The 143,766-nt window shown below is 38.3% G+C and overlaps 6 protein-coding genes across 15 annotated transcripts in view; 2 read left to right on the top strand and 4 right to left on the bottom strand.

Moving 5' to 3' along the window:
- Window positions 1-5,509, bottom strand: part of LOC135998703 (uncharacterized protein C12orf50 homolog) — an 8,494-nt gene extending 2,985 nt beyond the window's left edge. The window contains exons 1-6 of the mRNA XM_065651868.1: window positions 5,459-5,509; window positions 4,430-4,571; window positions 2,104-2,265; window positions 1,572-1,649; window positions 1,368-1,481; window positions 634-753 (exon numbers count right to left, since the gene is read on the bottom strand). Of these exons, the coding sequence (XP_065507940.1) occupies window positions 634-753; window positions 1,368-1,481; window positions 1,572-1,649; window positions 2,104-2,265; window positions 4,430-4,571; window positions 5,459-5,509 (667 nt within the window). The remainder of the gene's footprint in view (window positions 1-633; window positions 754-1,367; window positions 1,482-1,571; window positions 1,650-2,103; window positions 2,266-4,429; window positions 4,572-5,458) is intronic.
- Window positions 5,510-10,732: 5,223 nt separating this feature from the next.
- Window positions 10,733-19,226, bottom strand: LOC135998546 (uncharacterized protein C12orf50 homolog). The gene is made up of 11 exons (XM_065651771.1): window positions 19,176-19,226; window positions 18,147-18,288; window positions 15,821-15,982; window positions 15,289-15,366; window positions 15,085-15,198; window positions 14,351-14,470; window positions 13,566-13,688; window positions 13,131-13,334; window positions 12,096-12,182; window positions 11,400-11,491; window positions 10,733-10,795 (listed from the first exon to the last, which is right to left on the bottom strand). Exons 1-11 carry the CDS (start codon window positions 19,224-19,226, stop codon window positions 10,733-10,735), a joined length of 1,236 nt encoding a protein of 411 aa, XP_065507843.1.
- A 5,206-nt stretch (window positions 19,227-24,432) lies between these two features.
- On the bottom strand, window positions 24,433-32,914 carry LOC135998486 (uncharacterized protein C12orf50 homolog). Its single transcript, XM_065651669.1, has 11 exons — window positions 32,864-32,914; window positions 31,849-31,990; window positions 29,523-29,684; window positions 28,991-29,068; window positions 28,787-28,900; window positions 28,053-28,172; window positions 27,268-27,390; window positions 26,833-27,036; window positions 25,791-25,880; window positions 25,100-25,191; window positions 24,433-24,495 (listed from the first exon to the last, which is right to left on the bottom strand). The coding sequence occupies exons 1-11, from the start codon at window positions 32,912-32,914 to the stop codon at window positions 24,433-24,435; spliced, it is 1,239 nt and encodes a 412-aa protein (XP_065507741.1).
- A 3,959-nt stretch (window positions 32,915-36,873) lies between these two features.
- Window positions 36,874-47,183, top strand: RLIG1 (RNA 5'-phosphate and 3'-OH ligase 1). Its single transcript, XM_065629962.1, has 7 exons — window positions 36,874-37,185; window positions 39,039-39,156; window positions 39,777-39,872; window positions 43,250-43,366; window positions 43,791-43,985; window positions 44,961-45,130; window positions 45,694-47,183. The coding sequence occupies exons 1-7, from the start codon at window positions 37,096-37,098 to the stop codon at window positions 45,880-45,882; spliced, it is 975 nt and encodes a 324-aa protein (XP_065486034.1). The 5' UTR covers window positions 36,874-37,095; the 3' UTR covers window positions 45,883-47,183.
- On the bottom strand, window positions 46,658-101,016 carry CEP290 (centrosomal protein 290). 9 transcript variants are annotated; one of them, XM_065629890.1, is made up of 55 exons: window positions 100,767-101,016; window positions 98,894-98,950; window positions 98,162-98,282; window positions 97,744-97,821; window positions 96,903-96,972; window positions 96,657-96,703; window positions 96,140-96,283; window positions 95,874-95,927; window positions 94,756-94,908; window positions 93,678-93,860; window positions 93,214-93,303; window positions 93,017-93,139; window positions 91,065-91,188; window positions 90,352-90,524; window positions 89,669-89,831; window positions 88,910-89,010; window positions 88,730-88,817; window positions 88,138-88,250; window positions 85,008-85,092; window positions 83,461-83,603; window positions 82,757-82,921; window positions 81,557-81,706; window positions 80,428-80,543; window positions 78,444-78,546; window positions 76,595-76,825; window positions 75,894-76,067; window positions 74,237-74,348; window positions 73,252-73,457; window positions 71,710-71,861; window positions 70,646-70,757; window positions 69,430-69,885; window positions 68,185-68,349; window positions 67,852-67,959; window positions 67,629-67,763; window positions 66,716-66,982; window positions 65,460-65,567; window positions 64,673-64,872; window positions 63,789-64,002; window positions 63,454-63,591; window positions 63,142-63,363; window positions 62,470-62,586; window positions 60,924-61,069; window positions 59,873-60,028; window positions 59,154-59,277; window positions 57,951-58,595; window positions 56,778-56,912; window positions 56,452-56,538; window positions 54,421-54,585; window positions 53,950-54,072; window positions 53,459-53,619; window positions 50,451-50,592; window positions 48,687-48,760; window positions 48,435-48,538; window positions 47,729-47,835; window positions 46,658-47,440 (listed from the first exon to the last, which is right to left on the bottom strand). In XM_065629890.1, the coding sequence occupies exons 3-55, from the start codon at window positions 98,261-98,263 to the stop codon at window positions 47,252-47,254; spliced, it is 8,043 nt and encodes a 2,680-aa protein (XP_065485962.1). In that variant the 5' UTR covers window positions 98,264-98,282; window positions 98,894-98,950; window positions 100,767-101,016; the 3' UTR covers window positions 46,658-47,251. The 9 variants fall into 9 exon arrangements, with proteins under 9 accessions (XP_065485962.1, XP_065485973.1, XP_065485950.1 ...); XM_065629901.1 differs by lacking the exon at window positions 100,767-101,016 and adding an exon at window positions 100,320-100,608; XM_065629878.1 differs by lacking the exon at window positions 100,767-101,016 and adding an exon at window positions 100,110-100,148.
- A 113-nt stretch (window positions 101,017-101,129) lies between these two features.
- Window positions 101,130-136,406, top strand: TMTC3 (transmembrane O-mannosyltransferase targeting cadherins 3). Of its 2 annotated transcripts, XM_065648090.1 has the most exons (16): window positions 101,130-101,206; window positions 108,942-109,041; window positions 109,836-109,948; window positions 110,547-110,763; window positions 112,309-112,527; window positions 116,669-116,768; window positions 117,470-117,585; window positions 119,286-119,458; window positions 120,081-120,333; window positions 126,032-126,180; window positions 128,731-128,851; window positions 129,466-129,577; window positions 130,282-130,385; window positions 131,565-131,734; window positions 132,504-132,730; window positions 134,276-136,406. In XM_065648090.1, exons 4-16 carry the CDS (start codon window positions 110,575-110,577, stop codon window positions 135,094-135,096), a joined length of 2,754 nt encoding a protein of 917 aa, XP_065504162.1. In that variant the 5' UTR covers window positions 101,130-101,206; window positions 108,942-109,041; window positions 109,836-109,948; window positions 110,547-110,574; the 3' UTR covers window positions 135,097-136,406. The 2 variants fall into 2 exon arrangements, with proteins under 2 accessions (XP_065504162.1, XP_065504170.1); XM_065648098.1 differs by lacking the exon at window positions 108,942-109,041 and having other exon boundaries at window positions 101,140-101,206.
- The last annotated feature ends 7,360 nt before the right edge of the window (window positions 136,407-143,766 follow it).

The following is a 143,766-nucleotide window of genomic DNA, read 5'->3' as shown; positions in this document are numbered from 1 at the left end:
ATTTGTAAGAACTGAGAGTGAAAAGTTGTATGTAATTTGTGTGTGTGTCACAGGGGGAATAAACCCTTTTCCAAAGTCAAAGTATGACATCTGCATGGGAACCCAATGCAAACAGACTCCAAAGTGCAGGGTGACAACTTCTGAGCCTGAGCTGCCTGTCATTACAAGAGAACTCAGCAACAAAACCACAACCCTTAATATGTTCCTCTCTGCCCCTGCTTATTTCTCACCCCTTGCACATGAGGGATGCTTTGCCTGTGTCTCAGTTGTACCAGTTCAGCTACATGTTGTCCTGGAAACTGAACGACTAAAACAACGCGGCATAGAAAATAACTTCAGTTGGCAAAAGGATTACTTGAATCGTCAGGCACTTTGGTGATACAGTTCACAGCACGGGCCCACACAGAGTCTTAACAGCTGAATGCGCATTGCTGACATGGTGACAAACAGCGTTGCGGAAATACCAAGGAATGGCGGGAGATTCAACATTCCTATAATAGATTCACCTCCGATGTGAATGTACCTGGTGACTAAGGGTATTATACTGTAGTTTAAGGCGTGCATATTCAGTTACCTTATTTACCACAAGACAAGATGTTAATCAATGAGAAGCTGATGCTAAAGGGTATTTACCTCCATTGTCAAAGGATCGACGATCTCTTGTGGGAATACGCTCTGTTGGTATTCTCCTTCCTGAAATCTCTCCTTCTCTTTTTGTATTAATAAATGTTCTGGGAATTCTACTGCCATCACCTGGAAAGGCAACAGAAAGGATGTGTGAGCTGCTTGTGTGTAAGCACAGGGACTGGCCCTGCCATTCTCTTCCTCCCACCTCTGTGAGATAGTGATGAGTGCAATTTCCTTTAACCTCTCGTTTTATATTCTTTCTCTTTTCTTAGATGTTTGGTTCCTGTCTACTGTAACTGATGTAGAACTTTCATGCTCTCTAAGACAATTCCATAAAATGCAGCTTAAAGACAAACTATGGCTCCGAAGTAAAGAACCAGCTACAAATTACCTGCTCATTCTTTAGCTTCTCACTTTTCATGAATTGTATTGATGAATCTTACCTGATGAAATTTATGTTACAGTTGTATATCTCTAGAAAGTATACATGACGTTTACAGCCCGTTTCTACCTTTTCCATCTGCATTTGATACAGGTAGTCACCACGTGTGTGACACTATGTATGTATATATATGTGGGGAAAAATTAATGAAGTATTTTACTGTTCTTCGTAATATGCTGTCTTTTATTGTCACTAAATTAAAAAAGAGGGGAGGAGGGGCAAGGTATCTAGTAGTTTGTCCCTGTAAGTGTAATCCTAAAAGTGGTACATATTGTCCAAGAAGATGAAAAGTCCTTACCTTTCTGCAAGTCTCGCTCGGTAGCTTCCAGGAGTAATTTCTCCTTTTCCCGAGGTGAAGACACAGTTTCTGCTGATTGGTGTTCGTGAGGGTATTGGATCCTGTAATACTCTCCTAAACATAGCCCGAGAGGGAAAATAAACCCAAGGCTTAGTATATTGGCATTGTTGCTGTTTAGGAAAGAGTGACTGATTTCATATTTACCAGTTTTATAGCATATTTCCTTTATGGCTCTTTCCTCTTCAATTTCTGCAGCAGTCTTAGGCACCCAATTAGAAACATCTGTAGGAAATAGTTTTAAAAGATTACTAGGTATCCATACAAAGACCTTCAGCAATTCTTAATAATCAAATACCATCATGAATTTCTCTGAGTGAGATACAGTCAACGCTTTAATAACTACATTTAAAAAATACAAAGCCAAAACAAATATATAAAAATATGCATAGACATTCAGTTAATCTAGTGAATTGTGTCCCCAAATTTAGAGAAAGTTTGAAGAGTATTTGATGGCCATCTGAATTGTGGATCACTTTTCAAATTCTATTTAATGAAAATGGGGTATGTGGATGATACTGCTATTGAAATATACAAATAGGCATTTCACAGGAATTAGGACGTTGCCTCAATTCTGGTGACTACTGGTTCCAAGATATTGGGGATCAGCTGGAGACTTGTGAAGTGTCGAAAAAGACCCTATTCTACTTTTTTTGTAAAAGAAAAAGAATGTGTTTACAGTTCTCTTCCTCATCGTCGTCCTCTTCATCTTCTTCATTCTTGAGGCTTATAATCAGTGGAGCATGAACTGGTAGGAAAATATTCTCTTGATTTCGGAGTGATTCCTGATGATGGGCTGGATGCAGAATCCTTTCTTGGCCCCCCTGTTGCAATGACACATCTGCAGAAAAGAACATTATATTTCTGTTATTAGGAGGAACTAAAATATCAAATCCAGGTTCAGATCAGGAGGTGTAACTTTGAAGTCTTTATCCTATGGAAGGGATCATTACATAGGCACATTGTGCCTTGTGGTAAAACTATTGCGCGGAGCTTGGCAAAAGAGCATCTTGCAACAACAGAGAGCATGAAAAAACACGGGTTGTATCTCCTCTGAAAGAACAGATGAGGAATAAAGCCTTTTGAAAAGAGGAACATTTTGATCATTTGATGATGTTTAGAAAAGGCTGGATATCTCTTCCAGCTGGTGGATACACTAATTTCAGTCAGTATCCTTCTTTCTTCCAATGCGTTTCAAGGTCTTTACGGCTTAGGGAAACATATGAGTAGTAATACCTGGGCTGAAGTGAATACAGGAGTTTTGGACCCCGGCTGTGAACATATTTTAAATATGCTGAATTACAGGCAGACCAGTATCACTCATCACGGTGTCATCCTATAGAGAATTTAGCAATGCTAAGCACTGCATTACCCATTTTTAGCTTGCAGACACATTTTTTCTGTCCAAATTTTCAGAATCACAACTCTCTTTACGAAGTACAAAATGTGTATTTTGAGAAAGATTATGAAGTTCATGAAAATAATTTACACTTAAATAAAGGAAAATCAGAAAAGGCATTCTTTTCTTTAGGAATGTACACCAAAACTGGGATACCATTTTCAGAGAGCCAGGAAATGCAACTGGCTGAAAATAAAAATGATGAAAAACGGTGAATCTCTTCACATTGTTCAAACTGACCAATCTGCACTTGTAGATACAATCAGGGTTTTGTGCATTATATTAAAAATACTAAGGTTGGTTATGTTTTCCAATTCTAAATAAATAGCATGAAGCATAGGCATTTTCTTTTATTCCAGTTGCTCTTATTCTTGAGCATCTCTTGCTTACCTGCGTATCATAATAAACCTATTTTAGTAACACTCCTGCAGATCAGAACAGTTGTATCTCATGCAAGAAAATGTAAGATACAATTTTAACTTGATAGTTAACTCTGTCACTGCCCAGAATAGCATATTATTAGCTCCGGACAGTGTAAGCCAACTCCACCTTAAATTGGTTTAACAGGATTTCTAAGTATTAAAAAGGACAAATGCAGTTAAAATGTTTGCAATGCTATTCTGGGACACATGGCCTTTGAATGTATGCATTTTTCAGTAAAAAGGTTTGGGTCTATTTTCTCGTTCTGTTTGTTGTACATTGCTCTTCTAGAGGTTATCCATGTCCATGGGGCCTCTTGGGCATCTTCTCTGACTCACACCACACCCAAAATGTGCCTACATTTTATTTACAAGAGCACCAGCTGCCAGGGGTCACTGCTGTGGATGTGGGAACTGTACGGAAAGCAGTGTGTGCACTCACAGAAAGAGCACTCAAGTTCTTGCCTTGCTCCTCTGGAGTTGGTTGGCTCAACACGCCCACATAGGACACGCTAACTTTCCCTGGGGGAATTTCTGGAACACAAGGTGTTTGCTTCTGACTAGAGGTCTCTCTGGACTTCTCTCATGACACCTTTCTCCAGCTCTGGAGCTCAGGCCCATGAACATCTCCATTTTAGTGCCCTTGCTCATGCATCTGTGACAAGTCACGCTGACTTGCTCTCACTCCAGCTTCTGCCTGATTTCTGACACCTGTCTTGGTTCCCTGCTCCAGACACTTTCCGTGTTACAGGTTCCAGCTGTCTAACAGGACTCCTGGTAGCCAAGAGCTCCTCTTTGAAAGGAATGTGGAAAAAAAACCAACTTGTAATAGTGCTTTTTTATTTTCCAAAAATAATTTGATTTTCAGATATTATGTAACCTTGCAAATGATTACTGCAACATTTCTACTCTGTGGATCCTAGCAACCTAAATCACCACTTGTGACGTCATCTTTCCTGCAATACGAAGATCCGTAACAGGACAGCTAAAAAAGTCATTTGGCAACTCTATTCAAATGCCAATACAATTCCTTTCTTTGCCTTGAACTCACTGCGGTAGCAGATCCTACCCCATTGATTTGCATGGTACATTTTGAACCTTCATAGGGATTACTGAGCACGGCAGGGACATTCTTGTGTATGTACTTACTCTAATGAACAAATAGTAGAGAAAATATTTTTACTCACTGTTACTAGGCGGCAAAAAAAGTCCATTTATATTTCGAGGTTTGCTATGATGGAAGGCACAACTGATCCTCACACAGCCTGAGGGCTGTTTTTCCCAGAAACAGGCGATGTGGCTGTACTTCTGCTGCAGGAGAAAAGAGTTCTCATGTATTGTAAGCAGAAAAATAAAAATGGACTAAATGGATGGGTACACGGTCTAGTGCTGTGAACATATGAGTGCAAATCCTACACTAGACTCTCTTACCATTAATAGACATGGGTCCTTGGGAAATAAGGAGTAGGAAATCAAACCCAGAAAGATTCCCAGCAAAAACTAAAAACTAAAAGTTTGGGAATTGATGTTCTGAGCGAACATACATTGCACTGCTCACACCATCTCCCAGCTGTTTGTACATTTGAAGGTAAGTTTCACCCAGATCCAGACATTAACAGCTGGGTCTAAGAGCGGCATCTCCAAAACACGTCACGTTCGGACTGTAGTCAGTACAATTGGGCCATCTCCTGAGACACGCTGAGGTCTGGAGCCCAAGCCCAGCTCCCAGGCAAATGCCTAAATCCCCATTGTGGAAATGGATGCAATAATGGAGAGCCCAACACCCAACCCGGGATTTTCAAGAGGTGGAATTTAAATATTCATTTGAAGGACAAACACATATTGCAGGACTTACTTTTCAATAACTGCTTTTGCAGTACTTCAGATAGGCACTATAAGCAGAAATTATAAACGTGGCATATGTATTCATAATCAACATAATCCTGATTCAATACGAAAGATGAGTGATCTTCACGCGTGACTTTTATATGTTCCTTGAGTATCTGAGCGCAGTTCACATGAGAAATTGTCCATGGTTCACTTGATCATTACCTTTTCTCACCACTTCCAAAAGTCCGATATTTCCTCTACCGATGTGGCCATGACCCAGCCAGAGTGAAATATCAGCTTCTCTGTTTACATAACAGACCTCCCTGTCAACATGGCTATATCAAGAAACCAAGGATCCAAAGCACTCTACAATCTACAGCATTTACCTGTGGGTAGGAGGAACGGTGGAAATAGCAGTCATTCCCAACTGCGGTCATTTTCACCTCTTGCGCTTCTCCTCCACGCTCTTAGTACCAGCAGAACATACACGCAAACATTGAAGCTATGAATACTGAGGCAAAACAATGTGATTTCCTTGAAAGCAGCAGGTTTCTTCTAAAAACTGGGCCTTCACAGCCTCAGATCTGCTTCTGTCACAAAAGAAGACCCCAAGTGACAGCAAAAGGCAGTCGAGTGAAGGAGCTGGTGCCTTCTGCAGCCTTGCCGAACCGACAAAGGCAGTTGCCAGCCAGTATAGAATGTTACGTTTCGAAAGTTCCAACTGCTCCTCCAGCTCCTGATGTCAACATCATGGCGCCAGGAGACATGTCCAGCTTGAACATCTACCTTCATCTCCATTGCTTCAGTGCAAAGTACAGAAAATGGGAGCATTTCACAGTCTCCCTTTCCAGTGTTTCTTTAATGAAAAATGGAACAAACCCATTTGTCGGGGCTTAAATAATACCCCACATCTTGCTGTAGGAACTGTGGCCTGTGAAACCAACCTTTGATGGCACAAAGACAAACCTTATTGACTAGTTCTTAACCAAAACCCTTCTGCCCAACGTTTTTTTACTGCAGCTCTTCCTTTGGATGGAGGAACTTGTCGCTCCTGTTAGTACACTGTTGGCTGTTCGCTGCTGACATGGTTGGGGTTACTTGCTTTTTCTTGCTTCTGTGGCGTCTACTGCCACATCTAAAGCAGAAAGAGCAGGGTCCACTTGTATCCTGAATTAATACCTGTGTTCCCATTCAGGTCCTGGGCTGGCTACGAACCAAAAATACCGATGGGGGAAAATGAAGTTTCAGTCCTGGGAAATGCTAAGCCGTACTGTTATTTCCAGGACATGGGATCAAATTTATAACCTGAGTGACATCAGTGACTTGGAGATGAGGACTTCAGTGCACTGTTAGATCAAAGCCTGAGAACTTAGGGACAAACACAAAAGGAAGCACAGAAAGGAAAAGGAGTCACAAACTCCTAAGAGAAGGATGCCATTGCTTAGAGAGGAAGAAGGATGCAGGCAAAGCCAAAGAGAAGGGAGTGAGACATAAGGCAGAATTCCAGAAAGAGGACTAGTGGTTCATAGCAGCACCAGACCTGCATGTGATGGGTCGTTCCTTGCAAAAAAACAAACAAAAACACCCGCCCCGCCTTGAACTGGGTGGACCAATTGCCAGATTACACCTGTGCTCTGCACCGTTGGTCAGCCAGCGGGAAGGGGGACAGATGTGTACATGAAAAGCAGCTGCCAGCGGCTCCATGGGCACGAAGGGTACAAGGCTGGCTCAGCGGTGGTCACACCCAAGCTGGGGAAGAAGTACAAAGGTGTTGAAATGACTGGAAGTCCTCCAGTCTCTCTAGAATCACAGAATCACAGAATCACAGAATGTTAGGGATTGGAAGGGACCTCAAAAGATCATCTAGTCCAATCCGCCTGCCAGGGCAGGAACACCTAGGTGAGGTTACACAGGAAGGCGTCCAGGCGGGTTTTGAATGTCTCCAGAGAAGGAGAATCCACAACCTCCCTGGGCAGCCTGTTCCAGTGTTCCGTCACCCTCGCTGAGAAGAAGTTTCTTCTCAAATTTAAGTGGAACCTCTTGTGTTCCAGCTTGAACCCATTACCCCTTGTCTTACTGTTGGTTGTCACCGAGAAGAGCCTGGCTCCATCCTCGTGACACCCACCCTTTATGTATTTATAAACATTGATGAGGTCACCCCTCAGTCTCCTCTTCTCCAAGCTGAAGAGACCCAGCTCCCTCAGCCTTTCCTCATAAGGGAGATGCTCCACTCCCTTCATCATCTTTGTGGCCCTGCGCTGGACTCTCTCCAGCAGTTCCCTGTCCTTCTTGAACTGAGGGGCCCAGAACTGGACACAAGATTCCAGATGAGGTCTCACCAGGGCAGAGTAGAGGGGAAGGAGAACCTCTCTTGACCTACTAACCATCCCCCTTCTAATACACCCCAGGATGCCATTGGCCTTCTTGGCCACAAGGGCACAGTGCTGGCTCATGGTCATCCTGCTGTCCACCAGGACCCCCAGGTCCCTTTCCCCTACACTGCTCTCTAATAGGTCATTCCCCAACCTATACTAGAACCTGGGGTTGTTCCTGCCCAGATGCAAGACTCTACATTTTCCCTTGTTATATTCCATTAAATTTTTCCCCGCCCAACTCTCTAGCCTGTCCAGATCTCGCTGGATGGCAGCACAGCCCTCTGGCGTGTCAGCCACTCCTCCCAGCTTGGTGTCATCAGCAAACTTGCTGATAGTACACTCAATTCCCTCATCCAAGTCATTGATGAATATATTGAATAGTATTGGTCCCAGAACTGACCCTTGAGGCACTCCACTAGATACAGGCCTCCAACCAGACTCTGCCCCATTGACCACAACTCTCTGGCTTCTCTCCTTCAGCCAGTTTGCAGTCCACCTCACTACCCGATCATCCAGTCCACACTTCCTCAGTTTTGCCGTGAGGATGCTGTGGGAGACGGTGTCAAATGCTTTGCTGAAGTCAAGGTAGACCACATCCACTGCTCTGCCATCGTCAATCCACCTTGTTACGTCTTCATAAAAGGCTATGAGGTTGGTCAAACACGACTTCCCCTTGGGGAAGCCATGTTGACTGTCCCTGATGACCCTCTTTATCCTTGATATGTCTTAAGATGGCACCAAGGATAAGGTGTTCCATCACATAGAAGCCTATGAATTTTTCGTAATTCAAGTGTCAGCAGCCAGCCCGAGGACTAACTGCAGAGGAAAATACCGCCTGCCTGACCACTGGGACTTTGGCACTGGAACAACCGCCGAAAACAGGCGGGCGGGGCCGCCCTGACACAGCGGGAGCCGCTCTGGAGAGAGAACGGCGGCTGGAGCCCTGGAGCTGCCCCAGGCCCGCGGCCGGACCGGGCGGCTGTGAGCGGGGGTGCCCCCGCCTCGCTGCCGGCTGCCGGGAAGGGGCCCCGAGGCCACCGCGCCCGCCCTGCCCTGCGCCGCCCTCCCCGGCGCTCGGGTGCGTGGCGGGGCTCGTGGCGGGCGGGCGCTCACGGACTCCATTTCCCGTGGCGCAGCGCGGGGCGGTGCAGCCGCAGTTCCGGCCGGCGCTGGTCCGGCGGCGGGAGCGGGCGGGCTCGGGTGGCCGGGGCCATGAGGCGGCGGGGCGCGGTGCAGCGGAAGGTGCCGTGTGTGTTCGTGACCGAGGTGAAGGAGGAGCCGTCGGCCAAGCGGGAGCGCCAGGTGGCCGAGGCGGAACGGGGCCGGGGCCGGGCCCAGGGGGAGTCGCTGGGCCGCGGGGAGCGGCGCCGCACGGCGGGGCGGAGCGGGGTGGACAGGCAGCGGCAGCGGCCGTGTCAGACCCGCCCGGGCCGGCTGCGGGGAGGGGGACAGCGAGTGGCGGGAGGTTTGGCTGCAGATCTTGAGAGAAATGTGCGGTCCGGGTTTCCATATGGCTCCCCGCCTTAACTGCGGGAGAGAAAGATCGTTTGGGAGCCAGTTCAGGTGTGTCCCCCCCTTTTGCTGCCAAGTGCATCCAGGTGTGCACCCCGATGCTGAGTTTGCTTTGTCTGAGTTTGGGCACAGTCGTGGCAGGAACGCGGCTGCACTGGGAGCCTGTGTGGAGCCGTTTTGCTGTGCCCACCTGTGAGCCCTGCAGAGACAAAACAACCTTGTTTCTCATCTTTTTGTTGTGCTCAAAGCAATATCAGGCTTATGAGGGAAGAATTTATTTGAGGCTGCAAGATGTGGAGTATGTAGCAAGGTGACAGTAATGGAGCCCAGTCAAAGGTAATTCTTGCCAAGATGTAACAGGCAATGTCCGGACAGATCGGGGTGTCATTCGCCTGTCTGCTGTAGAGCTCCAACTGGCGTTGTCCAGTCTCTTCTTGAACACTGTCAGGCTTGGGCCGTGACACCTCCCTGGGGAGCCTGTTCCAGTGCTCCAGCACCCTCTGGGGGAAGAACCTTTTCCTGATGTCCAACCTAAACCTTCCCTGGCACATGTTCCTTTAATTCCCTCAGGTTCTGTCATTGGTCACCAGAGAGATCAGCACTTGCCCTTCCTTCTCCCCTTGTGAGGAAGCTGTAGAGCATGATGAGGTCTCCCCTTAGTCTTCTCTTCTCCAGGCTGAACAAACCAAGTGACTTTAGCTGCTCCACATATGGCTTCCCCTCCAAACCCTTCACCAACTTTGTAGCCCTCTTCTGGACACTCTCCAGTAGCTTTATATCTTTTTTTATCCTGTGGTGCCCAGAACTGCACCCAGTGCTCCAGGTGAGGCCGCACCGGTGCAGAGCAGAGCGGGACAATCACCTCCCTGGCCCGGCTGGCAATGCTGTGCTTGATGCACCCAGGACACGGTTGCCCTCTTGGCTGCCAGGGACACTGTTGGCTCATGTTCAACTTGCCATCAACCAGAACCCCCAGGTCCCTCTCTGCAGAGCTGCTTTCCAGCATCTTGTGCCCCAGTCTGTATGTACAGCCAGGGTTGCCGTGTCCCAGGTGCAAAATCCGGCACTTGCCCTTGTTAAACTTCATGCAGTTGGTGATTGCCCAGTTCTCCAATTTGTCCAGATCCCTCTGCAGGGTCTCTCTGCTCTCGACAGTGTCAACAGCTCCTCCCAACATTGTGTAAGCAGCAAGCTTAGGATTCCCTCTAGTCCTGTGTTCAAGTCATTTATGAAGACATTGAAGAGTGCTGGCCCTAAGATGGATCCTTGTGGAACCCACTAGTGACTGGTGTCCAACCCAACATAACCCCATTTACTAGAACCCTTTGAGCCCGGCCCATCAGCCAGTTGCTCACCCGCTGCATTGTTGTTTATTCAGCTGTGTGCTGGACATCTTGTCCAGGAGAATGCTGTGAGAGACACTATCAAAGGCTTTACTGAAATCTGAAAACAATTTATTTAATCACAGTACATATGCATTAGAACTTCTGTTATGCAGTAAAACTTCTGTGAAATACATTAGGGGAACACTCAGCTTAGAGATTTTTTCATCTCCATGCACATATTTTACTAGGAGTCTTGTGGTGAATAGCCACAGTCTTTAAAAATCATCTCAACTGTCTAATTTTCGTAACAGACACAACTTAGTGAATATATTTAAAACCTTAATATATGACCATACAGAACATACTTTCCTAATTTCCATTTTTGTCACTTTTGAAACATTGGTGCATCTCGTTTCACTTTAGAGTATTGTAATGTCAACCACTCGCTTCATCCTATTCTCCGCTCTGGGTATCGTTCTTGTTTTCTGTTCACTTGCATGTCGTTTTGGCTCTGTTGTCAAAATAGATATACAGAAGGTTTTGTACATTATTTACTAGAATAAATCTATAGATGCTCTTTCAGAAACAGGTTAAGAATTAAACTTGGAGCATGAGATAGAGGTTGTAATCTCTGCTTTCAAGGCAGCTGTAAAATGTATTAATGGTCCTTAGGGTATCAGGAGAATGTTCTGTAGCCCGAGTCCTTTTATGAATTTGGAGCTCGGCTGATCATCGTTCAGCTGTTGCAGATGCTTCACGAGCAATCAAACAGACAAACAGATCACACTCCTGTGGTCTGTGCTGTGCTTTGTCCAGCGCTACGAGCCAAAACCCACTTGTTGTAGCTCCTCACTTTGAAGGCAGGTACGTATTTTGCTTTCATATGAGTAATATTGTAAAACATTAGAAATCCTGGGTTAGTTTTACAGTCAAAATTACATATCTGCAAACAAACAGAACTACTCCCTGGTCATTCAGATGACTCAGCACTGCTTAGAATCTTGTGGGTTTTGGCTGCAAAAGCTTTAAGAGCAGTTTTACATTTTCTAGGTGGGGAGAGTCCTGTCGCTTTTGTGAAGTAGACTGCATTGTAAAAATTTTGATCAAACAGTTACCTGAATGGTTGTTCCAAATTTAGGGAATGTTTTTGCATGTGGATTTCTTCTCCTCCAAGTTGGTGCATTGTAAGATCCTGAAGTGTATTTGTCTGTAGAAGAAACATAAACATTGTTTCTGAGTTCAGCTACAATTTCAGGAAGGACTCTCTTAGGCTGCTATGTGAATTAAATATTACATCAGCAGAAGTATCCATGAAAGCATCAGGTGAATCACACATCATGTCTGAAATACAAGCCAGTGTTAAATACAGACTTTCTCCCCAGTACTTTAAAGATCATGTGTAATCTTGCAGCGTTTCCTCAGGCTCACGGGATCTTCCAAACGAGGCGATTCTGCCACGGACACCCGTGACTTGAACAACGTCAATATTCCTGTGTTCAAAATCTTCCCAAAGGCATCAATTGCTTTTCAGTTAAACAAATCCATAATCCAATCTCCTCTTCTATCCCTGCTTGTGCAAGCACTAGATACATGGCAAACGGATGTTTTTGTGCTGGGCAGTTGATTGTGCATCAGAGAAGCTGCCTAATGACTAAGTGTTTTCTGTGAAATTTGGTTAAAAATATTATTAGTTCTCTTGTTTTGTATTAATTCCATCTTAATTCCATTAATTCAAATCATTAATTGCAAAATAATGCTACGATTTTAAGTTTGTATATAGCTATTAATACACAACATGTAAGCATTACAACAGTTTTCTGTTTGGGTCGAAAATCTTCTATTTGTGTCAAGCTGATTCTTTGGTTTGGAGCATTTCCGACCATATGGCTCAGGTACTGCTGAAAAGAAAGGTAGTGACAATGGTAATGGTTGTTCTTATGACAAAAAAGCTGATCACCTTTTTTTGTGAAATGCTCTTTTTTTAACCTGGCAATTGATTAATTGTGTTATTCAGATGAAGAATGTTCTCTTTGTAATCTCTCTACCAATCTGTCCACATTTAATCAAAGCAAACATGAAAAGAAAAAAAGTAAAACTGTTCATCTCCAGAATAAAGCAGTACCGTTTGGATTAATTCGACTTAACATTATGAATCTTTGGGAAGGGGTTACTCTGTCGGAGTGAGATTCCTTTTATTGGAAATGAAGACAGGGAGGCACCTCAAGATGGAGATTCAACCAGTCTTAGAAGAGATGACTGAACCTGGCAAGATGAAATCACTTTCTTAACTTACGATTATTGAAATTATTTACCACTAAATTTCTACATGAAGTGAGAGATGAAAACAACAGAATTATCCAGAGTAACCATGGAAAAGGAAAGCAGAAAGGCAAATAAAACCCAACTGATGTACGAGGTTGTGAGAAGCTGTATTAGCAAGTTGAAAAGACAGTGTAAGATGTAAAATTACGGTTACATCTGAAACAGATTGCCAAAAAGCAACACATAGGACTTCTTTACGGAAGATGAAAATAATACTAAATTATAAAAATAGGCATGAATCCATCATGCTCCAACATGAAGTTACATGGACTACTACAAGTTATTAAATATTTCAGAAGAAGAAATCAGATAAAAGAAGCTGTAATTAGTGGCGGTCAGTATGTTAGTACACATCAGCACATCATTGCATTCATTGCTCTTTGGGCAGAGAAATGAATTCCTGCTATGAAGGCATTTAGGCAGAAATGACTTAACAATCACCTGCAGGGACAAAAACGAAAGCAGCACAATACAGACAGGCACATTTGAGGCATTTTAAGAATCCTGTGTAAACAGGAGCCCACCTGTAGATCCGCTGAACTTTGGTTCCTGGTTGACGTTGACAGTGCGGTAGAATACATATGCTGATCTTCGAGGTTCTGAAGAATCACAATAAGTCTTTCTTCCAGCTGCTCTCCCACGAGGAACATAAGCAGCAGTTTCATCATCCTTCCTTTGACCCCTTGGTTGGTAACTTGGTTTTCCTTTGGGGTCTGAAATGTGAATTCCTAAAAGTGAAAAAGCAAATTAAATGAAAATTTTGAGCTGTTCGTCAAAATTTGACATACTGCAGGAGCCTGGAGGCTGGAAGACAAGATTAATACAATGTTCTTTGTGGAGAGTCCAATCTAAATATGGATTGTCCACATTTGACATTAAGAGAAATTAGGTAGGTAGTCCTGGATCATCTAACAGTTTAGTAAATGAAAATGAATAAGCCAACTGTTTTCTCAAAATACCTTTTCCTGGTACCGTATGAGGTGAATTTCTTGGCTCCTCAGAAGTCCATTTATTCTTCTTTATTTCTTTGGAGTGATGCTTATTTACCAGCTCACTGTGGTTGTGTTTAGGGTTTACAGTTTAACAAACATTGGCTTTAATCCACAGGGACATTTGTAAGAACTGAGAGTGAAAAGTTGTATGTAATTTGTGTGTGTGTCACAGGGGGAATAAACCCTTTTCCAAAGTCAAAGTATGACATCTGCATGGGAACCCAATGCAAACAGACTCCAAAGTGCAGGGTGACAACTTCTGAGCCTGAGCTGCCTGTCATTACAAGAGAACTCAGCAACAAAACCACAACCCTTAATATGTTCCTCTCTGCCCCTGCTTATTTCTCACCCCTTGCACATGAGGGATGCTTTGCCTGTGTCTCAGTTGTACCAGTTCAGCTACATGTTGTCCTGGAAACTGAACGACTAAAACAACGCGGCATAGAAAATAACTTCAGTTGGCAAAAGGATTACTTGAATCGTCAGGCACTTTGGTGATACAGTTCACAGCACGGGCCCACACAGAGTCTTAACAGCTGAATGCGCATTGCTGACATGGTGACAAACAGCGTTGCGGAAATACCAAGGAATGGCGGGAGATTCAACATTCCTATAATAGATTCACCTCCGATGTGAATGTACCTGGTGACTAAGGGTATTATACTGTAGTTTAAGGCGTGCATATTCAGTTACCTTATTTACCACAAGACAAGATGTTAATCAATGAGAAGCTGATGCTAAAGGGTATTTACCTCCATTGTCAAAGGATCGACGATCTCTTGTGGGAATACGCTCTGTTGGTATTCTCCTTCCTGAAATCTCTCCTTCTCTTTTTGTATTAATAAATGTTCTGGGAATTCTACTGCCATCACCTGGAAAGGCAACAGAAAGGATGTGTGAGCTGCTTGTGTGTAAGCACAGGGACTGGCCCTGCCATTCTCTTCCTCCCACCTCTGTGAGATAGTGATGAGTGCAATTTCCTTTAACCTCTCGTTTTATATTCTTTCTCTTTTCTTAGATGTTTGGTTCCTGTCTACTGTAACTGATGTAGAACTTTCATGCTCTCTAAGACAATTCCATAAAATGCAGCTTAAAGACAAACTATGGCTCCGAAGTAAAGAACCAGCTACAAATTACCTGCTCATTCTTTAGCTTCTCACTTTTCATGAATTGTATTGATGAATCTTACCTGATGAAATTTATGTTACAGTTGTATATCTCTAGAAAGTATACATGACGTTTACAGCCCGTTTCTACCTTTTCCATCTGCATTTGATACAGGTAGTCACCACGTGTGTGACACTATGTATGTATATATATGTGGGGAAAAATTAATGAAGTATTTTACTGTTCTTCGTAATATGCTGTCTTTTATTGTCACTAAATTAAAAAAGAGGGGAGGAGGGGCAAGGTATCTAGTAGTTTGTCCCTGTAAGTGTAATCCTAAAAGTGGTACATATTGTCCAAGAAGATGAAAAGTCCTTACCTTTCTGCAAGTCTCGCTCGGTAGCTTCCAGGAGTAATTTCTCCTTTTCCCGAGGTGAAGACACAGTTTCTGCTGATTGGTGTTCGTGAGGGTATTGGATCCTGTAATACTCTCCTAAACATAGCCCGAGAGGGAAAATAAACCCAAGGCTTAGTATATTGGCATTGTTGCTGTTTAGGAAAGAGTGACTGATTTCATATTTACCAGTTTTATAGCATATTTCCTTTATGGCTCTTTCCTCTTCAATTTCTGCAGCAGTCTTAGGCACCCAATTAGAAACATCTGTAGGAAATAGTTTTAAAAGATTACTAGGTATCCATACAAAGACCTTCAGCAATTCTTAATAATCAAATACCATCATGAATTTCTCTGAGTGAGATACAGTCAACGCTTTAATAACTACATTTAAAAAATACAAAGCCAAAACAAATATATAAAAATATGCATAGACATTCAGTTAATCTAGTGAATTGTGTCCCCAAATTTAGAGAAAGTTTGAAGAGTATTTGATGGCCATCTGAATTGTGGATCACTTTTCAAATTCTATTTAATGAAAATGGGGTATGTGGATGATACTGCTATTGAAATATACAAATAGGCATTTCACAGGAATTAGGACGTTGCCTCAATTCTGGTGACTACTGGTTCCAAGATATTGGGGATCAGCTGGAGACTTGTGAAGTGTCGAAAAAGACCCTATTCTACTTTTTTTGTAAAAGAAAAAGAATGTGTTTACAGTTCTCTTCCTCATCGTCGTCCTCTTCATCTTCTTCATTCTTGAGGCTTATAATCAGTGGAGCATGAACTGGTAGGAAAATATTCTCTTGATTTCGGAGTGATTCCTGATGATGGGCTGGATGCAGAATCCTTTCTTGGCCCCCCTGTTGCAATGACACATCTGCAGAAAAGAACATTATATTTCTGTTATTAGGAGGAACTAAAATATCAAATCCAGGTTCAGATCAGGAGGTGTAACTTTGAAGTCTTTATCCTATGGAAGGGATCATTACATAGGCACATTGTGCCTTGTGGTAAAACTATTGCGCGGAGCTTGGCAAAAGAGCATCTTGCAACAACAGAGAGCATGAAAAAACACGGGTTGTATCTCCTCTGAAAGAACAGATGAGGAATAAAGCCTTTTGAAAAGAGGAACATTTTGATCATTTGATGATGTTTAGAAAAGGCTGGATATCTCTTCCAGCTGGTGGATCCACTAATTTCAGTCAGTATCCTTCTTTCTTCCAATGCGTTTCAAGGTCTTTACGGCTTAGGGAAACATATGAGTAGTAATACCTGGGCTGAAGTGAATACAGGAGTTTTGGACCCCGGCTGTGAACATATTTTAAATATGCTGAATTACAGGCAGACCAGTATCACTCATCACGGTGTCATCCTATAGAGAATTTAGCAATGCTAAGCACTGCATTACCCATTTTTAGCTTGCAGACACATTTTTTCTGTCCAAATTTTCAGAATCACAACTCTCTTTACGAAGTACAAAATGTGTATTTTGAGAAAGATTATGAAGTTCATGAAAATAATTTACACTTAAATAAAGGAAAATCAGAAAAGGCATTCTTTTCTTTAGGAATGTACACCAAAACTGGGATACCATTTTCAGAGAGCCAGGAAATGCAACTGGCTGAAAATAAAAATGATGAAAAACGGTGAATCTCTTCACATTGTTCAAACTGACCAATCTGCACTTGTAGATACAATCAGGGTTTTGTGCATTATATTAAAAATACTAAGGTTGGTTATGTTTTCCAATTCTAAATAAATAGCATGAAGCATAGGCATTTTCTTTTATTCCAGTTGCTCTTATTCTTGAGCATCTCTTGCTTACCTGCGTATCATAATAAACCTATTTTAGTAACACTCCTGCAGATCAGAACAGTTGTATCTCATGCAAGAAAATGTAAGATACAATTTTAACTTGATAGTTAACTCTGTCACTGCCCAGAATAGCATATTATTAGCTCCGGACAGTGTAAGCCAACTCCACCTTAAATTGGTTTAACAGGATTTCTAAGTATTAAAAAGGACAAATGCAGTTAAAATGTTTGCAATGCTATTCTGGGACACATGGCCTTTGAATGTATGCATTTTTCAGTAAAAAGGTTTGGGTCTATTTTCTCGTTCTGTTTGTTGTACATTGCTCTTCTAGAGGTTATCCATGTCCATGGGGCCTCTTGGGCATCTTCTCTGACTCACACCACACCCAAAATGTGCCTACATTTTATTTACAAGAGCACCAGCTGCCAGGGGTCACTGCTGTGGATGTGGGAACTGTACGGAAAGCAGTGTGTGCACTCACAGAAAGAGCACTCAAGTTCTTGCCTTGCTCCTCTGGAGTTGGTTGGCTCAACACGCCCACATAGGACACGCTAACTTTCCCTGGGGGAATTTCTGGAACACAAGGTGTTTGCTTCTGACTAGAGGTCTCTCTGGACTTCTCTCATGACACCTTTCTCCAGCTCTGGAGCTCAGGCCCATGAACATCTCCATTTTAGTGCCCTTGCTCATGCATCTGTGACAAGTCACGCTGACTTGCTCTCACTCCAGCTTCTGCCTGATTTCTGACACCTGTCTTGGTTCCCTGCTCCAGACACTTTCCGTGTTACAGGTTCCAGCTGTCTAACAGGACTCCTGGTAGCCAAGAGCTCCTCTTTGAAAGGAATGTGGAAAAAAAACCAACTTGTAATAGTGCTTTTTTATTTTCCAAAAATAATTTGATTTTCAGATATTATGTAACCTTGCAAATGATTACTGCAACATTTCTACTCTGTGGATCCTAGCAACCTAAATCACCACTTGTGACGTCATCTTTCCTGCAATACGAAGATCCGTAACAGGACAGCTAAAAAAGTCATTTGGCAACTCTATTCAAATGCCAATACAATTCCTTTCTTTGCCTTGAACTCACTGCGGTAGCAGATCCTACCCCATTGATTTGCATGGTACATTTTGAACCTTCATAGGGATTACTGAGCACGGCAGGGACATTCTTGTGTATGTACTTACTCTAATGAACAAATAGTAGAGAAAATATTTTTACTCACTGTTACTAGGCGGCAAAAAAAGTCCATTTATATTTCGAGGTTTGCTATGATGGAAGGCACAACTGATCCTCACACAGCCTGAGGGCTGTTTTTCCCAGAAACAGGCGATGTGGCTGTACTTCTGCTGCAGGAGAAAAGAGTTCTCATGTATTGTAAGCAGAAAAATAAAAATGGACTAAATGGATGGGTACACGGTCTAGTGCTGTGAACATATGAGTGCAAATCCTACACTAGACTCTCTTACCATTAATAGACATGGGTCCTTGGGAAATAAGGAGTAGGAAATCAAACCCAGAAAGATTCCCAGCAAAAACTAAAAACTAAAAGTTTGGGAATTGATGTTCTGAGCGAACATACATTGCACTGCTCACACCATCTCCCAGCTGTTTGTACATTTGAAGGTAAGTTTCACCCAGATCCAGACATTAACAGCTGGGTCTAAGAGCGGCATCTCCAAAACACGTCACGTTCGGACTGTAGTCAGTACAATTGGGCCATCTCCTGAGACACGCTGAGGTCTGGAGCCCAAGCCCAGCTCCCAGGCAAATGCCTAAATCCCCATTGTGGAAATGGATGCAATAATGGAGAGCCCAACACCCAACCCGGGATTTTCAAGAGGTGGAATTTAAATATTCATTTGAAGGACAAACACATATTGCAGGACTTACTTTTCAATAACTGCTTTTGCAGTACTTCAGATAGGCACTATAAGCAGAAATTATAAACGTGGCATATGTATTCATAATCAACATAATCCTGATTCAATACGAAAGATGAGTGATCTTCACGCGTGACTTTTATATGTTCCTTGAGTATCTGAGCGCAGTTCACATGAGAAATTGTCCATGGTTCACTTGATCATTACCTTTTCTCACCACTTCCAAAAGTCCGATATTTCCTCTACCGATGTGGCCATGACCCAGCCAGAGTGAAATATCAGCTTCTCTGTTTACATAACAGACCTCCCTGTCAACATGGCTATATCAAGAAACCAAGGATCCAAAGCACTCTACAATCTACAGCATTTACCTGTGGGTAGGAGGAACGGTGGAAATAGCAGTCATTCCCAACTGCGGTCATTTTCACCTCTTGCGCTTCTCCTCCACGCTCTTAGTACCAGCAGAACATACACGCAAACATTGAAGCTATGAATACTGAGGCAAAACAATGTGATTTCCTTGAAAGCAGCAGGTTTCTTCTAAAAACTGGGCCTTCACAGCCTCAGATCTGCTTCTGTCACAAAAGAAGACCCCAAGTGACAGCAAAAGGCAGTCGAGTGAAGGAGCTGGTGCCTTCTGCAGCCTTGCCGAACCGACAAAGGCAGTTGCCAGCCAGTATAGAATGTTACGTTTCGAAAGTTCCAACTGCTCCTCCAGCTCCTGATGTCAACATCATGGCGCCAGGAGACATGTCCAGCTTGAACATCTACCTTCATCTCCATTGCTTCAGTGCAAAGTACAGAAAATGGGAGCATTTCACAGTCTCCCTTTCCAGTGTTTCTTTAATGAAAAATGGAACAAACCCATTTGTCGGGGCTTAAATAATACCCCACATCTTGCTGTAGGAACTGTGGCCTGTGAAACCAACCTTTGATGGCACAAAGACAAACCTTATTGACTAGTTCTTAACCAAAACCCTTCTGCCCAACGTTTTTTTACTGCAGCTCTTCCTTTGGATGGAGGAACTTGTCGCTCCTGTTAGTACACTGTTGGCTGTTCGCTGCTGACATGGTTGGGGTTACTTGCTTTTTCTTGCTTCTGTGGCGTCTACTGCCACATCTAAAGCAGAAAGAGCAGGGTCCACTTGTATCCTGAATTAATACCTGTGTTCCCATTCAGGTCCTGGGCTGGCTACGAACCAAAAATACCGATGGGGGAAAATGAAGTTTCAGTCCTGGGAAATGCTAAGCCGTACTGTTATTTCCAGGACATGGGATCAAATTTATAACCTGAGTGACATCAGTGACTTGGAGATGAGGACTTCAGTGCACTGTTAGATCAAAGCCTGAGAACTTAGGGACAAACACAAAAGGAAGCACAGAAAGGAAAAGGAGTCACAAACTCCTAAGAGAAGGATGCCATTGCTTAGAGAGGAAGAAGGATGCAGGCAAAGCCAAAGAGAAGGGAGTGAGACATAAGGCAGAATTCCAGAAAGAGGACTAGTGGTTCATAGCAGCACCAGACCTGCATGTGATGGGTCGTTCCTTGCAAAAAAACAAACAAAAACACCCGCCCCGCCTTGAACTGGGTGGACCAATTGCCAGATTACACCTGTGCTCTGCACCGTTGGTCAGCCAGCGGGAAGGGGGACAGATGTGTACATGAAAAGCAGCTGCCAGCGGCTCCATGGGCACGAAGGGTACAAGGCTGGCTCAGCGGTGGTCACACCCAAGCTGGAGAAGAAGTACAAAGGTGTTGAAATGACTGGAAGTCCTCCAGTCTCTCTAGAATCACAGAATCACAGAATCACAGAATGTTAGGGATTGGAAGGGACCTCAAAAGATCATCTAGTCCAATCCGCCTGCCAGGGCAGGAACACCTAGGTGAGGTTACACAGGAAGGCGTCCAGGCGGGTTTTGAATGTCTCCAGAGAAGGAGAATCCACAACCTCCCTGGGCAGCCTGTTCCAGTGTTCCGTCACCCTCGCTGAGAAGAAGTTTCTTCTCAAATTTAAGTGGAACCTCTTGTGTTCCAGCTTGAACCCATTACCCCTTGTCTTACTGTTGGTTGTCACCGAGAAGAGCCTGGCTCCATCCTCGTGACACCCACCCTTTATGTATTTATAAACATTGATGAGGTCACCCCTCAGTCTCCTCTTCTCCAAGCTGAAGAGACCCAGCTCCCTCAGCCTTTCCTCATAAGGGAGATGCTCCACTCCCTTCATCATCTTTGTGGCCCTGCGCTGGACTCTCTCCAGCAGTTCCCTGTCCTTCTTGAACTGAGGGGCCCAGAACTGGACACAAGATTCCAGATGAGGTCTCACCAGGGCAGAGTAGAGGGGAAGGAGAACCTCTCTTGACCTACTAACCATCCCCCTTCTAATACACCCCAGGATGCCATTGGCCTTCTTGGCCACAAGGGCACAGTGCTGGCTCATGGTCATCCTGCTGTCCACCAGGACCCCCAGGTCCCTTTCCCCTACACTGCTCTCTAATAGGTCATTCCCCAACCTATACTAGAACCTGGGGTTGTTCCTGCCCAGATGCAAGACTCTACATTTTCCCTTGTTATATTCCATTAAATTTTTCCCCGCCCAACTCTCTAGCCTGTCCAGATCTCGCTGGATGGCAGCACAGCCCTCTGGCGTGTCAGCCACTCCTCCCAGCTTGGTGTCATCAGCAAACTTGCTGATAGTACACTCAATTCCCTCATCCAAGTCATTGATGAATATATTGAATAGTATTGGTCCCAGAACTGACCCTTGAGGCACTCCACTAGATACAGGCCTCCAACCAGACTCTGCCCCATTGACCACAACTCTCTGGCTTCTCTCCTTCAGCCAGTTTGCAGTCCACCTCACTACCCGATCATCCAGTCCACACTTCCTCAGTTTTGCCGTGAGGATGCTGTGGGAGACGGTGTCAAATGCTTTGCTGAAGTCAAGGTAGACCACATCCACTGCTCTGCCATCGTCAATCCACCTTGTTACGTCTTCATAAAAGGCTATGAGGTTGGTCAAACACGACTTCCCCTTGGGGAAGCCATGTTGACTGTCCCTGATGACCCTCTTATCCTTGATATGTCTTAAGATGGCACCAAGGATAAGGTGTTCCATCACATAGAAGCCTATGAATTTTTCGTAATTCAAGTGTCAGCAGCCAGCCCGAGGACTAACTGCAGAGGAAAATACCGCCTGCCTGACCACTGGGACTTTGGCACTGGAACAACCGCCGAAAACAGGCGGGCGGGGCCGCCCTGACACAGCGGGAGCCGCTCTGGAGAGAGAACGGCGGCTGGAGCCCTGGAGCTGCCCCAGGCCCGCGGCCGGACCGGGCGGCTGTGAGCGGGGGTGCCCCCGCCTCGCTGCCGGCTGCCGGGAAGGGGCCCCGAGGCCACCGCGCCCGCCCTGCCCTGCGCCGCCCTCCCCGGCGCTCGGGTGCGTGGCGGGGCTCGTGGCGGGCGGGCGCTCACGGACTCCATTTCCCGTGGCGCAGCGCGGGGCGGTGCAGCCGCAGTTCCGGCCGGCGCTGGTCCGGCGGCGGGAGCGGGCGGGCTCGGGTGGCCGGGGCCATGAGGCGGCGGGGCGCGGTGCAGCGGAAGGTGCCGTGTGTGTTCGTGACCGAGGTGAAGGAGGAGCCGTCGGCCAAGCGGGAGCGCCAGGTGGCCGAGGCGGAACGGGGCCGGGGCCGGGCCCAGGGGGAGTCGCTGGGCCGCGGGGAGCGGCGCCGCACGGCGGGGCGGAGCGGGGTGGACAGGCAGCGGCAGCGGCCGTGTCAGACCCGCCCGGGCCGGCTGCGGGGAGGGGGACAGCGAGTGGCGGGAGGTTTGGCTGCAGATCTTGAGAGAAATGTGCGGTCCGGGTTTCCATATGGCTCCCCGCCTTAACTGCGGGAGAGAAAGATCGTTTGGGAGCCAGTTCAGGTGTGTCCCCCCCTTTTGCTGCCAAGTGCATCCAGGTGTGCACCCCGATGCTGAGTTTGCTTTGTCTGAGTTTGGGCACAGTCGTGGCAGGAACGCGGCTGCACTGGGAGCCTGTGTGGAGCCGTTTTGCTGTGCCCACCTGTGAGCCCTGCAGAGACAAAACCACCTTGTTTCTCATCTTTTTGTTGTGCTCAAAGCAATATCAGGCTTATGAGGGAAGAATTTATTTGAGGCTGCAAGATGTGGAGTATGTAGCAAGGTGACAGTAATGGAGCCCAGTCAAAGGTAATTCTTGCCAAGATGTAACAGGCAATGTCCGGACAGATCGGGGTGTCATTCGCCTGTCTGCTGTAGAGCTCCAACTGGCGTTGTCCAGTCTCTTCTTGAACACTGTCAGGCTTGGGCCGTGACACCTCCCTGGGGAGCCTGTTCCAGTGCTCCAGCACCCTCTGGGGGAAGAACCTTTTCCTGATGTCCAACCTAAACCTTCCCTGGCACATGTTCCTTTAATTCCCTCAGGTTCTGTCATTGTTCACCAGAGAGATCAGCACTTGCCCTTCCTTCTCCCCTTGTGAGGAAGCTGTAGAGCATGATGAGGTCTCCCCTTAGTCTTCTCTTCTCCAGGCTGAACAAACCAAGTGACTTTAGCTGCTCCACATATGGCTTCCCCTCCAAACCCTTCACCAACTTTGTAGCCCTCTTCTGGACACTCTCCAGTAGCTTTATATCTTTTTTTATCCTGGGGTGCCCAGAACTGCACCCAGTGCTCCAGGTGAGGCCGCACCAGTGCAGAGCAGAGCGGCACAATCACCTCCCTGGCAATGCTGTGCTTGACGCACCCAGGACACGGTTGCCCTCTTGGCTGCCAGGGACACTGTTGGCTCATGTTCAGCTTGCCGTCAACCAGAACCCCCAGGTCCCTCTCTGCAGAGCTGCTTTCCAGCATCTCGTGCCCCAGTCTGTATGTACAGCCAGGGTTGCCGTGTCCCAGGTGCAAAATCCGGCACTTGCCCTTGTTAAACTTCATGCAGTTGGTGATTGCCCAGTTCTCCAATTTGTCCAGATCCCTCTGCAGGGTCTCTCTGCTCTCGACAGTGTCAACAGCTCCTCCCAACATTGTGTAAGCAGCAAGCTTAGGATTCCCTGTGTTCAAGTCATTTATGAAGACATTGAAGAGTGCTGGCCCTAAGATGGATCCTTGTGGAACCCACTAGTGACTGGTGTCCAACCCAACATGACCCCATTTACTAGAACCCTTTGAGCCCGACCCATCAGCCAATTGCTCACCCGCTGCATTGTTGTTTATGCAGCTGTGTGCTGGACATCTTGTCCAGGAGAATGCTGTGAGAGACAGTATCAAAGGCTTTACTGAAATCCAAAACCAATTTATTTAATCACGGTACATATGCATTAAAACTTCTGTTATGCAGTAAAACTTCTGTGAAATACATTAGGGGAACACTCTGCTTAGAGATTTTTTTCATCTCTATGCACATATTGTACTAGCAGTCTTGTGGTGAACAGCCACAGTCTTTAAAAATCATCTCAACTGTCTAATTTTCGTAACAGACACAACTTAGTGAATATATTTAAAACCTTAATATATGACCATACAGAACATACTTTCCTAATTTCCATTTTTGTCACTTTTGAAACATTGGTGCATCTCGTTTCACTTTAGAGTATTGTAATTTCAACCACTCGCTTCATCCTATTCTCCGCTCTGGGTATAGTTCTTGTTTTCTGTTCACTTCCGTGTCCTTTTGGCTCTGTTGTCAAAATAGATATACAGAAGGTTTTGTACATTATTTACTAGAATAAATCTATAGATGCTCTTTCAGAAACAGGTTAAGAATTAAACTTTGAGCATGAGATAGAGGTTGTAATCTCTGCTTTCAAGGCAGCTGTAAAATGTATTAATGGTCCTTAGGGTATCAGGAGAATGTTCTGTAGCCCGAGTCCTTTTATCAATTTGGAGCTCGGCTGATCATCGTTCAGCTGTTGCAGATGCTTCACGAGCAATCAAACAGACAAACAGATCACACTCCTGTGGTCTGTGCTGTGCTTTGGCCAGCGCTACGAGCCAAAACCCACTTGTTGTAGCTCCTCACTTTGAAGGCAGGTACGTATTTTGCTTTCATATCAGTAATATTGTAAAACATTAGAAATCCTGGGTTAGTTTTACAGTCAAAATTACATATCTGCAAACAAACAGAACTACTCCCTGGTCATTCAGATGACTCAGCATTGCTTAGAATCTTGTGGGTTTTGGCTGCAAAAGCTTTAAGAGCAGTTTTACATTTTCTAGGTGGGGAGAGTCCTGTCGCTTTTGTGAAGTAGACTGCATTGTAAAAATTTCGATCAAACAGTTACCTGAATGGTTGTTCCAAATTTAGGGAATGTTTTTGCATGTGGATTTCTTCTCCTCCAAGTTGGTGCATTGTAAGATCCTGAAGTGTATTTGTCTGTAGAAGAAACATAAACATTGTTTCTGAGTTCAGCTACAATTTCAGGAAGGACTCTCTTAGGCTGCTATGTGAATTAAATATTACATCAGCTGAAGTATCAATGAAAGCATCAGGTGAATCACACATCATCTCTGAAATACAAGCCAGTGTTAAATACAGACTTTCTCTCCAGTACTTTAAAGATCATGTGTAATCTTGCAGCGTTTCCTCAGGCTCACGGGATCTTCCAAACGAGGCGATTCTGCCACGGACACCCGTGACTTGAACAACGTCAATATTCCTGTGTTCAAAATCTTCCCAAAGGCATCAATTGCTTTTCAGTTAAACAAATCCATAATCCAATCTCCTCTTCTATCCCTGCTTGTGCAAGCACTAGATAGATGGCAAACGGATGTTTTTGTGCTGGGCAGTTGATTGTGCATCAGAGAAGCTGCCTAATGACTAAGTGTTTTCTGTGAAATTTGGTTAAAAATATTATTAGTTCTCCTTTTCTATTAATTCCATCTCAATTCCATTAATTCAAATCATTAATTGCAAAATAATGCTACGATTTTAAGTTTATATATAGCTATTTATACACAACATGTAAGCATTACCATAGTTTTCTGTTTGGGTCGAAAATCTTCTATTTGTGTCAAGCTGATTCTTTGGTTTGGAGCATTTCCGACCATATGGCTCAGGTACTGCTGAAAAGAAAGGTAGTGACAATGGTAATGGTTGTTCTTATGACAAAAAAGCTGATCACCTTTTTTTGTGAAATGCTCTAACTTTTTTTAACCTGGCAATTGATTAATTGTGTTATTCAGATGAAGAATGTTCTCTTTGTAATCTCTCTACCAATCTGTCCACATTTAATCAAAGCAAACATGAAAAGCAAAAAAGTAAAACTGTTCATCTCCAGAGTAAAGCAGTACCATTTGGATTAATTCGACTTAACATTATGAATCTTTGGGAAGGGGTTACTCTGTCGGAGTGAGATTCCTTTTATTGGAAATGAAGACAGGGAGGCACCTCAAGATGGAGATTCAACCAGTCTTAGAAGAGATGACTGAACCTGGCAAGATGAAATCGCTTTCTTAACTTACGATTATTGAAATTATTTACCACTAAATTTCTACATGAAGTGAGAGATGAAAACAACAGAATTATCCAGAGTAACCATGGAAAAGGAAAGCAGAAAGGCAAATAAAACCCAACTGATGTACGAGGTTGTGAGAAGCTGTATTAGCAAGTTGAAAAGACAGTGTAAGATGTAAAATTACGGTTACATCTGAAACAGATTGCCAAAAAGCAACACACGGGACTTCTTTACGGAAGATGAAAATAATACTAAATTATAAAAATAGGCATGAATCCATCATGCTCCAACATGAAGTTAAATGGACTACTACAAGTTATTAAATATTTCAGAAGAAGAAATCAGATAAAAGAAGCTGTAATTAGTGGCGGTCAGTATGTTAGTACACATCAGCACATCATTGCATTCATTGCTCTTTGGGCAGAGAAATGAATTCCTGCTATGAAGGCATTTAGGCAGAAATGACTTAACAATCACCTGCAGGGACAAAAACGAAAGCAGCACAATACAGACAGGCACATTTGAGGCATTTTAAGAATCCTGTGTAAACAGGAGCCCACCTGTAGATCCGCTGAACTTTGGTTCCTGGTTGACGTTGACAGTGCGGTAGAATACATATGCTGATCTTCGAGGTTCTGAAGAATCACAATAAGTCTTTCTTCCAGCTGCTCTCCCACGAGGAACATAAGCAGCAGTTTCATCATCCTTCCTTTGACCCCTTGGTTGGTAACTTGGTTTTCCTTTGGGGTCTGAAGTGTGAATTCCTAAAAGTGAAAAAGCAAATTAAATGAAAATTTTGAGCTGTTCGTCAAAATTTGACATACTGCAGGAGCCTGGAGGCTGGAAGACAAGATTAATACAATGTTCTTTGTGGAGAGTCCAATCTAAATATGGATTGTCCACATTTGACATTAAGAGAAATTAGGTAGGTAGTCCTGGATCATCTAACAGTTTAGTAAATGAAAATGAATAAGCCAACTGTTTTCTCAAAATACCTTTTCCTGGTACCGTATGAGGTGAATTTCTTGGCTCCTCAGAAGTCCATTTATTCTTCTTTATTTCTTTGGAGTGATGCTTATTTACCAGCTCACTGTGGTTGTGTTTAGGGTTTACAGTTTAACAAATATGGGCTTTAATCCACAGGGACATTTGTAAGAACTGAGAGTGAAAAGTTGTATGTAATTTGTGTGTGTGTCACAGGGGGAATAAACCCTTTTCCAAAGTCAAAGTATGACATCTGCATGGGAACCCAATGCAAACAGGCTCCAAAGCGCAGGGTGACAACTTCTGAGCCTGAGCTGCCTGTCATTACAAGAGAACTCAGCAACAAAACCACAACCCTTAATATGTTCCTCTCTGCCGCTGCTTATTTCTCACCCCTTGCACATGAGGGATGCTTTGCCTGTGTCTCAGTTGTATCAGTTCAGCTACATGTTGTCCTGGAAACTGAACGACTAAAACAACGCGGCATAGAAAATAACTTCAGTTTGCAAAAGGATTACTTGAATCGTCAGGCACTTTGGTGATACAGTTCACAGCACGGGCCCACACAGAGTCTTAACAGCTGAATGCGCATTGCTGACATGGTGACAAACAGCGTTGCAGAAATACCAAGGAATGGCGGGAGATTCAACATTCCTATAATAGATTCACCTCCGATGTGAATGTACCTGGTGACTAAGGGTATTACACTGTAGTTTAAGGCGTGCATATTCAGTTACCTTATTTACCACAAGACAAGATGTTAATCAATGAGAAGCTGATGCTAAAGGGTATTTACCTCCATTGTCAAAGGATCGACGATCTCTTCTGGGAATACGCTCTGTTGGTATTCTCCTTCCTGAAATCTCTCCTTCTCTTTTTGTATTAATAAATGTTCTGGGAATTCTACTGCCATCACCTGGAAAGGCAACAGAAAGGATGTGTGAGCTGCTTGTGTGTAAGCACAGGGACTGGCCCTGCCATTCTCTTCCTCCCACCTCTGTGAGATAGTGATGAGTGCAATTTCCTTTAACCTCTCGTTTTATATTCTTTCTCTTTTCTTAGATGTTTGGTTCCTGTCTACTGTAACTGATGTAGAACTTTCATGCTCTCTAAGACAATTCCATAAAATGCAGCTTAAAGACAAACTATGGCTCCGAAGTAAAGAACCAGCTACAAATTACCTGCTCATTCTTTAGCTTCTCACTTTTCATGAATTGTATTGATGAATCTTACCTGACGAAATTTGTGTTACAGTTGTATATCTCTAGAAAGTACACATGACGTTTACAGCCCGTTTCTACCTTTTCCATCTGCATTTGATACAGGTAGTCACCACGTGTGTGACACTATGTATGTATATATATGTGGGGAAAAATTAATGTAGTGTTTTACTGTTCTTCGTAATATGCTGTCTTTTATTGTCACTAAATTAAAAAAGAGGGGAGGAGGGGCAAGGTATCTAGTAGTTTGTCCCTGTAAGTGTAATCCTAAAAGTGGTACATATTGTCCAAGAAGATGAAAAGTCCTTACCTTTCTGCAAGTCTCGCTCGGTAGCTTCCAGGAGTAATTTCTCCTTTTCCCGAGGTGAAGACACAGTTTGTGCTGATTGGTGTTCGTGAGGGTATTGGATCCTGTAATACTCTCCTAAACATAGCCCGAGAGGGAAAATAAACCCAAGGCTTAGTATATTGGCATTGTTGCTGTTTAGGAAAGAGTGACTGATTTCATATTTACCAGTTTTATAGCATATTTCCTTTATGGCTCTTTCCTCTTCAATTTCTGCAGCAGTCTTAGGCACCCAATTAGAAACATCTGTAGGAAATAGTTTTAAAAGATTACTAGGTATCCATACAAAGACCTTCAGCAATTCTTAATAATCAAATACCATCATGAATTTCTCTGAGTGAGATACAGTCAACGCTTTAATAACTACATTTAAAAAATACAAAGCCAAAACAAATATATAAAAATATGCATAGACATTCAGTTAATCTAGTGAATTGTGTCCCCAAATTTAGAGAAAGTTTGAAGAGTATTTGATGGCCATCTGAATTGTGGATCACTTTTCAAATTCTATTTAATGAAAATGGGGTATGTGGATGATACTGCTATTGAAATATACAAATAGGCATTTCACAGGAATTAGGACGTTGCCTCAATTCTGGTGACTACTGGTTCCAAGATATTGGGGATCAGCTGGAGACTTGTGAAGTGTCGAAAAAGACCCTATTCTACTTTTTTTGTAAAAGAAAAAGAATGTGTTTACAGTTCTCTTCCTCATCGTCGTCCTCTTCATCTTCTTCATTCTTGAGGCTTATAATCAGTGGAGCATGAACTGGTAGGAAAATATTCTCTTGATTTCGGAGTGATTCCTGATGATGGGCTGGATGCAGAATCCTTTCTTGGCCACCCTGTTGCAATGACACATCTGCAGAAAAGAACATTATATTTCTGTTATTAGGAGGAACTAAAATATCAAATCCAGGTTCAGATCAGGAGGTGTAACTTTGAAGTCTTTATCCTATGGAAGGGATCATTACATAGGCACATTGTGCCTTGTGGTAAAACTATTGCGCGGAGCTTGGCAAAAGAGCATCTTGCAACAACAGAGAGCATGAAAAAACACGGGTTGTATCTCCTCTGAAAGAACAGATGAGGAATAAAGCCTTTTGAAAAGAGGAACATTTTGATCATTTGATGATGTTTAGAAAAGGCTGGATATCTCTTCCAGCTGGTGGATACACTAATTTCAGTCAGTATCCTTCTTTCTTCCAATGCGTTTCAAGGTCTTTACGGCTTAGGGAAACATATGAGTAGTAATACCTGGGCTGAAGTGAATACAGGAGTTTTGGACCCCGGCTGTGAACATATTTTAAATATGCTGAATTACAGGCAGACCAGTATCACTCATCACGGTGTCATCCTATAGAGAATTTAGCAATGCTAAGCACTGCATTACCCATTTTTAGCTTGCAGACACATTTTTTCTGTCCAAATTTTCAGAATCACAACTTTCTTTACGAAGTACAAAATGTGTATTTTGAGAAAGATTATGAAGTTCATGAAAATAATTTACACTTAAATAAAGGAAAATCAGAAAAGGCATTCTTTTCTTTAGGAATGTACACCAAAACTGGGATACCATTTTCAGAGAGCCAGGAAATGCAACTGACTGAAAATAAAAATGATGAAAAACGGTGAATCTCTTCACATTGTTCAAACTGACCAATCTGCACTTGTAGATACAATCAGGGTTTTGTGCATTATATTAAAAATACTAAGGTTGGTTATGTTTTCCAATTCTAAATAAATAGCATGAAGCATAGGCATTTTCTTTTATTCCAGTTGCTCTTATTCTTGAGCATCTCTTGCTTACCTGCGTATCATAATAAACCTATTTTAGTAACACTCCTGCAGATCAGAACAGTTGTATCTCATGCAAGAAAATGTAAGATACAATTTTAACTTGATAGTTAACTCTGTCACTGCCCAGAATAGCATATTATTAGGTCCGGACAGTGTAAGCCAACTCCACCTTAAATTGGTTTAACAGGATTTCTAAGTATTAAAAAGGACAAATGCAGTTAAAATGTTTGCAATGCTATTCTGGGACACATGGCCTTTGAATGTATGCATTTTTCAGTAAAAAGGTTTGGGTCTATTTTCTCGTTCTGTTTGTTGTACATTGCTCTTCTAGAGGTTATCCATGTCCATGGGGCCTCTTGGGCATCTTCTCTGACTCACACCACACCCAAAATGTGCCTACATTTTATTTACAAGAGCACCAGCTGCCAGGGGTCACTGCTGTGGATGTGGGAACTGTACAGAAAGCAGTGTGTGCACTCACAGAAAGAGCACTCAAGTTCTTGCCATGCTCCTCTGGAGTTGGTTGGCTCAACACGCCCACATAGGACACGCTAACTTTCCCTGGGGGAATTTCTGGAACACAAGGTGTTTGCTTCTGACTAGAGGTCTCTCTGGACTTCTCTCATGACACCTTTCTCCAGCTCTGGAGCTCAGGCCCATGAACATCTCCATTTTAGTGCCCTTGCTCATGCATCTGTGACAAGTCACGCTGACTTGCTCTCACTCCAGCTTCTGCCTGATTTCTGACACCTGTCTTGGTTCCCTGCTCCAGACACTTTCCGTGTTACAGGTTCCAGCTGTCTAACAGGACTCCTGGTAGCCAAGAGCTCCTCTTTGAAAGGAATGTGGAAAAAAAACCAACTTGTAATAGTGCTTTTTTATTTTCCAAAAATAATTTGATTTTCAGATATTATGTAACCTTGCAAATGATTACTGCAACATTTCTACTCTGTGGATCCTAGCAACCTAAATCACCACTTGTGACGTCATCTTTCCTGCAATACGAAGATCCGTAACAGGACAGCTAAAAAAGTCATTTGGCAACTCTATTCAAATGCCAATACAATTCCTTTCTTTGCCTTGAACTCACTGCGGTAGCAGATCCTACCCCATTGATTTGCATGGTACATTTTGAACCTTCATAGGGATTACTGAGCACGGCAGGGACATTCTTGTGTATGTACTTACTCTAATGAACAAATAGTAGAGAAAATATTTTTACTCACTGTTACTAGGCGGCAAAAAAAGTCCATTTATATTTCGAGGTTTGCTATGATGGAAGGCACAACTGATCCTCACACAGCCTGAGGGCTGTTTTTCCCAGAAACAGGCGATGTGGCTGTACTTCTGCTGCAGGAGAAAAGAGTTCTCATGTATTGTAAGCAGAAAAATAAAAATGGACTAAATGGATTGGTACACGGTCTACTGCTGTGAACATATGAGTGCAAATCCTACACTAGACTCTCTTACCATTGATAGACATGGGTCCTTGGGAAATAAGGAGTAGGAAATCAAACCCAGAAAGATTCCCAGCAAAAACTAAAAGTTTGGGAATTGATGTTCTGAGCGAACATACATTGCACTGCTCACACCATCTCCCAGCTGTTTGTACATTTGAAGGTAAGTTTCACCCAGATCCAGACATTAACAGCTGGGTCTAAGAGCGGCATCTCCAAAACACGTCACGTTCGGACTGTAGTCAGTACAATTGGGCCATCTCCTGAGACACGCTGAGGTCTGGAGCCCAAGCCCAGCTCCCAGGCAAATGCCTAAATCCCCATTGTGGAAATGGATGCAATAATGGAGAGCCCAACACCCAACCCGGGATTTTCAAGAGGTGGAATTTAAATATTCATTTGAAGGACAAACACATATTGCAGGACTTACTTTTCAATAACTGCTTTTGCAGTACTTCAGATAGGCACTATAAGCAGAAATTATAAACGTGGCATATGTATTCATAATCAACATAATCCTGATTCAATACGAAAGATGAGTGATCTTCACGCGTGACTTTTATATGTTCCTTGAGTATCTGAGCGCAGTTCACATGAGAAATTGTCCATGGTTCACTTGATCATTGCCTTTTCTCACCACTTCCAGAAGTCCGATATTTCCTCTACCGATGTGGCCATGACCCAGCCAGAGTGAAATATCAGCTTCTCTGTTTACATAACAGACCTCCCTGTCAACATGGCTATATCAAGAAACCAAGGATCCAAAGCACTCTACAGCATTTACCTGTGGGTAGGAGGAACGGTGGAAATAGCAGTCATTCCCAACTGCGGTCATTTTCACCTCTTGCGCTTCTCCTCCACGCTCTTAGTACCAGCAGAACATACACGCAAACATTGAAGCTATGAATACTGAGGCAAAACGATGTGATTTCCTTGAAAGCAGCAGGTTTCTTCTAAAAACTGGGCCTTCACAACCTCAGATCTGCTTCTGTCACAAAAGAAGACCCCAAGTGACAGCAAAAGGCAGTCGAGTGAAGGAGCTGGTGCCTTCTGCAGCCTTGCCGAACCGACAAAGGCAGTTGCCAGCCAGTATAGAATGTTACGTTTCGAAAGTTCCAACTGCTCCTCCAGCTCCTGATGTCAACATCATGGCGCCAGGAGACATGTCCAGCTTGAACATCTACCTTCATCTCCATTGCTTCTGTGCAAAGTACAGAAAATGGGAGCATTTCGGAGTCTCCCTTTCCAGTGTTTCTTTAATGAAAAATGGAACAAACCCATTTGTCGGGGCTTAAATAATACCCCACATCTTGCTATAGGAACTGTGGCCCGATAAACCAACCTTTGATAGCACAAAGACAAACCTTATTCTTTGACTATTTTTTAACCAAAATCCTTCTGCCCAACGTTTTTTTACTGCAGCTCTTCCTTTGGATGGAGGAACTTGTCGCTCCTGTTAGTACACTGTTGGCTGTTCGCTGCTGACATGGTTGGGGTTACTTGCTTTTTCTTGCTTCTGTGGCGTCTACTGCCACATCTAAAGCAGAAAGAGCAGCGTCCACTTGTATCCTGAATTAACACCTGTGTTCCCATTCAGGTCCTGGGCTGGCTACGAACCAAAAATACCGATGGGGGAAAATGAAGTTTCAGTCCTGGGAAATGCTAAGCCGTACTGTTATTCCCAGGACAGGGGATCAAATTTATAACCCGAGTGACATCAGTGACTTGGAGATGAGGACTTCAGTGCACTCTTAGATCAAAGCCTGAGAACTTAAGGACAAACACAAAAGGAAGCACGGAAAGGAAAAGGAGTCACAAACTCCTAAGAGAAGGATGCCATTGCTTAAAGAGGAAGAAGGATGCAGGCAAAGCCAAAGAGAAGGGAGTGAGACATAAGGCAGAATTCCAGAAAGAGGACTAGTGGTTCATAGCAGCACCAGACCTGCATGTGATGGGTGGTTCCTTGCAAAAAACCAAACAAACAAAAACACCCGCCCCGCCTTGAACTGGGTGGACCAATTGCCAGATTACGCCTGTGCTGTACACCGTTGGTCAGCCAGCGGGAAGGGGGACAGATGTGTACATGAAAAGCAGCTGCCAGCGGCTCCATGGGCACGAAGAGTACAAGGCTGGCTCAGCGGTGGTCACACCCAAGCTGGAGAAGAAGTACAAAGGCGTTGAAATGACTGGAAGTCCTCCAGTCTCTCTAGAATCACAGAATCACAGAATGTTAGGGATTGGAAGGGACCTCAAAAGATCATCTAGTCCAATCCGCCTGCCAGGGCAGGAACACCTAGGTGAGGTTACACAGGAAGGCGTCCAGGCGGGTTTTGAATGTCTCCAGAGAAGGAGAATCCACAACCTCCCTGGGCAGCCTGTTCCAGTGTTCTGTCACCCTCGCTGAGAAGAAGTTTCTTCTCAAATTTAAGTGGAACCTCTTGTGTTCCAGCTTGGACCCATTACCCCTTGTCTTACTGTTGGTTGTCACCGAGAAGAGCCTGGCTCCATCCTCGTGACACCCACCCTTTATGTATTTATAAACATTGATGAGGTCACCCCTCAGTCTCCTCTTCTCCAAGCTGAAGAGACCCAGCTCCCTCAGCCTTTCCTCATAAGGGAGATGCTCCACTCCCTTCATCATCTTTGTGGCCCTGCGCTGGACTCTCTCCAGCAGTTCCCTGTCCTTCTTGAACTGAGGGGCCCAGAACTGGACACAATATTCCAGATGAGGTCTCACCAGGGCAGAGTAGAGGGGAAGGAGAACCTCTCTTGACCTACTAACCATCCCCCTTCTAATACACCCCAGGATGCCATTGGCCTTCTTGGCCACAAGGGCACAGTGCTGGCTCATGGTCATCCTGCTGTCCACCAGGACCCCCAGGTCCCTTTCCCCTACACTGCTCTCTAATAGGTCATTCCCCAACCTATACTGGAACCTGGGGTTGTTCCTGCCCAGATGCAAGACTCTACATTTTCCCTTGTTATATTCCATTAAATTTTTCCCCGCCCAACTCTCTAGCCTGTCCAGCTCTCGCTGGATGGCAGCACAGCCCTCTGGCGTGTCAGCCACTCCTCCCAGCTTGGTGTCATCAGCAAACTTGCTGATAGTACACTCAATTCCCTCATCCAAGTCATTGATGAATATATTGAATAGTATTGGTCCCAGAACTGACCCTTGAGGCACTCCACTAGATACAGGCCTCCAACCAGACTCTGCCCCATTGACCACAACTCTCTGGCTTCTCTCCTTCAGCCAGTTTGCAGTCCACCTCACTACCCGATCATCCAGTCCACACTTCCTCAGTTTTGCCGTGAGGATGCTGTGGGAGACGGTGTCAAATGCTTTGCTGAAGTCAAGGTAGACCACATCCACTGCTCTGCCATCGTCAATCCACCTTGTTACGTCTTCATAAAAGGCTATGAGGTTGGTCAAACACGACTTCCCCTTGGGGAAGCCATGTTGACTGTCCCTGATGACCCTCTTATCCTTGATATGTCTTAAGATGGCACCAAGGATAAGGTGTTCCATCACATAGAAGCCTATGAATTTTTCGTAATTCAAGTGTCAGCAGCCAGCCCGAGGACTAACTGCAGAGGAAAATACCGCCTGCCTGACCACTGGGACTTTGGCACTGGAATAAGGGCATTTCTACAGGAATGACCTGACCTGACTACGGGATGAAACTGCTCACTGAGATCAAGGTGGGCAGCAGTGACGCGGGCTGTGAACAGAGAAACGACGTGAAAAGACTCCCACAGTTCCATAAGCCCCGCAACTGCCTTTCAGGAAAGCAGATGCGGGCCATGAATACTGAACTGTCAGTGGGCCCGAGCAGCCATCCGAAAAAGTGTTAACGCTGTCAAGAGCTGTCGAGACAGGGGCTCTTTGTAGTTACGTGGCTGTGCCTGGGCGAGGTAAGCTTAAGGTGGTAAGCTCAGGAAGAACTAATTCTGTGTTGGGGTTGCATGCCAAGGTGTTTGAAGCGGGTGGGGCTGCAGGGGAGGATTCCGAGAGAAGCTGCTGGAAGCTTCCCCCATGTCCGATAGAGCCCGTGCCAGCTGGCTCCAAGATGGACCCAGTGCTGGCCAAGGCTGCGCCCATCAGCCTGTGAAGAACTGACCGTAACCCCCATTCCCTCTTCCCACGTGCCGCTCAGGGAGAGGAGGTAGAGGAAATGCAGGAGGGAACCTGAGCACGGGAAGAAGGAGGCACGTTGGGAAGGTGGTTTAAGATGCAGGTTTTATTTCCCATTGCTGCACTCAGATTGGATTGGCAATAAACTACAAGAACTTCCACGTGGGAGTCGAGTCTGTGTTGCCCGTGGCAGCAGTGGCTGAGCGCTCTCTCCTTGTCCTGATCTCGACCCACGAGCTTTTCCTTGGGCCTTCTCTCCCCTGCCCAGCTGAGGAGGGAGGGGAGTGACAGAGCAGCTTTGGTGGGCACCTGGTGTCCAGCCAGGGTCAAGCCAGCACAGCTTGCAAGGTTTATCCCGAGGCGCAGAGCCCGGGCAACACCCGGAGGCCCCTGTGCTGACGGGGGCCAAACCGACCCAGAGAGTTCCCCACTGGGCATCCCTGCCCCAGCCAGGCGTGCGGCGCCCGGGCAAGCAGAAAACAGCCCGAGGAACGGCTGCCGGGCCAACGGCACCGCCACCGCGCGCTGCCTCAGCCCGGAGCCGAAAACAGGCGGGCGGGGCCGCCCTGACACAGCGGGAGCCGCTCTGGAGAGAGAACGGCGGCTGGAGCCCTGGAGCTGCCCCAGGCCCGCGGCCGGACCGGGCGGCTGTGAGCGGGGGTGCCCCCGCCTCGCTGCCGGCTGCCGGGAAGGGGCCCCGAGGCCACCGCGCCCGCCCTGCCCTGCGCCGCCCTCCCCGGCGCTCGGGTGCGTGGCGGGGCTCGTGGCGGGCGGGCGCTCACGGACTCCATTTCCCGTGGCGCAGCGCGGGGCGGTGCAGCCGCAGTTCCGGCCGGCGCTGGTCCGGCGGCGGGAGCGGGCGGGCTCGGGTGGCCGGGGCCATGAGGCGGCGGGGCGCGGTGCAGCGGAAGGTGCCGTGTGTGTTCGTGACCGAGGTGAAGGAGGAGCCGTCGGCCAAGCGGGAGCGCCAGGTGGCCGAGGCGGAACGGGGCCGGGGCCGGGCCCAGGGGGAGTCGCTGGGCCGCGGGGAGCGGCGCCGCACGGCGGGGCGGAGCGGGGTGGACAGGCAGCGGCAGCGGCCGTGTCAGACCCGCCCGGGCCGGCTGCGGGGAGGGGGACAGCGAGTGGCGGGAGGTTTGGCTGCAGATCTTGAGAGAAATGTGCGGTCCGGGTTTCCATATGGCTCCCCGCCTTAACTGCGGGAGAGAAAGATCGTTTGGGAGCCAGTTCAGGTGTGTCCCCCCCTTTTGCTGCCAAGTGCATCCAGGTGTGCACCCCGATGCTGAGTTTGCTTTGTCTGAGTTTGGGCACAGTCATGGCAGGAACGCGGCCACTCCAACATGGCTGCACTGGGAGCATCAGTCTGTGACAGAAGAATTCATTTGAGGCTGTAAGACGTGCAGTACATAGCAAAGTGAAAGTAATGGAGCCCAGTCAAAGTTAATTCTTGCCAAGATGTAAGAGGCATTGTCTGGGCAGATCGGGGTGTCATTCGCCTGTCTGGCTGTAGTTCTCCAACTTGCGTTTCCTGGTTTTAGTACCAGCACCTACTGCTGTCTGTCTGCTGCACAGTGAACTCGAATCCATCTGGGTGACTTTCTCATGTTGGTGTTTGACTTTTTGGTGGAAGAGCTGAAATGATTGCCAAAACATCAGTAGCTTAATTGTTCAGCTCTCAGTACCAACACCATCTCAGTGATGGTCATGTAGGGGTACCGCCCTACATTGTTGTTCCTTAATGTAAAAAACGCCAACAGCAGATTGGATCTAGAACTGGCAAACACTATATTTTTTTGGTTTTCAAAGTGCAGGCAAGCATAGTAGAGGGGATTATGACTTGTAGTGCCAAAGAATGGTGGCGGTGGGAAAACCAATGGGTTTGTTTTCTCACTCCACTGAAAACTTTCATGTAATCTTCATAAGATCTTCATATATACTGTATGTTATGTTTAAAAATCTGATTACTAAGGTATGAAACAGCCATGCAATTTAACAAAAACATTGAGAAGGTTCTCATTTTATGAATTCCAAGTTCTGTTTTGAGACTTTTGCAAAAGAAGGACTTGCTTTGTGTTTTGCTAGCAGGTCGAGACAGTGACCAGTTTCAAAGTCAAAATTGACTGGGGAGACAGGACAGAGGGGTGATGATTATACAGGAAAATATTTGCATCCAAACACAACTGATTATATGTTTGTGGTGAAACTATTATAGAAGTCCTATGGAAGTCCTCCTGGAATTTTGGACTAGTTGTGGCTGGATATTTATATTTAATTCACACTTCCAGACCACTTATTTCTTTGCTTCTTCTAATCAGAAAAGCGTTTAGTTGACAGCACTGATAGTAAATATTTAACACCAGGCTGCTTTTGCCACCTTATATTCCCCTGGTCTGTGTATTGCACTAACATGGTGCCATTGACTTTCATCTCCAAAGTGCAAGCTTGGAGCAGCTGATCATGATGAATTTCTCTTGCCATAGTAATACAGGAAGGCACATCTCCAAATATTGTAGTGTTGGACTGGAACACTTCTCGTTTACAAGCACTATGTAAAGTGGAAGGCAAAGTAATCTCTAATATTAATCAAGAATGGAGGAGAGGGAGAGAGTTTGCAAGTAGATTGGCTTTGTTCTTTTGTCTTAGAGCATTTTCCAAACTGTCATGTCTTGAGGAAACAATGGTGTATTTTGATAGCATCAGAAATCAGCAATATAATGTATAATAGTGGACTTGCAGAGACCAGCTGTAAGGAGCAAGAATCCGCGTGAGAACAAGGCAGTATCACAGCCATGATGAGGATTTAAAATACCTGTCTTCTTTTCAGCCATTTAAAGTTTTGGCAACTGAAACTATAACTGGGAAGGCGTTAGAGGCAGATATATACAATGCAATTCCTACTGAAAAGGTGGACGGAACCTGCTGTTATGTAACTACCTATAAAGGTAATCAGGAAGATACATATGCAGATTTCTCGTGCTGACTAGAAGCCTTGTTTTACTTGGCGTTCACTTCTATTGTATGATTTATTGGGTTACAGCTGTTGTGAATTCAACTGTCATTAAACATCTTGACCACAAAGTAATCATTACTGTAAACATAGCAGGTGTTTATGAATTTTTTACGGATTTTTCTCTCTAAAATGCATGAAGTTATGGTTTAAGCGAAGATGCTAATCAAGGAACTATTCAAGTTTTAAAATTTCTTATTAGCAGATCATCCTTGCACACTAGAGTTTATATAATAAAGAGTGTCTAATATCCTTTGGAAAGATTAAAAGAATGGACGTTGGGAGGAAATGAGAACACTGTGGTTCATTGCATCACTGGTGTTCCTGCTTTTACCTGAAATTGTAAGGAAACTGTGTTAAACTAGGCATTATTCTACAAATAGATTTTTAGATTTATATACAGTAGTTAATTTATGAATTTAAATTATGTCTTTGAATATAAAATTTCTCTAGGATTGAGGATTCCTATCTTGCCTTTGATGTAGCTGAATTCAGCACTCTGCAGGGTGTGGTTACCTCAGTAAATTGCTGGTTTTATCCCTCTGGAAACTCTAGGGCAACCATATCTATGGGCCAGGCTGGACCGAAAACCCAACAAACAAGCTGAAAAAAGGTTTAAACGATTCCTGTATTCATTGGAAGATTGCAAAGGTTAGTGAAGATTTCTTTCCTTCGTTTTGGGAATGTAAGTTATCCAGTTGGAAAAACACATCTAGTGTAACACTGGAAATGTCAGTGGTCCTGCTCCGACTTTTTAAATGTCACTCTTACCTTTAATTTATGAGAGCTTTAAGGTAGAATCAGTGTGGGAAGGGGATACCAACAAGATTGCAGTAGGTAAGCCAAGGGTTGGCATGACATTGCTGAAGGGTGATAGTGGCTGTGGGAGCGTTGACACTGCTCCTAGGAGCACGGATGGCTCAGGGGCATGTCTGAAATGCTTGTACGCCAAGGTGTGCAGTATGAGAAACAAACAGGATGAACTGGAAGCATTAGTCAACTCCCAGAACTATGATACCATTGGTACTAGTGAAACTTAGTGGAATGAGTTCCAGGATTGGAGTGCTGGGATGAAGGGCTACAGCAGCTCAGGGGGCAGGGCAGGCGAGGTGGAGGTGTTGCTGTGGATGTAAGGGAGAGTTTCGTTGTACAGGCCGTACAGTTAGTGGTGATGTGTTTAGAATCACAGAATCATTTTGGTTGGAAGAAACCGTCAAGACCATAGACTCCAATCATTAACCAAACACTGTCACTAAACCGTGTCCCTAAGAACCTCATCTACCTTGAGGATTAGGAGAGTGGAAAACAAAGGAGATATTGTAGTTTCAGTCTGCTGCCAGTTGCCCAGCCGTTGTCCTTGTAGGAGATTTCAGCTTCCCAGTCATCGGCTGGCAGTGTCATCCTGCTGTGATGAGCAGGTCTTGGAAATTCTTGAACTTTTTAGGAGATAACTTCTTGTCACAGGTACTCAATGAGCCAACTAGGAAAGATGCCCTTTTAGATTTGCTGTTTGTGAATAGAGAAGGACTTGTGAGCGATGTGATGGTAGGTGGTTGTATTGGTTGCAGTAATCATGAAATGGTTGAGTTTAAAATTTTCAGTGTAATAAGAGAAAACGACAGTAGGGCTGCTACCCTGGACTTCAGGAGAGTGAACTTTAAGCTATTCAGGAAGCTATTTAGCAGAGTATTCTGGGAATCTGCTTTTGAGGGCTTTGGAGTCCATGAGTATTGGCCAGTCTTTAAGGACCACCCTTTAGAAGCACAGGAGCAGGCCATTCCACTGTGCTTTAAGTCAAGCAAGTGGGGCAGAAGACCAGCTTGGCTGAACACCGTTGTGAAGCTCAAGAGGAAAAATAACTTATATGATCTCTGGAAGCGAGATCAGGCTTTGCAAGAAGACTACAGAGCTGTGCTTTGTATATGCAACGAGAAGACATGAAATGCCAAAGCTCAAGTAGAATTGAAACTGGCCAGTGTTTTTTCAGATAACAAGAAGGCCTTTTTTAAGTGTGCTAATAGCAAGAGGAGGTCTAAAGAAAACATTGGACTGATACTTGTCAAAGATCATCATCTGACTAATAGGGATGAAGAAAAAGCAGAAGCAGTCAATGTCTTTTTTGCCTCATTATTTAATAATACTGATAGACCTTGGGCTGCCCAGTCTCCTGAGTTGGAGTACCATGAGTGTTGGAACAGTGACTTTCCATTTCTGGATGCTGAAATTGTAAGGGACCAGCTGTATCAACTGAATGTTCACGAGTCCATGAGGCCTGATGAAATTCATCCCAGAGTACTGGAGGAGCTAGTAGATAGTGTGGTAGGACCCATCTTGATCATCTGTCAAAGGTCTTGGAAGTTTGGGGAGGTCCTGATCTTCCCTGGGGTTTGAGGGAAGACCCAGGGAACTACAGACCTGTTACTCTAACCTCAGTTCCTGGAAAATTTATGGAGAAGAATATACTGGGTACTGTTGAAAGGCACATCAAGAATAATACAATCATCAAGCACAGTCAACACGGGTTCACAAAGGGAAATCCTGTTTAACTAATTTGATATCCTTCTATGACAAGGTCACCTATCTAGTGGATGAAGGGAAGGCAGTGGCTGTAGTTTTTCTGGAGGCTTTTGATACTGTTTTTCACAGCATCCTTCTGGACAAGTTGTCCAACTGTGGGATGAGCTGGGTGAAGAACTGGCTGAAGGGCAGAGTGCAAAGGGTTGTAGCAAATGGGGCTACATCCGGCTGATGACCAGTCACCAGCAGTGTTCCTCATGGTTCAGTTCTGGGGACAGTTCTGTTCAATGTATTTATTGGCAATCTGGATGCAGGAGTTGAATGCGCCATTAGCAAGTTTGCTGATGATACCAAACTCTGAGGTGCTGTTGACTCTTCGTGAGCAACAAGAGGCCTTGCAGAGGAATCTAGTAGATTGGAGCATTTGGGTAATCATCAATGGGATGAAGTTTAATGAGTCCAAATGCCAGATTCTGCACCTAGGGCAGGGTAATGCTGGGCACAAATTCCAATTGGCAGAGGAGTGGCTGGCAAGCGAGCAGCCCTGCAGAAAGGGATCTGGGAGGGCGGGTTGACAGCAGCTCAACGTGAGCCAGCACTGTGTGTCCTGGCAGCCCAGAGGGCAAACAGCATCCTGAGTGCATCAAACACAGCAGAGCCAGCCAGTTAAAAGAGGTGATTATCCCACTATAGTCAGTGTTGGTGCGGCCTCACCTTGAGCACTGTGTGCATTCTGGGGCCCACAACGGAAGAAAGATGTGAAGGCACTTGAACGCATCCAGAGGAGGGCAACAAAGTTGGTGAAACGGCTGGAAGGAATGTCCTGTGAGGAGTGGCTGAGGACTCTGAATTTGTCCCTTTTGGAGAAAAGGAGGCTGAGGGGTGGGCTCATTGCTCTCTGCAGCTTCCTGAGTAGGGCAGGTGGAGAAGGAGGTGCTGATCTCTTCTCCCTGCTATCCAGTGACGGGACTCATGGGAATGGTTCAAAGCTGCACGAGGGGAGGTTCAGACCAGACATTAGGAAGCTTTTTTTTTTACTGAGAGGGTGGTCAAACACTGGAACAGGCTTCCTAGTGAGGTGATTGGTGCTCCAAGCCTGTCAGCGTTTAAGAGGCATTTGGACAATGCCCTTAATACCATACTTTAACTCTTGGTCAGCCCTGAATTGGTCAGGCAGTTGGACTCAGTGATCATCCCTTCCAGCTGAAATATTGTAGTCTGTTCTTTCTTGCTCTATTTTAAATATAATGTTGGCTATTAGGATAGCTATTTGTTAGTCTTGGTTAGTTTTGAACTTTTAAATTACTTAAAGGCTACTATGCTTCTTTAAACTCTCCTAATTGTAGACTGCCTAAGTGTGCCAGATGTTGGTGTGCTTGTACAAAGTAACAGGGACTACTGTCTGTAAAACAAGGTCTATATCAACGGTATTCTAATACTTGCATTGGAAGATGGTAAAAATGTAAAATTGACTGACTGTTCGCCAAAGCCTACCACATTTGTATGTCTAGAATTTGTTTGGAATGTTGAAGAGGATTTCAAGCCTGTTCCAGATACCTGGATTCCAGCAAAGGACATCGAGTTCTCTAATGGCAATCCTTTGCCTGATGAAAATGGACATATGCCAGGTACTTACGATGCAGCACAGGTAAAATGGGGAGGAGGGGGCGGCAATCCATTGTTGAAGTGAATTAGAATTAGTTCCAGAGTTAGAAGTAGTAGTTAACATATTCAGAAAACAATTAGTATGTCATTCACTATCCAGAAAGGCTTTGTTCTTTTGACACATTGAAAATAATTGCAGTTTGCTGCACAGACTTCCAGGGCTTCAGCTGAAGGCATAGTTGTCATGTTTGCATTCCTCTGACATTTCTCTGAGATGCGACAGTTTTTCTTGTTACTTTCTGTTTGTAGTTAATTGTGCTGTGGGGTTTTTTGTGTGTTTTTAGTTTTGTGGGTTTTGCCTTTTTTTTTTTTAATGCATTTACACTGCTAGTATGCATGTGATAACTTCAAATGTTTACTTCGGTAAAATGCAATGTTTTCTCATAGGTTGGGTGCCTGTGGAGAAAAATAGTAAGCAGTATTGCTGGCATTCATCTGTTATAAATTATGAGGCTGAAATAGCACTGGTATTGAAACACCATGCTGACCCAGGGCTTCTGGAAATCAGTCCGGTGCCATTATCAGAAATTCTAGAACAAACATTGGAGCTTATTGGGACTAATATTAATGCAAATCCTTATGGTAAGTCTTTATGGTCTGTTCTTAAATACTTTTTTATTTGGTGAAATTTTTGAGTTAAAACTATGTATTTTCTTTCTATAAGTTTTTTAAAAAAAGTTCTAAGGTAGCAATGTAACCTTTTTAGAAAGGAGAAAGGGCTGGCTCAAAGAAAACTCACCCCAAAATACTCACCTCAGTAAGCTGAGTTGTCATGAGACTGTTTATGTCTATCAAACCTCTTTCCACCTGCATGTTCTTTAGGAGTTACTATAAAAATGCTTTGCTTTAGTCTTTCAAAAAATATTCTGACTGGAAAAATTGCTTTACATATTACTATTAATAAGTTGCAATTTTAAAATTATCAATTAGTATGAATATTTTTATAGGAAATGTAATTTCACCTAAATTTTGGTTGTAGCTTCTCCCTTTAAAAGCCTGTAACAAAAAATAATTAGGTATGAGCACAAGTGAGTTCTAACTTCTGAGCTTTGATGTTAGGATAACTTGCAAGGATGGAAAGGAAAAATAGTAGTACCTGGTCTAAATTTCCTCAGAATGTAAAGGAACTGCAACAAAAAACTCTAATAGCTGTATTCTTAGATGAAGGTATTGAACAGTCATTGAAGACACAAGGCAGTTGTTAACAGCCTGGCTTAAGTATTAATCCATATTCACAAGAGAATATGCCAGATTTTGAGGAAGAATTTAGCTGTTACCTTTATGGTTACTGAGGAGGTGACCACAAGGGCAAAGCAGGCAGCTGTATAAATCTCAGTGTCATGTTTATTTTATATAAATTAAAAGTTATGTGAGGAGGAGACAGTTACATTTGATACTTAAAAGTATATTTAGATGTTCTCCTAAAGGCAGGACAATGTTGTAGCATCTAATAGAAGTCTACTGTTAGAGTGCTTCTAAGATAGCAGTAACAACAAAAGTGAGGAGAATCTTCAGTTATCACACATAACTAGCAGGAAGATTTTTGTTTTAACGTAGGATTAGGAAGCAAGAAGCAGCCTGTACATCTTCTTGTACCACATGGAGCATTTGAATTAAAGAATCCACCTGCTTTGAAACAAAATGACATACTGTCTTGGTTTGAAGGCTGCAGTGAGGGTAAAGTTGAAGGAATTGTGTGGCACTGTCATGATGGGTGTTTAATCAAGGTAAGTATATAAATGGAAATGTGGAAAGCACTATAATAATTCATAATACATGAAGTATTGTGAGGTATTTGTTTTCCAAATTCTTTAGTAGTGCATGTTCTTGTAGCAAATCAAGTGACAGTAGAATTAGTCAACCCAGTGAATCACTACAATGGCAATGTTAAACTTTTTATTATGTACATTAAGCTAATAACTTAAAGTAATTAAGAACATAAAATAATATTTTCTTGACTCTCTGTATAGGAGTGACTCAACATTTTAAAGCTTAATTCTTTCATTTTAAAAATTCATTTATCGTAATGTTGACTTATAGAAAAGTATTGTTAGTAAGAATGTGAGTTTTGATAATTAGCATGTATTTCTGAAGCTGTGGTGGACACCTTGGTTCTGGTTTGCCTTTTGTGCTTTGTTGTTACTTATTCAGAAAACTGATTGATGGTTCTAAGTGCCCTAATGCAGAGGATCACGGAATTAAAGCACTCATACCCACACCCCTGAAGCTGGGAACTGTTGGGCTGCTATTATCAAAAGCTCTAAACTAGTCTTATTTCTTTTTATTTTAGCTCCATCGCCATCATCTTGGTTTACCCTGGCCACTTGCAGAGACATACCTGAGTTCTCAGCCTGTTGTAATTTCTTTCAATAGAACTAAATATGACTGTGACTTTGAACCAAAGAGTTTGTTTCACCATTTTTCGAACTTGGATGGTCAAAGATTTGACAGACTCAAAGATATCAAGTTTGATGTGTAATGATTTTTCTCTTTTAAGTTAATTGTTGTCACATGTGGTGCATTCCTTTTACTTATGTCTACCACAGAACTCTACAAATAATCTTCTAGCTTGGGCAGCAGCCTCGGTACTGTATTATTTTAGATTTTTCCTAAATGACTGATTTTATGTAACGAGAGATGTGACATGTAGATCCCAGATCTTAGCTTTCAGCATGTTTATTTTCAGTTCTGAAAAATCCTTAACTTTGGAACCCATTCTGGAAACTGTTTTAATTAAGTGTAAGAAGTATGTTGTCTAACACTGGCTGGTCCTAATAGCTTAGCTAATGAATGCAGTCAACTGTAACAGTTCCATAGGTTGCACTTATATAATTATTATGACACTGTTACATGTAGGATTCAGATTTAGGATCTAGTTGTTTCTTAACAGTAAAGGACATATTTCAGGTGGGACCAGATTTAGCCCTAAAATTTTGTGGGGTTTTTTCAAGTTGCAACAATTTCTTTTGGGGTAAACTTTTCACTGTATTATTTAACTGGTAAGCTGCAGCATTATGCTATGACTTGAAAACCTAATTAGCTATATCCTACAGTTGCTTCCACTATTTTGGGACAAAAAGAGCAAATAGAAAGTATACTAGTTCTATTTTGGAGATCCTTAGTAATTAGAGAGGAGAAACATGACTTGGCTTAATAATAGCCATTTTCAGACTGCATCTCAATTAGGAAACTTCAACAAGGGCATATTAAGTAAGATGGCATATAAATAAACATGAGACTTCATGATCGTTTGAGTTGGCTTTATTTTATCTGTACTATAAAAGTATACATCCAGCTATATAAAATATACAAAATGAAAAATCATTTCTCTGCAAAAAATAACATGAGTTTGGCTGAAACACTATAAATTTATTTTCAATTATTTGTTCTTGGATTTTCTAAAATTGAAGTAAAAATAACCAGGGGTGTAAGAACAGACATCCAGCACACTGAGCCCAAGTCCATAGTTAGGAGGTATGATAGCACAAGATGGCAAGAACTAATTTCATCTACTTCTCGATCTGGAACTTAGAATACTTAGCACATTTTAAGAGTTTATCAACTTTTAGGGTAAGTCCAAGTTTTCAGCTTCACCTGACACCTGTGGATTACCCAAATTGCAAAGGATTTGGGAGAGCTTAAACTCATTTTGTATTTTGACTGGTGTATATAAATACTGACCATAGTCTGTTGACTAATCCAATTCTGCATTCTGAGGTGTGTGCCAAACTATTGTAACTTCAGTAGACTTGTTACATTCCAAAATAAAAACAGACAAATAAATCAGTATTATGTAACTGCCCTGGCATTTATTTTCTGTGTCAAGACTGAGGATACTAAACACACGCCTAATCAACAGAAATGTTGCCTGGACTATCCCCTTGAATGCCAAACTCTTCAGAAAGCTGCTTTAATCTCTCTTCTAAGATAATATTTTTTTTTACTTCTTCATTGTAGTTATATTTGAGATCCTCGATTTCTTCAAAAAAAGAAGGGTTGAAGTTTTCTAGTTCTCTTCTCAGCTTTTTTGTTTCTTCCTGTTAAAAAGAACAAAGGAGTACACCCTTTATCCGGAACTTAGGAAATTCACATCTACAACAGCTTTTTTTGCCTTTTTTTAAGAGGCTAAATGATGAGAGCATGTTCTGTAGAGATACAAAAATCTACCCATGAATAGCACATTCACTAACAACAAAATAGGCTTCATAAACATAATGTTTAGAAATTGACTTCATCATTAATTATTAGTTTAGAAATTAAACAGCTCTTTCTAGCTATTAATAATTTTGTTCATTGTCTTGCGTAGGATGATCCTTGCAACTCACCTTTAATTGCTGTTTTTCTAACTCTGAGGCTTTCAGCTGTGTCTGGAGATCAGCTACTTCCCTCATTAACTTGTCAATATTATTATTCTGTACAATTTCATTACATCCTGCAAAAATAATGATAATTTGTTATAAAATTTAAGGTGATGAAAATCAATGACATGAATAATCTTGTTTCAGTAATTCTGCATCTCCTGAAAGCTAAAACAGTTGAAGTGTGTAAACCCAACTGCGATCAGCAACCACCAAAAATTCAAGTCATCTGAGCTTCTCTTTAGTTCTTGTACAAATTAGGTGGTAATGTCTAGTTCCTGTGATAGAATGCAATACTCCAAGAGCCAGTCTATTAGCGTATATCTTAGAAATACACCGTGTACAGTTTCTCTGAATTAAATGCAGGAAACTTGGGAATAATGTAGGATAAGGATTTTGTTAATTATATTCATAATTTCAAGAGGGTTAGGGTATTTTTTTTCCGCAGTCATATGGCCATATGCTGCTCTATAGTGCTCTGCTTCTCCCATGGGACCGATAAAATACTCAAAAATCCAAGACCTTAATCTGCTCCAGTTTATACTACTCTAGCATTAATATAACTCAAATAATTCTATAGATTTATTATCATTTTGCACACACATACTAAGTAAAAATAGTTTTAGGCCCCAAATACACAAAGATCTTTATTTTAAGTACTGAAAATGATTACCAGCTGCAGGACCTTCACTTGTATGTATGTGTACGTGGTGCTTATAATCCTCCACTTGGTGAGCAAGTTCTGCTTTTTCTTTCTCTAATCGATTATTAGTTAATCTGGAATATAAAACAATTTTAGAATATTTAAAAAAAATTATTAAAATATTTTAGAATATAAAACATGGAACTAAAAATTGCAATGGTCATTTCCAGATCATTCTTATGTATATTGGCTGAGGTATTTAGTTATTTAAAAGTACATTACCTTAAAAGATGAAGCTCCCTCATGAGGCTTTGCACTGTCTTTGCACCTTCAGGAAACTGTTTGAGAAGCTCAACCTTAAAAGAAAAATTAAGATAGTTTTACTCTTGAAAACAGTGTCCATGGATAATGCAGTTCAGATGGAGTTCTCTTTGACACAGGATTGGAAAATGAATGAAAATAATACTAAGTATTTAATCAACTACTAGGTTATCACAGAGAAGAAAACCCAAGTATTCATCTACTGACAATCTCCACAAAGCTAATTATTTACAGCCTTTTTAAAGTTAGTATAGATCATTGCTACATATTTCATGAAGGGGGAATAAAAAGTATTCTGAAGTTAAGAGTTACAAAGAAAGTTAAGACATATTGCTACATTAGCATAATGTATATATACACTTAGGGAAGTGATCTGCCTAGATCATTTAAAGTTCTTTAAAAATACTGCTGATGTGCTTACTTGCATACCTAAGTATCCAGGTTCCTTTTTAAACAAAATATGTAAAGCCTGTGATTTTGCAATGAAAACCCACATGAGTGTACGCTGACTAGAAATGACCTGCAGCCGTAAGCCAGAATAGGCCCCTGACCAGAGAGGGAGTTCGTCTCTAGAAATGCCTTTCAGTAGAAGATGCAGGAGCAAAAAATTAGTTTTTTAAATATGAGACTATATACAGTTTTTGAATGCAGGGACATTTTATGAACTCTCATAAGGCTACTGTTAGTAATAAGATTTGATTCTATTTCTATCCAAAATGCTAAGGATTTGTTATCTTTCACAATCGGGTTCTTTGAAATGCAGTTAACCTTGACCACATCCCTTCATCAGTATTTGAGACATGAAAGAAACTGGCAAGTGTGTTGCTCCAAAGTAGTATCACATACTGAAAGAATTTTATCTCTGTTAATTTTGCTGCTGGTATACAATTCGTGTTAATAATGCTGACTTTAGAAAAGGGAAAACAAGCAAAAATCAACAAAATAATTGTTTTATAGGACTCAGTTCCATTTATTGAATGCATTTACTTGCTTACATGATATATATGATGACTTCCTGTATTGAAAGTTGTGTATTCAATACCTTACACTGAGAATGGCCAGTACAAGATGTCTGGGGAAAAACCCATTTGCACGTTAATAAATGAGAAGATAGAAGCCAATCTAGGTGGTGTATAGTCCTAGAGCTACATCTCTGGAGTACTTAAAGGACAAAGTTTGATATATCTTTCCAAAGCTACCTGAGTTTAATATTCATCAGCTCTTCGTGTGTGAAATAATGTTTGTAAGACTTACTAGGGACTGCATGTAAGAGGCCATATTGGAAACAGGCATGAAGATCTTCCTTGGGATGGCAAAGTCAATCCCCAAAAAAAGACTTGAAAGGAAGAGGGAAGTGCCTGCAGCAAACTCACTCTGTGGAACACGCTAGAAAGATTTTAAGACCATTTGAAGGATCTGTACCTACAGGCTTTCATGTGATCAATGAAACTAGAATTGAAAAATAAAAACCCACAACAGAAGAATACAGTAGAAAAAAAATTTTTTTCCTAAGACTGCAAGTCAGGAATATATATTGATAATATGTAGTAAACCTCATTAATTGCCTAAAATATGTAAATATACAATTACAGCAACTAGGACTGAAAAAACTTATAAAAGGGTGGATTAGAGAAAAAAATGTACTCTGCCAATATAGACATTGGAAAGAAATTAATTAATATTAAGCAATCTATTTTCAGAGACATCTAGCTAAATTTTACTCACTTGTTCTTTTAGATCTTGTAAGTTTTTATCAGCATTGTGTTCACGTTCTGTTGCTTCCTGAAGCAGCCGTTTAAGGTCAGTAATGCTTTGGGTTTTTTTAGCAATATCCATTTCCATTGCCTTCATCTTAGTTTCGTGCATCCTGGTAGTATTTTTATTTAGAAAAAGATAAGAGCAAAAGCTAATACTTTTGCAGGAATAGAGATTAAAATATCTTTAGGAGATTAAATGCGATAAAATACACCCTAAAATATGTTTGGGCCGTTTGCCTTGAAGTAATCACTGGTCTTATACATAAGCTGAAAGAAGCATAATGAAAAGTACATTTTTACTCTTAGAATAAAAGCTTTTCCAAATGTTACAGCTTTGCGGATCTTACTTCGTGTCTACCCTTTATTAAATGGACACTGGAATCCTTTTATGGAATTGCACATGAACCCCAAACTACTGCCTGCTTAAAACATTCATGTCTCTTATTGACGCAGTGTGCACATTGGTCAGGTATTACTTCAGTGTCACACCTTTGACAGTATTTTTCTTATTATTTAATAATTAATGGAAAATAAATTGATGTCCTGAGAAAAGGGCCAATACAGATAGAGAAGATGAAGACTCCAATGGCAAAAATGCTCTACAACAACTCATGTTTACCCTGGAGTAACAGCAGTCTGACGAGGATTCCGTTTTGCTTTGAGCCACACAAGGTTACAAAAATATTTTTGTAGAGTCATTGAAATGTTGATCTGGAGATCATGTAGCCCAGTCGCCCATCTGAAGTGGGACAGCAATACAATTGCCAACGTCTTGCTACCTGCCAAAGCGCCTTCCCAAGGGTCACTTGGGTGACACCTTTGTCTGCCCTATCAAATACTTTCTGTTACCATGCACATGGCTTTGGAAGATGTGCTGGTGAGGTGGATTGCAAGTTAAAGTGCCCCAGTGAGCTCCTCTAGGTTAGTAATGTCTTGATGTTATTCACTTACTTTAAAATCATGTTAAAGTAAATGCAAATAGAAGTGTTTATTCACACCAGCTGAAGTAGGCAAGTACAGTTAAGCACCACCATATATATATTTTGTATCTATCTATACACAACTACCTATCTATATGAACTTAAAAGAGCTAAGCAGAAATATTTTCAAAGAGGTGAAGAACTAAAAGAACTGCATTCAAACTACTGAGCAGATATGGTAGCTGTTAAGGGCCTACCATTCTCATGCATGTTCCTGGCCTCCTCCTCCTGTGGCTGGCAGCCAGGTTTGCCCTCCTTCTTTACGCTAAATCTGACCTTGCATTAAGACATTTTACCTCACTGCATACTTAGGGGAAAGGTTAAAAAAAAGAAACGGCTTTCTGAAGTCTCAGTGAAATGGCTCATCAATACGTCAGAGAAGCACCAGAACCCCCCAAAGGATGCTGGGGGAGTGCAAGAGTGGGAAGTGAGTAAATTCTTGGACATCAGCAGATAGACTATTCAACAGCGATTGACCTAAGATGGAAGCAGACAAGCCTCTCTCCTGTCCAGCTGATTTTCTGCCCTAATAAGACTGCTGTCAGAGGTTGTTTTTGTAGATACCTTCCACCTCTTTACAACTACAGAAGAGTACTTTTGGAGCATTTCATCTTATTTCCTCCTGAAGGTCATCCAGGAGAGTCCAGGACTTAAGTATTTCTTCCCAAAAGTTTGCTCTCTTCCATCCTTATGCAGGATGCAGGCTGTTTATTTCTCTTAAAAGCATAAGTGTAGTTTCATTTTCTTGTCCTTTTCTGAGATGATATCCAATTAAAAACTCTTGCCTCAAGAGGGCCAAAATTCTCCTTCCTTATTCACTTTGATCAATCACAGGCATATTTCATGTGAATGTATCTTACCTCAAACTTCAAACTCTATATCAATCTGTTAATTATTAAACTTGCTAGTGTGACATATAACCAGCATCTTTGCTCATTACTGAAAGTGGGTGTAATGGTAAGGCTTTTTGGACTGGCAGTGGTTTGGGGGCGACTTTGCCAAAATCATTTCTGTAAGCAAACCACAGAACACTGAACTGAACAGCTTGCTTCTAGCAAAGAAATGAATGCAGTTGAAGTTGTTTGGGCTGCAGGGTTAAGATCTCCAGCGCAAGTAGGTTGTCATAGAAAAAGCATCTGAACTAATTACAGAAGTACAGATAAATTAAAAATGTATGCCAACATTGCAAAGCAGAAATTGGTGTCATAAAGCTGTTTTCTTTAGTTTGTTCCACATTGACTGATAAAAGCGATACCTGAATTTTAAAACAACTGATAGGTAACTTTCAGATAACTTATTGGTAAAAAGTTGTTCCTATTAGTACCAAACCAAAAAAGATTTTTGATGCTGATTTCAAAGTCTGAGTTTTATCTAAAAATCTAAGAAATGGCAATTCCCACACTTCATTTTATATATTAAAAACTATAAACTCCAAGATTTTCTCCCTTCTACAGATAGCAGAATCAACTGGCTGACTGCAGTTAGCTTTTAGGGCCTTCAGAACACACATGAAGGATCTTTGGCTAAGCCTACATGTCCCAAGGAGTACAGAAATCCCAGTGGGTTTTGTGACACAACCTCTGCACATCGACATGGTTAAATGCAGATGCAAATGCAGCCAAGCTGGACAATGCAGGCTGCTGGCTTCCAGTTTTTGTTTCAGATTGTCATCCATGTGGCAAGGTATTGAAATACTTCTACGTTCTGCAAAAATGCTGACATTATTCCACAAAGGACAAATACAAGACATTTAAGTAGCAAGGAACACAAAATACTTCCTTTACTATCCAGAAGTCTACAGCTGATCTGCAGAAGAGAGGGAAGTAACTGACACTGATGCAACATACTAACATAGAATCAGAAAATAAAATACAGATAATACAAAACTATCTTCAAAAGAGGAAAGAAAATAATGAAAATGACAGTCTAATTTGCTAATGTTTAAAGAGGAATTAACACTTGTGTTTATCTTCCTTCCTTCGTTCTCAATTCCTACCTTGTTACAGTGGATTTCCAGCTTTTGCTGTCAGCTCCATCCAGTTGGCTCTCAGCCAAATTGAGCCTCTTAGTGGTTTCCTCCAGCTGTACAGTTAACTTCTCGTTTAATATCTCCAAGTTATTCTTTGCTATTCGTAGCTTCTCCACACTGTCAGCTTCCTATTGTTCAATAAATAAAAAGATTTATGGAATACTTAACCTCACATGAAGCACAGGATTATCTAAATTGATGGTGAGATAGGGTCAGTGCTGACTGAGAGGAAAACAGTGCATCCAAGGTCAGTATGACTACAACTTCCAAATTGTGTCTTGGGCTGCTCCTTGGATGTCTCCTCTCCACATATTAAAGATTCTGTCATAGCAGTATCAGTGTTTAGAAAAGTGTCCATTCCATATCATTTTAAAAAAAAACCATTTAAAAAAAACCACAACACACTTGCCACAACCAGTAACTAATGGAAATAAAGGGATGCATTGCAATGATCATACCTTTTTGAGTTCTTTACGCAGCCTCTCATTTTCTGTAATGACTTTTTCCATGCCTTTGGTTTTAGATTCATAACGCATATTCAGCTGGCCCTCCAGATGAAGTTTCATTTTTTCCATTTCGGACTAAATATCAAACGGTTTGTTAAAACACATATATCTTGCTTAATAGAAAATTTCAGATTTCCGTTTTTTAAGCACAGCATAGTTACAGCTCCCTAGCACAGTGAACATAACATTTAATCACATATTTAAATATATCCTTAAGGTACATAGTACCTTTACATAAATGATGCAGTACATTATACTAAAATGAAGTTTTGCTTTTGTGTTCTACATGTTTCATATTTATTTGGTATTTTTAAAACATTTTTTCATGCCAGTCAATGTCAACAACAGGCTTGCTGCTCCATTTTCCTACTAACTTGCATATAAACTGCTGTCTAAATATAGTTATTGGAGACAAATCAGTACCTTTAGCCTCTCATTTTCCTGTTCAAGACCAAGTAATTTCTCAGTAGAAACCACAGCTGGAGTTTTTTTCAGATCTTCATTTTCTCTTTGGACTCTCTCTACAACCTTTTTCATCAAACCAATTGTTTTTTCCAATTCTGGGACTGTCTTTCCACTTCTACCAGCCTATAGAAAGGGAAGGAAAAAAAAAAGTAAACACTTCAGTTTAACATTCTGAGAGACTCCAAATCTTACTTCATCATTTATTTTCTCATTGCAATTTATATTTATTAGAAAGATGTTATATTTTTGGTGTGACTTGAACCCTAAAGTTTCGTGCATACTTAGCTCCCCAAAATGATATATTCACCCTCAAAGTCAACACATCAGCTCCTTCGTTTACTGTGTTATCCAACAAAGCTGCAGCTAGTTCAAAATCCTCTGTACTTCATGAACTAAACCGAAATGTGAGGAAAATAAAGTACTACTTTTTATTTTAGCTTTTCTTGTAGAGCAATTCCCTGATCCAACAGGCCATGCAATTACTTGAATGATAATACTGTCGGGGTGGCGGGGGGGAAGAAAGGAGGAAAAGAGGGCCCTTTTTTAGTGACCATACTTCTGCTGCATAAAAGTGGCAGAAGAACTACATCTTAATGAGTAAATCTCCCTTTCCCAAGACACATATTCTCCTTGCAGAGTGATAAATAAATATGGGAAAAAAGATTGTAATTTCTCCATTTTTCTTCTTTCACTAGGTGCATTTAAGAGGTAGAAAAGATGGCTCCGGGAACAGTGGCTGGAAAGCTGCGGGGCAGAAAGGGATCTGGGGGTGTTGGTTGACAGCCGGCTGAATACGAGCCAGCAGCGTGCCCAGGTGGCCAAAAAGGCCAACAGCATCCTGGCATGCATAAAGAATAGTGTGGCCAGCAGGACTAGAGAAGTGATTGTGCCACTGTACTCAGCACTTGTGAGGCCGTGCCTTGAATTCTGTGTTCAGTTTGGGCCCCTTGTCATAAGAAAGACATTGAGGTACTAGAGAGAGTGCGGAGGAGGGCAACAAAGCTGGTGAAGGGTCTGGAGTGCAAGCCTGATGAGGAGCGGCTGAGGGAACTGGGGCTGTTTAGCCTGGAGGGTGTTGGTCTCTTCTCCCAAGTAGCAAGTGATAGGACAAGAAGAAATGGCCTCAAGTTGCACCAGGAGAGGTTTAGATTGGATATTAGGAAAAATTTCTTCATGGAAGGGGTTGTCAGGCATTGGAACAGGCTGCCCAGGGAAGTGGTAGAGTCACCATCCCTGGAGGTGTTTAAAAGGCATTTAGATAAGGTGCTTAGGGACATGGTTTAGTGCTAGAGTTAGGTTATGGTTGGACTTGATGATCCTGAGGGTCTCTTCCAACCAAAACGATTCTATTCTTCTATGATTCTATGTTGAAGTGTATTCAAATGCATTTATTTTCTCATCATCCCTGTAGCAACCGTTTTCCTCAGTGATAAAAATTTAAAAGATGCCACTGTTTCCAGTTCTGGGCCCACGAAGCACTTCCTTTTCTTTCTACAAAGGTGAGGAGCACAGTACAGTGGAAAATGGGGAAGATTTTACTCCCTGGAGCCCTACATAGATCTATATAGCAAGCAAGTTTTGGAAGTAAAAATGACCTATTCTTTCTTCTCTAAAATAACTGTAAGGATCAGGAGGTTTGTGTTGGTACACAGCAGAGTAAAAGAAAAAGCTTTGTCAGATCTTAGTGCCTGAAAAGGGAGGAAGAGTCAGAATTTGCTGCTTCCCCAGAAGCTTTGCATGGAACAGTTTCACAAGCTGAATTTCCTTATGCAAAAACTACCACTGCAAATAACATCTGCATCAAATCAAAATCCTATCTTTTAAAACAAAGCTGTAACTATTTACATAAATACATGAATATAATTTTCATTTTACATATAATTAATAATTTAGCTTTAATAAAATATTTATTAAATATTATTTAATGAAATACTGGGTTTTTTCATATTTTGGTTTCATTATGATGAAAAATGCTGTTATAATACTCACCCCTCTAATGCCGCCCAGCTTTCTTTCAACCTCTGCTTTCTCTTTTTTAAGAAGTTCGCACATTTCTTTTAAGTCACCTACTTGGTCCTTATAAAAACAAAGTAATAAGCAGCTTATTTAGATTTCAAATTGAGGTGAACAGTAACAAATTTACAGTTGGTTTACTTTGAAAAATGCAAAGAAAAAGACATTTTTCTTCATTTCTCAGCCATTCAACCTTCTTCCATAAAAACATTAAAAACTTACAGTGTGTACAGAAAAGATATCAATTTCTCTTTAAGCAGCCCCCTAGCCTGTGTCAGGGTAAAGGGGACTAAAGATGTTACCTTTAGTCTTGGCAGATCCTTATTGGCCTGCTCTAGTTGAAATCTTAGCTCAATGTTTTCAGATGACAATCTTAAATTTTCCTTGAAAACCTCTTGTTCTCTTCGATATTGATCATCTGATCCTATTCCTGATGTCTTGAGAAAACGGAGGAGAAAAAACTGTTATGAAGAGATAATGCATTATTTGTTACATCAGTTGTAGCTGATAAAGAGCAACAGAGAATTAGTATTTTTCACAGAAACAAAATTGATGACAGTTGTGTCACCAGTTTTGATCTAATCTGCTCTAGCTCCTCTTACAGTTTCTAAACTTGCTTAACCTTCAAGAGATGTTTACGAATCAGTATAAACGAGTAAAAATTTTGTCAAACCAAAACTAACTCCCAGACTATTGGGTAGAAATAAATCTCAAAGTCTAAAAGACAAAAAAGCTACTCAGTGTAGTAAGCTGTGATACTGTACCTGGGAACAGCATCTAATTTTAAGGACATATTCTGATCTGTTTATTAAATAGTACATATGGCATAAGGAATTTCACTGAAGTCAAACAGATTACAGAGCAAGGCAGAAGGAGTAGTATATAACTCTAGCTCAGCAGTATATAACTCTAATTCTTAGTCTGTTGGTTCCAAAAATCTTAAGTCTTTATCCATGGAGGCTAGTAATTTCTATTATATAAAAGTGCTTAGCATGCCTTATATTGCCAATTCCAAACAGAAGTATATGGTAAATTATTATGCTTGACGAGTAAAGAGTAAAATCTTTTGATGATATAATAATCAGCAGTTTTTACTTATGTAATTATGGAATTAACCACATGGTCCATTATTCACTAATAATGACAGGAATAAAGTATTTGCTTCCATAAAGCATTTTTTTTCTTAGTGTAAGCAATAAAACATCATTAGTCTGTTAATGAATGAAGGTCATTAACTACCTGCTTGTATCATTGTGATTATTTGTAAGCTTTCTGGAACACAATGTTAGAATTGGCAGTAGCTTCCTTGTGAGCTGACACGCGTGCCAGTCATGGAAGTGTAAGGTTTGCTTTATGACTACTTCAATATCCTTGCAGACCACGCATAGGAAACCACTGCATTACCGAGATCAAACTATTCTATTTCTACATCATTTATACAAAAGAAATGCTAGAGGACTGCTACAGTATCAAACCTCAGGCATTTCACAAAATTCTGGAGTTGTTTCAACCCCCTCTGTACCACGTGGGTAAGTTTCATGTTTATCCTCTGCAGTGTGTTGATTCATTTCATTATTCACATTTTTTTTTTCTGCTTCACAGCCTTTAGCTTGACTAGAAGGTTCCCCTGAATCAGACTGATTGCAGCTCATTCTGTCAGTATAAGGCTCTTCTACACCTTCTTCTTCATCAGCATTTGATTGCTTGAGTATTTCTTGCTTCCTCTCCTCTTCTTCAAATTCCTCATTAAGTTTTCCATTTTCAGGTTGGATTACATTTTCTTCTTTTTCACTGAAGTTCTCTTCATCAGCTATATTTTTGTTTTTCAGTCCTTCCCTAGAAATATCTGTGTCCTTGCATTTCTCACTCTCTTCAGGATGCTGTTCAGGAGACACCTCTGTGCTTGCATCTGCAGTAGCCTCATGGCCTTCATCATGCATGATGCATGTTTGTATGTCTGCTTCCTCATCTATTTCATTGCCATCACCAATTCTATAATTAGTATGATGTTTGATTTCATCCCTATTGGAAATAGCTTTCTTTTGAAGGGAATTCAGATACTTTTGTTTACTGATACTGATAGGAACAGAGTTGGTCAGTTCAGTTTGGTCACATGTACTCTGATTCAAGTTGAAGACAGAATGAAGCATGAAAGAAAAGCAGAAGACAGTAAAACAAAACAGGAAATAAAGAAACCTAGAATGTACTGTTAAATTTATTGAAAGATTAAGATAACCCAGTAATGCAATATTTGTAATATAATGAACCTTGTAAAAATCAAATTGCAACTAAAACACCTTATGTAACTGAAATGCAGCTCAGTATTTCCTAAGAGTCTGTGTATCCCAGATTTTCAATCAATACGAAATATAAAAGTAGTCTTTCAGTTGCAGACTCACATATTTTTAAATATATATCACTTATTACTCCACATATGCTAGGATGATGAATGCTTCAGCTTCTACCTGCAGAATACAGAAACTATAAGTTTGGGGTTTTGGGGTTTGTTTTGTTCCGTTTTCTAAAAACATGAAAAGCCGAATATTTCATATCCTGTTCTAGAATACTATCATCTGAAATAAAACCAGCTAAATGACACAGAATACCAATTGGATAACACGTATTTTTGTTAAGTAGGTGCAATTCCTCTACATAATATGGTTACATTATTAACTTACCGAGGGCCTAGAATATATATCTCTCGAACATTGTCTCTGCAATGCATGAAGCTTTTCCTGAAGGTATTGATTCTTGAAATGTAATTCTTCTACAACAGAATCTCGTGGCATTGCTTGCTGTGTCCTACATCAAAAAACGAATCAAGCCAAAACAAACAAATGGATATTAAATGCTGAAAAACATCCCTTAAGGTAAAAAAAACCCATTAACTTCTGGATTACTAGTATTACTAGGCTAGTTGTTCTAAATCAATGTTAGCCATATACACTATTTCAACTAATCCCTATGAATTGAAAGCACTTACTTTGTCAAAAGGAATCTGTTCTTTTGAGATGTGTGCAGCTTCTATTACTCAGGTACACTATCCACTGTGATAGTGGATACCCTGATCAAGAATATACTCCTGAACAGCAACTTAGCAGTTCCAGTAACTTTCACCTACTCTTAACTGTAATTATAATTTTACACAAAAGGAGCCAGATGTTTTTCATATTATCTAGCTTTTTAGAATAATGAACCAATGCTGCATATTCTCTGAACATGCAGAGTTGCTCCCAAGTAGCTCTAAGTTTGCTCATCATAGATTCAAAGACATATTTTTGAAATTTGTCTGGTTTTTTCCATATTAAATCAGTTGGTCTAAAAGAGACTCTTTTCACAGATTTTTTTCTCATTTACATTTTTGAGTTTTTATAGATTCTTTTAAAATGCCTCTCACCTCATGTGAGCAACCTCGTTTTCTAAATCTAGATTCCGTTTTCTTAGTTCTTCCAGTTCTTTTTCAGTCTCTGAAGCTCTTACTCCAAAAACATGGTCAACAGTGATACCAGTGGTTTTCAGTTTCTTCTGTAGACCAATTTTCTCTTTTTCAGTCCTGTAACATCCAGTAAATTTACATTTAAAACTCTATTAGCTAACTTGCTTTCTTTAGGAGAAAATATGGTCTGTCTTAAAGAATCCACATTTGCAATTTATTTCCTCACTGAACCACCCACCCTTTCTGTTCAATAAGGCGACCTTATGGACAGTACAGCTTTATAAAAACCAAACCAAACCAAAACCTAAAAACCAAACCGGAAAAAAACCAATGAACATTAAGTCAGTGTCATGCATGTCATAAACCACTTGCTGGTCTTGCCTGTGTTTTATGTGAAATTCATGCAAGACTTGTTAAGAATAAATAACATTTTGGAGCAGTTTCAAACCACAATCTAACAACAGCTACAATCACCGTTACAGTTTTTTTCCTCTTCTGCATCCTTTATCAGTAAAACCCTGCCATTACTGTACAGAAGTCAACATAACATTTGCAGAGGGTTAGTGCATGTGCTGTTTTTTTTAAAGGCTTCCATCTCATAATCCTAGAACCACCAGTACTGCAGTAGCGCTGCACATCACAGTAGCACAGTATCCAGTCCTAGCAATCTGATTAAATAACACAGTGGTGAGAAACAGTCTGTCTTCATAAAGCTGTTATTTGTTTCACAGGAATAAAAGAATGCTACAAGAAGCATAATAAAGGACTTAAGTTAGTTTTATTCAGAGACAGTTTCTTCTAAAAAAGTTTGTTGGCTTCTACAAGTGAAAGCATACAAGAGGAGTAGCTTGCTGCTTGAAAAATAACTAATCCTTTTAATCTCAATAGCAATGTCGAATTCTAGACATCAATCTTACAAACATAACAACCTGTTATAAATATTATGTGGCAAAAATATTTGGATTTCCCTTATGTCATCATTTTGTAGCTGAATCTATTAAAACCAACTCACTTGGTATAAATATCCTTCAATGTATTCAACTGTTTGGCTAAAGCATCTGCTTCTTTCTCCTTTTCCCTTAGTTTGTTTCGCAATCCTTCCATTCTGACTTGCCATTTTTTACCTTCTTCCCATCTAATTATTTCGTCCTTGGAGGTCTGTGAAGCACATAAACAAATGATGTATTTATTTTTGAATTTTTTTCTTAAACCAAAATAAGGAAACATGTTAGAAAACCAAGAATAATATATTCTTAATTTATCAATTTGATGAAGCTATAGCAGGCATATATTATTAATATTTACTCTACTACTATAAAGTAAAGAGGCCCAGATGGATACTTTAAGTATCCTGTAGTGACTGGTGTATAAAGCTGATGCAGTTTAATGCTATTACCGAATTCTTCCTGAGCTTCCAACATTCATTTTACAAAAAAGGAGTGCCATATTTTATGAAATTAGAGGTGCTAGTGCAATGTATCTTTTAACTTTGAAATACACATTAGTAAAGAAGACAGACTAAAGAAAAAGAAGTGTTTCTCTATGCCAGTGTACAGCACATCCATCTTCTGCAGCTCACCAGGAGTTTATATGCCCTTGCTGCACAGCTGTACAATTGGTCATTTTAGTTTATTTTTCCTACGAGAAATGGAATCTCTGTGTAAAGTTACAATTCAGTAACTATAAATTATCCATCAGTTAAACCCTGTGCCTACATGATCACAAATGGCTACTGAAAAATCACAGTCAATATTCCTGTAAGCAATTTTTTTAAAAATTGGACTTTTCCCTTCTCCAGTTAGCCCCTGTACTTCTCCATCTTCATTCTAAACAGTTACTGCTACTAAGGGACAGAGAGAAAGCAAAATTTTGGAAAAAGGAAAAATGTCAAGTTTGAGAAAAGTAACTCTAGAAACTAAGCAACAGGTATTTTAAAAGTCTCAATTAATTGGAAGCGTAAGTGCAGTCCTAGAATAATATTTAATATCATGAATACAAGCATGCTAAAATATTCCAGTATACTTCATGGTTACTATGACAAGCCACTAACTACTTACCAAAGTAGTAAAATAACAAGTGAAAAAACAAACCAAACAACTGGTAAAATGAACGCTTCTCCAATCACTCAGAACCTCTTGTATGTGGAGAACACTACTGTGAAGAATAATCACTTACACAGACATCATCCCTTTTAGGATGCACATTTTTGTTCCTAAGTACTTCATGTTTTTATCATTGCATTGATTTCACAAATACACATTTGACAGCACTTACGTAACCAATTTCACTGCTATCTATAAAATCTTAGTTCCCTAAGATTTGTAATTGATCTTTAATTCTACAAGAAGGGCAGAAAAACATTAATATACCAGTATTAAGCAACAAGAGCAGTAACAAAGACCACGGGCAACATGAAGAAGTTACAGTCATGAAACCACTTTTCTTGTGATCAAGTTTGTTTGGTTGTTTGGGGTTTTTTTGGATGCAACAGGGAGAGCTGAATTGCCTAGGCCCAGGCTGATGATGTCTTTCAAAGCCGCGATCTAAATATCACATACCTTGTCTTCTCTTACACCTTTTTTTCCTGTTTCTTCACACTTCTTCTCAAGTTCAGTTTCCAACTTTTTAATTTTTTTCTGAAGTGCATCTATCAGATTTTGTTCATCAGCTTTACTCTGAAAAATTATAAACTTTTAGAAACTTAAAGTGTAATGACCACTACCTAAGTATTTTTCTCCACTTAAAAATAAGGGGTTTAATTCCAATTGGTAGAATTAGTTTACAACCTAAATAATCTTTTAAAAATCATCTTTAAATTATTAAAGTATTGGAAAGTAACTTTCCATTTCTAAATGGAATAATCAGCGGCAAGTAGCTGAATTAAAAAATAACTAGACAATTCTACTGTTACTCCTTTACTTTTCTTCTTCAAGGGGAAATCAGGACAGCTGGGAAGATCACAAATTCCATTTTTCAAAGAAACTTTGAAAGTGGTAATTCAACTCCTCAGACTCTTTCAAACATTCCAAAAAAGAAGTATTTTTCAGTCTCTTCCTTTTATTTGAGGCATACTTCCAACAGCAAACGCTAATAGCTCACATGTAACCCAGCTGATGAACAAATATAAATTTTTAAATCAAGTGTAACTCTCAAAGCCTGCCAAAATACTTTGTCCTCCCCGCAAAACCAGCATATCTATGCAGAAATATATTTTTAAAAATCACTTGTACCTGAATGATAGTGCTTAGCCTCTTAATCCGTTTCTTCAGTTCTTCGTTTTCTTTTTCCATTTCATCTTTTTCTCTCAACATTTTAGCAAATGCTTTTTGTTTCCTCTGAAGTTCTTGGTTCAACTCATCCCTTTCATCAGATAAAGAACTTTCCCTGGCTTTACTTATTTTAAGGTTATCTGTAAGTTTTGTAATCTGATTATTTAATTCCTCAATCTGTGTCTAAAAGAAAACAAACAAAACAGCAAACTCCCAAAATCAGTATTATCAACAGGACAGCAATGCGATATAATGATATTACTTAGTACTCACTGTGAGCCCCTTTGTTTCTCTGTCAATAATCTCCTGGACATTCATATTTGCCTCTTTTTGTGATGCAGCAGAAATAATCTGCTGTTCAGCATTAGCAGTCATTTCTGCTCGGAGTTCCAGAAGTGCTTTACTCAAAGCCTGAAAAGAATAAATTCAAGTTATTTTAAGTGAAGAAGCTGCTAATATGAACATTACAAAAGAAGAAAAGGCAATTATATTTTACTATGTTATATGATGCAATTAAATTCTACCTCCTGCTGTACTATACAGAGTTCTTAAGCATTAAGCAACATTAAAAGTTTATGTGACATAGGTATTAATCTTTGTTGACTAACTTTTTGCTGCTTCTCTTTTATTGCTAACTGGCTCTTCAGCTGTTCCACCAGGTTTTTCAGTCTTGCTGTGGGTGCTCTATTATTTGCTTCTTTTTGGACCTCTAGTTCAGCTTTTACATTTGCTAATTCCTTCTCCGTCTGAGATAACACGTTCCTCAGTTCATTTGCTTCATCTTTTAGATGTCCCACATCAACTGTGTGCTTTTCCTGAAGCCTAATAAAAAATAAGCATTAATAGGGTACACTGGAACAATTAAGTTACTGAATTTCAAATAAATAACGAAGGGCACGTTGTTATATTTTCTATTATTGTTAAAGCAAATACACACAGATTTGGAAACAGCAACAAAAGGCTGACTCAACAAAGAAGGCCTCCATTTAAAATGAAAATTACTCAAGATCACCAAAATGAGATTAGAGCACTGTTCATTCTACTTCCTGGCCCTAACAGATAAAGAATGCATCATACCTTTCTCCTTTAAAACAAAGGTTAAATTTTTGGGAGTTTAAACTTATTAGGCAGCAAGCCCAAATGGATGTATCAGGAGAAAAAAAAACCCAAACCACAAACCAGCAAGTATCAGAGTAGCTTAAAGATAAAGACAACTCTAATAGCAAGACTCCTTGCATACTTTTTCACAAAGCTGAAAACTGAAAGGCATTTTTCCAAGCCACAGTTTTTCAGTATTAGCCCCGATGAAGGGCTACAGATTAATAATAATTTACAATTACCAACCATAGTAACTCTTATGAGTCAGTTTTTCCAGGTAAATCTGAAATTCAGCAAAAACATGTTCAATTGGATAGACCAGTCCTGTAGCAGCAATACATAATTGATTTAATCAAATCCAATTGTGATTTATGTTAAGAGTCTAAAAACTTACTGGGCTCTCATAGTCTCAAACTCTTTGATTTTCATTAAAGTAATTTGCTTTTGTTTCTCCAAATCAGATGATGTTTTCTTTAATTTTCCAACAAGTGAAGCAAGAGAATTATCCTGCTCTGCTACAGTTTGCTCCATTTCAGCTAGGCGAAGAAAATGTTTGTTGTTGGAAAGTGATAAAGAAGTCTTTTTCATTAACTCCTGTAAAACAGAACAAATACCTGTGATAAACATTTTAAGCTTTAATTTAAAGGTAAGCATTAGTGATGCATTTTAAACTCAGTCCTGGATATAACCAAGCATTAATATCTAACATGTTTATTTACTGAGATGTGATTCTTAGTTCACAGAGAAAGGAGTCACACTGGTTTGAAAAGAGCTTTGTGCATCTAATAATCCACAGAATAACCAGTTAAATAGATGTTTCATCTTATCATAAAGTGTCAAGAGAAAATTTGTATTGAATGGGTTGGTTTAACACCACCACAGATTGAATGAAAAGAACAGAAAACAAAACATAACTTTATCTCCTAGAAGTCTCCATAAATTAGGATGATATGAAAAATGCTTATATATACTCAGGGCATAACTTTGTTTTTTTACACTTTGCTTCTAATCCACTTCTTGCAAGTTCTCTCAAGAATAATACAATAATTGTGTATCAACCACCCATTTATTTTTCCTGTCATCATTTATTACCTACTTTTGATTGTAAAACTGTTCTTCTAACCAACAATTTTAAATATTTGGGAACAACTTCACTAATCCTACAAATACATACAACTTACCAAAGCAGTCTGTTTGAATTTGTCAAGGGAATTGTCAGTATGCAAATTTAACTTCTGGTGTAGAACTCTAAGGTCTTCCTCATGCTTCTTTGCTATTTCCTCTTGTTCCTGTTAGTTCAAAACAAAAATGTAACTCTACTGATGCACACTATTCCAGAAAGCCATGAAACTAGACTATCTTCATGTTGATTGCTCACTCATTGCTTGGTATTGCTCCCCAAATTTTCCTCTAATTCTGGCAGCTTTTAAAATTATTTTCTTCTTGATGTAATCAATGATTTTTTTTTAACTTGTTAACACTATTGGAAAAAAATCTACTATTGCAGTTTTAAGCTATGTAGCAAGTAGTATGGTGCAACATGACAGGAGCTGGAGAGCAAAACACTTGCTGTTGGTCCTCATCATCTATGATTATCAGTATGGACATTGATTTCCATACTACGTACTTCTCAGGTCTCTTTACTTTGGATTATAGTGTGATCTCAGGGATTGAATGTCTGCTATCAGTCAGAACACAGTAGACTGATTTTTAAAGTGCATCTTCTGGCTTAGCTCCAAATCAAAAAACTTGATTTCCCCCAGAAGAAATAGCTACACATGTAAACCAAAGAACATTAAGTGGAGATGATAGAAGTCTGCTTTGGAAATGTCCTCCTGATCCAAACACAATAAATCTGATGCATGTTTAGTTTTGAAGTACCTCTTAGACACAAGATTTATGCTTTAAAATATGCTTCAAGTGTATAAAGAATAAAAAGTATGCTTAAATAATATAAATTATGCTTGTTAAAGCATATTTTAAATTGAAGCATATTTTAATGCGTAAACCATTTATCTAAGCATAATTTATATTATTTAAGCATTTTAAGCTTTAACAAGCATATTTTCCATAAATGCATGTCTTTTCCTTCCAAATTCACTACCAGATGCAGTCCAGTGATCATTATTGCAAGTACTGGAAAACCCCATGTAAATATACAATATACTGAGACCACAGCAGAATTTTAATGTTCTTCCTGTCACACTAATTTAATTCCTAGATAGACATCATATACATAACCTCTTGACCGAGCACGCCTCCTATTTTAAGATTAAAATTTCTACATCAACTTTTTACACAAAAACTTACTAATGGTCTCTGTTCTGCTACCTCTGAGGTCAGAAACTTTTAAAGATTTCACTAGCAATGAGCTGAACAAAGAATCAACTGAAACAATGTAAAAATGGGAGAAATTTTATGCCAAATGTTTAACTACCTCTCTTGCTTTAGCAAGCAAACGTTGGTATTTTTTTAACACTTCCTCCTTTTGATTTAATCTTGCTTGCATATTTGCAATGGTTTGATGAGCAATTTTTATGGCATGATGGTACTCTGGATCCTCTTCTTGTTTGCCTAATTCGGCCATTATTTTCTCTCTTTCTGATGTTGCAGGTAATCGAAGTCTTAGTTCATTTATAACTTTATCTCTTGATAAAACATTTTGTTCGGCTTTCCACAGAGCAGCTTCCTTTTCTTTTAAGTTCTACAACAGAAGGCAATTGTTGCATTTCCAGAATTCAAACACTGAAAAAAGGTCTTACTTTTTAAAAAATGTACCAGAAAGATTTGTCTAAATGGACTTACAAACACACAACATTTTGCACTCAGTTCTGGCTGTATAGGATTACTATTAGATGAAGTCCCAGAATATCATTACCATGTCTTTATGTATTATTTGCTTGGCATAAGACACTTATACAACTCATTTTGTGCTACCAAATTAAGAACTGGTGTTTTTCAAATTTCTTAAGAACCGCGAAGTATCTTCTGTAACAGAATTTCAATTTAGCAACCCAGGATAAAAGGGTTTTGCTATGCTACTTATTAAATTTAACACTTGCTAAATTTAAATAGCTGAATTTTGTACAGCAAGAGCATCTTACCCTACTAAATGAATGTTCTAAGACATTCAAAAATTTTCCCCAATAATTTGTCCCAATGGAAAAAATATACCATTTTAGTCATGGTGTGATTTTATAATTTACACTTTCTCTGTGTTAAATACTTCTAAGGGATTCGACACATTTGAGTGACACTTATAAAAGGATATTTGTTACATAAAAAAACATTTAAAGGGCATAGAAATACAAACTTTGTCCCTTTATATGATAATTTATACATTTAATTACCTCCTCCAGTGATTTGCAGGTTGCCCTAGTTTCCAGGATTGTTCGAATATGCTCCCGAATCTTTCTCAAAGCCAACTCAAGTTGCTGTGGGAGTGGCAGATTTGGGTCTGGAACTGATCCTGTAGCCTCTTCTAACTGCACAGAAAGATTCATATTAATGTAATTCTGAAAGCTCTAAAAAAAGTGCCTATGAGTCTATTTTTAGTTAATTCAGTGCATGTACCTTTAGAGCTGTACTAAGTATTTCATTTTGTTGATGATCGTACAGGTCTAATTGCCGCTGCAGTTCGACTTCCCTCTGGTCCCAAGCCATTTGCCTTTCTTCATGAAACTGAATGAAAGTTTGATAAAGATATTTTATTCATTGAAAGCAATGCGAATTTTATAACCAACTTAAAGAGGAAAAAAAAAAGAGCCACTAAAATGTAAAATACTCAAACAGAACCAAGATACAAACATCTATGTTAAAAACTTACTAGGAAGAATCTTCCTTTTGAAAATCACTTAGTGAAATAAGGAATAGGCTATTTTTCTAGTAGCATGCAGAAATACATACCTTGTTCTGCTGTACAATTTCTTCTTCCAGATTGTTGATCGTATGTTCATATTCAGAAATTATATTGCGCAAATACTTCACCTCTTCCTTTTGCTTGACTAACTCTCGATTGAGCTTAAGTTCCTGCAGATGGAGTTCCTCCATCTTCATATGCCATTCCATTACCTAATAATGAATGGTACACTATTATATTTACCAAACCCACAGGGCAACTAGATGCAGCTACACTCTTTGACTTTGAGGCACTATGACACTTATCCAACCAAGAAGAAGAAAAGGGTTCTGCCTTTTTAAGCTGCTTCTTGAGTGAGGAGGCCTGGTAAGAGTATGGAACTGCAAGAGGAATGACTGCAAAGTGCAGCAGACAACTGGAAAGGCAACAGGTTTCCCCTGTGCTGAGAGAAGTGCATCGCAAATAATTTTCAGACCATCTAACTAAGCTACACCCTATGCATCTGCCCAGACCGAACAAAAAAAGCATGCAAGAAGTTTGGTTGACTTTTCTAAAAAGCAAAAGATTTTCAAAGTGATCAAAACTGGTACGTATTCAAAAATGAACATGTACGAAGAGTAACAGACATATTTATGTCAAAATGCCCTAGAAAAACATTTGAAAACTGGCTTAAAGCTAAAACATGCCACTCCTTACAGACAGACATCTTTAGCCATGACAGATATAATTATTATATAATACACAGTGATCTGGAAGAGAAGTGAAAAGCCCTTACTCAAATTTCAAGGCAACATTGTTTACAATAGCAAAAGATGATTAAGTAGAATTACATGAGTATAATAACATTTCTGACCATGCTGCTTATATTATTGCCCCTACATTTATTTCAAAAGACATGGATTTGTAGTGAAGATTTCAATGTAAGCTCACGGAACAGAACTTTCAGAATGCCACTCTGTGTTTAATTTAATTTCATTCATAATTTAATTCAATTTATAATTGAATTCAATTTAATATAACTGAATTCACAGTTAGCCTCTACTTCCTATGGCACTTAATTGGGCACAAAATTAGTATATCTGACTGTGCTGACTTTTAGAGGATGAATAACTAATGATGTACTCTTTTTTAAAATAGAAAACCAAAAAATGATAGCTGTCATATTCTAACAAAGTGTATTTTGAAAACATTAAGTTCTACATTGAAATACATTTAGGGAACAAACTAAACTGAAATGTAATTTAAAAGCAAATCAGATGAACAAAGCTATTCAAAGTTGTAAAATAGCAAACCTTTTGAGCTCCTCTTGTATCCTTCAATGCACTTACTAATTCTTCTAAACTTTTCAGCTTTAAGTCCATCTCTAATGCTCTGTTTTCTGCATTTCGACGCTCCTGCTGGGCATGCTGAACTTCTTCCAGGATCTTCAGTTTGTCATTCTGTAGCTGAATCATTGTTTTAGAGAATTTTTCTTGCTGCGCTAAAGGCAGAGCACCACTAAACTGTCGCCGCAAAGACTGAACAGTCTGTTGTAGATGTTTGGCTCTGTTTCTTCCTTCCACTCGGGCAAAATATAAGGCTTGCTCCCTCTCATCAAGCTTCTGCTCTAAACGTAGATTATGGATCTCCATCTTCTGTAGTTTCAATTTAAGCGTCTCCAATTTGCCTACAGCAACAGATTCACTATCTTGAAGGGCCATGATGTGTTGATGCAGTTTTGCAATAACTGCCTTCTCATCTGACTGTGCCTAAGAACAAAATATATAGAACAAATTTATTTTTCATTTTGAATATGTTAATGCAGTGTATACGTAAATAAAAACAAGCTATTTTTTTTTTCTTTTATAAATACCTTGCATGTATTTTATTCCATGGTTAAGAGCAACAAATAGTCTCTAAACCCAGCTTTTTAAAATTATTTTTTATTTTTATTGTTCCTACAGTCACATTTTAGAAGTACACTTTTTCAGAGACTGATCTTAAAAATTGTATCATTCCAAAATACCAGGAAATGAAGAAGAAATGTAAACCTAAACTTAGATAATATAGTAACGTAAAAGCTGACAGAAGTATTATATTTAGGGAGTCAAATTATTCTAGAACATGAAAACAAATCCCCCAAAATTGTTTCAGCTAATAACAAAGCAATATAACAAGTCTGCTGCAAATCTTTGAGATTTACAAGTCATAGCTTATCTTATAAAAACAATAAATCTTTTCTGATATTATATTTAAATATTGACCATGAGCTATTAATCATATAGAAATAAATATTACCCAAAGAACACTGAAAAAAGCTCAGGATCTGTAACAGCTGTACAGCTAGAAATAGAAAAAATGGAGATGGAAATAATTAATGGAATACAGAACTCTTGAAAGGGTACGGCCACTGCAAGGACCAGCTTCCTAAGATCCTTCTGGAAAAAATGCAAAAGCATTACTTTATTTCTTCTCACTCCAAACTGCAAAAAAATCCAAACTGCAGTGTTAATAAAGGTTGAATTTTACCTGATAGTCTAAAATTTGCATTCTAAGTGATTCCACTTCTTTATCTCTGTATTGCTGTCGTGCCTCCAGAGCTTCAACTTGCATTTTTGCTACATCAGACAGTTCTCTTAACCTTGCAGGGAAGACAAGAGTATGTGTCACTTGAAACCACTGAATAACCTATTTTTTCTACATAGAATATGCTAAGAAAAGATGCTTAGTATGTTTCCTCATAGCAAAACATTTGAAGACTTTGTTCTTTTCAGCACACTCCTCTCTACTACTCAGAGTCCTGGTTACGAAAATTCTTCTGCATTGCTTCTCAAATTTTTCACAGGACATTTTCCTGTAAGTTATGCAGAAGTTTGCCAGCAGTAACCCACTCCAGGAAAACAATGCCGTGGTTTTTACCTGCACTAAGCATCTCTGTCCTCTACTTCTCTCTCACTTCTGGACATAAATGCTCAAAAGCTTGCTTCCCCAAGTCTAATCACTTATTTTCAGTGTCAAAAATCACTGCAAATATCCCCATGGACTTTACTGTTTTACGAAAATAATAAGTTTATTTACTTGAAGACAAATGTCCATACCAACATATCTAAAAAGGTCAGTTTTCCAATTTATGCATATGAAGTTACTCTCAGTAAATGGAAAAAGCAAAACAAATCAAAACCCACTGCAGTTTAACCTTCAAGATATATGTGACCCTTTGAAAGTAAGAATTGCTTTCCAATTTCTGAGATATTCATTCATTTAAGAGAGGCTGTAGCACAGAAACAAAATAAACCTTAATTAATTAGTTTTAAAATACTAGTAGTAACTATGTAAGTGCACACTTACCCATGCCTATCCAGGCCAGCACTTAATTCCTTGTTTAAATCAAAATGAAGCAAATTACTTTCTTCATAGTCATGAATTGAATGCTTAATTGTCAACCCTAAATTTGGCATATATAAACGCCAAAAAAATCAGGTATTGAAAACTATCTGTTAGTAATACATAAGTAGCGTATCACATAAACCTATATAGCCTAAATTTTTGCATGCTGCCACACTTCTTTCAAAATCTGTTACTTCAACACTTACTTTGATACTTCAATCTTGAGCTCCATCTCACGCTTCTCTAGGTCCATAATTTGTCGCCTATCTGCATCACTTACTGCCTTACTTACACTCTTTGAAAGTTCATCTCTTAATTCCTGCTCCACTTTTTGTGCCTCAAGGTTGATTTTGGTGAGCTTAAAAAAAAAAAAACAAAACCAGAAACAAACAAAATGGTATCCTAAGCACACAAATGTTCCCAATCCTGCAAAGAAAAAGCAGTGTCAAAAGTATCTTTTCCTTTTCAGTCATTACAAAACATTGTTCAGCTGTGTTCAAAAACCAATTTCCTTTCCTCTTTGCTTAAACATCTTTTTGTTTGCAGCATTGCATACACACAGGAACAGATACAAAGGTCGGCACAGAACAGGATTCTAAATCAAACACAATTTTTATGAATGAATTTTCTTAAAACTATTACCGCAATAGTTTGCTATTAAACTAAAATAAGAAAAAAAGAAAAAATAAACTCTGTAAACTATCTAGGAAATTAGCAGTCTTATATATTTATACTGTTTAGTATACCGGGATTGGTAACACAAATACAAGTCATAAGTGACAGACTCATAATAGTGTAGTTCTTTTGTTCTTTCTAAAAAGACCTTTCATAATTAATAATCCTGACACTGAAAAGCTTTACACAGTTTCAGTTAGTCCATGTCCCAAATTAATTCAAATCAAAACAGTGTAACAAATACTAGTAAAACAGTAGAGAAATGAGGAGTCCAGATAATTGCAAACTAAAATAGCTAGGCTGAAGACTAGCAAAGCACGAGGAGGGGGAATTGAATACAATCTATCAACATTCCTGCCAAAATAACTATTCTTTTTCTTCCCTTGTGTTTAAATTATAGGCCAGTACTGACACAAGAACAAATGTGTACAACTACCTATAAATAAATTTAGGCTGGAAATTATAATAAAGTCTCCTACAATTAAATAATTAATTTATGGAACAAACTTGAATTACGAATAGTGGGGACAAAAAAAATCTAACAAGATTTAAGACTGATATGACAGGAATACTGAAGACCATCAGCTTTAACAGCACATAATTTCTATTCCTGTATTATAGATACAGTTTGTGATGTGACAGAGGACATAGACAGTCTGTAACAGAATCATATAATTTGCAAAAGGGATGCAAAGGTCTAACATTTTTTGAATCATTGGTAATTAAGGGAAAATTAGCAGAAAAGGGATCATACGAATTAGGACACGAAAAAACAGGTCAAGAACAGACTTTTTTTCTAGCAGCCTGCTGAAAAACTAGCAAACTATCTGTCAAGATGCTCATCATGTGTTTTGTAGAGATTAACTAATATTTGAAACAAACTACCGACAAATTAGTTATATTTTTTACAAATGTCCTGTGCATGCAGAATTGCAGCTCCTAGAGACAGCTATATTTTGCACCACAAGCCTATTTGCCAGATGTGATACAAAACAGATTAATCCTTTTTGAAAAGCCCCAAAATATGCTTTTAAGGTGTGTTAGATTACGTTGTAAAGCCTCAACAGATTTACCTCAGCAAATTTTGTTTCCAATTCAAAATTACGTTCTTCTATTTGCTTTACAGTGTTCCTTAAATGTTCATACATTCGTTGCGAATGTTCTGCTCTCTGTCTTTCATTTAGTTCCTTCATTTCCAACATTGTGATTTTCTTAGAAATGGATGAAATTTCACTGTTGGTTATTGCTTTTGTGGCCTTGTCCATGGCATTGTCAGCCCCTACATGAAAAAATATTTAAATTAGGAAACATGCAAGCTGATTCAACTATGAAATTATTTGCACCATGAAACACAACACGAGATTTACTTTATCTCTGTCAGATAAACTTTATTGAAACATCTGTATTATTTTTTTAAACTGCAAGCATGGCTATACATGTTTGAAAGGTATCTAATTTGAATTAAATATTATTATTAATTATAAATGGGTATATTTGCATATATCTTTAATTCAGCTGAAAAATCTTCAGGAAATTTAATTTTAAAACTGCAAAAGAAATAGATGTAGGTGAGTTCTTCCTGAATAATGGGAATGTAAACTGTACACAAAGAAGCCCCAGCTGTCAAGAAAAAAATACTTTGTTACAGAGCATGAACCCAGGAAAAATAAATTTTCCTGAGAACATATGAAGTACTTTGACTGATAATCAAGTCAGAACATACTGCACTTTATTAAAAAATAAAAAAATCAGGTGACGTTACTTTACAAGTTTCAGCTTTTAAACCCTTGAGCCAGTAACCCAAGAAATATCAGGGTGGAACAGTTTCCAGAGGAAGACAGCCAAGTTGGTTTTGGTCAAACAGATAAATAAAATTAAACAAATACCAAGAAAAAAAATCACCAAAAAAATTTAAGACCATTAATGAAAGATGCAAAATAGTTTTGACTTTTTATTTTGTTCTTTAAGATACATCAATTTTAAAATGTTTTAAAATAGTACTTTTATACCGGACATATCATTTGATTTTTAATGTTGCAATATAATTTTTATACTTGCCCAGTTTAGTCATCTGTTCCCAAGCCTGTTCTACAGTGTGAAGTTTCTCTTTTGTGATCTCCAGTTCCTTATTCAATGAATTTATCTGTGTTTTCAATGATTCATTCTCACGCTGTATGACAAAATTTGCAACATAACAGCAAGCTATTTAACTGTAATGGACTTGATGTTCAGTACCTATAAAATCTTAGAAATTAACAGCTTTTACACACAAGCACAAGCCATAATCTACATATATGGCAACAGAAGAAGTGGTTTCCTCCTAAGCGTAAAAATGCTAGTCTTGGCTTTCTATGTTGTATCTTACCGTCAATTAGCATTACCGAGAATATTTATCATCAGTGACTGTGATTCCTAGAGTGTCTGGAATTAGATTCAGAAATCTACGTTTGTCATACCAAACAGCCCATTAATAGTGGGAAAGAAAGAAGCACTTCTGGAGGATTTTTCATCTCTCACAGGATATTTCATTTTGCACATAAACGCATGTTTGAGACAGATCATATGCTTCATTTAGCACTTTTAGGCAGCCAATATGATGCCGAACAGTAGTTTTGTACATGTTCCTTCACCCCTCCAAACAGAAACACGAATTTCCACATTAACCAGTAAAACAAATTGAATCCTTCATATACATTTTCAATTTCTAATATTCTAAACACATTTTTGTTGCTGTTGCTAAATGATTCTCTAGCTCTGTGAAATTGCAGAAATAGCCAATGCAAGTTTTCACACACAATTTCATAAAATAGAGAAGAAATCATTCATTCTTTAGCTAACACAAATGCAACTACCTGTTCCCAAGCAGACAAATTTAACAGTTCACTAAGTTTACCCACCACATGTATTTAACCCTTTGTCAACCACAGAAACCCAACAGACAAGAACAGGACACGACTTTTAATTACTGGTTACCACTTTCTTGGACTGTTATTTCTGACATGAAAGAAAAGTGTGTGGTGGTAACATATCTTTGAAGCCAGCTTCACAGTTCTACTTGAAAATAAAAGTTCAAATGAATAGTTACGTATTTGCAGGCTCTGTGACATTTTGCAAACATGTTGTGAACAATCTTTGGTTAGTTACTTTTTTATGGAAGTAAAATTCCAAATGTTTACTGCCTTTTGTAACTGAACATTTCATTCTTGTAAGTCAGGAATTAGTAAGAGCACTTACTTTGAGAGAAAGCTTTGAAAGTGTTTACACTCGTTCTGCTTTCCTTATGACCTCCTAAACTGAAGATGATACCAAATATTCCTTCTGACAGCCTCATTTTGGTAATCAAATAACTAAAAATACTTTGTGAGGGAACACACCCTTTTAACTTCAAAAGAAACAAAGAACAAAACCAAATAACCAAATCCACCAACACAATTACAAAAAATGCTTTTATATATGCCTACTGAAATAAAATCTGAGACTCTGTATGTGTTTCTTAATCTACTGAAAAATACCAGATAAGCAAATTAAAATTCAATAGCAACAGTAATATTGGCTCCAACATCTCATACCCAATATGAAGCTGTTATAACCAGTAGTTCTAGCATTGGGACTTAACGTTCTATCTTTTTATTAAGTGAGAACGAAAACCAATGCAGAATGAACCTATAAAGAGGTTTTTCTTACCCTTAGAGTTCAAACATAACGCAAACATTACCTCCATGTGTTCCATGTTTGTTGTCTGTTGGACGAGCAAGTTATCTTTTTGTAACATATCTCTGTATTTAGCAGTTAATGCATTATACTGCTTATTAGCCAGTTCTAGGTCAGACAATGGCACGCTACCATCCAACACTTTTTGCAGAGCTGCAATCTTAAAGCTAGCCATTTCCTATGAAAATAAGCAACACAATGGGTTACTAAGTTCTGCTAGATCTTTAAATATAAAAAAACCTCAATTGAAAAAGAATACCACTTAATATAACAATTTAGAACATGACACTCTTATTTCACTAAATTACTGTCCATCTTTTTGAATTGCTTGCAATAAACATTGACAGAATTTCTTTGGTATTCCAACTCTCTATTAATTTTATCAACAGTTGCCTCTCAGTCATAAGCCACTGTCAGAAACATGTTCTATAAAGATGGGTTAATACAGGCCCTAGCAACCTGCAAGGCCAAAAAGCAAGATTTGGTTTCATATGACATTTTCAATAAAAATAACTTGTTGAAGCAACTTCAGAAGGGGAAAACTGAGAGGTTTCATATTATGATGCTTATTTAAATACAAAGCATGTTTTGGCAAAGCATTTGGGTAATGCACTCAAAAAATTAGTACTGCGTCCATTTAAAAAAGTGTATTTATTGCCAAACTGTAAAAATAAAAAAGTGTACTAATACTACTGTAAACTATACCTTGAACCGTTGCAAGTTTCCAATCTTCCCTATAACTGCAGTCTCCATTTGTGTTATTTCACCCTTTAGTTTCTCATTTTCTTTCCTAAGATGCTGTTCCGTTTCAAGTAAAGTAGTATACTGCCTTGTTAGTGACTTTTCATTAACTTGTAAAACTGTTATTTTTCTATTATTTTCTGCAAGTACTTTTTTTGTTTCATCAGGATCCAGCTGAAGTGCACTGAGTAAATTCTGTAAAATATTTTTTAACAAGAACTTTGTAGAGAAATCTGGTAAAACTCAACTATGTAGACAAACTTTCCTGTACATTTTTAAATCTAGGTGTAAAAATACCATTGATCTGTCTGAAACAATTTCTTCTTGCTAATAAAACATATACACACACTCACCACATGCATAAGCATACAAAATTCTATTACAAGAAAATAAAAAAAAATAAATCTTCAAAATCATTAGGTTCTGAGGAACAGAAGCTAAATACATCTGACTGATTAACTGGAACTTTAGTTAATGCTGGCATTTTCAAATTTTAGAACAAAAATAATTCTCAATCTTCCCCCCTTTTACTAGAATCAAGATGTATTGGAACAATTTTCTAAACTAAATAGAATTCCTGTAATTCCTAACAAATACTAATAACATCCTACTTTGAGGGCCAAACCAGTACTTGTGTAGTAACCACAGGACATCTCCTCTGGAAACATGTGTGTTTGTGTGTATGTGGACCCATGTTTGCATGCATGCAGAAATCTGAGGTGCAGGAGCAAACAAGGGGAGAGGGAACTGCAGCGACTCAGGTTGCAGAAGTGAGGTGAGCTTTAGCTTTGCTGTCGCATACATCAGCTTGCCAAGGAGTCGGGGAGTAGAAATGGGAACTGTAATATCCCAGATTCCTATGAACCTAATGAAGACTGAGCACGCAGCTAGAAAAAACTTGTGAGTCTCAGAAGCCTGAACCCATGAAAAAATCTAGTTCCGTGACAACTGGCAAAGATTTGGCTTTTCTGATCAAGAAGCCTGTTTTTCTTAAATCAACCAGATTGAACAGCAACCATAAAATCAGAGACGTGAAACAGATAGCCAGCTTGAAAACTAGTATAAAAGCAACACGAAAACTTCTAACCGTGGGGGCAAAAAGAGTTGTAACGCAGCTCTCGTAACCAAGTTCAGCTTCAGAAGTTGCCCCTCTGTCCCTGCATCCTCTGTGCAGGTGTGAGTGCTTCCTCCCTGATAGACACCATGAGCACTCCAGCTAATGGACTTGCGGTAAAAGTACAACAAGCAGGGACCCAGACCTCAGGTGTGTGTATGTGACGTGCTGCGGTGATTTCTCACCACTGCATGGATCAGCAGACTGCAGGGAGGAACACGGGTACACGTAACTCCGCAGCATCTCCACATGCACACAGCACCCCAGAGTACGCCCAAAATGTGCTTGGGCACAGTGAACTTGCACTCTCAGGAAAGGGTGTGCGTGCTGGTAACCTGAAGGGGCTGGGGTGTGAATACAGCTGTGTGAATGTGGATGTGTGGGATGAGAAATATTGGGGATTAATTACTGAATGGTACTTAGGAGATTTTTAAGTCTATAGTAAGATTTTCTATGTGCCTTAATTTCATGATTTACCTTTCGTACTCTTGATACTAATTCCGAATGTACAGTTTACTGATTGCTAGTTATTTACATTCCACTAATAAATCAATAAACCACTTCCCTTCTCATTTGATTTGAATTAAGCAGTTTTTCCCTGCAACATTTCCACCATCTAGCGAATTACAGTACTGCATTAAAACTTCTGTTCTATGTATTAAAACCTTCTTGAAAAATGAAAGCAACACAATTACTTACAGAATATGCCTTTATTTTTGTAGCATCCTGTTCTTTTTGCTCTTCTAGCTTTTTCTTTTCCTTTTTCATATCTTCTGATTCTTTCTGCCAGCTTTCCTTTTGACTAAAACAGTAATTAAATATTTTCATTTAGAATGACGAAAGACTTCATGATTTCTAAAACTGTAACTAAAAAAGCAACCCTGACATACTGCAAACCAAGATACTTATTTTTAGTAATAAGGTAATTTGAAAAAGCTACTGGCCTTTCCTTTTTGAAGCAGACCAGGCCCAGTAGATTTCAGCAGGTATTCACAATTGTACCCAATGATTTAGCTGATACAATTTACAGCTAGAGAAAATGGCTTGGCAAATAATCAGTGACTTTTTCCACAACTGTTTCCCTAGTATGAAGCACTTGCATATTCATTGGCTAAGAGAGACAACCGGCAAGGAGAACAAGGCTTCTGCAGTTCCTGAGAGATGGAATACCTAAGCTGATTTTGAAGTATTTTTAATTAATCATACAGAACAATACAGTATCACAGGGAAAAAATTACTTGTTCATCCTCTGAGAACTCCCCACAGCATAGTGGTTGGGTTTTTCTTCAAAAGATATTGGTTCAAATTTCCCTCAGGAAGTGGACAGAATTAAATTTTGGTTTCCCACACCCAAATTCTGCATTAGAGGTCAGACAACTAAATAAAAGGCCAGGCAGTAGCTGTGACTAATTTTTTTTTCAATGGTTTTGCAATGCTTTCCTTCCATTACATTAATTTATTTCAGATGCATAAATGACATAATTTCCCACCCTAGTTTTTCTATTTCAGTGAAAAGCAAAAAAAAACCAAAAAAACACCACCCATAAAAAAATTCTGCTTTGCTTTGGCCCAAGCTACTCTCCTCTACCCACTTTTATTTATTTAGAAACAAAAAATACTACAAACTATTTATATATGTCTAATCAGAAAGTTCCTATAGACTGTATAGGATAGTTTAGGCTAGTTTAAACAAATAATTAAGGGTATTTCAGAAGCAGTATTTTCTCTTCAAAGATCCCTTAGTTTTTTCCATAATGCAAGATAATGGAGGAAAAGGAAAAACATGCTCTGAAAGTGAATCTTTATGAGATGCCAAGTCAAAGAATCTCCTCCCTTAACTTCAATCTACAACAGGTTTGGAGAAGGAGCCTTGAATCATCATCTTACCCCTCTTATTGGAGACACCTGATCTAGTAGTTAATGAGGCAGGACATTATAGCTTTTAATATTTTCAAAAAGCTATAGCTATAATGCCTCAAAGAGAGATAATGTTATCTGGGAAGTCTTAACTGATTCAAAGAACAAACAGAAGGTCCTAAAATATAAAACACCCTTATTCTAAAAGCTGTCCAGTGACTGTTAATTCCAATCCAAAGACAGAGAGGACACAACTAACAGCCTGTTAACTGAAGAAACCAAATTCCCATATTCATCCCTATGCTCCTAACAGATGAAAATCCTTTTTTTTTTTTTGACCATAAGAAGAATTGTACAGAAATTAGATTCAATGAAGCATATAAAGGAACTAGGAGTCTGAAAGAAAACCAACTATAAAGTCCTGACTATCTGATATTTTGAAACAGAGATCTCTGACTGTATTTGGATAACCACTTTCTTTCTTCCCCCCTCAGAAAAACTCTAGGACCCATCCTCGAAAGCAAAAGAAAATGACACTGAAGAGTTCATAATACCAGATTCTAATAAAATACAATATATCGGATGCAGAAACCACAATGCAATCCTCATAAAATATGCAATATGAAAAAAGTCCAGCAGAAAATGTTTTCTAAGAGTTTTCTGAATCTGTATAGGACTAAAGAAAATATATGGAGCCCATATCTAAGAGCAGCAGCATTTATGAGATTAACCAAAGAACTACTTTGACCCAGCAGCAAATCTTGTATTCAAAATTCTTAAACAATTAGATAGTTGAACTTTTGTAATTCAGAAAAGAGAATGATACCTTTGATATTCTTTATACAGCAAGCCTTGTTGATGACGAATTACTGAAAATTTTCGCTTGTAGTCCTCCACTGCGTCTTCTAATTGTTTAAGTAGCTGTTCTTTATTTTCCAGTTCCTAATGATTATTTTCCAAATAAAAATATTGAAGTGATTAATACAGGTTTTAAACATGAAAGGAGTAATCAAAATGCCAATTCTCCCTTGTGTTTTTCATGATAGATGCTGCTGTCACGAACTGTGGGAACTGCAGATATAAAATGTTTATTTTCTTAAGAAGCAGCAGATGATAAAAAGCCCAATAAACTTCGGCATCCATATGAATAGGTGTGAAATAGTGCATAATTTCACTGCGGATTACAGCCCTCAAAGTTCAAAACACCATGACGTGTTTGTTGCTAGTCCATAAAGAATACTAATTGAATGTCGAAATGGAAAGCAATGTTTTCTTCTCATGTTCCCAAATACTCTTCTACTTTATGATCATATACGGTTGAAAGATATTCTCTAATCAACAAAACTAAAGTGATCAAAGATAGAACAAAATAATTTAATAATAATAAAAAGGTAAGTTCTTTTTACTCCAATTCTCAAAGAGTCAATTCTTCACTATATGCTCGTCTGCTCTGCTTCCCATGGGAATCACCAGCCTTGGTTTCAATGTATTTAAGCTTCTTTTTACAAATGTTCACATATTTTTGATAAATAATGGAATGAAAATTCATATGGTAAATAGAGACCTTTGCTGTACAGAGAAAAATAAGATTGGCACTTGTGGACTCAGGTGTGGAATCTAGACAGCAGTAAGAGAGAATTTCTTAAAGAAAAAGTGCAACTGCAGAAATAGAAGGGTGGGCAAATACCCAAAAAAGTTCAGATTAAAACAAAATCTGAATTGTTGTCGAAAACTGAATTAAGTACTACCTTCTAGGTTTACAGCACAGCAAAATACTTAAAACTTTAAAAAAAAAAAAAAAGCAAACGTGAATAGCCTGAAGAGTTTAGTGAATGTCAGAACTTCAAAGTAATTTTGGAGAGTTCTCCCATGTTCATTCATGGAGTGGCACTAGATTTTGGAGGAATTAGCTATATGTTGCAAATATTCTTGTTATCAAGGAGTAAATCAGTTACCTGTATAAGACGTATTAAATATTCATTCAGAGAATTAATCATATTAACACTTGAAGGAGCCATTCCTTCAGGAAGATTCACTGTTTGGAAGACAATATTGGCACCTTCTGACTGACGTAATAAGCAAATTTCATTTGTCAGTTGTGCAATCTAAAGAAAAGAAACAAAAACGCGAAGAAGTAGCTCTGGCCATTCAATGAAAAAAAAATCACTAGTGGGAAATATATTGTTTTCTTGTGCTACATCAGTTGTTATTAACAACCTAAGTCACTGTCACTTATATTCTAACATATTCAAACTCTCTTTAAAGTAACCTTTTAAAAATGCTGTGATTCCATAAATCATTAAATGCATAAAATCTTAAGCCAAATTTATCAAATTACTCCAGCAATCAGGGCAGCTTCACATATCTAAGGATTCACCACAGTTTTATTACAAATTGTTTAAAACACACGGCATTTCTTTTCCTTCTAAAAATATTAAGTTTTGGACAGAATTATTGCAGTGGTTATTTGACGGTTTCTTCTAAACAAATCTTTGCCTTTTCATTTAACTTCTTAAAAGCTCTCTGGTTCTCTAACAGTACATAAAACACTATTCTAGTATATTAGCTACTGGCAAGTGTTTTTGCATCACCAAAGCTGTTCTAAAAGGCAAATTTAAACCTGGCTTCTTGTAAGATAACATTACATTCCTCATTCTGGCCCTGGGAGAAGCATTCCACAATCAGTTGTACAACTTAAAACAAGATAAAGGATTTTAGAGAACGATTTATCATTTTAGAACACTATTAGTAAATAACAAATGCAAGACTACTGGCTTTTTGAAGAAAGAAATCTGTGAGATTTTTTGGGCACAACTTTCCTCAAAAGATAGGCAAGCTTGGTGTTTAACATGATAGAATATTCCAAGGATAAAGTAACATTAAGAAGAGTAAGATCTGAACCTAAAATGGACAATTGTTAGATCCAATACATAAATTTGTATAATTACACTGTTCACATAAGATAAATTGAGTATCTTAGAGATTGTGTGGTTTTATTCTAAATTATCAGAATAGTCACATTTCCATAAATTTGTATAATTACACTGTTCACATAAGATAAATTGAGTATCTTAGAGATTGTGTGGTTTTATTCTAAATTATCAGAATAGTCACATTTCAAGTACGAAATAAATTGTATAAAATAAATCGCATACCTTTTCATTTGCATTTGCCAGCTGATTAGAGAAATTTGTTGCCTCCTCCTGAGCTTGTTTCAGTTCCTGTCTTAATTCTTCATTTCTTCCTGTAAGCTGGTCAACCTGAGCTTTCAAGTGCACACCAGCATCAAAGATTCCCTCTGAATTCTTTGACTCCATTGCCTAATGCAGTAAACATTTAATTAACAAAACAGAGAAAAAGTACAGAAAAGCTTTCTTTTTCCATAGTAAACTGGAGCCCTTAAGTTTAGACTACATGAAATTACCAAAAAAGTATGACATGTTAACATTTTAAAATCTACTTATCAGTTTCCTGATGGTATATTTGCCACAGACTGTGATTTAGAAGTTTAAATTTTCCTGTAAAAACACTGATTTTTTTTGGTAAAATATTTTAATAAAAAGAATTTTTCTTTAACATTTCCCACAGGTCCCATAGAGATAAAAGACATGCAAACAATTTTTTCCCTAAGCTTTATGACTGGGGCAATCCAGATGAAGATTTTTTTTTTTAAATTTTTATTGGCAATTTCTTGTTGCTCTATATTTTTAATTTGCATTTTTAAAGAGGTATCACACTAAGTACTCCTACTTGTAACTAAAGCTACTATTTAATTATACAATAACCCAATAATTGAGGAGGGAAAAAAAAAGCCTGTAAATCCTATAAAGCTAAATAATACTTTAGAAAGTAAGCTTACGTTAACTAAACGATCCAGACTAGGAATTGTTAAAGCTGTTTCTCCTCCGTTCACACTAGGATCCTCCTGCATTTCCTTGACAGCTTGCAATATTTCTTTCATTCCTTGTTCAAGTTGTTTATTCTCTTCTGATAGTTCTTTTACTATAATAAAAATTGTAAATGTGTCTAAAAGCACTAAAGAAAATGACTTAAGGTTTCCTAGGACGTTTCATCATAATACTTGTTGATTTGATATACAAAAAGAATGTTGATGTTATATACAGACAATAACCAATTAGGAAGCTAAAAGTAAAGCTGCTAGGAGCATCCAGAGAGTGTATTTTACTGGAGAAATACCAACAAAACAATAATGAAAAGTTTCATGGGAACACATTTGACTATATTGAACCTTCTGGCTTTCAACATTTCCTGCCACTTTTTTCACCTCTTTAGTAGCCTGCCTAGTCAGACACAAATCCAGAAATGTGCCTATCTTGGAAATGTTCGGGTATAACAACGAAGTATACAGGAATTGCCAGAATTCCTGCTGCAGACCAGGGGGGGAAAAAAAAAAAAAGAACATTTAAATTACTTGGCTGTAGTAAGGACTATCAAGACACAGAGTTTTCCTGCCACCATTAGTCTCTCAGTGGAAGTCCAGACTTTCCAGCACAGAACAAGAAGCCTGGAAACTTTAAAAAAAACCCCAAACCTGTCAGGACATTCTCTTAACAATATGGCTGTCCTGAATACTCAGGAGTGAACTGCAACATTTGAAGCAGTTTGAGCAGTTTCACCAAGCCTATTTTGAAAAGTAAACAAACAAACAAACAAACAAATCATAATTCACATTCTCTGAGAAAAAATTAAGATTCTTGTCTAGAGAAATTAGCATTATTTTTATTTCAGAGTTTGCAATCAGTGCACTTCAGCTCACACACATATATATACACATAAGCAGCAAGCGGGTTTGATTTCCCAACACTTCCTTGGAGTCAGAAAAGCACTACAATTACACAAGCAAATTGTATAATTGTCATAATTGGGATCACCCACAGACTTAAAGCCCTTATTAGGTCTGGTTCAGGAAGGAAAAACATAAGAGATTCTAGTTTAATGTAGTTAGTGGGAATAAACTATGTTTTATGTACTATTGCTAAGTTAAGTTTAAAATTAGCAACACTATATATGTATTTACACAACATACAAAGATATACACTAATATAAACACAAAATGTAAAAATAAGAAGTCATTAACGAGAATTTAAAGAAATTCCAATTTGATAAATGCCATTGACTTTCATTGTTTTGTGATCTTTGTGTTGACATCCAGACCAATTCACAACCACAATTTCCACTGTTAGAAGTATATCAGAATGATTGTATAATAGCTTTCTATGTACACATTCCATCATTGTGAAAGATACCAAAGTTAAGTGCATTTAAAACAGAATCTGTAAAGTCAGATATTTGTGGACACAAACACAGAAGCAGAACAACTAAATAAGCAAACTATCTGCAGGCACCTTATAATATTCATTAGTTTTAAAACAGGTTGCAACTCACATTTAGATTGAAATTTGGCTATTACAGTCCTGTTCTCCTCCAACTCTCTCTCTCTCACACTTAATTCATTTGCAAGATACTCATTCTAAAGAAAAGAACAAAAAAGACTCAAAAATTGTAATTTATGCATTTTAATATTATAATTTTCATTAAGAATCTATGGAATAAATGCTTTAAAATATTGCTAATACATATCTATTCAACAGTGAAATTACATAGTATGTGAACCAAAATCAGATGTTACACAGAAGGCAAAAACCAAAGAAATAGCGTCATCTTCACAGCAACAAAATTATAAGGAAAAAATTATTTAAACCATTAATAAACTTTATAGAAATATTTATCCTGCTTTGTTTTTTAAAAAACCTTCTACTACCTGCAGTGCCTGGCTTCTGCATCTTTCAAGATTTAATTCTGTATAACTATTTAGCATACTCTTGATGAACAAATCTTTGGATATCTGCTCATTCTAAAAAAAACCAAACATCGGTAAGTTATTAGTATAGGACTCTGTCTCCATTTATATACAAAAATATTTACATATTTCCATGACTTATCTTCCTCTGTATACACACACTTCTTTTCTACTTCAAATGCAATTATATAGGCATTATTCATTCCACAGCTGGCTAATACAGTATTTTAGGAGCAATCACAACAGCAAAGCCTAATCCTGTAGCATGGAAAAATTGTTGTATAATTGAAAAAAGCCTGATGTATACAGACTTGCATTTTCCATTGATCAATTACACAGCTCAATGGGCTCATCAAAAATGGCACCAGTTCCAAAATATTTCAGTTAAAGATAGGAAAGACCTATTTGCTTATGTTATACATTGTAACCATGATGTTTCTTCATCACATTCTTAGCTGGTTTCTCCCAGTCAAAAAATACATAGAGCCTAATTTTAGCAATCTACCTTTCTAGTCCCAGCCTTTTTCCAAATTTGGCGTATGCCTTCATGAAAATTTCCCAGTCCACATATGAATCTCCTGCTTGAAATGCAACTGCAACAGAGATGGATTCACTAGAAAAATTACACAATGTGTATCCCATATAACACTGTCTAGGGAAACATATTCTTGGGTCATGCAGCGGTTGGAACAACAGTGTTACACAGACCAAAAGTCTGTGAGACTCAGAAACATTGGCTGTCTCCATGCACCAAATGTAACTCTAGCAACCAAATCAATGTCCTCCACTATACGGAAAACTAACAGAGCATTTTAAGGTACCAATTTAGGAAGCTACCAGTGAATATTTTTTTACATGACTTATCATGTGAATAAAAGAAACCACAGCAAGCACCCTGAAATCAACCAATTCTTTCACTGATTTATAAAAAGTTTCCAAAAACCCTTTTGAGAACCTAAAATACATGATCATTTGAGATCATTTTAATGAATAATGGAATTTTTCCTTGGAAATAATTTTTTTCCTGAAGATATACATTATCTTCCTCAGTTGGCAGGGAAATGGATAAAAGGATAGAAGAACCAATTCAGGAACTTCTTCGATGTTTCCTGGATGGAAAAGCCTCTTTCATTCCAAAAGTCTAACTCTACACCATCTGTTCTCTCTGGAGGTAGGAAATGTCCTCTAGTCAAATAACGTCTGCATCTTTTAACAGAAATCTCATCTTCTGTCTTTCACACCAAAGGACTGATTCAGTTCCTACTTCATTCACCTAATGATTGTAAACTACCATTTGAATTTATCTGTATTTATTTAAAACAGTTTTAAAAAATAATCCTCAAACCATGTTGTTTAAAATACAGTCACAACAATTGGTTTGTACAAGATGCAAGGCTGTATGGGCTAATAAGAAAAGTGATGAGTACTTTGTTTACACAGATGTGTGTAAAGTCTTAGAATGAAAACTGTGCTCTCTTTATACCCATCTATGTATGTGTGCACGATTGTTGTGCAAACTTTTTCCACCAACAAAATTAAAGTATATGCCTACACTTTTCAACCCTATGTCAACAAATAAACTGCAAGTTAATAACTTGGCACTTTATTAGAAGAAAAAAATGCACCATTCTATTAGAACTACCCTATAGCTTTAATTAATAAAGATGAAAATCAACTAACACATCTTTATTATTTGCACTTATCTTTTCAATAATTGCAATAGATATAAACATACACACAGTATACTGGTGTCTCACCTGTGCTCTAAGAAGTGCTATTTCTCTCTTCAGTTGCTTTATGAGATTTTCAACAGGATCTACCTGACCTGAGTGTCCTGATTGTTCATTTTCAAGTCCACTTTCCAAAGTTTTCACTTGTGACAATTCTGTTAGGCATTTACTTCCTTCTCTGTCTTCTTGTGAGGTAGTTAAATCAGAAAACTTTACTTGTGAATAGCGTTGCTTATCCTTCAATGTCATTATTTGTGTTTCGTGCATTACTGGCTCTCCAAGATCAGATGTACAAGGAATCAGAGAGTTTTTGCTGAGAGACCATGCTGGGCAAAAACTTTCCTGACCTGTTTGGTCTGAATTAGAAATTATTGGCACTTGGTTGTGAAAAGATGGTTTGTTTCTGTAATTTTGGTTATTTACCTCTGAGGTCTGACACACTTGCTGATGAGCAGAAAATGAACCTGTATAGTCTGATTTTAAGTCCTTTGACATCTCTCTGTTGTTTGTATAACCTGTTATCTCTGATGTCTGTGTAAATTGTAGCTCTGATGATACAAAAAGCTCTTTTATACTAAGAGTTTCAGAATTGCAGTTGTCATTAATGAGCTGCCACTCTGTCACATGTTTTGAACCTAAATGAACTGAAGAAGCATTCCTATTTTTTTCCAAGTGATGTAAATGCTCAAGTATGCCAGTTCTTCTAGGTAGATCTCCCACAGCCTTCCTGTTTTCAGCTATATCTTTCTCTGACTTCAAAAGTCTAACTGGTGCTTCTCTATCTGCAATTGTGTTTCTCCCTTCCACGTTACACAAACTTCTAGCCTATATTCACAAAAAATATAGAATACTCATTAGTCTTCTAAAAACTTACAAATTATTATTTTTTTATTTTTTCAAAGCAGTTAATAAAAGCACCTAGAGAAATATTTGAACATTTACAAAATAACATTATTTTTATTATTAACCTACTTTATGAACCTACCTTTGCTTTTACTTCAGCAGTATCACGCCTGTTCAAGAAATCAAACTTCCTCTTATTCATTTCCTTCTCTTCAGTAAAGCTATCAGTTATCTGCACATCACCAGCATCCAATACTAATTGCAAGTAAATGTAAAAGTAATAAATGGTTATGAATTTTTAATTTGCCTCCAAGCAACGGAATATATTCCATTCAGTATATCTGAGTTCCAGTTTTCTACCTGCAAAGTAAGGAATTGTAAACCTTTCCATTTGAGCACATTATGCTTCCTGGGGTGGCACAGAATTGGAACTGTAAGATTTTTGAAACACATACATTATGTATATTTACTGGAAATCATGATGAGATCATACTGCATCTAAGAACTGCAAGCCAGTGACACAGTTCTCAGTGATGCATTACTACCCATCACGGGTCAAAAAGCTGCTGGGCTGTAAGACTATGGAAAAACAAACCCACGCACCTCTTCCTACATATTAAATGAAATGTATTTAGCCTTGTAATTCAAACAAATGATTAAATATAACATAGCTATATTAATAAGTATAGACAAGATGGTTTTGAAAGGAGAGTTTATAATTTTAAAAATCCCACCTATTGTTGCAACTCTTCTTCCTTTCTCCTGAGCCAACTTACGAATCTGTTTTTTCAGTTCAATTCTTTCCTCTTCTAGTCTTTCAATCTGCATATTATTATTCACAGATCAGTATTTCGGTTTGTTCAAATATATTTTTATTGTGTACGTCTTACACAAAAATAGGATTTATCACTTGCCTCTTGCAAAAGAATCTGGTTTTCAGCTCTATATTGCTGCTGCTTCAGTGCTTTGCTGTTTCTGAATTCATTTAAATCTATCATTGTCTTTGGCTCAAGACCTAAAACAAAGTATATGCTGTATAACTATTCATTAAGGAGAAACATTAATGTTAGTAATCACTAGAATGCAGTTAATTTAAATCAGAACATAACTAGTCAAGTAGAATTAAAAAAAAGTTGATAGCTGAATTTATGTATTTGTGTATATATACACACATCTTATTCTCCATGTAATAACACCAGAAGAAAGCATAATTTTACTTCAGTTATTCAAAAGACAAAATGCAATAAAATGCCAGCTAAAATTAACTATATTCATGTTTAGATGCTTCTATGTAAAAATAAGCCTGTCCAAAATTTTCTGTGTGTTTTTCAATCTAGCATTACAACTTCAGTATGTTATGGTTTCCAGATACCATATTATGAAATTAATTAGGCAGTGTAGACTCAAAGAGGAATCAAAACAAAAAAAGCACTATAAAACCTATTCTCCTACTTTCTTCAAAGCAACCTGTAGGCCAACTTTAGTCATGTACATTCAAGTTTAGTCATGTACATTCATGCACTTTATCCTAACTCACTAAAACTACTCGCAAATATTAGCAGAATATACAAAATTATTTCCCAGTAGTTATTTGGTATAGTAATAGATTTCCATGATATGTTATTTCAATTCTTACACAACAAATAACTGAAAATATAAGGGATATAGCATACCTAAGCGCTCTCTGAGTTCTTCGTTTTCATCAAGAAAATCATTTATTTTAAGTTCAAGTTTATTGACTTCCTTAATTAAGGTTTCAATCTCATGATCTCGTATTTTGATTTGCTTTTTTAAATCTGTTATTTCAGCAACAGCCTCTTCCAAACCGTATATTCCCTGTAAAAACCCAAATGGGAAGTAAAAACAAAACAACCAACAGAAGATGTATGAAAGTAAATTATGAATCTGTCTTTCATCATTACACAGATAAGAAAAAATAGTTTTCAACTTGTATCACTCTTCTGCACTATGCTTAATGAAAAAAGTTACTGAATAAAAAGCAGATCCTACAAATCTGTCTTTTGACTACAGAGAAATCTCTGCATATTTCAAAACCGAGTCCCCTTACTACATGACCCTTTGAAGAATCATTATCTTAAGTGTTCAATTACTGTTCAATGGACTTCAAAAGCACATATGAATATGTTAAAATTGACAACTTCTAAAAATTGTTAAGCATGGCTAACAAATTGCATGCAGTGACCACTAAATGCTATTATGAAAGCAAAGGAAAAAAATAGCATCAAAAGTCACTGATTTCATTTCTAACTAGAACACAGTCAATAAAAAATGGAAGGATAAAATGATCTCCTAAAAATATGATTAAATACTCTGTCCAGTCTGACAAATTGTTTACCTGTTCATAGTCTCTCATTCGTTTCAAAGCCTCAACAAGCTCTTTGTCCTTTTCTCTAGCATCCGCTTCTGCTAATTCTGCCGATTTCTCAGCCTCCTTAGTTCTCTCTTCTAGCATTTTTAACTTTTCTTGCATAACCCCAATACGATTCTGCTGAGCAAGAGATGAGTGACCTGGAAAGAAAAACCTTGATCCACTTACCATTCAACTAAGAATTCTTGCTATTAGCCACTCACCAAGAAAAAAATACTTCAGATTATGTTATAAAGGAGACCTTAATTTTCCACTCTTTTTAAGTAATTGCAAAAGACTATATATGAGAGCTTTCTTTTTTCCTAACCGTTCATTCAAATAATATTTGTAAGAAGTTAGTGCACGTAAGGGACATCAGAATTTATTTTGAATTGTATGCTGCTACTTGCTTGCAATTCTTGATAGAACTGAAACCTTATACATTATGCTCTAACCTTTACAGGCCGGGTATAGTTTTATTAGGCACTGTATTACCTGTAAAACCCACTGAAGTACTATGAATAAATTTTAACTCTTCACTAATGTTTAATAAACAGAAATGAACGAAAATAAATAGATACTAATGTTACTCAAATACTGCAAATATTTTTTCTGTATTTCTAGAGAATAAAGAATGCACAGTATATTTGTGTTTTCTTATTTTCCTTTCCATAGATATTAAAATAAAATTGTCATGTTACCTTTATCTTTTTGGAGATCATTTTTTAATTCTTCAATAATAAAAGCATTTTGTTCCATTTCTTTGGTGTACTGTTCAACTTGTTCAGTAAGCAATCTTATCTGAGCATCTCTCTCTTGCACACCCTACACACACAAAAAAAGAAACTCCATTAATTAATTCTTCTTTACTGACAGGCAAGCTACCAGTACACAACATCACACAGCAAATGAAGAAATTAAAAGTAGCTAACACAAAACAATTCATAGAACATCAAATATACTGTACTTACAACATAGAGTTCAGATATTATCTAGAAGTTGGGTATTTTAAGGCAAAGCAGGAAAAATAAAAGAAAGAGTAAAAACAAAGTATTCAAATACACACACAAAAATAAAAGCAGTATTTCAGTATATCAGTTTTAAACGGAACATTTCTCTAAGAGCACGATGAAAAGTTTCAGATGATACAGGTTTCTTACAGCTTTGTCATAAACAATTGATAGTGGCAGCCAAAAGATCCAAGTTCAAGACTGGGAGGACTAACAATCCATCATACATGACACCTGTATTGCAGACTGCCTTTCAGCAAGTCATCCAACTTTTAAAAATTCATATCACACCTTGTTTTGCATGCATATACATCCCTAAGTACACACAAACTGTGGAAGTGACTTCTATCTATATTAGACTATTTCTGTGCTTATATATGAAATTTAGAAATATCACAGAGCTTAATGTTAATTTTTCTGTGATGAAAAAAAGAAGAGGAAAAATATAAAAAAAGAGACTTGGAAAAAGGTTACAGAAAGTAATTATAAACCAAAAACCTCAAGAGTTGCCACTCTTACTTTATAACGATGTTATGAAAAACAAAAGCTCTGGCCTTCTTAAGAGGACAAATATAAATCCATTTCAAATCTAAAGGCAAAGAGCTTAGAAAAGTTGTAAGGAGCTAAACATAACCCTTAAGAATGCAAACATACATTGACACATAACAAGCTCAGTCTATTTTGAGTTAAAGCACAGTGCAGTAACTTGATTTAATTTTTAAGCGTCTGCTTTAAAAATACGTTTATTTCCACAAAACTGTTCAAAATGTCATGCTAATGACAGTCATCCAAACAAGCAACCTCTACAGCCATCTAGTCAGCTAAAACCAGACTTTGCAACTGTTTATCAAAGTCACTTTCAGCTGCCTTCCTCTTCTGATCATTACAGGCTGATTTGTGCTTAAGGTTTGTTTTCTCCTGAGAAGGCCTCTGTTCCTGATTTTGGAAGACTGCATAAATGTATCTCACCACACTGCTCAGTCTACAAGGGCCCAACATGTAACACAAATGTCATGATACATTTATTTAAAAAACTTGAAGCAGAGCAGGAAATCATCCTGGTATCATACAGTATGCTTTCCATAATGTATATTTCAGAATTCCTAATGGGCAGCATTATTTATTTATCCTTTTTACGTTTTGTGAGTAAGTGGGGAAATTCAAAATCATAAAAAACTATGTAATTTTGCATGAATATGAGAGAGACTCAAATTTAGCTAGCTCTATCATGGGCTGAACCACAGGTGAGACAAAGGAACACAGAAAATTAAACACTATGTAAGACTCTGCCTTGACTAACAAATTTAGAGGACAAATATTTAGCTATAATGCAAAAACTTTAAATTACAGATGCTTAGATGTTAAAGCAATCACTCTATTAATAGTTAGAAAAGGTAAATATGAAAGTAACCAAACCAACTACCAAGAGCTCAGCTCATTTATACAGCAAGAGAAGTTTTCTTTGTGCGCCGTCTATTAAGCTCACTTGGCAGTGGAATGAATCAACCTGTCTCATAATTCTCAAACATAAGTAATACATATTCTGGTATCTGCAAACTATGAAAGACTAAATAATTATTTGGTCACTAGCATATTTAGTGAATGGTAATTTCTATGCATGTAATTTCTCACATAGACTGTACCTGCTGAAGGGCCAGTATATTGTTTCTGTCTACATCAAGCTGGGCCATTTTCATTTTCTCTTTCAAGTTAATCAACATTTGCTGATACTCCAGGAGTTCATCATCTTTTGAAGCTAAGATTTTCTGAAAAGAAGATAAAATGCCATCAGAACACTTAAAATAATTCCTAAAAAGAATAAAAAATTATTAAAAAGTACCTTCCATTCTTCAACTTTTGCATTTACAGCTGCCATGAGTGGATCGTCTTCCTCAGTTTTTGCTTTCAGCTGATCTGAAAGGTCCTGAACCTAGAAATGTGATTTGGATGAACATCATATCACAAAAATATTTTGCTTAATCAGCGTATATGTACAAACACAGTACATTAAGTATATACAATTTAACAGATTAGCATTATAGCAGCAAGGGAAGGTGATGACTCTTATGAACAGAGTATGACTAACATTTTGTATAGAAAAATTTTGTAATCTGCAGTCAAGTTTTAAAATTTGCCCCAAATTTAAAGATCATACTACTTTTAGAGAGCTATTTCAGTAGAGCACGTGTTTAACATTAACATAAAGATATGTTAAATGTTTTTTTTTTAATTTAACAAAAAAAAATGAAAATACAGTATAAACCACAGAAAAATACATTCAATAATATCAGAGTCAGTTCCTACTTGAAATTTGTACTGTTCTTTCTCTTTTCTTAACTGATCCATAACACTATCAGATTGTTGCACAATTAGTTTCATTTTGTTGTATTCATCAGTCATCTTCTCCATTTCTTGCACTGATTCCTCAAGATTCTTCCTCATTTCTTGGTTTTGAATGTCTAACTTTTCATTGGCTTCAGTCAAATTCTGCAAAATTAAAGAAAAAGCTATTTTTTAAAAGTGCACATCTTACTACCTAAAGCACTAATTGATAGCTACCTTAAATGTAAGACTTAAAAGTCTTACATGAAATTTGCACAAAAGAGAGTATTACACCTCTAGATCATCAATTTCAACAAATCTGAACAGCAAATAAGACACATCTCCAGTTGCCAGTAACTTCATTACTTATGTCAGATTCACAGATGCAGAGAATATGCATGTCCTGGTTTCAGCTGGGACAGAGTTAATTTTCTTTCTAGTAGCTGGATAGTGCTGTGGTTTGGATTTAATATGAGAAGAACATTGATAATACACTGATGTCTTGGTTGTTGCTGGGTAGTCAAGGACTTTGTGGCTTCCCATGCTCTACCAGGTGCACAAGAAGCTGGGAGGGAGAAAAGTCAGGACAGATGAGTCAAGCTGGCAAAAGGGGTGTTCCCATCCATATGATGTCATGCTCCGTATATGAACTGGAGTTGGTTGGGGGGCAAATACTGCTGCTTGGGAACCTGCAGGCTATTAGTGTCACTGGTGGTGAGCAATTGCATCGTGCATCATTTGTTTTGTATATTCTGTCATTATTATCATTACTTCTTCCTTTGCTGTCCTATTAAACTGTTCTTATTGCAACCCACGAGGGTTTTTTTCCCTTTTGATTCTCTCCCCCATCCCACTTTGGGAGGGTGGTGGGGGAGGTGAGCGAGCAGCTGCGTTGTCCTAGTTGCCAGCTGGTGTTAAACCACACCAACACATCACAGAACCCAACTGTATTCCAAATTCCCTTACTCCACATGACTTGATCAAGAAATTGGCATAGCTTTGTGAAAAACACTATCGTGCATAACAGTCTAACAAATATTCAACAATGTGCAGATTTTACCTGAATTTCATCCAAATACTGGACAAGTTCAAAGTTCTTTTTGGACAGCTGTGATCTGTAATCAGAATCCTCTCCTCTTCGTAACAGAATTGTGTCTTTTTGAGAATCTATTTGCTTCTGATAGTCAACTACATCCTGACGCAACTGTTCATTCTGCACAGAAAGGAATCCAAACTTAAATCTGGTTTGAAGAGTTCAAGACAAAGTTGTTGCTTTCCTAGCAAGCTAACACAAAGAACTAAGACAAAACCCATTCAATTTCCTACAGTCTGCTTTTAAAGAACTTAGAAGCCTCACCTTTTTCTTTATGCGTTTTTTCTTCGGATTAAAAAGGAGAGAACAAGACCAAGAGAACAAAGCATGAAAAATATTAGAAATTATCTGTGCTTTAGGAAGACTAAATAGGAATCAACAGAGAGACAAAATAAAATAGAGTTTTCTGTGTACCTGTGCATGCATGTAAATACATACACACACACATGTAAAAGGGTATTTTGAGGGGCGATTCTCAAGGTTTCCAGCCAGGACATTATTTTAACTTTTGCTGTCTGTTTTATTCTCTCAGATGCCAAGACTACAGGTACTAAATGCTCTAAAACATGAATTTTTTCTAAAAGCAGCTGGAAACAAAGTTTCCAGGGAATGACTAAAAAAACCAATTCTAATAATGAAGAATGTTAACTCCTTTTGCATTTATTGTTATATTAACTTTTGACTTCTTATCATTTTATTTTAACCAATAAGATGATCTTAGCAAAAGCAGCAAGCATAAGCTGAATCTTGTCTAATATCAAGCAAATCTATTTGTCAATAGTATTTAAGAAAAATACTAACAATTCAAAACACAAAATCCAGACAAAATTAATGCACAGTAGGACTATGTAAATTCAAATGTAGACATCTCCTGACCTCAATTAACTAAGTTCCATCAGAGCAGATGTGTGATATATTTGCTAAATGTGATTAAAATTACATACTGTTTGTACAAGTAACCAGGATATGTTCTAAACCAGAATTAAACGTCATGCCACGCCAAAGATTATAAATACAGAAAGCAGATAATATATCTATAAATAAAGTTAAAAATAGAGTAAATCAGCAAAAAATTCTTTACTAACCTCTCTCCTTAATTTGATATTTTCATTTTCAGCATCTTCATTTCGAAGAGCAAGCTAGAACAACATGGAAAACCTTTATATGTATCACTAACACGACAAACTACAAAAATAAAGAACTCCAGAAACAAAACAGAAAATGAAAGGACAGTGGTCCTATTTCATTAAGTGGTGGTGGTGTTGGTTTTTTTTTATTCCAGAGGCTCTTTCAGAACATCAACTTTTCAAAAGATGTGTCAGAAGAGATGTCAAGCTTAAGTCTGTCTTACCTGTTCATTCACTTTCTTCTCTTTTTCCAATTCTTTTTCTATATCTGTTAACTGCCTCTCTTTTTGTTCTAATTGTTTTTCCAGTCGGCGAATCTCATCACGCAAAAACCGAGTATCACGACCACCAGCGGATCTTTGTGCCATCTTAGGAGCATTAAAATAACATTATAAATACAGTACAGTTATTCAAAAATGGAAAGAACTAAAAAAACAAAGGAGATGCTAAGACTAACGTTCCTAATGTTCAGGAAAAGCAACAGGAAGGGCTCACTAGCTTCTTTCAACAAAACACAGAAATCTCTAAAAATAAATGGGATTTATTCAAGTATGGAAAAATTCAGTGTACATACAGCTCTTTGCAAACCCGAGGCTCGTGAATATTCAAAAGCTAATAAAAAGAATAAGCGAAAATCTAGGGCTACTACATCTCTTTACTAGATTAAAATACTAGTCTAAAAAATCTCATAAAACCAACACCAAACAGCACTCTATAAACTAACAACATTTTAAAACATACCTCTAATTCATGTTGAAGTTTCATCATCTTTGTTTTAAATTGATTTTCTGTTAAAATAGAACAGATACAGTGAATTACCTAACAATGTAAAAAATACATAAAAGAACGATAGTCTTAGTCTTTAAATATTTGGCTTCACTGAAGCAATTGACTTCAGCATATTTTATTCAGTTCCCTAAACTTGAAAAAACGCTAAAAAATACATTTAACAAATCATTTAGAAACAGCATAAAAAGGCTTGCTTACCACATTTGGCTTGCTCTTCCCCAGCTTTTTCAACTTCTTCTAGTGCCAGCTCTACCTCTTGAGCTTTCATCTTGGAAAAAAGAAGTATAGTAATTAAAGAAGAAATATTTACTATTAAAATAAATTAAAAGATTATTCCATAGACCTCATGTTTAAAATGATACATACATTTACAAAAGAACATTGATTTTCTCTCTTTAAACAAATGAAACCACTCCCATTGTTCCCTGTGCTGGAAATTAAGATGATCAGATTGTTGAAATATCTTCTTCAACAATTTATTCTACAAGGCTACCTAAACATTCAAAAGTATACTGCTGAGAATTAAAAATGGTTAAAAAGTTGTTCTAAAATCAATGTGCTAAACTTTGCTGCTGGTATTTCTTGCTGTCCGTACATTTACCACTAAATACAAGAAAGTATGAAAGATTTATAGTATTGGCTTTAGGATGGTGGTGTTTTTTTCATTCATGGTGACATTTTTATTTACTCTAAAACATAAACTACCATGTAAACTTCTATTAAAGTTAAAATCATCACCAGTGACTTAAAACATCTAACCAATTTTTGAGATATTTCTTGCATTTTCCATCTATAAAACTAAGGTTCCTTAACTATATAACTATGTTAGCCCTATTCACTTTCCATTGCTACATGCCATAATCCCAACAGCTATGAGCAGACACTCTGGTGCAAGCACACATTTATCATATAAGTGCTCTTAGGAGTAAGCATGTGTGTTTAATAGAGGAAAAAAAAAAAGAGAGTAATGATGCTTTTTTTCAACAAAAACTAAACAAATGCATCTGCAGAGTTGTAGAAAGTAAGGATTAATACAAACCTTCATTAGCGACTGAGTAATTTTAAAAAGGTGTATCAGTTTTTCTGGAGTTTCAGTTTTTAAGTCTTTCCCATCAACCTAAGAAAAGAGACAACAGTGGTTTTATACAAATAATGAAATTCACAAAACAGGATCATAGAATAGTCCGGGTTGGAAGGGACCTTCAAAGGTCCAACACCCCTGCAATGAACAGGGACATCTTCAACTAGATCAGGTTGCTCAGAGCCCCGTCCAGCCTGGCACTGAATGTTACCAGGGATGGGGCATCTCTCACCTCTCTGGGCAACATATGCCAGTGTTTTACCACCCTCATTGTAAAAAATTTCTTCCTCATGTCATTTATGCATGTGAGGGACCAGAGATAGTTTAGGGAAGAATGCGTAACAAAACCCTTATGTTCTGTTTTCCCCTGGAATACCTTGGACACGGTTTCCAGCAATCTGTCCGCTAGATCCTCTTCATGAGGCAGAGCATCTGGATCAACTTTCATAAGCTTCTTCCAATCTAAAATGGGTGCCATATTGAATTTGTAGTTTTTTCTGGAACAAAGATTAAAATAACAATTATCAGACATTATTGGTGCCATTCAATTTTATGTCAAATTATTTAAAGCAAGTTGCCCACTGAACCACAGAAGATGATTCTAACAATTGTATCGATTTTGTAACACTGATTAACATAGTGCTCACATTTTCACCTACTCCAAACAAGGAGACTATAGTTAAACCATTAAGTAAAAAATTACATCATGCATACTCAATGAATTTGTGACGCTAACAGTGAGGAGCAAGACACATGTGAAACCTCTGTTTTAACTCTAATATCCTTCTTTGCCTCCCCACCTCTCAATGTGTTCTTTTTACGCTAATGAAAAAACACAACTGGATGCCCTCTCAATCAGTCCTTGTAGGATAAATATCTTACAGTCACAAAATCATTATTTCTAATAGTTAAAACACAACCAACATCTGCCTTAGTTTGATACTACGAGCATCCGTTTCTTGACATTCATTTCTAAGACAATAAACTGTTTTATTAAATATCCTTTCCTGTTGATTAGAATACTTGAATTGATAAAGGACGGTAAACAATCTGGAAACTGAAAAAAATCTGATCTGAAAGTGGTGCAAAGTTTTGTTCTACTGCTTACCTACTGGTTGCTGTGGGCCACAGTGACTTCTCATACACCTGAAAGTCAATGCAGTATCTGAAAAAGGCAGAAAGGATTGGAAGTCTTGGACTGTTCTATTCTCTGGAGCTGTCTCTAGCCTTTATTATCAATATTTCAAAAATTAGATTCAGCTATGTTTAAATTAGAACAATTTAAAACTATTTATTGCCCTAAATTATGAATATGGCCTAAATGGTTAAGAAAACTAAGAAAGAAATAAAACTATCAGGAATATTAAATTCATTATTCAAAAAACTAACAATAGAGCAGGGATATATGTTTTATAGGAAAAAAAATGAAGCTAAATCAATAACTGCTATAATGCTCTATGCTGAGCATGATTATTTTGAGATCTGTTCCATCATGTACCCTCTTCATCACTCAGCAGTTTAAAGACCCAACAACTGAAATTTCCTTCTGTAATGAAAGGCTGAAATTATGCCTAAGCATTCTGAAAGAAGAGTCGTAAGACTCTGAAATCCAGCTGTATGCTTAAAGGAGGATAAAAATGAATCTTTCCTCATATTTTCTGAATATATTTTTAAATATATATTTCTGAATATTAAAAAAAACCTGTTACAATGATGTAGGAATTATCAGTATAAAATGCCTGAAAATCAAAACTATTCTTAAGCAAACATACAACCTTACTACTGTCAATCTTTTCCTACCTTCCATCTTTCAAATCTCTTTTTCTCTTATAAAATAACATCTTAAGAAAGTATTAGTCTCCAAAAGGAGAGATAGCTGTACATAAACAAAATAATCCAACTTGTTGGGAGACCATCTATAATAAGCCATGGGAGGCACAACCTAAGCATATGCAGTATGTACATATTTAAGGACAAAAAGTAAGAGCAACTTTAATTGAAGAGTTTTCCGTCATAACATTTAGCTGATCCCTTGCCCTCAACTACAACCTGTGCTTTCAGTTGACACATGATGTGTAGCAAGACATCGAGACTGCAGCTCTACAAAAAGTGTGAGATAGATGTGCATTTGACATTAGCTATGACAAGATTTTCTTGAGTTACTCAAGGAATCAAATACACATAAAATGGACAGATATTACAAAGTTCAGTAAGGCCAGATAGAAAAGGAGGTCTGGTGGGCGTTTCAAGTACTATCAGAACAACAATAATGTCCCTTGCTGCCTCCAAGAAACCAAGAAGCAACTAAGCTACCATGCAGGTACCTTATCATCAGAGTGAAATTAAGCACCAGAAGGAATAGCTGTTCTTTTTCCGTGAAGGTGTGTATAACGTGTAGCACAGTAATGTTTACTTGAGCAAGACTGCATACCAACAAGCAGCACAGTCACGTGGGAAATGTGCTCTCCTAGCTCGACATAAGTTTACTAGGACTAACTGGTCTTTAGCTACTTGTGATTTTCAAATTAGCTTACCCAGACTAGCTCTCATCTACTAGCTCTACAGAGCACTAGATCTTAAAGGCAAAGCCTCAACCAAAATAGGATCTTGTGCAGTGTTCCTGTTTTCTTCCAGTTTGTAAATCGCAGGCCGGAAAGGACACAGTGACAGACCACGATCCCTCCAGGATGCTGCCGAGAGACAATTTTGCCTCCAACTCATCCGACTGTGCTGAATTAACAAATTGCCTTCTTTTGGGTCCACCTTCACAACGGGGCACGGCTGAGGCACCAGTGGAGAGCGGACACCGCGGGCTGTGACCTGTCCCGGCCACCGCCTGAGCCCGGACGCTTCTGCCCGGGACCCGCGGCCCCGCCGCCGCCCCCGGCCCGGCCCGGCTGCCCGCAGCGCTCCCGCGGCAGCGCAGAGCGCAGCGATTTTGGCCTCCTCCCCTCGGAGCACCCCCCGCCCCTCGGCCTCACCGCTCCCCGAGGCCGGCGGCGGCCGCTGCTAGGCGACGCCATCAAAGTCCCGCCGGCTCCGCTCCCGGGGACCCGGATACACATCGGCGCGGGGAAAGTCCACGCTCCCGCGGCACGACACGGTGCCAGCCGGGCACTCCCGGTCCCGACGGCCACACGGCGGGGAGCCGGGCGGGACAGGGCGCGATGTGGCTCGGGGGGAACCGTTACCCCGTCGCTGGGCCGCAACCCCGCCCGTGGACTGCGTGTCCCAGCGTGCCGCGCGGCTGCCCCGGGTCCCGGCATGCCTCGGGGCCGGCCTGCCCGGGGCGGGTTCCCGACAGCCTCCACTGGCCGGGGCGGGGGTGCTGTGCGCATGCGCGGTGCCTGGCGGCGGCGGAGCGAGCTGTGGGCGGCGGTTGGTGCCGGTAACGGTGCAGCCGCTTCCTCCGCGGCCTCAGGTAGGGCGGGCAGCGGCGGTTCCCTCACGGACGGGATTTGGGTGGGAAGGAGAGTTGGGTTCGGCGTAGCTGCTGCCCGCGGCGGCGGGTGGTCCTCTCCCCCCCGGCCGTGCTGCCGGGCCTTATCCGTGAGCTCTCCGCGGCTGCTGAGCGCCGGCCTGCGGTGCGGCCTCGGTCTCTGGCCGCTCTTCTGCGCCTCTTGAGCGAAGAGCCGGCCCGCTCCCCTCCTCAGGCTTCCTGCCTCCCCCCTCCCCCAGCCTTACCTTGGCCCAGGGCTGCGGCCAGCCTGCTCTTTCCCGCATGACCGACCGACGGGAGGGCTGCAGCACTGCCCAGATATGCGTGTGTGTTCTCGGTGACAACCAATGATAGGGCAAGGGGCAGTGGGTACAAACTGGAACACAGGATGTTCCACTTAAATATGAGAAGAAACTTCTTCTCACTGAGGGTGCCAGAGCACTGGAACAGGCTGCCCAGGGGGGTTGTGGAGTCTCCTTCTCTGGAGACGTTCAAAACCCGCCTGGACGCCTTCCTGTGTAACCTCATCTGGGTGTTCCTGCTCCGGCAGGGGGATTGGACTAGATGATCTTCTGAGGTCCCTTCCAATCCCTAACTTTCTGTGATTCTGTAATAGTCGGGGCCCAGAAGTTACCTTGCAGAGCAGTGGAGGGAGAGATCACACCTGTAAACTATTCGGATCCATTGATGCATGGTGGCCAGCGAGGAAGTCTGGGTGTTGGTAGTGGTCTGATGGCCCCAAAAGTTTGGGATACTGTGTTTTTAGCTAAATGGGTGTGAGCACATCTTTACAAATTAAAAAGGAAAACCAGCAACTATTTGAGGCATGTGTATAGCTTTGTATGCATTCAGCAGCTGTGGAGAGTTGAAGATTTTTTTTTTTTTCTCAGTGGAAAGAGAAAGGTGATCAGAATGTCATCTCTGTACTTTTGCCTTTTTCTGCATTATTCATCGTTTTCTTTTTCTTTGCTCTCTCTTGACAAGTGTTGATATTTAAGGAAGGCTGACAAGACACAAGATGCCTGGCACTCCTTATAGTTATGTAACTTGTGCCAGTCGTGGCATGACTCTAAATTCTTGATTGAAAGGAAAGATTTTTATACCGCAGTCAGAGATTGGTTAATTACAGCTCTATATTGTGTAAAAAAATCAAACTTTGTAGTTAGGGAAGGGAAAGAGACCAGATTATATTTCATGAATGGGAAATGTTACTAAAAATAGGCTTCATTATGGTTAAGTGTAAAAGAATTTCTTAGCAGGAGGGACTTTTATAGTTGGAGCAGGTGATCCACAGAGAATATTGCTTCCTTGCTACAAGAGGAACTTTCAGGAAATGGATCCCACTGTGATACAGAAAATAAAATAATCCCTTGATGTTGGGATGTTTCTGAGTAGGTTTGTTTTGTTTTGTTTTGTTTTAATCCTCTTAAGTTACCAATCTGTTAATGCCAGTGTAGCTATTTAATGTGCTTCAGCATTTTTGGAGTGTTGTTCTGTTACAGAACCATTAGAAAATACACCATTACTTATACTGGTAATGAAACCAGATCCAGGTTATAATTGTGTAGTGCAGCTAGTAAAGAAGTTTTATGTAGAACTAAAGGGGATTTTGAGGTGGGTATGAAAACTTCCAAAAGTAACAAAAGAGGTTGAGAAGAATGGAAGTATTAACCCCACACAAAATGAGAAAAGTTGTAAAATACAGAATGGCTTAGGGCAAGTGATTTAGTTTTCTTTTGTTCTGTGTCACTTCTAATCGCGTGACAAACTTTGAATAAGTAGATCTTCTTTTGGTGGGATTGCATGCTTGCAGTTCTGGAGCCAAATAATGTTTTAACTCCATAGTAAACAGCTTGACCTATCCTGTTAGAAAAGTTAGGCATCCATGTTAAACCACAGGTTTGGTAACAGTATGCTATTTGAAAGAGCTAGTACAAAAAAATACAATATGAAAGATCTAATGTAATGTTATTAAAAATACCACAAGAAGTCGTATGCAGACCAAGCATACTAAATAAGGACATACACAGCAGACTTTAAAGGCTGTCTTTTCAGCTTATGCCACCCATGTAGCTTTTGTTAGTTTATTCTGTGGCATTAATAAACATGCAGTTTCTGCTATTGTATTTCTAGAACACTGAGTGTTGATCAGCATTATTTTAGGGACACTATTTTTGCACCAGTGTCCTATGAGGAAACAAATCAGAGTTTATGTAGTTATTCTAAATATAAAAAAGTGTTATTTGTTACTGTTTGAATGTAGCAAAAGAAAAAAGGCCAAACAAACAAACCCCAAACAAAACAAAACTACAAACAAAACCAAAACACTATCACCAAAAAAACCCTAGAGGTTTGACTTGGAAGTGTGAGATCCTGTTAATCATTTTAAGAATCATTTTAAGGTATAAAATACTTAAAATACAAACCATACCTGTGTGGTTTTATTTCAAGCAACTGTTGGACCAGTTGCATTGAACAAGTTGAAGCTAAACCACCAGCTAAACCTGTATCTTCATCTCTACCCATTTTTAAATTGCTTTGTGTTTTGAGCCTTGTTTGTACCAGAGTACCCTAAAATGTCCTGAGTGTTAGTTCAGCTGCTTGGTTACCAGCAAGCTCTTCACAGTCCTCCCTCGGGAAATCTTTCCTCTGGCTGCAGCACATGTTCCGACTCCATGTCAGAACTGCCATTCCTCGTCTAGTTGATCCTTCAGAACTGTATGAAGAGAAGGCTAGGGGTCATTGCTTTGCTGTGGAATTAAGAGTACTTCAGATCGATCCCATTCCTCTTGATCCTGTAGTTTGTGCACAGGAAGTTTGCCACAATAAAACTTTTGTTATATTTGTTCTGCTCTAGGAACTCAGCAAGATGAAAGAGGAATCCAGGCATGTTTTGCATTCTTCTTCCTCCCATCTTCCCAAATACTGCTCGCCTTCTACTATATGAGATTCAAGCCCAATCATTTGAATCTCAGCTGTGCATCTAAGTTGTTTTGTACTTGAGTTATACCTTGCAGTGACATTTAAGATAAGATAAATTTAAAGACTCTGCTGGAAAGGGACAACAGAATCAAAATTATGATCTCTTTCTGTCATTCAACACTCATATTAAGTCAGCAGAAAGAATATTCAATTATAGCCCAAAAATAAAAACACAGAAAGGGTAGCAAGTAGGCAAGACAAATTAGGATATTAGCAGAGCCTTCAAAGCTGGATTCCGATGCCATTTGTGACTATACTACTGGGTTTGGTAACCCATTGTATATCTCTCTATTGATATTCATCAATTGAGCCACCAGCTGTTAGATGAACTTGTTGCTCACCTGTTTAAAAATAAATCTAGGAGTGGTTTTAACAGTTCTTTGCTTTCTTCCACCTTTGATATTTTGACGATTTTCTTTATGAACTGTAAATATGTTTTGAACAGTTCAGGACCTTCAATGGTTATCAAAGTACATGTCTCCAGAGTAAATGAAATGCACGACTATTTATTGGCAGCTCCTTTGTGTATGTCTGTTTCTTCACTGACTTTAGAACTCCAAACAGGAGAGTGGGAAGCCCACTCTGATTAGGTATGTGTATAAATGCTCACTAGTTTGTTTTCAAAGCTTTTCAAAGAACTGCCTGATCCGTACACAAATTGCCTGTTTTTTGTTTCCAGCAGTCTAATTAATATAACACAAAATTAAGTTCCTTGAGATTTACATGATAACTATGCTTCACATTGCACATACAAAGCACTCTTTATCAAAGTGACTCTGTGGAGTTACAGACTCCTCACTAATGTTTACATCATCTCCAGGAAACAGTTGCACTTTGATTATGCTTGAAAATGTGAACATCTTGCTATGACTGAAAAGTGTCAGGTGTATTTTTAAATATATGAATATTTAGTAAAGTGTGAATGAAAATATCCTCCAAATATGAGATAAAAGTCAACCTTTAGATTGTAGTAAATGATATTCTGTTACAGACAGTGAATAAGGTGAATTTTAAAAAAAGTCTGACAGCTTGAACTGACTTTCAAAATACTGACTGTATCAAAAGCTGCAACTATCAATAACAAGTCAATTATGCTGAATATTTTCAAGAGTAGTACACGCTTTCATACGAAAGCTGGAATAGGTTGAAACTTCGCAATTGGGACATCTGTTTGAGTTGAATTTTAATGATCATGTTTGTTCCTGCCAGTTTCTCTGGAAAGCCTGAGCAGGATTAGGTGGATTGTACAAGCTTTTTTCCATACAGAAGTACCATGGTTTTCAAGTTCTTTATTACTGCCACTACCCATGTCTTTTTTTTTTTTTTTCCCCCTAAAGAGGGAAAAAGAGACTTGCATAGAACATTTTCTCTGAAGTAGGCTTCATTGGAACAGAATTTTTTATTAATGCCCTTCAGGGTGCCATTACCCATTAGGAGAAAAATCTTAGATATTTTGCTAAGCTTCTAACTTTTAAGTAGTAAGATGTGTCTAATCAACAGAACTATATTTGCTCCTGCAAGAGACTGTTGTTAATGTAAGGTGGCAGAGAGCAAGTTTATTTGGCGATAGCTAATTATGGGGGGCTAAATAGCTGTTCATATTTAGGGATTGCAGCTTTATTCCTTCCTAAATACATACTCCCTAATTTTTCCTAAGTTCACAGTGGCAGAAAATTACTTCCACATTCCCAAATCTCCCAACTGAGGATACTCTTAGGGCATCATTATGCATTTTTTTATTTGTGTGGAATTTTTTTCTGCAGACTACTATTATTTTGCATTATGCAGTGCTAAACTGTCTGTATTGTCATGGATTTGGTAGTGATTGTAGAGAAATACTTTGTTTTCCTACTTTTAGAAAATAACTTTGAGGTTTTTGTGTGTTTGTGTTGTGGGATTTTTTTATGTCTTACTCTTATCTTGAAGGAGAATACTGGATGAACATGTAGAGGGTTCTCAACAAGCTGGAAGAGGAGAAAACTACATACTTTACAAGCCAAACCTGCTCGAGAGCTCTGGTTCTTGTATGTCCTTTTCACTTGATGCCTCTGTACAGGCATGAAAACAGAACAGTGCAAAATGCAGATTTCTGTGCCAAACAGCTTGAGAAAATTAAGTGTTTTCCACACCTTGGGCATTCTGTTCTCCACCTGATTGTTCTAGGTTTGAAATTTGGAGTTTGGTGGTGGACCCAACTGTAATAGCAGATAGAAAGTAGTAGTTATGATGTTGAGCCTTCCTCAAAATCTGCCTTGTTATGCTAACATAAAGGACTGCAAAAACACCTTTTCCATATTTATGCTTTAATTCAGCAAGAACATTAAATCACCCTGTAATCAGACCAGATCGAAAAAGTAATTTTCCTAACTTTATGTATCTTTACAGTATATTTCAGGAAAATAGGACTTTAGAATGCCAGAATGCAAGTCTGTCACCCAAGCTAGCAATACAACATGATAGCTGCTCGCTTACTCCTTCACTCTCCAGTATGGGAAAGAATCAAAAGGGAAGGGAGAAACTTGGATTGACATAAACACAGTTTAATAAAATAATAAAATACTAATACACCACTAGTAAAGATATATATAAAATAGAAATAGAATATAAAATAAAAGATACTCAATGCAATTCCTCACGAACTCCATCTACACTGAGCAGCCAGTCCCAGGAAGCAGCACCTGGTCCTGAACAGCTGATCCCAAAGAGGGAAAAAAGAGGAAAAAGGCAGAAGAGCCCAGAGGCCTCTGCAAAGTGGCAAAAGGCCGAACTAAATGTCCCCAACCAAACTCCCCAGGCTCTGAAAAAAAGAGTGGAGAAAGAATGTGGGAGAGAGAAAATGCCCGAGAGCAAGCAAGAGTGACAACGCTTAAGAGAGAGAAACTGGAAGATGCCAACTCTCATTGAATATGAAGCATGATGCTAATGGGATGGAATACTCTTCTTGATCAATCTGAATGTCAGTCAAGCTCTGCCCCATCCATGTCCCCCTTGCTTGATGCCTCACGCCTGTGGGCAGAGCACTCGGAATGTCCTTGGCTCTCAGACCAGAGCAATTAAAAACATTAACTCTGTGCTGGGATGTTATCTTTCTGTTCTCAAACTAAGTTCAAATAATGAGCGTGCTAGCTATGAAAAAGAAAGGTTTCTAACTGCATGAAGAAAATTAACTCATTTTCAGTTAAACCAGCATAAAGTCAAAAGTAGTAGTGTGTCTGTGCTACAGTTTTGTGCGATTGACAGGTTGTACATGACCTTTTCTGTTTTTCTCTTTGTGCTTGCCCTGGAAGCCAATTGCTGGAAGATGGGGGTTCTTGCAGATTTCCGTTATGCTGGTCTGTTGCCAAGACCTACTAGTGCTTTTGCGCAAAACAAAATGTTGAGAGGGATATGGTGTGATGCATTTGAGGTTATCAAGCTTGGCACAGTTCAAGCAGTGTGTTGTGCGACTTGGTTCTAAAACCAGAACAATGCGTTTTGTGGCATATGTTCATTCCTTACAGTAAATTTAGTAAGCTATTCAGAGTTGCCTGGAGTGTCTGTGGCTCAAATACTTGTCTTGAAAGACCAAATTATAGCCATGTATTTGCAATCATATTTGTGATTGAAATGTGCGTGTAAAGGAGAGGACAAATTGCAAATTAAAAAATTGTAATGTTAAAGGTGAATTTCTTTTGAAGGCCTCAAATAGGTTTCACTGCCGGTGGGCTAACCACTTAAATCTGACTTTGGATGTAGCTAAATTCTTTATGCTTAACAGTTCCCTTTCATGCAATTAAAACAGTATTTTCCCTACAGTTGGCATGTACGTACATCTAGCTCTGTGAGGGAACAGCGTGGTCTGTAGTGGTGTAAAAGTACAGTTCTGGGTGGAAGAAATACTAGAAATTAAGAGCAAAAAGGCAGGCTTGTCAAAGCATCAGAATTGCCTAGGGTTAAAGGATAAGCAAAGTAGCTGTTTTGACATATATTCCATGTAGGGAAAAGTAAAAACATACAAAAAGCAGTTGAGGAGCTAGCAATTAAGGCTGGTTAAGTTTTTCCTTTTAATAGGAGGCTATACTTCGGAATCTATTCTTTTTTTTCCTAGTTGGGTAGCAGTAACTGTTTCTGAAATAAGGTTGTTAAAAGAACTACCTCAGCAAGCAAGGGCTTGCTGCTTCAACCAGTACAGAAATCTTATATTGTTAATAAAGAAGTCTCAAGTCACCAAAAACCTACTCACCTTGCGACACTTTTTCTTAAAGGGCGAATTTAGATAAAACTTAGAGTTGGTTCTGTATGGCAATATTATCTTGTCCCATTTAAAAAATGTAGGCTATGATGTTGGAAAACCATTACATGTTAATTGTAGGTCCTTTTCATGTGTCACTGCTTTTCAGTAGAACTAGTGAACTTCCAGAAGTAGGAAATGCACTGCTCAGGATGAGGAATTTCAAACTCTGTTTTCAGTATGTTGGGAAACAGCAGTTTCTTCTCCACATTCTTTGGGGAGTCAACTAAAAAACTTTGGCATGTTGAAGTTCAAAAGTGGGCTGTCTTTTCTTGTATTCCTGCAGTATGCTTTATATTCTTTTTTAAAATAAGATGTTTCTGACTGCCAAGAAGACCATAAATATGTTTAGACTTAATCTTGGCTTAGTGCTTTAAAGTACTCTGATCCAGCCTGGCAAACACATGTAGCAGCATTTTTTAACATTTAAGATTGGGGTTTTTTTTCCTTTTTTTAAATACAAAGGTGGTGGCAGCTTTGGAAAAAGCTCTTCCTTGGTTGAAATAACACCAATAGCCAGTGCTCCAAGTACTACCGAAGAAAAAACCACCTTCACTGCCATTATGTGAGTAACACTGAATGGATTAGTTTGATTCCTTTTAAATGATCTTTTTCCTGTTTTTTTTGGTTAACTGCTCCTGCATCTTGTTGCACACATGTTCCTTCCTGTACCACTGCTCCTTATTAGTTGTGATAGGTGATTGTTGTGCTCTCAGGCCCAGGCTTCAAGCCGCTAATGAGATTACCTGTCTGGATGAGATATCTCTACAGCCTGTTTTTAAAGGATAGTGTTCTTAAATGTGAACATAATTTAAAAAAAACCCCAACAAACCAAAACAAAAAAAAATTGTCACATTTCAAGGCTTAGGACAATAAAACAAATTATAGCTTCTAGACATAAGGCTGATGTTTTTACATATTTATGGATCCACATTTTCTGGTAAATATTAACTGTTCTGTGTCCTTACAGATGTTGCCCTTCTCTAGTTTTGGGGGAAATGCTATATATTTTTGTTCAGTCATCTCTCCTTTTTCTCAAAACTAAGTCAGAGTTCAACTGTCTGTAGCTTTTCAATATCTTTGGTCCCAACAATTGGCAGTAATCTGTGCTGTGTCAACTAGTGGTCAAAAAGAATGCCTTTGACCTGTAGTTACCTTCTGATTCTTTCAAGGCAAACAACCAGATACATAGTAATTTCACCCTTTGATCAGGTTGCACTTATATTAGTTTTAAAATAATTGTAAAACTGCTGTTTAATAATTTCTATGGCTTAGGAATTTTATGCAAGATGAGAGAAAATAATGTAAGGTAAAGTTCATTTGTAATGTCTTTTTTCCATGCTATTTTTCTTTGGACAGGACTCCCATGGACATTCAGTGACATCAGATCAATTGGCAGAGTTGAGAAAAAAATATGACCTTTTCGTGAACTTCTGAGAAGAATGCAAATGACCAAAGTGTGAGCTTCAATGGTAAGTTTAACTTATTTATTATTTATTATCACTAGTGTACTTCTTTAACTGTTCTTGAACACCTATATTTCTGAAGTTCTTCAAGTTTCCTGTTTGTTCTTCAGAATATTTGAAAATTTTTTAATTGCTTTTGAAATATTTTGAGAAATGCATTTAAACCTAAAAAACATGAATAATTAACACACTGGCTGCCTTTTTGATAACTTAGTATTCTCTGTCAGTATGTTATATTACGCAGGGTTCTAGAGAACTTAATTTTCATAGCTCTCCAGTTTGCAGCATTCACTGGAACTGCATAGCTGTCTGCTAAAAACTACATCACAATTTATCATCAGTCTTCTTTTTTTAGTAAAACATGAAATGTAGAAGAGCATCCATCCTGTGCGAGGATGTTTTGGGGTGAGACTTTTTAATGAGACTGTTTCTTTTAAAGACTAAATTGCGGAAGATGAATGAGACTTAGGAAAGCTTTCTATGTCACTGATTTTTAGATATGTAGTGCCATAAACTTCTTAAATATTGGATGTCTTGACTTCATTTATCAAGTTTAAGTTTTGATCATCAGTAAACTACTCGAATTTCTGTCTGTATATTTCAGCTTTTGTCCATGAAAACTCTTGGAGAAGATGGCTGATATAAGCCTGAAGGAAGCTGCACTAATAGTTGGTGTGGTGGCAGCCTGCTACTGGAACAGTCTCTTTTGTGGCTTTGTTTTTGATGATGTGTCAGCAATTTTGGACAATAAAGATTTGCATCCTTCTACTCCATTAAAAAACCTGTTTCAGAATGACTTCTGGGGCACTCCAATGTCTGAGGTAAACTGTTTGTGAAACAATTTGAGGCATTTAGGAAATGGAAAAAAATCTTGCAGAGAGTTTATATACTTTTATTCCCTAATATGGTTTCAACAGAGTAGTTTGTTTCTGATATAATTGGTGGTGTTAGTGTTTTGCACTATAAGATCAGATGCCGCTTATATTCTTTCTCGTTGTACAGTAAAAGAACTTGTAAGAAAATGAAGTCATATATCAAACTTCAAGACTCTGTCTGTTATCTAATTCCAATATTGAAATTGGACAACTCTGACCATTTTCCCTTCTTGTCCTGCAAAAGCTAGACATTGACATAGAGGGATAGTTATTTCTAACTGTAGTCTGGAAGGAAAGAGAACACTTAAACAGCAAAGCTAGGAGTTAGAGAATGGGTATTAAATCTGTTAAATTTCTTTGAGTAAGTATGTTTATATGAATTCAGAGTTTTTGGTTTGTAGCCCCTGTAGAGTGGCTGTGTTTTTATCTGAAAAGCTGCATTGGCATTAAAGTTGTTGATAAACATTGTCAAATGGCAGTGGATAAAGGATTTATATATATTTTAGAAAGTTGCACATGGTGTCATTGCTGAGCAAATTAATAAAAATTCTCTGATGGTCACAGGTATTTTGCTTGTCAAGGCATTCTGCCTTTTAATCTTCTCTTAAGTCCATAACATAGTGTTAGTTCCTTGTGAGATGCTAATTGCTAGCTCTAGAAATAGACTTTGATACATAATGAAAGCTTCCAGACAATTTTTCAGATGCCATCTAGTCCTGTAGTCATTGAGAGTAAGTAGGTTCCTAAACTCCTCTCAGTAAAATTTCAAGTAGTATTTTTCAACATGTTTTTAATCCAAAAAAAGTGTAGTCATGTGGAGCAGGAGAAAGACATATCATTCAGTGGTGATTTTGCACTTACAAATAACTGAAAGTCAGGTTAATTTTAACTAAATGAAGTCAGATTAATTTGATTGTTCACGGCTTTTAAAATATTTTTTTCCTACCTTGTGTTTTTTTCTCTCTGTATGTGCAGTTTGGTTCCCTGTCATCCTCTGTCCCTTCTCCTTGCTCCCCAGGCAAAATAGGCTGTGGGTTGACAGATGCATTCTGAAACAGGAAAATAGCATTAAATGTAATTTTTGAAAGGGTTTATAGGTGAAGTAATTGCTAACATAGACATGTTGACTGGTAGACATATTGAGAATATATAGATAATACATTTAGCTGAATGCACCAAATTTTTATTTTATTTTACAAAATGTTTTAAAACATGAAATGGCAGTCGACATACTTGAGTAATACATTTAAACTGTGGAAGCAGGAAAAACAGTCAAATTAACTTATTTAACATTTTGATTTTAAATTGAGTTTTCATTTAATTCACCAGATTTTTTTTTTTTTGTTAGTATTACTAATTTTCAGGTCTTTATTTGGAAGGTTTGCTTGAGAATAGAGGGAGAGTCACATATGCATAGATTTTTAGAAGGATTAGAGTAAAAGTTCCTTTATATGTTGGTGGTGACTAACTGATTTATTTATTTTCTTTTAGGAGAGGAGTCATAAATCTTATCGTCCCCTTACAGTTCTTACGTTTCGCTTAAACTACTTGTTTAGTGAGCTAAATGCAGTTTCTTACCACTTCCTAAATCTGGTCTTTCATGTGGTGGTTTGTGTAGTCTTCCTCAAGGTCTGTAAACTTTTTCTGGACAACAGGAGCAGTATAGTTGCATCCTTGCTCTTTGCAGTGCACCCAATACATACTGAAGCGGTAGGTATATCTGTGACGTGCTTAATTTATTCTAGCTGTATTAATAAGCCTTAAATTTCATGGGGTTTGTATTTGTTTATATGTTTAACTCCAAAAAGCATGTGATTTTACTTGTATTTACTCTGCCTTTTGCAATGAGTGGGTAGACTTGACAAATTTAATGCTTGGAGTTGTTTGGTATTCCATGCAGCTACTGAAAAATAAAGAAACTTGAGTCTCTGCTACGAACATTGACTTTTATGATAACGGCTACTTTAGCTTACCTAGATATTTGTATTCTGTGATGATTGATCCAGTATAATATTTTGCAAATACTACTAATACCTCGTAATTTATTTCCAGAATTGCTAAGCACTCCCCTCAAGCTAATCACCAAGTCTGTTCTGTCCACTTTCTTTTATGTCAAGATATCTATTTTGACAGGATTCTTTTTAGGATTGTTGTTGCATGCTACATTCAGCTTAAGGGCCATTCTGTTTGAACCTTCCATTTTTGAACATATCTGATACAAGAAAGAGGAAATACATTTCTCATCTCTCATATTTAACATTCCTTAGATTCTGAAGGGAGCTTTTCACTTCTATGAAAAGCATTATCTATACAAGCTGTCTGATTATATTATTTTTTTAATGGTCAACCAGGCTTGCAATGTTCTGGAGTAAATGGAGTCTTGTGATCACCATTCATTAGATTTTGGTCAAAAACACTGATAAAGCAGATCTGTGGAATTCTCTGCTGTTATTTCTGCACCACTTAGACTGGCTTTCCTAGATTCCAGTTCACATCTGTTGCAAAGCCCATTCTTACTCTACTTTTCTCATAGTATTATCTGATTTTCAGAAAACTGAAAATGTTCAAACCTTTTGCTGTTTTGGAAGTGTTACTCTCTCTCTTTTTTTTTCTTTTTTTTTGTGTTTGTTTTTGTTTTTGTTTTTTTTTTTTTTGAGGGGAGGGGGATGTCTTTTGATATGAAGAAAATGGGAAGGGTTTGCTCTTAACGTTATGTTGCTTTTTCTTTTGGTCCTGATTTGTTTGGGTAAAGAGTTCATGTCTCTCTCTCCTGTTCTCTAAAGACACAAGTTCCTGTCAGTAGCAATTCAGTAGCCTGCATCTGTGTATTTTGAGCAAGTCTTTATAGGAATTAAGTTTATGAGGTTTATAATTGGCCGCTATTTGAGCCAATAATATGTCCTTGCTAGAAGTTGTTAGTGGTATGTTTAAAAATGCAGAAGTTAAACAGTTAAAAATTTTTGCTTGCCTTTGTGCTTGAAAGCACAATCCCCCATAAAATCTTGGGTAAAATATGGATTAAAAAAAAATGTTAATTTGGTTTTCTGTTTGTTTGAAAAAAACATGCTTTAAATTTCAATGTTTGGCTTTGTCTCCTTGCAGTAAATGTGACAGTATCTTTGCAGGAACTTTAAGTTGCCAGTAACTTACATTAGTGGTTCATAGCTTCAGTCACCCTATGTAATTTTATCACTTTTGTTCCAAATAGGATAATTCTTCATCATACTTGAACTGTCAGATTCCATATAACAGTAACACAGTTACTTTTAGCACTATGCAACAGTTAGCAAGAGGTATTACACAAATCCTACAAAACATTGTGTCATGAAAGCTTTTTGTGTAAGACAATGTTTTTACAAAGTTACAAAGTACAGTTATGAAGCAAATTGGTAATAAGTGTGTAATCGCTGATATTGGCCACATGAGGGCACTTTAAGACTGCGATTGGTAGAACTTTGTGCTGTACTTCCAACACTTGGAGACTGTGCGATCTAAGTGCAGTTGTAATTGAATTCCGCTGCTGTTGTACTTAGGTACTCAGTGAAGAATCAGTTCAGGAGTTTTATTCCTCCTGCCCCCCACCTTTTTCAATTTAAGCTTTCTGCTTTTGAGAAATAGCACATTTTATCCTGTCAAGTGTTAGCATTGAGAATTCCGCCTAACATGCAACCAAGAAAGGATTCTTAGAGTTGGCCATTGAGACTTGTGGATCTGTATAAAAGGCAAAACAACTGCAAGTTTCCATACGTGGAAAAGAGGAGGTAATAATGAGCTGTATTTTAGATCTGGGGACTTGGGTGCCAACTAACTTATTCAGGCTTCAGTGAAAACTTCAAAACAGGTCTAATTCCAAGTTTTTATTTATATTTATATTTGATAGTACCTTTTCTTTCTTTCGATAATTGAAGTGTATCCAATTTGAATTCCTTCAAATTAGTTTCCTACTTACTACTCCCCTGCACAAGAGTTTGAAACAGCAGATGCGATACATAAGCATTTCAAACCTTTACCTATCTTGTGATAAATGGATTTTTCCTGGAAAAGTTAGCAGAGCAGGATAAATAGAAAATAATTTTCTGCTTGACTCCAGAGAGAAGCTGGGCTCTTGCAGTGGTAACGTATCATTCTCTGAGGAAGAATTTTTGAGGAAACGGATTGAATAACAGCAGCATAGTCTTGTTTGTCGTTGTCTTTGGAATTCCATTTCAGCCTTCCTAGCTACTTTGCTACTCTTCTGGCCAGACGCATGTTGACCACCTTTACAGCTACGAGATGTCTGCTAACCTTGTGAACACTGGAATTTTCTCTCATAAGCCACCTTCATATCCAGAAATAGAATCACTCTTTTCTTGGCAGGGGGCTAGGGAGGCACACCAACACACTTGCTTTACTAATGATCTCTTTCACCAGATCTACAGGCAAAGCTCTCTTTAATTTCAGGCTTAATGCTGGACAATTTTGAGATCCAGATCAGGAAACCTTGAAATATCTTAAGACATTTCGAAACAAACACCTGGATACGATCCAAAATGCTAACACAAACTCTGATGTCCTGTCAGTTGTGAAACATGCTTTGTCTGTGCATGATTCAATGTGCCTTCTGGTAAATGTACACTACTCCAAATGGAAGCATCGGAGCATGATTTCGCATTCAAATTTAAATACCTTTTTTTACACTGTGACCTTGGATATTGAGTTACTTTATCTTTTTGTGTTGTACTGGATCAATCATGCTTGACCAAGAATGTACCTAGCAATAAAAACTTCTAGCTGGGTCTGGATGGCTGAAAGTCAGTTTTCAGCATCGTCATAATTAAATGGTGAGCTATGAGGTCTTAGTTAAATATGACTGTCTGCTTCAGGATGGCTTGCCATTTTACAGCCAGTTCACTTGCAAAAATTTGAATGTAATCAGAGGCATTACAGAAGAGGACAAATGAGGAAGAATGGCTGTCGTGAATGGTACTGAGGTCAGCACAGTGGCTACTTCAGTAATCGTGAATGTAGTGACCTGTCTTACATCTCTGGTTGTTCGTTGCACCCCAGTGTATTTTGAAAACAGCTCCTGAAATGGAAATTAATTGGTATTTTATTGGGGATTCTGAAACAAGCTTTTGCCCTATGGATTTTAGCACTTCTCCAAATTTTCATAAAATGCATTCCTCTCTGTCTCATTACCAAAGGAGGCACTACTTGCAGTTTTATCATTCAGAAAATTGCCAGACTTGTAGTAAAGCCTGAGTAATTCTTTAACTCCATTGCAAAGAGCTTGCCATCAATTTATTTGTAACTCTTGACTGCTCACCTAAGAGCTGCCATAGCACCAGCCAAGGGAATGCTGCTTTCAGGTTCAGATCTGTTCAGTCAGAAAAGGTATGAACAAAATCATAGTTCCTGTCCGCCACTCCCTGTAGGATGTATATGTACAACAGTCCTTGTCAGGCTTCACTTAAAGCTCCCATTCATGAAAGCTAGTTTCTTCCAAGTGTTATGGAGAAAGCAGTCATTATTGTGCCCAAATTCTGCTTGAAATGCTATTCCTGGCTGGTGTTGCTGAAGATAAAATAATCTGCCTCAAATGCTATTTGTGACTGGTGTTACTAAAGATGAAGGGAAGTACAGATTTCTCAGTTGTCTTGTTAATGGTGATACTTGGGGGAACAGCAGCTACAGGCCAGTATGGTCCTGATCTTGAATTCAGTACTGATTGAACTGAAAGTAGCCTTACTTTTCTTAGCTGTTTTTGTTTGGTTTACAGAGCTTGTTTATGCATATGCTAATACCAGTCATGCACTCTTCTAGTACTAGAATAGTCACAAGAAGAATAATCTCGTTTTCTTTTTCCTTTCAGGTAACCGGAGTTGTGGGCAGAGCAGAGCTTTTATCATCTATCTTTTTTCTAGCTGCGTTTTTGTCATATACAAAATCTAAAGGGCCCGATAATACCATAGGTAAATGATTGACAAATATATACATAAGTTCATTTCTGTATCACTGATAATAGCACTCTTAAAATGGTATTATGGGTGTTCTGGTTATTCAGCAAGTGGGTACAAAAAAACCTTCAGCCCCAAGAAACCCATGTAATAGTACTTTCTGTTATGAATTGGCTTTTTTTTTTTGTCTTCAAGACTTAAACGCCTTTTCAGTTGTTTTGTAACACCTAGAGTAGGGGACTCTTACACTGGTTTCTGTTAATGCAAGTAAGTAGATGTGGGCTGAGATGCCTCAGATGGTCACAAGTAAGCTACAAAGTTTCTGTGGAGATGTAGGAGGCTTACCTCTTTTCCAAAGTCAAACTGACCTTTTGAAAATTCATGACTCCCTATAAAACATTCAATTTGAAAAACTGTTCTGGTGAATTAGGCAAGATTGGGCTTTTTTGTTTTCTCACCGTAGATTAGTCTTTTGCCTTTCATTTAGTTCTTTCAAATTAAAGGAGACAGTTTTAAAACTGACACATGTATATTATTTTATGTAAAGCTAGTCGTCTTCCCTTTAATAACAAATGACCTACTGAATAAGTTCATAGAACACAGCATGTTCAAACATAAAGAGCCAAAGTCTTCACTTTTTAGGTTAATTTACTTTATTACATGTTTGTTTTTGTTGTAAGATGGAGCATTTTCAGTAACATCATCTTTCTTTGCAGTGTGGACTCCAATTGCAATGACTGTGTTTCTTGTAGCTGTTGCAACACTGTGTAAAGAACAAGGAATAACAGTGGTGGGGATATGCTGTGTGTATGAAGTATTTATTGCTCAAGGGGTAAGCTGTTGAAAAATAAATTGGATTTCTTCTCAGGAATTCTGTAATAAGACATTAAGTACTTTGAAGTGTCATATTTCAGCACTGTTTTTATCAGTTCAGGCTAACTCTGGAGTTCTGTTACATTTTTCAGATTTTCTTTGACTCAACTAATGTTTAACATACGTGGTTCATGGTGAGGGAATCCAGTGACTTCTAAATTGTGCTTTACATGTCATACAACGATGTTACCAAATTGACTCAGTAAAGTATTTACATGTCTTAGTGGAAACCTAACGTTTTAGTTGACTGAGGTTTGCTGACTAGCATATAACAGTCTTGATTAAAGTCTGAGGTACAAAAAGATGGGGGATTATTTGTTTTTAATTCCAGTAGCAAAAATAGGGAACATACTATATAAAAAATGCATTTCATCACATTCTAATGAATACCAGACATTTTGGAGTAGTCTTATTTGAATCAATAATATTCTTATGACGTTGTTTTAAGAATACCTTTAAATTTAAATTCTAATGTGATAGGTTTCATCTTAAACACTGACAAGTCTTTAATAGTAACTTTTGTTTAGAGAAACAAGATGTTCCTGCAGATAAATAATTATTGGCTTTTTAATAGTCAAACCATATGCAATTTAAAAATGTATGATTGCATATTCTAAGAACATTTTCTAGTTTACTATTCCTTAATTACTTGAAGGAATATTTTGCAAAAACCACACCTGTAAAATTTGAAAGGTTGTCTCTCTTGGGGATGTGTATTCAAGAACAAAATACTAAAATCACTTTTTTTGTGCTTACAGAAATACAGGAGTTTATAACTATTGCCCTAGCAAGTGTAGTGAATAAGCATGTAATTTTCAAACTGGGTGTCTAAGGAAATCACCAGTATGTGACTGTACTTTTCAATCCACTCTTCCTTTCTTTTAGTAACTTTTGATCTGATTCTAAATTCCATGAAAGTTTAACGAGTTTGTGTAAATCGACTGAGTAGAAAAGATAAAATCCAAACTGAGGCTTCTTCTGAGGGCACAGGTGTAGCATGAACTGAGAGTTTGGCCAGGTCTCAAAAACCTCTATCTGTAGTTCATCGAACCAGTATATGTGAAGCAATAAATCATCCCCAGCACAAGACATGCAGACGTAGGGTAAAAGGTACACAGGGAAGAAATGAGAGTATATAATGGGGAACTGTGCAAGGTTATAATGTTCATGAGGCAGGGAGAGATGGATTATTGGAACAGAAACATAAAATAGAAATCCAGGGCTAATCAGGAAATAAATAGTATTTCTACTGTTCCTAAGGAATTTTGTTTATAGGACAAGTATTCGGAATGGCTGATAATTCTAGAAATAGTGATTTCTCTTCTTCAAAATTTGTTTCGTGGTCATACTTGATTTATCGAAGTCTCTGAAGATGGCACAAATTTTTTAATCTGTCAATGCAAAATAGAGAACTAAAGGCATACGAATTCAACTATGATAGTGTTAGCAAGAATACTTGAATAGAGTTATTTTTATTAGAATGGTGGACTTCTATTTGGGGGTTGTCATGAAAGCTCTAAGAAGCTGAGTTAAGTAGCTATTGGGAACAGGCATTTAGAGAAAAGCAAGACAAAAAACCCGAAACTATAAGGTAGTTCATATTTATCTAAGGGATTAATGAGTGCACTGTATGATTATAACCACTTTTTTCCCTTGCAGTACACCTTGCCAGTGTTGTTGGACACAGCTGTACAGATTCTCCGAGGGAAGGGCAGTATTCCTTTCTCTATGCTCCAAACACTGTTGAAGCTCATAGTCCTAATGTTCAGTACACTGCTGCTTGTAGTTGTCAGAGTCCAGGTTATCCAGTCTCAACTTCCAGTGTTTACAAGGTAATAGTAAAGTGTCTCTTATTTACAGAAACTGAGAAATAAGATGTGGCTTAATGAGGTCTGAATGAAATGGGAAAAATACATCAACTTAAGTGTTTATTAACATATATTAATATTGGTAAGCAATGACCGTACAATATTACATTGTTTGTGAAATCGATAAATGGTATATTTCAGTACCTGTTGACAAGAATGTCCAAATTATTGAGGTATCTGGGCAGGCATTAATTTTAAAAAATTTACAGTTGTTAGTTCATCTTAGCAATTCAGAAAGTAAATGTTTTATGACTAGATTTTTTTTTTTTTTTTTGCTATATGTTTGAACCTTGGCTGAACACTCCAACACTCTTAATAAGTTTTTCCTCTTCTACATAAAAATATCTGTTTTAGGTATGTACTATGCAGAAAGCATGGTTGACTTCAGATACAATGCTTGAAGATAAGTGTGTATGGATAATGTTAGAACTGAAAAACTGTAATTGATCTTAGATGTGTGTGAGCAATGTAGACATACAAGGATCTAATATTTGCCCTGAAAAATGAGGCGAACTATTAAAAACATGAACAAAGACCACTGAACCCAACTTTAGGTGTAAATCATTCTGTTTCTCTTTTGCTTTAGGTTTGATAACCCAGCTGCTGTTAGTCCATCCCCAGCAAGACAGCTGACTTTCAACTACCTCCTCCCTGTAAATGCATGGCTGCTTCTCAACCCCTCAGAATTATGCTGTGACTGGACAATGGGAACTATTCCTCTTGTGGAGTCTTTGTTAGATGTTAGAAATGTTGCCACTCTCACGTTCTTTTGCTTTCTGGGATCTTTGATCGTCTTCAGTCTCCGATATCCTGGGGATTCCTCCAAGACTGTATTGATGGTATGAATGATGCATTGTTTTTGTCATTTTTTTAAGAGTGTAGGTGGCTTGGGTTGTTTGGTCACATGTCTAATCTGATATGACCTGGAGATTTTGCATGTATCTCCTTTTGGACTAGAATGAACACATAAAAGAGTGAAATAGTTGTAGCAACAAAATGTTAAATTGCAATTAAATATGTGACTCCATCAGGACTGAGATGGAGAAGAATAGACAAGAGATGAGAATAAATATGCCCCCTGTTGTGTATTTGCGCACTGTACTACAACCTTTCTCAGGTATTCAGAACTCAATTAGCAACTGGGGGTTTTCAGTAGAACTTAAATATGTTTTAAGGATCAGAATGCATTTCCGTCCTGCAAACTGTCTACCTTATTTAAATGTCAGTAGTATTTAGCAAGTGGCTTGATTTTCTTTCTCATAGGTATGAAAGAAAAGGATGTTTCAGCATCTAGGAATATAAGTTTTCCTCTTTTGTGTTTTTTCTTTTATCAAAGGCACTTTTATGTAGTCTTTTTCATATTCTAAGGAAAAGCTAATTTATTAACCTGTAAGGTCAGTTCCTATTTTCCAGTATTACATGACCTTAAAACTGAACTGTATTAACAAGAAAGAATATTTTGGAAGAAATTAAAGATCAAACGAGCTAGTATTTTTTCACCCATACCCAGTCATATTTTTGATTGCTCCCATTGCAAATTTTCACAAGGTTAATGATTACCTGATAACCATGGTTTTTATTAAATCAGTGGTGCAATTATTTGTACAGCAAACCTGCACGCATAGATCTTAGTCTGCTTCAGAAGTAATGTACTTTTAAAATATCTGACTTAGCCAAAAAAAGTTTCAGATGGGTGGGAATATTTATGCACAATTTAAGACTAAGGATTTATTTGCTAATCAGCTGGCAAACTTTGAATCACTTCAAAGAGACCTAACGTTATAGTTCTAGCTCATATGGTTCTTCTTGTCACTGGAGTGAGGCAATTTGTTTCACTAGTAAATCCATGAAAATTATTTGTAGTATTGCTGATGAAGCCTCTTGCCCTGAATTTGGAAACTCTCTAGGAAGAAAATAAACTTAGCTTATTGATATAATAAATGTAAAATATGACATACCTAGTAAAAAATGTTATCGCTTTACGGCACTTAGAAAATGGAAAGGAGTAGTTTAATCTTCTTTCTTATATAAGCTGAAACAATTTTTATCTAGTGCACTGATAGTAGAAATGTGTGTGGGGAGTGGTTCACTTTTTTCATAGGACAGCTCATGAACTTCAAGGCTCTTTATTTCCTTACATTTCTGTTTGCTCCCTACCCAGTAAAGCTCAGAAGAGGAAAGGGTTAATGGAATTGTCAGCAGACATTGTTGTAAGTCAGTTTCAGGGTGCTTTTTTGTGTTTGTTTTTATTATTCCAGGTGTTTTTTATACAAAGGATCTTCTGAGATCATTCACTCCAGTACAGGAGCCTCAGTGTCACTTAATACATTATAATCCTTGTTTAATGAAAGTCGTTTTCCTTTAATATCTACTTGTGTTGTGTATATAACCTTCAGGATGATGCTGATTTTTTTCAGGCATAATTTTTAAGTGCCCGGAAGCGAATTTTTTTAGGAAATGAGAATGCAATATTTTATATTAAAAATTAATTGTTGTGTACTATAATGTGCAATAACACTGTAGACCAAAGCCTATTTCTGCCTTCCAGTAAGCCATTAACAGCCTGATGTAGACTGGATAGTCTGCCAAGGGAGGGAGGGGGAGAGAACAATTTATTTCTGATGCCTTCTCAGTCTGACTTACTAGAGAAATTGTAGTACTGTCTTTCAAATGAAGAAAGTGAATCTTTATTTAGTGATACCCATTTACACAGACTATGGCAATGTTCCAGAAAACTATGTTGAATTACTAATTTTAAAAAACTTTTTTCCATGCTTGGTTCTCAGTTCTGCCAATAAAAGCCTGAGTTTGTGCTGGTCAAAATAAACTCCTACACTGGCAGGTATGAATTCTATGTGCTATCCATATGGATGCCACATGGTGTTAGTATAATTGTGGCTTCATCACAGTTGTTACCATGATTGACTGCACTGTTTGATGTTTCACACTCTAATGAGTGTCACTCCAATGGAGTAATAAAGGGTTTTGTAAAGAGCTTCTGCCACTACAAATCTTTAGCATGTTTTGCCTCTTCCACTAGCTCTATGAGACCCTGAGGTGTCATACTGAAGCCTGTTCTAAGGGAAAATCTCAAGTTACTTTTGTTTGTAAGATCAGAAAAGGTACAACTTTAGACCTGCTTCAGAATTAAAGATGTTTATTTACACTTTGCAAAAAAAAATGCAGAATAGAGGGATCCAAAATGCAAAAGAGAAAGGAGGTCACAAATCTGTCTGAGCATGTCTTTCTGTATTTGCTGATGTGAATATGCATTTTGTGCTCTACTGCTTGAGTGACAAGACAGAAGAGATTCCTTCTCCCACTTCCTCAAGTGCCAATGGACATTTCACAGTTCTCCCCAAGTACAGTCTCACGGGATGAATTCATTATTGGGAGATGCAAAAGCTGAAGGGCTCATTTTCAGTCAGTTTTCGTCTGTTTGATACCAGTCATCTCCAGGAAAAATAATTCCGGTAAGTGGGTACATAGTGTTACATTTTGTCTTATTTTAGTTTTTGCCACAGGTTCTAAAATTCTCTTTTTAAAGTAACAGAACTAAGAGAAGACAAAACAGATCAGTTGTTTTGGTTTGGTTGTGTTTGGTTTTGTGTGTGTGGTTTTTTGTTGTTGTTTTTTGGTTTTGTTTTTTACCAACTGACTTTTAAACTAACAAAAAGTGGGACTGTATATTATAAAATGGAACGTGCTTTGGCAGGTTGATGTCATTATGCTGCTTGAAGTAATCAATTATTCTTACATTATTAAAGGACATGCCCTGGAAACAATGTATAAGCAGTTAAATTCTCTTATATTTTCTATTTACTTTATCCCTGTAAACAATCAGATAACTTGACTGTCAGACTAAGTGACCTTTGTAAATAGGTTACACTATACATACTGAAAAATGTTGAGTACTGAGAGTAGTACTGATGTAGAATTACCTGGTTGGCTTTTCAGTAGGTTTCAGAATCAAGCTGTGATCGTGGCCCTTGTTTGTTCATGGAATTTCCTGGGTATAAACATTCCTTTGGCTGGTGAAATTTAATAAAAGCTCTTTAGGTTTTTTTGATATTTACTGAGTGTCCGAAACAAGGGTGCTTTACCTCCCTTCTGATACGACAGCACTCCATGCTACTCAACTGAAAACTCTGGTGGCTTGTTACTATGCAAATGTGAGGAACAGACAGGTGTTCTTAGGTTTCTTGGTGTAAGTTTCTAACGCTTTTAAGTGTCGTGCCCACACATCAGTACTTCTAAATTTAACAGTATTTATTTTTCTACTCCCTGTGCTTACAACTCACTCAGGCTTTTAAATATTTCCTTGTGAACTTTTGACCGGTTACTTAGCAGTTCAGATGCTTTTCATAACTTATGGTCGTGTTTTAGAGTTCTATCATATGCTTTTTTTCTTCCAGCATATTGTAATGGTTTCTGCTTTTTTTTTTTTTTTTTCCAGTTGCCTTGATCAGGGTATTTTTTGAATGGAGCCTCTGCATCTACTGAAAGACTGTGATAAAAAGAAAGAGTAAATGAACAGAAGAGATTGCATTTTTATCCGCACTAGGACTTTGAATCTATTGCCCAGAAAATTGTATTTGAAGGAGAGTGTACCAAGGATCTAAAGGAAAGTTTGTCAAAACATTGTGTAACGTTCATCATCAGAGTAATTGCACAGGCCAGAACATGCAAAAACCTTTATCAGATGCCTAGATCATAAGTGCTCTGTGGAGACCAAGCACTAGCTATATCAACTGCAGAATCTGTTCTACTCAAGCCCATTGGAAAGAATTGGCTTTGACTATACATATGTTGACCTCATGGGGATGTGGGACCAGTGTCCTTATTATATTAAAAAACCAAAACAAACTGCATTTTTTGAGCAATAATGTAAACAATATTTTTTTTTAAATCTGAAGAGGTGACCTCTTCAAATTGGTTTATGAAAAGTTAATTCATTCAAGCCTGTGTACAAGCCTAACATACATTTCAAAGCTAAATACTGTTTATTCACATTGCAGTGAAAACATTTGCAAAACAGCACGTTATTTGCTAAAGCACACTTCGAACATGCTTCTGTACATTTGCTTTTGAATTCAAAAATGTGTTTGGCTGTTTAAAAAGAGAATGAAATACAGAACGATACCCTCACTTCCCATAATCCACTCTCAAAAGTATGAAGGCATTTGCTATAACTAAATTAAAAAACTGTTACAGAGGACTGGCTTGGGGAGAGCATGGTGAATCCTGCATTTCTAAGTGGATTACAAAAATCTATATAGAGTTCCATGTTAAGGCTTTTACACATTCATAGGTGCTCTATAACAAGCACATACTCTAAAAATGTCAATGAGAAAGAGGAATGTGAAATGGCAATAAATTAAATTTTGTCCCCAAGTAATCCACATATTCTCTATATTGTGCTTGTGTTTTCTTCAAGTTTCAATTATGTGTTTATTTTCATGTAGCTTAATGAATTGCTGTGGATCAGCTGAGCCATGTTAATGATCCATGTGCATACTCTTGGCCCCTTGAAACAGGAGCTATAAAACCATGACATTTTAAGTCGGTGTTGCATTTTTATATGGGAACTGCTAGATTGATTTTCAAACTGGATATGTTAACTATTTTAACATGGAAAAGGCAGTTAAAGTTACACTTAAATCTTGACAGAAGGCGACAGCCAGTTTCACTGAAAATTTCTAGATAATTCCTCTTTATTCAAAGAAACATTCAGTTTCTGTAGGGATTTTGTTTTTTGTAACATGGACCCAGATATTTGAAGAGAATTATTTGAGTCTTCGGCTACCAGCAATTGTAAGGCTGCTGTTTAACAGTGACCCAGAACTTAAAGCAAATCGTCAAGTCTTCCTTTGCAGCAGATGGATTTCTGTCTTATAATAAACGCACCTTTTGTTATGATGTCTGTGACCAACCTAAGAGCTGCAATGATGCAGTTCTTCAGTTCATTGTCATTTTAGATATTCCAGGGTGCCTTTAGTGTACTGGATAAACACCGATGTTTATTCAGTGGTTGATCCTGATTTTTATATTATTTCTTCACATTTTTTACATAAAATAAGAATTGACTTTATTGTATTGTAAAACAAACAAACCCACAAAACAAGCCTGCTTTATGCATCATATGAGCTGGTATAATTTTTTAATTGCTGTAGTGTCCAAGGTTCTCAGACTGTCATGTTTTTGTATGTGGAACTCTTATTAAAATATTGTCTTGAATTTGATCCTTTGATCCTAGTGTTTTGTTATACAGCCACTATTTTCTGTGGTATAGAAAAGCAAATATATTTGTAGGCCCTTAAGAAAGGAAGAGAGTCATTTGCACGTTAAAACTTGCCATGTTCAGAGTGGTTTCAATGTAAAACAGGTCTTATTGTTTAAAAGAAAAAAAAATCTCAAAGATCTGCTATGTATATCTGTTTTTCTGGGATTTTTCGTAACTGCTTCCTGATTTCTTTCTTGAGTACAGTTTGTTACTGCATAATCTTGATTACTAATTGATTTGCATTTCTTTTGTAGGCACTCTGCTTAATAGTGCTGCCATTCATTCCCGCATCAAACCTCTTTTTTCCTGTTGGATTTGTAGTAGCAGAACGAGTGTTATATGTTCCTAGCATGGGATTCTGCATTTTAGTAGCACACGGATGGAAGAAATTGTCAAATAAAAGGTAAGATAGTGTTACCTGTGACTGGTTTAACTTGTCTCTCTTAATTTTGTAAAAGATAACCATATTTATAACTGGAAGCTTTCCCAGCAGAGCTTTTAGGAGTATGAATTTATTACATTATAGCTCTTCTAGAATCATAGAATAGCTAAGGTTGGAAGGGACCTTCAAAGGTTATCTAGTCCAACCCTCTGCAATAAGCAGGGACATCTTCAACTAGATCAGGTTGCTCAGAGCACTGTTCAGCCTGGCCTTGGATGTTGGGGCATCTACCACCTCTCTGGGCAACCCGTTCCAGTATTTTACCACCTTCATTGTAAAAAATTTCTTCCTCATGTCTAACCTGAATCTCCCCTCTTTTAGTTTAAAACCATTACCCCTTATCACAACAGGCCCTGCTACAAGGTCTGTCCTCGTCTTTCTTATAGGTCCCTTTTAAGAACTGAAAGGCTGTGATAAGGTCTCTGTGGAGCCTTCTCTTCTCCAGGCTGAACAACCCCAACTCTCTCAGCCTGTCCTCACAGCAGAGCTGTTCCAGCCCTCTGATCATTTTTGTAGCCTCCTCTGGCCCCTCTTCCACAGGTCCATCTCTTTCCTGTACTGAGGGCTCCAGAGCTGGATGGAGTACTCCAGGTGGGGTCTCACCAGAGCAGAGTAGAGGGGCAGAATCACAAATATTTTCTATTGAACTTACAGACATTTTTAAGGATTAGGCAAAAAAATTTCTTGGCCAGATTTGATTTGTAGTTTATTCAAAGGTGATTACTGACTGAAATTTATATAATGCATGTATGTTAGTCTACAGTATATTAAAATATCTTTTACTGATTAAATTTTCAGACATGCCGTGCTAGGAACGGACATCAGTGCCATTTAGTATTTCTTAAACTAAAGAATTTTTTTTATAACAGTTTCTCCTTAGGAAATTCTGCTCTGAGAGCACGTTTTGCATGCACCTTTGTTTTTTCTGCTGTCTTCTGCATTGATCTGCACATACCTCCCTTTGACCTGGATGCTTTACCCTTTTTACCCCGGTGCCATCCTAATACAATTTCAGACAAACAGTAAGGCAGCAATTCCCAGTTTTTGTCGTCTGCTATGATTAGAGTTGAAGTCTCGTAGTATAGCTTATGCTAACTGGTGCTGCGAAAGCTGACAGAAATTAGTGGTACCTTGTGGGAGTGAGGAGAAAGTATTATCATAAATCCCACTATGAGGCAGTAAAAATAGAAGTGAGGTGAAAGAAAGGAAGGAACTAGGAGAGGGTGGATGGGGAAAAAATTAGACAGCAGTGTCGTTTATGACAGAAATATTGGGAATCAGCACTCTAAAAAGTTTATGAGAAAGAGAAGGCTCCTTGCTTTAGAAATATGTGGAAAGGAAAAACTTCCTCATAGGGCTGGTGGGAATATACTTTACTGATATGCTAGTTCTCAGCAGTTGCTTTGCTCATGTTTTAGAATTTATCTCTTAACTCTGCTGTTCTACTTTTTATTTTTTAGTATTTTTTTTTAAACCAAGCATAGTCGTATAAGTCTGCACAGCTTTTTGTGCATCTTAAAAATGGAGGAAAAAAAACCCTTTCAGATTTTAGCAAACCCCTGTGACGTACATAGCAGTGTGAACAGCTGTTGCATAAGTCAAGTATAAGAAATAGCTGGCAATGACGAACAGTTATATGTCTGCTCAAGAATGAGATTTTTAAAAACAAAATGATATTCGTAATTGTAGGAAGGCTACTGGGTGTTTAACATGTTTTTTCATAGTTGAGCTAGAATTCAGAGACCAAATGACCAGCCTGTTAAAGCAAATTATTTCACATCTGTTGTAGTTAAAGTCAGTCATGTTTAAACTTCAGAAGAATAAACTGCATGAAATGTAGAAGTTTGTTCCTGAGAAGCTTTTCTCAGAGAGTGACCTCTGCCCCAATTTGCAACTTCAAAATTACTATAAAGACTCATGACCTTTCTCCTCTTTAGATATTATAGTAACACTAGGATTTTATTTGCTTATGGAAGATTAGGCAGTCTCCACTGCAGACCTCTCTATTTAGATGTGTTCTACAGGGTGGGAAATATTGGTGATGTGTGCAGTAAAGAATTTGTGTGGAATTGTCTGATAGGAAACAACATGTGATGACATTTTAGTTGCTTTTTTCATTTTTTTAACATTTTGTACAGTGTTTTGAAGAACCTCACTGTTTGATATCATGATCATGTTCCTTGCCTTAAATTACAGATAAGGTCTAACAGAAGTATAGTTTTCCTGTATTTTTTGTTTACGTTCTGTTATGTGGATTGCATTTGTTATTATTAAGTGAATTGTGTAATGATAACAAAAAAAATTGGGTAAATAACAAAGTTAACTTGGAATTGGACATTATTTCCTTTCAAATTTTGGAGTGTGTCATTTGATGATGAGGCAATTAAATTGGAGTATACCATACACAAATATCTTCCTCAGTTTATTTTCCTCCTAGCAAATGAGATACTTATTCTAGTATAAATTAGCATTGTTTGTGTGCTTATAACAAATCTTTGTTTTATTTAATAGCGTACTAAGAAAAATTTCTTGGGTTTGTTTGGCTGCGGTACTATTCACTCATGCCTTAAAAACACTGCACAGAAACTGGGACTGGGAGTCAGAGTACACATTGTTTATGTCAGCTTTAAAGGTACTGTATTCTATTTGAAATGGAAATGGAAACTTTGTCTTGCTTTTCCTCTCAAAAAGCTGCACTAGAGCATGATAAAAATGGAGGGAAGTGATGCTTGTTTAGCCACTTTTATTTCTACATTAACAGTATTAACATCTAATTAGTTGCTTTTGGGAATCCTTTAATAAAAGCAGTGTGATGCACACATGAGAATTCATGTGCAAGAAATAGATGATAATTTTTTCCTTTGTTAAAGCTGTTGAATGTATTCTCTTATCTGCATGAAAGCACGATATGTTTCAGTATGAAAATCTACAAAAAGTTTGATGCATAGAATAACTTCTTTAATGTTCATATAGCATGATAGGGTAGTTTGCACAACATCCCATAACAATGGTAATGAATTTTAAAATGTTTGGTATTTCTAGGAGCAAATAACTAAAATAGATGGATGTTGAGCAACAAGTCCAATGTAATCATTCTGTATAGTGTTTCGTTACTCTTATAGCAGCTTGATTAAATCCGTCATTAGCTGTATATTTTTACATCTTTAAGACATAGTTAAAAGAAAAGCAGTCGTTATGTAATTTCAGCTTAATACTGTATGCATTAGCACCTTTTTCTGGTTTTAGGTAAATAAGAACAATGCAAAACTATGGAACAATGTGGGGCATGCATTAGAAAATGAAAAGAATTTCGAAAGAGCTCTGCAGTTCTTCATACAAGCCACACAAGTGCAACCAGGTAAAAGTTTTGACTAGTTGCCCTTGAATGATGTCTCTGCACTCCTGCTATTTCAGTAGCTTAGCTTACTTAAAATCTTCTTGATGATCTCTTTTTCTCCAACTGAACATCAAACAATGTCATACACTACGTTAATTGATCCATAGTTTTTGGAAATAAACTAAAAAAAAGGCTTCCAGAAAAGTTTTTATCTATAAAAAGATGCAAAGACTTTCCATTTAAAACTGTTATTTGAATGACATTTGGAATTAAGTTAAACTGTAATTTCTTATGAAACATAATTATCACTTAATTATCTTCTCTAAAACTAAGGAGGTGTATAGAAATCTAGATAGTATCAAAGTGCACATTTACTGTATTTTACATGCTGTTGCAAAAGAAGTTCTAGATAGTACTGGACAACCTTTCCTTTTTCCTTTTAGAAACCTAATAATAACCTTCAATATATGTGCCTCTACTATAGCAAGAGATTAAAGATAGATGTGTGGAAGTATGACCTCAATTTTTTTACCGTTTCCCAAGTAACTTTGTAATCTGTCTTTGATTCATAGTTGAGTTATTAGCTTCATAATTAAGATGAAAAATAATATAGAATTGCTTTTTTGTTGTTGGTCTTTGTGCAGTACCTGTATGCTATGCTGAAGGCATAGGTATTTATTTTCATGGTGCTCAGTATTTGAAATTTCATTCTTTTCTTTATTAAGATGATATTGGTGCCCACATGAATGTAGGAAGAACTTACAAAAACTTAAACAAAACTAAAGAAGCTGAAGAATCATATATGATTGCTAAATCATTGATGCCACAGGTAATAAGTAATTTTATTTTATCTGCCACGATAGAAGGGAACTCTTTCAGACTTATATTCATGATACAATTTTTGTATTTTTCTTGAAGCTCTGTATTGCTATACATAAAAGTTGTTAGGGTTTTTTTTAAAACCTATCTATTGAAAAAGTAGGTTGTATACAATCATGGCTGTTAAAAAAAGTGCTAATTTGGAACTTCTTTGTTAAAACTATTTGAAGTTTTTTTACGTTGCTGTGTCATTTTTTTGATGAAATTGAGGATATAAAAGAAAGCAGCAGTTAGAATTGTACACCTACAGTTTCTAGTCACAGTAGGTTTATTTTCACTTACAGCTAATACATTGATGACTGAGTTTCTGAGCCCTCAAGAGAAGGCTTAAATGCGACACTGAAGGTGGAAGAAAGTAGCTGCAGCAGCAACAAAAAAATTTTTGCCTGAACATACTTTTAAAAACATGTGCTTTTTTACCTTTACCATTTGTTAAGTTACGTTTATACCTAGCAAATATTACTTATTCTAGCTCTTTATGAGGAAGAGAGAGGAATATTTTGAAGAACATATGAAGTTAACAAAAGCTGTGGGTAAAATGAGAATGACAACAAAAATCTGCAGTCTCTTTGGTAGAAGTATGGCATTAAAAAGTTTGTACTGTGAAACAGTATGAAGATTCTAGACAGATGAAATGTAAACAGTACAACAGTTGCACTGTCAGCATTTTCATCTTTCACAACTACTTTTTATCTGCTGTATCAGTGGCTGGTAAAAATCTTATTTACACTTACTTTAGGCTGGAGGGTTAAATAAGGAAATGAAAATGTCTGACAGAATGTCAGTTCAGGCTTTTGGAAATACTCTTTGCCTGAATGGAAGAAGGTTTGCAAGGTCTGATTGGTTTCTAATGGCTATGTGCTTAAACCCAGCTAGGTAGTAGCAGAGCTTAATTAACTGATATATTAAATATGATATAAAAGCCATCTATGTCTTCATAGAATTAAAGAAGAAAATATATTGTTTAGATCTTGGTATGATTTTCTGGGAAAAAATAATTGCTATTTGTGATTGTTAAGAACCAGCACACTGATGTCCTGTGATACCCTAAAAGAAATGTGGCAGAGAAGATTCATTGTCTTCCATATTTTGACTTACCTGTGTTTGGTACGTGTATTCTTTTTGACAGATCATTCCAGGTAAAAAGTATGCAGCAAGAGTTGCTCCTAACCATTTGAATGTTTATATCAATCTTGCAAACTTAATACGAGCAAATGAATCTCGCCTTGAAGAAGCAGATCAATTATATCGACAAGCAATTAGTATGAGGCCAGATTTCAAGCAGGCTTACATCAGCAGGTATCTTTTCTAGTTTTAGAGATACGCATTCTTGAATAAACAGTTATTTGCAGTGCTATGAACAGTATTTACTTCATACAATTGAATTAGATGCTGGACTTAATTCATTTCCAAATGAGATCATCAAGATTTGGAGCAATAATCAATTATTCATTACAAGCCCTGTTCTTTTAAATTCCTGCTTCAAATGATGTGTTTCCACGTAGGCTGTATATTTAAACATCGTACAGCAAGATGCTTCCATTAGATGTCTTGATGAATCTCAAACTCAAATTTCTAATCTCCTAGTTCAGGTTCGAACTATGAAGCTGACTATAAAGTCAGAATCATGGAGCTTGTTTTATCCTTTTTTTGTTAAAGGTGGTCCAGAAAATGCAGGACTTAACTAAAAACCACATAAATGGCAGCTAAATAGATGAGTAATGTGGCTGTGGGTGTTGAAGCTTCTGTTCACTGTTCTGTTAGTTGTGATTCCCATTGGGACTTAGGGAGTTGCAAAGATGCCTGAACTATAGCTCTTGCAGTGTAGTTACAGAGATGCTATCATGCTGATCACTTATTATTTTGGTTTTTGTTCTGTATGTGTGTTTGTTGTATACAGGCTTTTGGGATCTGAAAGCTTTGGGAATGGGATGTAAAGAAGGTCCTATATTGTTTTGTGTTTAAAACAAGCAAGAAATAGTGAGGAAGGCAAGCTTTTAAAAAACTTGTCAATTATTTTCATATTAGTATGAATAAAAGTTGAAGGCTAAATCTGATTCTTCGACAGGGGAGAATTACTTTTAAAAATGAACAAACCTCTGAAAGCTAAGGAAGCTTATCTTAGAGCTCTAGAACTAGACAGAACCAATGCAGACCTGTGGTACAACTTGGCAATTGTTTACATTGAACTGAAAGATCCAACAGAAGCCCTGAAGAATTTCAACCAAGCCCTAGAGCTCAACCCAGCGCATAAACTGGCATTGTTCAACTCAGCACTGCTAATGCAGGAATCTGGTACGTTAGTTGTCCCTGATATAAATATTGTGTATTTGCGTTTATTATGGCCCATACAATTTAATTTTTTTTAATGAGCTGTTTTATTTTTGGAAATCAGAAGTTTGTAGCATCATCAAAGAAGAAACTGTTTATTGTAATAGTCAGCTTTGTAATTTATTGGTACTGTGTGGAATTTGTGCAAAGTGTACATATATCTTACCTGATCAGCATCTTTAATACAAGTGCTATTTTACAATATAACATCTCATACATATAAAGAACAGTGTTACACAAACACCTTCAAAATTGTGCCTATATAATCTTAAAAAATTGGATTTAGTAAAATATATGTAATATCTATATTTTGCATTGATATTGGTTTATTTCATTTTTCATTGGCTAAAAATATAGCTGACTTCTATGGGTTTCAAATCTAGCCCTAGGAAATGTGAATGCTCTCATAGGTTCCTCTGTAATAGTGCTAATTAGTATGAATGAAGTCAGATTTTCATGAGGTTTTTTTTTTTTTTATGTATAGCTTCTAGCTGTATGGGTAAGTGTAAGCCTTTTGTGAATTCAGGCTGTTGGTAAGAGTATTTGGCGAGTGACTAGTAATGTTCATTTCCCTTTTGTTGCGATGGTAACTTACCCGTAAGAAAGATAATACAGAGTTGATTTGAGCCGATGCAGATGGACTGTTCTCCATCTCACATTGTAAGTCAGGTCGTACAAGAAATGCCTTGTTTCTTGTCTGTAGAACCACAAGGGGCTTCAAACAAGCAGAAGCATTAGCTATCTAGTATTCAATGATTCATACTGGAAGGTGCAGCGCTGTTTCAGGAGGTGAAAGAAGGCAGTTAAAATCAGCTCCTTGCTCCTCCATTCTTCAATAAGTCTGTGCCTGGAATTCCTTACTAGAATACATTCATTGGAGTATTCAGAAAAACAGCACAGACTACAAGCTAGTCTAGCTAATCCTGGTATTATCAGATAAGATTATTTTACTATATCTTTTTCAAACTTTAATGCGAATTAAAATATGGGAGTGTTAGATTTTATCGTTTTAGTGTCAGAAGATATTTTAGCCTGGCTACATCTGAAGTCACTCTTTGTGACCTGTCTTTAGCCTCTTTCAATCTATCTTTAACAAAATGAAATCTTCCACTCCAAGTTTGCTTTTGTAAGAACTGGTTTGTCAGAACTGATGTCTTCTCTGCAATCCGGTTGGTCAACCACACATGGAAATAACTTCTCTTAAACTTGTAGAGATACTTCTTCTATTTGTTATACCAAATCTAAATATAATTCAACAGATAATGGAATAATGATGCTGACTTTTGCTTACAAGTCAACTGTAAGTATTTTCATTCTCTAAAAAGGGTAGATGTCATTTACTTTTGCTATTAGACAGCAATGATAAAAAGCAGCATTTTAAATCCTTTCTTTTTTACAGTTGTGTTAAAGATGTTACATTTTAATTTGTATAGAAATTAGCATTTTACAAGCCTGGTCTAAAATTCCATCAGAGTAAATCTAGAATTAAGTTTGTTTTCTGTCGTTTAGGTGACGCTCGGCTTCGGCCTGAAGCTAAGCAAAGACTGTTACATTATGTGAAAGAAGAACCACAGGATGCAAATGGGTACTTCAATTTGGGTATGCTGGCAATGGACGACAAAAAAGACACGGAAGCAGAGGCATGGATGAAGAAAGCCATAAGGTTACAACCAAACTTCCGAAGTGCTTTGTTCAATTTGGCACTGCTTTATTCTCAGACAGCAAAAGAATTGATGGCTTTGCCTGTCCTGGAAGACCTACTGAGATACTACCCTGATCATACCAAAGGTCTGATTTTGAAGGGAGATATCCTTATGAACCAAAAGAAGGATATTGCTGGAGCTAAAATGTGTTTTGAAAAAATTTTGGAACTGGATCCCAACAATGTACAAGGAAAACATAATCTTTGTGTGGTTTACTTTGAAGAACGAGACTTAATAAAAGCAGAAAAATGTTTGGTTGAAACACTAGCACTGGCACCTCATGAAGAGTATATTCAGCGTCATCTAAACATAGTTAGAAGTAAAATTGCATCACTCAGTGCTACGGAACAGTCATCACTTCCAGCAGATGGGACTGCAACTGTAGCTGCAGAAGAAAAAAAAAAATCATTTCAAAATTTGAAAGAAGTAAAAAATGAGCATAAAACCACCCAGACAATAGTTGATAACAATAAAGGGCACTCAAAAAATAAGAAACGAACAGAGAAAAACAATATAGACAAAGAGACTCCCAAAAAATCTACAAAAGAAATCAAAGACATTGAGAAAAAGAGAGTTGCTGCTTTGAAAAGACTGGAAGAGATTGAACGTATATTAAATGGTGAATAGTCTTTATCATGTCACAATAGAATAAGGGAAGAATACTATTTTAATTATTGTTTAATATGTGATCCAACAGAAAAGTGGTCTCAGTGCTTTGAAAATAGAAATAATGTTGACCACATATCACTTAACAAGCAGCAAAAGGCATAGCAATGATTTATGTGAGAAAACTGCAACTTTTAAATATGGGGGGCGGGGGGGTGGGAATCAAAGGATAAAGGATTGAGGATAATCTTAAATGCAGAATCCTAAAATGCAGAATCATAAAAATTACTGGTAGTAAGGGATATTCAGTAATGCTACTTTCAAAGGTTCAGTGTAAGAACTGAATGGAGAACTAATGGGATAAGCCAGACACTGCTGCTTTCCCCCATATATATCTGTTTGTGTTAACGTTATCTTCATTTCAGTTTACACATCACCAGTTTAAATCTTTCTGGGCCTTTGCTGTACATGAAAAAGAGTTTTTCTTTGCATGATTTGTTTCCAGAACTTAACAAAAAGTCATTCAAAATGCCACTGGTTGTAGTATAGGAGGATGCAACAACACACTAAAATTTTCAGTTGCATTCTAAATACGGAATGATATAACCACCATTTAATTGTTCTTTACTTACAATGCTAATGTTTTGTACTGTTTTACCTGATAGAAATCTTCTGGTGCTCTTAAGATCTTTAGACTATGCTCTTACTTTTAAAGGAAATGTGAGTTTTTCTTCAACTGTCAATCATCTGTTTGTTTTTAAAAAAATATATTAAAAGGAGTGGTTTTCTCATTTTTCCCCCAGTTCATTGAATGCTGATAAATGCACTTTTGGTAAAGTAACCAGTATGCTATGCAGTAGTCTTTGTTGACCTTGTATCAATGGCTGTGGATTGACTCCTTGATGTAGTAGATTATTCCTTGTTCATAGCAAACTGGCTTTACTATTTCTGCCATTGGAACAGTATTTCTGTTCTCCTGACTTGTTACAACACTAATATAAGCAACGATTGCTGAAGGGCAGTGTGATAATAATTAAGCCACTGAATTTAGCAATGTTTAACACACAGAAATGTAGATAGTATCCTTCCAAATACTAAGTTCTGTTGTTTTGATACTTTGTCACGGGTGTGTGGTTTTTATCAAATATTTGACTACTAAAATATTCCCATTTACACTTTTCCATTCATGCATAATTTTGATTTCTTATATGAAATTAAAATCTTTGCAATTTTAGTATTGCTTTTATCCTTGTGCAATGCATATATTTTTGTTTAGATATACTACCAATTACCTAAACCCGATGTTTTCCTTGATTATGAGAAAGAAAAGAAGTGTAAGAGCTGGGTTCAGTAATAATTTCATTAATCATTAAATCTAACTCTTACTCTTCATGTTTTGTCTTATTTCATGGTGTAGAAGTATTCCTTAGCAATTCTACTGTTTAAACTTAATCCTTTCTGTAACTGCCTGGGACAGCAATCCAGCTGTAAGATGTAATATTTATCTCTGTGGGAGGGATTTTAAATTGTTGAAGGCCTTGCGCAGACTTTTTCTTTGTTATGTATCATTCGTAATGTTACGACAACAATTGCTCGTAATAGGGTGTGGCAGGGCGGCGGGGGGGGGGGGGAAATGTTTTTAAAAAACGTGATTTAAAAGCTGCAGACAGGAACAGATACGTGGTGCGCAGCCGTTCTTCATACAGAAGGTTTAAGTGCTGCCTGTAGTGCTGTGTGGAGAAGCGCTCCCAGGAATCTACTGACCACACCTTGAAAATTGCTGGGTTTATCTTCACTGTGAATAACTCGATTACTTGTAGCTAAATTAGCCGGTGTGTTGACCTTTATAGAAACACTAACTTGCATATTAAGTCATCCCTCCAAACCTTTGTTTTACAAAAGAATTAGCCATTGTTCTGGGTGGTACAAAGGAGCATTCATTTGAAAATGGAAGGAACTGAGTAGTAAGAAAAGGTACTTTCTCTCTGATGGAGTGGGCCAGGATTCTCTTCCCTTTTATGTCAAGAGCTCCCAGAATCCTGTTGCCTCTCTGCTTTTGTTCAGTCTCTAGATCGAAGAGGGGAGGAAAGGCACATTCTCAATTTCTGCAGTTGAGCCTCAGTCAAGGGGGAAGAAATGGGGATTTCTAAGGATGGGACAGGCACACTGAAATAATTTGCAGCCCTCTTCTCATTCAACGCAATTGCTATGGCTGCTGAAGAAACCCAAAGACGTCTTATCTTTGCCTATATACACAAATTGTTCAACCTTACATGTACAGCTGCAATAAGCATATTAAGTGTTATACACATTTGTGCATATAATTTCAGTGCAGACTCATGGATTCATCAGATTAATTTTTGGATCTTTCGCAGGTAAGTATATGCATAAAGAGTTAGAGGTGAATAGGTGCAAATGTAAGGATTAATTAGGTATGTGTGCATATAGTTGAGACAACTGGATGCTTATGGGTAGCGCACCTGCAGAACGACAACGTGCAAATGTAAGTTAATCTTTGAGTATAGAAGTCGTTTTATCTGTTTTGCACGTGAAATGTCATAGGACTTCATTTTCTAAGTATTGCAGATATTCGTTGTTTTCTAAGTATTATTCTTTGCATTACAGTTAGAAATACGATTTTTCAGATCTGATTTTTTTTTTTCTTTTTTAGTCTCTTGGTTTGTAGCAGCTTTGACAGGGAAATAGGTAAACAGAAACATTTTCCTACAAAAGTGCATGCACGAAGTGTTGAAGATTAGAGTCACAAAGGATTAGTGGGTCAGAAATTCTTTTCAATGAGCAGTGCAGTTTGTATCCAGATAGGACAGTACTGGAAGAGGTAAAGTCAAGCCAGGAGTAAACATACAGGAAGATGGCTGTGGATGGAGGGTTTCATACAAGGGAAAGCAAGAAAACACGCAAAACATGTGTTGCCAGAGCCTTTAACTGAAGGAAATAGGAAGTTTTAGATTTCTGCTCTGTTGTGGAGACTTATAGAGCTGCACCTTGGTTTGGAACTCAACAGCAATTCCAGTGTATTTAAAAGGAAAACTACCCGCTGAAATCTTAGGTCAAGTGGGTCTTGGCTTCAACCTGTGACACAATGCCTGTACAGCTGTAAAACCTACTGGGACTTCTCATCCAGCTCCTCATTCCCCACCGGCTCCCTGGTAAGAAGCAGACAGATCCTTCTACTCCGAAGGGGACACAGGTTGGTTCTGTGCCCATGGGATGCTGAAGACGCACATGTTCCTTGCTTTCCAGGAGAGTGTTACTGAGTTCTCCCTAGATGGATTTAAATTGCTGACAACAGTATGTGTTATTGCTCAGACTTCATTCACCACACCTACCAGAGCCATAGGCCTGTGGGACAGGCAATGTCATATTTAATGGGACTTCAGAGCAAAGCACTGACCTGCGAGAACTGTCAGTTTTCTGATAGGGGAGTAAGAAATCTCCGAAAGCAAAAGCTGCTAGAACATTTGGCACTGTTCATGTAGGTTGTCCAGGACAACATCTCAGCAGCTTTCCCTTCCTCACAGCTACTGGGCTTTCAAGGGTTAAGGGGCACGAAGAGCAGCTCTTCAGGTGCAGAACTTCAGGTGTCTGCCCACTTCATTGGCAGATCAGTTTGCTGCAAGGTCAGGCTGTGCCTTGTAGTAACAAAGCTGCTCACATACCTGCTTCCAGGGTATGGAGCTTTGGGCTGAACTTGGAGGCATTTGTTCCCCTCTGAAGTTTGCTTTGGAAAGACCCAATGAAGATGAGAACAATTCTGGGAAGTTAGCAGCCCGCCCCGGGCTCTTGTGAACTTTGCATTCCCACAAAAGCAGCAAGAAGATTCCCGGTCTGGGTGAGCATGTGTGGCTGGGCTTTTTCTTGCAGAGACTCTATAATCTACCTCTGCCTGGCAAAATGTCTGGAACTACAGCAGAACTTACTACTCCTGCTGAGTCTTGCTTCAGCCACTGCCGCGTAACCAAAATTATGCTTTTCTGACTAGGAATCCTGTGTTGCTTAAAAGTTTGAGAATGGAAAGGCTGGAAGATACATCTCTCCTTCCACTCGTCCTTCACCTCACTTCCTCTGCGCACAGAATTGTAACACTCTTTATGTAGTGTTTCAACTGATCAAAAAGGATCTGTCCTTCATAGCTTACAAAAAGGTAAGACATTCCTGCCTGGGGTCAAAATAACATAGCTTACTCTGTTACATACATTACTATGCTATGTTGGGTTTTTTGTTGTTTGTTTGTTTGTTTTTTAATGATCCTAGATAGTTATCACATTATTTTTATAGCATTCAGTGAGAGATAGCGCAGCTAGTATTCTTTGAAAACTTAAAAGCTGCTTTCTGCAGTCTAATATTTAGTGCCTATGTACAAACCAGTGGTCATGCATGTGGGATATATGTCTGTTTTGCAAACAGCCAGAAGAAATAGTATACACAAATCAACAAACAAAAAGCAATGATGATGAAAATGAAACAAAACAAAACACATGAAAACTCAAACCAAAACAAAAAACATATCACAGCACATTCTGCATAATTATCTTGGGATGGGAACAACATAATAAGCTGTATAACTTTCTTGGGCTAGGGACCAGTTCCAGAAAAACACATTTAACCTTCCCTGGCACAGTCTCGTAATTTCAAAGATTTACAGAAATAGAATTGGACTTTATAGATACCATATACTTTGAATTAAGGAATTCTGTTTAAAATAAAGTATCAATATAATGTTAATATGCCAACATAATGCAAATAACTGTTAGCTGCTACATTTCTACCAGAGTAAGAAAAACACTATAGAAAAAAGTGAGTAAAAAGTCCCTGTTCAGCTGGTGGCTTCCCTGGTTCATACAGAACTGTAAACGTCTTTTGTTAAATGTCCATACAGAGGCACTAACTTTCTTTGCAGGGAATTTGGAGGTTACATGCTGGTTTGGGTGAGCTCAGCCTTTTTCAGATGTGAACAGAGAGAGTAGTGAAATGCTTGGGTTTGGGGGGCTTTGCACGCCAGGCTGCACCTTGGCATTGTGTATAGAGAGTTGCCAAAATGCTAGTTACTGGTAGGTCAATGTAGCAGACAAATTGGTATATTTTGTAGAGTTTTGGGAGTTGACATGACTTATGAGCTTTTTATAAGGAAATTAATTCTCTGTGTCTTTTCTATGCTGCAGCTGTAATGAATGTGAAGCCTGAAAGATTCCAGGTGGAATAGAAGTGAGCACTGAAATAAAGCACGTTGTTCAGATTTCCCTCACCTACTCAACCTACATGTCTGTTCCTTATATGTAATTATCAGAGTATTGTCTTTTTAAACACACGTAGCAAGGTATTTTTAATTATACGTGTATTCAGCCACGCACAATGCGAGTAGGTGGAGGAGGAAAATACAACAATTCCAGGATGTCTTACCAAAAGTAGAAGTCATAAATCTTGATTTCTAAAACAGTCTTGAGCATGCACTCATCTTTTATTTCATTTGCAGTTTTTAAGCCGGTCCTACACTTTTGTTGTCCGTGATCGTCATTAGAGCGCGATGCTGGAGTGCTGACTCCCCAGGACTGGGAGCTCAAACGAGATTGTGACAACTGGTTCCTACAGGATGGGGGATGAGTTGTTATCTCTCCTCAGCCTCGAGCTGAATAATCGAGGCTGCTTTGTTTGAGCACACTACTTGTTTCATCTACAGGAATATCAGCTGTTATGTGCGACTATATAATTCTGCAAGATATAGTAATTTCTCTGTAAATGTGATTTCTTATTAGCAGAGATAGCATGATGTTATTAGGCACACCTGGAAGCTGTAGAGGGTACAAGTGAGGGAAGCCAAATTATAAGAGATATTAAGCAGTACTGAAATCCAGTAAAATAAAAAGTACATAATAACTGCTGTGCTCTGAAGTTATGCAAAAATATAAGGCTTATTCAGTTAAAAAAAAAAAAAAGACAACAATTGATAAAAGAAGTTTAAAAGGAGCTTCTGAGCACCCTTTTCTACCCTCCTGAACAAGTTCTAAACAGGGCTGGAATGCTTTTATCGCTTTTCTAGTATAAATAGCTACAAACAAATAAATAGAGACAACGAAAGGTATGTGAAAGCTTAAAACTCATGAAATTCAAATACTGTGCAGAAACATAAAAGAAGCTGAATAGGTAGTTTTTCTTTAGATGTATTTATATGAGTGGGTTTGCATGAAGTTAAAGTGTGAGCTGTATTGATGAGGATTACTTGGACGAGTCATACTATATTTCTGCCCCTTACTTGGGTGAATATGGTCAAGGTTTTAGTGCAAATATTTAGGTTTAAATTCACCTGTCCAGGAATATTCTTTTGCCTTTTTTTGCAGGTATTGCAGAAGAACTAATTTTCTGAAACACTCATGAAAAGCAAAAATGAGAAGCATAATTAACTTTTGGGGATAATTTACTTCTGATCAATATACACACAAAAAATACATATTTGAACAAAGATAAAAGCAACACAAAATTACAAAGATTAAGAAATTAAAATTAAGCATAAGGACTTCGCAAGGATTTTCCAATTATTTGCACTCGTTTATCGTTTGGTAAAAATAACAAAAGCAGCCCTCTTTCCCTTTACTTCCTTTACCTTTTGATTATCTTACTCTCTGTAAGACCTTTCCCCTGAAAAATAGCTTTTTTTTTTTTTTTAAATTATGGGTACAAAGCTGGCAGATGATCTTCAGTTTATGAACACAAAACATATTGTGACTGTAGAAAATGAAAAAAACATAAACCTGAAAGCAACTGAAATGCAACATCTAGGCTTTTCTGTTTTAAAAACTAAAACCAAAATAGCAAACACTGTTATCTTAGGCTGTCTACTGCCTGGGTGTCCTAAGAGTCTTCTGGCCGATGAAGAAATACAGCAAACTTTAACTCATCAATTACCGACCATCTCAACTTCAGAGTTTAAAAACCATTTCATACAGTCGTTTTTAGCAGTATACTGTTCCTACTTCAGTTCTAGATGAAATGGTATAAAAGGATCAAAGGTGAGCTTGAATTTCAGTGGCACAGTCTCTGTGTTTCTGGAATACCTTTGGGTTGTCTTTTTTCTCTTGTGTTCTTTTGTTTCTGTGGCAGTGGTGCTTTCTCACACTGCCAGTGTTCCAGGACAGAAAGCTTTAAAGAAGGAAAAGAAAAAGCAAAGAGGGTAACTGAAGGTTTTTAAGTCTTTATATATGTATTACTAATAAGCATCTTCATTGTTCTGCATTTTGCTTCTGATTTACATATACATTTATAACATTTATATGCATCATATATGTAAGTCTTTGCTAAAGAACTGGAACACAATTATTTCAACATTTGCTAGGAGGAGTGCTCATTTAGCTTTATTATTGAAAACTATTATTATTTCTATTTGGAACAGCAATGCAGAAAAATACCTACAGGCAGTGATGATCAAGTTACTGCTTCAGGTTATTACCTAGTATGGAGCAGTTGCATAAATCACACAAACAAGCTAAGTACAGACTTACATATATAAATCTGTAGAGTTGGATAATATGTAGAGTATAAGACTGTGTAACTGAATTTTGCTGTTATGTCTTGTGATTTGGTTTATTTACTGCTTGGGATCTGGCAGGGTTTCGAGGAGGCAGTTTCTGCCTCCAGAGGTAGCAGCTATTCAGCCTATTGTTCATCTGCTGTCCATTATCACTTTAGAGGTGAAGGCTGCTGTCTTTGTACTTGAGCTCTTGGTAAGCAAGCATCTTGTTAAAAGGAGGAGCAGAGGAGTAGAGTCAACAAGCTAAACTAGAACAAGATTTCAAGCAGATCATGGTTACATCAAAGCCAGCTGATCTGCTCATAAGGATGAAATTAGCTAGCGTGGTTCTATATTTCTGTCCTGCATTTAGCTGTTTGCAGGTAGTCTTCCTTGTAATCCTAGTAGCAACTTTAGGACAATTTAGGCCAGTAACAATATAAATTGTAAGCAGCAATTCACCTCCTGTTCTCCATGTGACAGGATAAATTGCAATGCTCTGAATAACACCACTGGAAGATGTGGCCTCTGACCTGAGAGGCTTATCATCACAAAAGTATGTGATGACCTAAACTATGAAATAAATTAAAATGGCATTTCCATTACATATTGGGAACTAGCAATAAAGCATCTAGGGTATTACAAAGCTTCTTAATACTACTGAAATATGAAGATCTTCATGATATCTCTTGGTAACATCCCTCCAGGACTGTAGTTTTCTTCTTAAGAATTTATTGCTTTTCTGAACCTGCATAATTAGAGGGAAAAAAGGTAATTCACTTTTAAATGTTACTGTCAAATCCCATACTCACAATTTTTTAATTTTAATTCAGGGTGATTATGCTTGTATGTAGAATTGCACCAAAACCCGAAAGTGCTGTGAAGGCCATGTTTGGAATATTGCAGGTACAACATGACTGGAAAAGATTAAGAGGAAAAAAAAAAAATCATCCAAGGTTTTTGAACACAAAGATACAATCAGTGCGTCAAGACATGTTTACTCCACAAATTACTGGGTGCTTGAGTACACACTAGAGAAATATCACTTCCAACTTGCTTTTTACTTTTTTTTTTTAAGCATTCACTTTCAGAGACTGTGTACCCAAGGTGGATGGGGGCTGTAGCACATGGTGTGTGAAGAGAGGCTGAAGAAGCTGATTTTGTTTTGC

The sequence above is a fragment of the Caloenas nicobarica genome, chromosome 1, assembly GCF_036013445.1.
Source record: "Caloenas nicobarica isolate bCalNic1 chromosome 1, bCalNic1.hap1, whole genome shotgun sequence".
NCBI classification, from domain to species: Eukaryota; Metazoa; Chordata; class Aves; order Columbiformes; family Columbidae; genus Caloenas; species Caloenas nicobarica.
Note: the sequence above shows the minus strand (reverse complement) of the source record. Positions and strands in the feature narration are given on the sequence as shown.

Coding starts and splice junctions, on each gene's coding strand:
- LOC135998486 (XM_065651669.1), bottom strand. CDS start 32,914: ATGACCGCAGTTGGGAATGACTGCTATTTCCACCGTTCCTCCTACCCA. Junction 31,991..32,863: donor ACCGTTCCTCCTACCCACAG/GTAAATGCTGTA, acceptor ACAATACATGAG/AACTCTTTTCTCCTGCAGCA. Junction 27,391..28,052: donor TCGATCCTTTGACAATGGAG/GTAAATACCCTT, acceptor CCCATATTTGTT/AAACTGTAAACCCTAAACAC.
- RLIG1 (XM_065629962.1), top strand. CDS start 37,096: ATGAGGCGGCGGGGCGCGGTGCAGCGGAAGGTGCCGTGTGTGTTCGTG. Junction 39,873..43,249: donor TTCATTGGAAGATTGCAAAG/GTTAGTGAAGAT, acceptor TTGTATGTCTAG/AATTTGTTTGGAATGTTGAA. Junction 43,986..44,960: donor TATTAATGCAAATCCTTATG/GTAAGTCTTTAT, acceptor GTTTTAACGTAG/GATTAGGAAGCAAGAAGCAG.
- CEP290 (XM_065629878.1), bottom strand. Junction 62,587..63,141: donor GGCTAAGCACTATCATTCAG/GTACAAGTGATT, acceptor ATAATTTTTCAG/AGTAAAGCTGATGAACAAAA. Junction 50,593..53,458: donor TGGAAATCCACTGTAACAAG/GTAGGAATTGAG, acceptor AAATACTACCAG/GATGCACGAAACTAAGATGA.
- LOC135998546 (XM_065651771.1), bottom strand. CDS start 19,226: ATGACCGCAGTTGGGAATGACTGCTATTTCCACCGTTCCTCCTACCCA. Junction 15,367..15,820: donor CGACGATGAGGAAGAGAACT/GTAAACACATTC, acceptor TATTTCCTACAG/ATGTTTCTAATTGGGTGCCT. Junction 12,183..13,130: donor AAAGTTCAGCGGATCTACAG/GTGGGCTCCTGT, acceptor CTTTCTTTTCAG/CAGTACCTGAGCCATATGGT.
- TMTC3 (XM_065648090.1), top strand. CDS start 110,575: ATGGCTGATATAAGCCTGAAGGAAGCTGCACTAATAGTTGGTGTGGTG. Junction 110,764..112,308: donor GGGGCACTCCAATGTCTGAG/GTAAACTGTTTG, acceptor ATTTTCTTTTAG/GAGAGGAGTCATAAATCTTA. Junction 117,586..119,285: donor AAGTATTTATTGCTCAAGGG/GTAAGCTGTTGA, acceptor TTTCCCTTGCAG/TACACCTTGCCAGTGTTGTT.